The sequence below is a fragment of the Leptodactylus fuscus genome, chromosome 7, assembly GCF_031893055.1.
Source record: "Leptodactylus fuscus isolate aLepFus1 chromosome 7, aLepFus1.hap2, whole genome shotgun sequence".
In the NCBI taxonomy this organism is placed as follows: domain Eukaryota; kingdom Metazoa; phylum Chordata; class Amphibia; order Anura; family Leptodactylidae; genus Leptodactylus; species Leptodactylus fuscus.
In genome coordinates this window covers 52,324,159-52,468,337 of record NC_134271.1, presented here as the reverse complement: position 1 = coordinate 52,468,337, position 144,179 = coordinate 52,324,159, and the positions used below count along the sequence as shown (strand labels likewise).

At 40.0% G+C, this 144,179-nt stretch overlaps 1 protein-coding gene and 1 long non-coding RNA gene across 3 annotated transcripts; both read right to left on the bottom strand.

Annotated features, from left to right (window-relative positions):
* Positions 1 to 42,466: 42,466 nt before the first annotated feature.
* LOC142212620 (uncharacterized) lies at positions 42,467 to 55,114 on the bottom strand. Its single transcript, XR_012717204.1, has 3 exons — positions 54,848 to 55,114; positions 52,603 to 52,727; positions 42,467 to 43,293 (listed from the first exon to the last, which is right to left on the bottom strand). It is a non-coding gene; the product is annotated as an uncharacterized LOC142212620 (long non-coding RNA).
* Positions 55,115 to 74,883: 19,769 nt separating this feature from the next.
* Positions 74,884 to 130,448, bottom strand: MAF (MAF bZIP transcription factor). Of its 2 annotated transcripts, XM_075281910.1 has the most exons (3): positions 128,992 to 130,448; positions 112,701 to 112,761; positions 74,884 to 79,831 (listed from the first exon to the last, which is right to left on the bottom strand). In XM_075281910.1, the coding sequence occupies exons 1-2, from the start codon at positions 130,083 to 130,085 to the stop codon at positions 112,728 to 112,730; spliced, it is 1,128 nt and encodes a 375-aa protein (XP_075138011.1). In that variant the 5' UTR covers positions 130,086 to 130,448; the 3' UTR covers positions 74,884 to 79,831; positions 112,701 to 112,727. The 2 variants fall into 2 exon arrangements, with proteins under 2 accessions (XP_075138011.1, XP_075138012.1); XM_075281911.1 differs by lacking the exons at positions 74,884 to 79,831; positions 112,701 to 112,761 and adding an exon at positions 125,399 to 127,162.
* Between the last annotated feature and the right edge of the window lie 13,731 nt (positions 130,449 to 144,179).

The window sequence follows — 144,179 nt, the reverse complement described above, 5'->3', positions numbered from 1 at the left end:
GCCATTTTATACTCCCATCCCACCGACTATCAAGTGGTTATAGTTCACACTGCTTTAAAAATAACCTTTTTTACCAACTACCTTTCCTACAACTTCTTTCATCCATCAATAGATGCCGCTCTACTGATTCTGGCACAGTTGAAAATGTTTTCCTAGTTCCCAATATTTCGGAACAATCAGTGCTGTCAGGTTCAGCACACAATATGCTAATTAGGCTCTCCACTGTCAGGTGGGCGGTCATGTGCTGCAGCAGACAGAAGACAGATAGGGACTGCCTACCTGACAGTGGAGAGCCTAATTAGCATATTGGATCCTAAAACTGAGCACTGATTGTTCAGGAATGTTGGGAAATACAGAAAGAAATCCTACAGCACAAATTTTTATTAAAACTCTTCCATTGCCTATGAAGGCGCAATGTCGGGTATGTAAATAACCTTGCTAAAGTTGATGTTGGAGATTCTCTGTATTTGTCACATGGCTGTTACTTATAACCCTGTGTAAACAACATTGTGTCTTGGTCTCAGTATTTGTTTTCTTGGTTAACCCTTCTTACTGATTTGGCTTCATCTGTGATCTCTTTGACTTGACAATGGCCTGGACTTCTGGTATTCCCCAGCTTTTGTTTAGGCTATACTCAATTCTCCTGGAATTTGACCTTGTGTATTATTCTCGCTCTTCACCATGGGGTTTCTAGTATGGTCTTTAGCATGCATGTGCTCCTGTAGTTTGGCACCTTTTTCTGAAAGTCCAATCTGGGTCCCTTATTTGCAAAGTCCATCCTTCTTAGCGCCTGACTCTAGTGAATTCCTTGGGGTAGCTTTAGACTCAGACCAGAGTAGTGTTATATTATAGATAGCTTGTGTACTTTTTGTCTGTTGGTTACCTGCAGCTTATTAGAACATTGCTTATCTAACAAGTCCATAGCACACTTAATCTTATTAGCTACAGGCTTACCCCTCGTTCACACCTGCGTTGGTATACCGCCCAGGGGAGTCTGCATGGGGACCCCCCCGAATGGAATACCAAATGCAATTGCAAGCGCTGTGCAGTAAAAGCACATGGACCCCATAGGCTATAATAGGGTCCGTGTGCTTGCCGCATGCTGCCTGCTCGAATCATGTGGGCAGGAAAGTAGATTGTGAACTACTTTCCTGTCCACATGATCCCTGCGGAGCTCTCGTGGCAAGCACACAGACCCCATTATTGTCTATGGGATCCGTGTTCTTTCACTGGCACACCGCTTGCAGTTGCGTTCGGTATTCCATTCGAGGGGGGGTCCTCATGCGCATTCCCCTAGACGGAATACCAACACAGATGTGAACAAGGCCTTAGCTGAATTAGAACATGGTATACAGTACTTTCAAATCTCAGATCGTTTCCACAGTTTCTTCAACATATCAATCAAAATGCAAGTCCACACTGTGATACATCATCTGGTCAACCTGCAAAACAGGAACGCAAAAGCAACAGATATAAAGTTACATTTATACATGCAAATCTCTAAATATCTACCAGTAACCATGTGCCGACCTCTAGGTGTCTCTCTACACTCTATACCACTGTCCAATACTTGCTACTAATACATTATTAGCAGCTGATATGCCGAGACAAATTACCGGAAATATGGCTGTTCCCAGCCTGCACATTTATCAGGCATACCTTCTAGAAAGCCTTCTGTTTCTTTCTACCACTGGTGTTCCTGAGCACTCCAGCAGATATCTTGCACTAAATTAGTTTGTACTGTCCTCTTTCCATATTATGACTAGACATCAGTGTAAGCAGGCCACATTATATTGTTTTCTGCATCCTGGCTTTTCTGTTCTCCTCTCCAGTATCTTACATGTATAATATACTAGTATACTCAGGGGTGAACCTGCCTTTTTCACCGCCCGAGGCAGACGACAGAAAGCCCCTCCCCCCCCCCCCCGGGAGGAGGGGGCAGAGCAGAGGGGGCAAAGCGGAGCGAAGGGGGGTGGGGCGGAGTTAGCAGGCAGAGAGCATGCACGGAGAGGACCTGCTCTCTGCCTGAGCGTGAGGGGAGGCCGCTGGAGCAGCGCTGCGTCCACAGGGCCTCCCCAATCCACCGCTCGGTGACGGTGATGCTAAGCCAGTCCAGGACAGCTTGTCCTGGACTGGCTTAGGTAAGCAAAAGTGCCACCCTTACTGGGGTCCTGGCATAGCGCCGCCTGAAGCAGTCGCTTCAGGTCGCCTCATGGGAGGTGCGGCGCTGAGTATACTAGATAAAGCATTTGCTGAATGCAGAGTTGACCAGTGGCTCTCATTGATGCTTTGCATCTAGGATGGACACTGATTGCAGAAGGCTCTCTGTGTAAGAAATGTGTCTGGGCCCTTTTTTATAAGTTACCTATTAGTCCTGGTTCACAATTGCATTTGATATTACGTTTTGGGGGGCCCCAAGCAGTTAGCTAAGAAACCACACGGACCCCTATAATGCCAAACCAGACAGATGTTTTTTGTGTCTGTTTCGGTATTTCCATCATGCCCTGCTGTAGTCTTTTTGATATCTATTTTGTAATTTATGTCAATAAATTTATATTTATTTTACTTTTTTGGAGTCTTATATTTATTATAATAGTTTGGTTTTATTTTTTTGTTTTTTGTAAATAATATCCATTCTGTAATCACACAAACAGCCAGAAGACTTTACTTACATTGTAAACTGTGAGATTTGCAGAATATTCGGTCCCTTGCACAGAGCAGGCAGTTTGCAGAAGTGCTGTGAGGAAAAAAGCTCCTTTCACTCTGCATTCACTTTGTGAAGGGACTAGATTCTTTTCCTCCTCTCACTGTGAAGATGTCTAAGGGTTGGTTCACTCTAGCGCTTGTATTCCATCCGGAAGGAGTCTGCATGGACACCACCCAGGCGGAATACAATCACAATTGCAAGTGATGTGCTGGCAAAGCACATGGAATCCATAGACTATAATGGGCTCCGTGTGCTTGCCGTGCACAGCAGCACAAATGAATCGTGCGGGCAGTACGCAGCAAGCACACGGAGCCCATTATAGTCTATCGGATCCATGTGCTTTGCCAGCACATCACTTGCAATTGCGATTGTTTTCTGTCCAGGTGGTGTCCATGCAGACTCCTTCCGGACGGAATACAAGCGCTAGTGTGAACCAACCCTTACTGTTCAATGACATTTATGGCTTGACCCTCCATAGTTATAGGAGTGAATTGCAAATTAGCTAGAAGGGAGACACCTAGTGGCAGGAACTTTAGAGCAATTTTAGTCAGAAAGCAGACACATTTTTAAAGTGAATTACATTTTGATCTAGAATCACATGCTCTATCACATTTTCTTCATCTACACAAAGTCCTCATCCTGCTGCTACCCCCAATTATAAAATATGGAATAAAAATTACTAATAGATTAACACCTGTGTGCCTTTTTAAATGAATACCTCCTGTTCGCCCCTTAATTGAGCTTCGCAATTAATGCCCCTGTGTGCCCCTTATTAATAATGCCTAACTGCAACTTTAAATTAACACTTTTCAACTCCCCATAGGTTAATATGCCCTTGAAGCCGCTTTACATAAATACTTTCCCTAATGACCCCCCCTTTGTTTTACCATTGCCCCTATGCTTCCTTATATAAATGATACTTTTTTATATCATTATTGCCCCTAAAGCCCCTTATTTTAATTGCCCTCATATATAAGTAACGTTTCCCAAAATGTGCCAAATTCTATTCACTTGCCTCCATCTGTTGCATTGCATATACATGACACATGCTGTACACCATCCATACTGTACATGCTGTACAGCTGTCATAAATAAAATGCATGTTGCACACGTCACTCACATATTACATACATACTGTAGACTTCAGTATAACTAAGCGGATTAGTGTTACTCTGCTAACACTGGGTTTAATGGCCATAGCAATAGCATCTTCTATCATCACGCCTGCGTCGGGGCAGACTCTGCAGCCAGAAACAGCTTTCAGCTGTTTGTGCATTTGGACATACAGCAGAAAGAAGCGATCGCTCACTAATGGGGAATCCTGTACTGATTTCCCCGTTAGTGAACGTTCATGGCGATGGCGCATGTGCCAACTGAGAGAACTCTGTGCCCCCTCTTTGGGACGCATGCCATTGGTTCGCCACACGGTTCTAGAGAGGGCAACCTTGTAAAAGGTGACACTAGAGTAAGTTTTCCTTTTACCATGAAGGAGAACTTATTTGTATATTTATATTATGGGGAAAAACATTAACCTCTTCCGGACCGCCTATAGACTATTTACTTCCGGGCGGTTCTTCTCTTATTCTGCAAGGGTGTACTTATACATCCTTGCAGTTTTCAGCAGCTGAAGGAAATCATGCAGAAATGGGGAGCTGGCTGTAGCTATAGTCAGAGCTCCCCTAGAGAAGGCAGGGAAGGTTTATTACCGTCCCAGCCTTCCCCAATCATTGTGTATACCTGAAAATGTGTCTGGACCAGAAATTAGACCGTACAGAAGTGGTTAAAAATATTCAAAGACTACAGTCTTCACAGTATTTTGCATATTATGGGTACCTTTATCTCCTTCAAATTGCAATTCACACTCTGCACACATCATAGCCTCAGAATACATTCAGCTCACAAGCCACTTACACACAAATTCTGCATACAAACCACTGACACACTGGACACACACATGCACAAAGGCCACTGACACACTAGACACGTATGTGCACAAAGGCCACTGACACACTGGGCACATACATGCACACAGGCCACTGACACACTGGACACGTACATGCACACAGGCCACTGACACGATGGACACATACATGGACACAGGCCACTGACAAACTGGACACATACATGGACACAGGCCACTGACACACTGGACACATACATCCACACAGGCCACTGACACACTGGACATGTACATGCACACAGGCCACTGACACACTGGACACGTACATGCACACAGGCCACTGACACACTGGGCACATACATGCACACAGGCCACTGACACACTGGACACGTACATGCACACAGGCCACTGACACAATGGACACATACATGGACACAGGCCACTGACAAACTGAACACATACATGGACACAGGCCACTGACACACTGGACACATACATCCACACAGGCCACTGACACACTGGACATGTACATGCACACAGGCCACTGACACACTGGACACGTACATGCACACAGGCCACTGACACACTGGACACGTACATGCACACAGGCCATTGACACACTGGACACGTACATGCACACAGGTCACTGACACAATGGACATGTACATGCACACAGGCCACTGATACATTATATAAATATTGCAGAACACTCATACACTGGATACAGATTAAAAACACCACTCATACATTAGATGTATACGGCTGCCTCCACCTACTCATCAGGTCTATGCATATATACTCCCACCACCACTAACCATCACCACACAAATGCATAAGCAAATCACTGTATTTATATCCTTAAATGCCAATAAAGAAGTTTTACTTGAGGTACGAAAGAGTGCCGAATATTTTTGGACTAACACGTACCTACTGTAACTCACTGGATACAAGCCGCACTTACCACAAATGCATTGTACACACAATGGCACCTACACTACTAAGACAGTAAATACACGTGGTCACTAACAAAGTCAAACTTGTACCCTTTCCAATTCCTAAAGCTTCTGCTGTCTGTCTGGCCCGCTCCCCTCCTAAGCTTGGTGCAGGTGTAATAGCTGTATAGGCAGTATGTCTGCCACTGAAGCCACGTGCATCAGATAACCTTTAGCAGAAGGATTAGAAGAAACATAAAAACATTTTTTAGCATGTCTGGGCTTAGTAACATTCAAGAAAATAACAGCTTTTGCTCCACTTGATACACTTCTGTCAGTATTGGCACCAACCCTTTACAGTCCGCTATTAGAGTTCCATGTAGATTTTCTGATCTCTATGAAATATCTATACATATACAGTAACCACACCAGCACAGACATCAGGGGACACGGATATGTTTCTGAAGGACAGGTCATCCCCTGAGTTACTAAATCACACTTGGTGTGAATAACATTAAAACTCTCTTTCCTCTAGTGAGCTTTAAGCCATAAACCCATCTGCTGTATCTAACACCACACAAGTGAGAAATACAGATCCAAGGTCAAAAGATGATTTTTGATGAACTGTACAGAAGAGTGAGATCTCCCTGAAATCTTACCACTTTGCAATGGGATTTATGCCCTTATAGTCTAAATGTTTGTGAAAAGCATCTAATTGACATATTATGAAGTGGAACTTCCCCCCATTTTTAGTAAATGCTGACTTTTGCTGGATTATCACACCTAAAGGGATTCTCTTGGATTTTGACATTGATGACCTATCCTCAGTATCAACTGAAAGGGCTGCATCCAGTGATCCCCAGTGATCCTCATGCCCTCCTTAACTGGCACAGCACTGGCAATTATGTGGCAGGTCTGTTTGCTAATATAGTTCTCTCTGGTGCAGTCCCATTCAAGTGAAAGGGTCTGAGTTGCAATACCAGAGTTCTACCAAAGCGGTACAATGAAGGGAAAGTAAGGCTTGTAAGAGCCTCAGACCACTAACCAAAAAAAGGGTGTCAGTAGTCAGACCCCACTCACGAGATATATGATGTCTTAAAATTAGGCCATAAATATTATTGACTTCTGACTGCAGACATTTTCTGTTTTTGTGGTTTCCTTTTATAATGCACCACTTTCCAAAAGTCAGTTTTCTGTTCACAAATTGTATGGGGGCTTACTTTTTATGGACAATTTTTAATGGCACCATTTATTATTCCACACAATGACCACGGAAGCTGAAGAAAATTTAGAATGGGTAAAAAGAAAATACAATTATTTTGCTATTTTCTTTCTCTCTTTTTTTCTTTTTTTAATAACATTCACTGTGGTAAAAATGAAGTTGCCTACATGCTGTGGGTCAGTGTGATCATGGCAATCACATTTATATAGTTTTTTTATGTTCTCTTATCAATTTGTTTTGTAATTAAGAAACTGAACATGTACAGAGCTGTACAGTATAAGGCCTCTTTTGTAAGTGGCAAGTTCTAGTTTTTATTAATACCAATGAAGGGCATATATGTTGTTTTAACCACCTTATATTAAACTTTTGGGGGTCGGAAATCATTGAAAAAAAAGCCAATTGGTCCATTTTGATTTGTTTCCCACTATGAATTTACCTTCTGAGTTGTTTTTTTTTTTTTTTTTTTAAATTTATAATTTTGGAATTTTTGGATGCACAGATATCTAATGTGTTTATATGTTTTTGTTTACTTATATGTGCAGAAATGAATGTCTGCTGTATAATATAGCCAATATCTGCCATATATGGAGAAATTATTACATACTATGGTGTACTATTAAAAAAAGGTTTTTACAATTAAAAAAAAAGGGTTGTTCCCATCTCATGGATCCTATCTATACTGCTAGCTTATGTAAAATTTAAGAGTTTTCTTAAATACATTGTTTTAGCAATGCTGCTTTGTTTACCTGCTATGTGAAATTAATCCTCCCATTGTTTACACATCGTTTCCATGAAGCCGGACCTGTGAGATAAGACAGGACAGATGATGGCAGTCACTGCTCTCTTTTCACTCTATCAGCTATCAGTTATCTAGTGGATAGCTGATATATGTTTCTCAGGTCCTCTAACTCACTTGACCTCTTAAGATATTCCCCTTACAAACTGTCCTCCAGCATCAGCTACCATACTATTCCTGCAAGCCATCTCCACGCCATCTATCCCAGAAGTGTGGAAACAGGTACTTCCTGCCACAGGTAGCTTGGACAACATCTAGCCTCAGTGAGTCAGACCATAGGAGAGTAACAAACAACTTAATTGTACCTCTCGAGATGAGGTACAGTCCTCAAAATTCACTAAAATGACTGACTGCGTTATGAACTGCATCTCTGAATGTGACATCACAAATGCTAATTCTATGCATACCAAATGCAACAAAATTCACATTAATGTGGCAGATATGTAGTGCATAAAATAACAATGCAACATCTGACTACAATTTGGCAATCCACGGTGCTAAACTCCCTTGATCCTGTGCCTACACTACTATTATGCACCAGTCTACTCATGGCTCAACTCTTCCTGCTTCTGTTCCTAGAAAACCACAAACTCTGACAGGGAAAATAGTCATCTATTCACGGTCTGCACCTGCACCACCTTACACCTCAGTGGAATTAATGGATGACTTTGAACCCATTAGATTTGTGTTTCACCAGTGCTGGAGGGGTTCTATATTTCAGCAGACCACCCTCCATCAATACAGTATCTTTAATATGTAATATGAAGAAAGTTTGTGGACAGTGAAGAAAGCTGCTTATGGTACCTACTGTAGGAGTTGTAGACACAAGACACTAGTACATTGAGAATTAGGACTATTCACAATTTCAGTTTTAAAGATAAACTTTGCTCTTAAAGAATCCTCATGCAGTACTGGGAGCTTGCGCTGGCTGATGGGTCTGGTATATATACTATTGTACTAGCATCTACTTACTATTCACTATTCTAACATTAGTCTCAGCTAGTCTGTACTGAAAAACAATGTGGTATATGTGCAAAACATTATGTGTCATCCACTATACAGAAAAGGACAGGCAGACAGGATATTTGCGGAAGATGCATAGATGTGTAGGAAGATGCTTTCAACTGAATAGCAAAGAATGAAAAAAGTACCCAAAAAGCTTTTAACATTACACTGATATAGGTACTTATATAATTGTAATAAGCTTCCATGTACATTATAACTGCAGCATTAAAGACGACCATTTGCTCCCGCCATTTCATGAGTGGTCTGAGACTCAGCTCTGGGTCATTCACTTGGTTTGCTGCCTCATGAATGGGTAGAAAAGGTCTTTGTAGTGGTTGCCTTTTTAAAAGCATCTATCACCATTAGAATAGTGCACACAGAGGTTTTTGGTGCTGATTTTGACGCTGAATTGGCCTCAAAATCAGCCTCCAAAAAAAGGCCTCCCAATAGAGTTCTATTGAGAGGCTTTTTTGGAGGCTGATTTTGAGGCTGATTCAGCGTCAAAATCAGCACCAAAAAACTCTGTGTGCACTGACCCTAAGGCTGCATTCACACGGAGGAAAATGGCGCTGAACTTGGTGTGGAATACAGGTCAGATTTAGCACTGAAAAAAAGAAATCTTCAATTGACCTCAATCGGTTCCTTTTTTCCTACTAGCAGAAAAAGGAACCCATTGAAGTCAATGGGAGGCTTTTTTTCAGAGTCTGACTTGTATTCCACATCAAATTCAGCGCCATTTTCCTCCATGTAAACGCACCCTTAAGCTGATCACGTGGAATCTGAAGAGGAACAGAGAAGGGCTGTTTGATTCCCCTACACAGGACAAATGAAGAATTAGAAAACTTGCAATGTGATCAGTATTTCTTGCAAGACAAGCTGGGCCCTCTAGAGTGAGAGAAACCCTTTCCTCCAGTGAGGGGCACTTCCATCAGGTAGCTCAGAATTAATAAGATTAATAAGTTTAGGTTCACATCTGTGTCAGAGTATCTTTTTGAGACTCAACTGCAGAATCTGAGAAAATTGTTGGAGAGAAAAGTCCTGCATGGAGGACCGGTTTCAGTATAAAAAGAGCAAGAAACCCTATGGACCTAAGGCCCTTATTAAAGTCTATGGGGTTATGTAACCACTGTTGTAGCAGACGGGACTGTCCTTGTTTGAATTCCCCGGGCCTGAATGACGGAGAGCCCAGCGCAAGTGTGAACCTAGCCTAAAGGTGATATCAGAATAGCCATATTACTTCTACCAACACCAGTCAATATGCAAATAAATCAATCATTCAATCCAGGCAGTAGAAAGTTAGTTACTGTCCAGCTCCTTCATGTGGCACCTTTGGAGACTTTCCGGTTAGTTGTAATTCTGTCTGAGTCATTTTGCATTTATTTGTTTTCTGTAAACAAACAGAACAGTTTTCTTCCATATTGCTAAAGGTAAGATTGGTTAGAGGAACGTGCTTGGAGGGCACAAGTGTCTCAGGCCTGCAGGAAGTACAATAGAGCTCTGCCACTTGGATTACATTTGCTTAGATCGATTAAAAGATTAGTTGTGCAATTTTGCAGACAATATCTCACATAATTTACATAACAATGCAACAAAACAAAGCAGTAATAATAATGGCAATGCTATACAGAAAAAGGTGGCGTCTAAAGGGCTGGGGCCTCTTCTCACGGGCTGCTAATATCATACCATTTAATTGGCAGATGTTTCTTTTTTCGTTAAAAAAAAAAAAAAAAAAGTCTTAAAAGGGTTTTCTAGGGACTTGACATCTGGACCTTGCACCAATAAACTGATTCTGCTGCCTCTGTGGGTTGGAAAGAAGGTTAGAGTTGACTCTGCTTTTATACAAGCAAAAGGATCAGAGTTGCAGTACTCCATTGCCACCATTATAGAGTGGACAGAGTCTGTGTAATGGTAGTAGGCATGAACACTAACCCTCCCTTACCCCTTAAGCTAGCCTTTCCAAAGACAAAAACAGGCTAGCTGGTGCTAGAGAAGACAAAGTGCACCAACGCTTGCAGGTCAGAGTGTCAACCAGCACTTTATTTAAGGTATTTTTGCAGTAGGAATTCAAAAGCAGTTTCACAGCTTCTAGTCCAACACAAAGCTACAGCCGTAGGATTGGGTGGTTTTCACCCCCTTATGGACACCCCAGTTAACTGTCATTGTCCCAACAACCACTCCAAGTAACATGAGGTCAATATACTTTGGCTGCATCTTGGCCAACGATATGCAACACACTAGTTTAGCCATCCTTTAGAAACCTTTACTTCCCATGGAGCTAGCTAACTTGGTCACTCTGATCATACTTGCAATTGTCCTGCAGACTATGCTCGATTCTTGCGCCTGATGAAGAAAACCTGTAGAAGGCTAGAAGCTATTCATACATAGTACTAGCATTATTCTCAATCACCACTAACTACTTGACACTTCAGCATGGGTATCTGACTCTGTCTTGAGGACCACATGGCAGGCATTATGGAAACAAACAGCATATGGCTCTGGCCTCAGTCTCCTGCAGTTCAGCATCCAGGACCAGAGGACCACAGTGTCAGTGATCCTGTCATCAGCTATGCTGAAAAGAAGTTGTAACAGTAGCATGCTCCCCTATTACAACAGTCTGCCCAAAGAGTGAATCAGGGCGCTCGTGCTATTTCAGTGCTGAAGCATACTAACACTCGTAGGTCACAGTTTCACTGTGCAATTAACTTGAACTCAATTTCAGCAGGATTTCATAGCAGTTGCAAGGTGCCTTCACAGAAGGCAGATAATGGCCTTTTTTGACAGTGTTAGACCTGCAGAAACACAGCATTGTTCCTGCTTGCTCAGGTTATGTGTACGCCTTACATAAACCCTGTTACACCAGTTTAGCACTGTTGCCTACTCCGCTTGCTTTCAGGAAAAGCCCAAGTTATACTGCGATCACTGTGCGCAAACAAGTAACCGCACTGGTTGAACTAAAATCCCAGACTCTCGAAAAATCCTAACATTGTGATTTTTCTGACCCTGCTATGGCAGTCAACCCTCCAGATGCAGTGTTCATATGATGTACCTTGGGAAGCGCAAAAAGGCACCAAGTGCAGTACAGTAAATTGACATAAAAAAGTTCTATCTGTGGGGGAATCTTTGAACCACCTCTTGTTTAGAAAGTAACAGAAGAAGAAGAGTCAAGACAACTCAGCTATATCTGTTAAAGTGAGAGTAACATACTAATATACAGTGTGATCATGAATGATTAAAAGTTGCTTCATATAGCCATAAATGTACAATGTCTCTTTATTGTGACAATGCGATGAAACACACAGAGCATACAAGTATGAAAGAGGGTGTCTTCCACACCTTATAATGGTAGATCTGATCCTATTGCTTTCAAAAAAGCAGAGGCAACAGGATCAGCTGATCGATATGAAATCTGGTGCTGGAGTCCTATGAATAGGTCATCAGAATGAAAAACATTAGGTGTTGGAAAATCCCTTTAAGGCTGGAGACCCCATCCACTCCATCATACTTACCTCTCACCTTTCCAGGCTTCTTTCTGCGGGATGGCTCCTCCTTGTTTTCTGAATGCCGGTGCGTGCTATAGACCCAGCACTGCTTTGTGCAGCCAATAGTCCACCTCTACTGCACAGGAGTGGGAGCAGCATCAGAGACCTGTTAAGTAGAGGTCAATTATTGGCTACAGAGCAGCGCTGTGTTTAGAGCACATGCTGGCAGTCAGAAAAGAAGGTTGGTCCATTCCACAGGAGGAAGACTAGAAAGAAGATAAGGTAAGTATGATGTTGGGGGGAAGGGGGCTAAGTTAGTTGGGAAGAGTTAGTAGTGGGTGAGATAGCTAAAAAGACAGGGAGGGGGTGTATTGGAGGGAGGGAGACAGCAAGGGGGGGGGGGGAATGAGGTGAGAGAAGTTAGAGTGGAAGTTACATAGCAAGAAGCTGAACCCCATAAACCAATGCAGAAGATATCAGAAGCTCGCAGAGACACCCAGAAATCACTCAATACACTGCAAAAGGTATTTGGGTGCATGTATTAACTCATTAATAGCACTAACCTTTTTATAAAAATAAATAAATAACATTTGCCCAGAAAACCCCTTTAAAGTGGATAATCCTTTCATGTTATAAAGGTCCTGCAGGGATGTACTGATCACAACTGACTTTTGTAAGTTCCAACCAAACACCCCAACAGCTACTTTGGTCTCTGTCATGTGACAAATCCTGGTCCTGATCTCAATTGGGAAATAAAAACGAGTGCACACAGTGTTCCAAGCATGTCCCTTGGCTTATGGGGGCACCTGTAACAGACAAACACTAAAATTTCTGAGTTTTTTAGCTTCCAACCAGCTTTTCACTCACCAGATCATAGATCAGAAGCTACTTCGGCACAGACTATCCTCTGCCATTGAGAAGACCTGCCCCCCTTAAACTTGACCTGACAGCTACGGTGCCTGCCTCTGTTTGGCAAGTACTGTGCCGAAGTATAAAGAAGCTTCATAATCTGAGGACTCAGTAAATCTGTCACTTCTAGTGGTTCCCAGCCATGGTGTGTACCCCACCCCACCCCCGCCCCCCGGGGTACACATACCATAGGTTGAGTAACAATGCTTTAGAATGAAGGACACATTTTGTGTCTGCACTCCACTTGGACTCATACATTTCAGACCCTCATCCATGTACTAAGAATCATTGAAAATGGGTTTTCTATACCAGCCATCACTTTCAGCAACTCAATACATGGAACTGCTATTACATAAAGATCCTTCCTTTACTTAAACTAGTTTTGAGCTGTGGAAACAACCTAGATTTTTTTACAAGCAAAAACAAGAAAAATATTGGTGGTGTACACAGCTGCTGAGTGAACTCACAAGCCGACACAAACCACAGTGTGAAATTGTATTCTGCAGACATCCTGACCTTACAGTTTCACAGCACCATAAAGTCATGATGGTTAGGTATCTAATAGTGTCTTATCATAACTTCAAAATCAGACATGCCTTTTCGTCTTTAGATCGTAGGCTGGCACTTCCACCTTCTGTGAGGTAAAGTTACACGAGCCTAATCTGCCACTTGTATCTCATCTGAGGCCTATGTCTGCTTTTACTGTCTTTGTAGATATAGCAATACTTGATAAATTCCAAGTCTTTTTGTGTACATGAAATACTTAATAGAAGCCATGGCTATATAAACTGGTAGCTAGGCTGGGGTAAGCCTAGAATTTCAGTTATATAACCACAAACATTGGTGCATGACAGTAGTTACAAAGTGATTATTGCATGTTTTTTGACTCTTTCCTGCTTCTGTCAAATTCCCAAGGAGTGGAAAAAGTCACACAACAGTTACAACTGTCTTACGATGTGTTCACATTAGCATCCTAGTTTTTGTTTGCACCCTTATCCCAGTACCATTGCAAATCACAACCTAAATATCCAGTAATCCAATAAACATTGCTTTTAACTAATTATGAAAAGAGAGCCCATAATAACAAAGAAAAATTACATTTCAATATGAATAATCATAAAAGAATACACATAGAACTGTCTTACCAGTAACCCAATATATGGAGGAAATAGCGGGAAACACAAAAGGATTCCACACTAAGGTTAGTAGTGATTGGCAAATTCTAGCCCTAATGCTAGTCCTATGACCCCTTATGGCTCCCCCTTACAAGGGCAGTTACAAAGATTTTCCCTAGGACACCCTGATATCAACTAATCTGATGTATTTCAGCCCTTTATTTGGGTACTCCTCAGGAAGAATGAAGAATGGTTCCAGTGGCCAGCTCAACCCTGTGATGTAGGGGAGCCGTGTGTCCACATTGCCTCACAGGGTTGAGCTGGTCACAAGAACCATTCTTCATTCTTGCTGTGTCTGTACAGAATCCCCTGAGGAGTACCCAAATAAAGGAATGAAACATGTCAGGAGAAGGTTCATTGATATTAGGATGTCCTAGGGAAAGTGTGGGTCCCCTTTGTGTTTCCTGCTATTTCCCCTGTATATTGAGTTACTGGTAAGACAGTTTCATCTAATATCCTTTTATGAATATTCATATTGAAATAGCATTTTTCTTTGTTATTTTGGTCTCTCTTTTTATAGGTTCAGTAGGCCAGGAACAAGCTGGGGTCAGGCACAGTTAAACAGCAGAATCTATGAAAGGTAGTAGTGAATGAAGTCAAGTAACTATTTGGGGTAAAACACAGGTAATACAAAGACAGGCAGACCTTCACAGGAAACTGGCAAGCTAGGAATCTAAATTACCCAGGCACCTTCCATTGGAGGAAACTGCCTTTGATAACAGGGAGCCATGGAGGATTGGATAGGGACACAAAGTCTGGTATGCTAGCTAACCCATCAATGGGAAAAACACAAAACTTATGGCCATGCACAACAGAATTGGAGGAGGATGGAAGTAGCAGAATGTATCTTGTGAGTAACCGTGTGGTCATGATTGCCAGGAGAGTCAAAATATAGGTGGTCTAGGAGCACACGTGTTACATAATTTGCCATACACCTGTATGATCTGCCATAGCCATCTGCTATGACAAGGGATTTTGGAGGCTGGACAAATATTTTCCCTGCTGCGGCTGATGGGAGGGTCAGTGCATTACTACATGGCACCAATTTTAAGTTACAATATTTTTTATTACATTTTTAATTAATTAAGTAATAAGATTAACTCCCAACTTCTACAGTTTCAAACGCAAACTAAAGACGCATCTTTTCAGACAAGTCTATCACAATTCCTAATGCACAAAATTGTCTGAACACTGTATAAGCAATGCCGCCCCTGCTACCTCTTGTGTCACCCCCTCTACCTCATAGATTGTAAGCTCTTTTGAGCAGGGCCCTCAGTCCCATTGTGTGAAATGACGTTCTTTGTTATGTATGTCTGTATCTGAACCCTATAAATTGTACAGTGCTGCGGAATATGTTGGCGCTATATAAATAAAATGTATTATTATTATTATAATTAAGTGACATTACAAATGTGAAGAATATAAATCTGTTTACAATATGAAACCATTATTTTCACAGAGAACGGGCAGCCATGTAGCATTTGGCTTAGCAGAGTCCGCCCTAATAGGACATACAGTACAGACAGTGAAAGTGTTGCAGCGAAGTTCATCTGACATGACCTTATTATTTCATATAAAGCAGATAGCTGTTCTCTAGTATGGTTAAGGCTAATTCATTGCATAATTGAAAATCATTTTAAAACAATAAATGTATTTTTAGAGCAAAATCACTACCAGTTAAAAATATCTTCCATACTCTCATCTTTAACAATTTGTAGCCCCTTCCTATCCTTTGTAGGAGAAATCATTTCTTATTTGCATAGTACAGATACTATATTAGTTTCTTTGTGTAATTGAAGGTTAGAGAGTGCAAACGATTTACAGGCAGGAAATTCCTAGAATTCAGAGTCTTAAGAAAACATATGAACTTTTGGTTGTTTAAGAAAAACATTATCATTTTGTTTCTTTACAATCCTTGCATTTAACTTCACTGGCTAGTGTGGGATTTAATGGTTTGGATCCCCATGTGAGTCCATTTACTCCTACAGTTACTCCGCCTCTGAAAGTAGTAAGTTTAGAGTTCCTATAGTGTTTGTACATCCTCCTATTTTACTTATTAGATAGGCATTGTGCTCCTTGTATGTCCATCAAAGATGAGCTGATCATAAAATGCAGTGCTTATGGGACTGTAATCTATAGGAGAACTTCATAGCTAGTGTTCATTTGCTCTGCAGCACCACCACAGGGAACAATGAATCCAGTGGCGTAACTAGGAATGGCGGGGCCCCGTGGCGAACTTTTGACATGGGGCCCCCCCGACACCGAAGATCTCGACCGAGTCCCTCCTACGCATTCCTGCGCGCTCTATTATGTCCCATAGTGGCCCCTGCACACAGTATTATGTCCCTTAGTGGCCCCTGCACACAGTATTATACCCAATAGTGGCCCCTGCACACAGTATTATGTCCCTTAGTGGCCCCTGCACACAGTATTATACCCAATAGTGGCCCCTGCACACAGTATTATCCCCCATAGTGGCCCCTGCACACAGTATTATCCCCCATAGTGGCCCCTGCACACAGTATTATACCCAATAGTGGCCCCTGCACACAGTATTATGTCCCTTAGTGGCCCCTGCACACAGTATTATACCCAATAGTGGCCCCTGCACACAGTATTATCTCCCTTAGTGGCCCCTACAGGACTAAATACTGTCACCGCTGACCGCTATACCAGGACAAATTGTGGATAAAAAAAAATCTGGTCCTGTGCATTACAATTTAGTAACTCCATGTGCCTCATATTAATAACAGTTAACCCCATCATCTCCCTCACATTAACCCCTGTGTGCCTCACCATAAGAGTTACTGATATGTGAGAGACATGGAGGTAATAATAAAGTATCTTCATTACTATTACCCCCAAATGTCTCACATATCAGTAACTCTTATGGTGAGGCAAACAGGGGTTAATGTGAGGGAGATGATGGGGTTAACTGCTATTACTATGAGGCACATGGAGTTACTAAAACACAAGTAATCCCCCCAAATGCCTGATAGTAATAAGTATAGTAACCCCAGTACTTACCTGTGTATCTTCAGTTTCATTTTCCTGGAGCAGCTTCTTCCTCTTCTGCTCTTGCAGGACGGCAGGGATAAGCCCCGCCTCCTCCTCTCATTGGTGGGCAGAGGACAGCAGAGAAAGGGAGGGGGGAGAGAGGGGGAACATCTGAAGCGCTGACAGGAGCCAGACCTGCAGCTCCTGTGTCTCAGCCGTTGCTGCAGCTTTGGGGCCCCCTGTTGGTGGAAAGTATTCCACCAACAGGGGGCCCCGATCATTATACTCGGGGGTCCGAAAAGACCTCCGAGAATAATGATAGCAGCGGTAGCAGCTGTCACCGGGCCCCTAATGTCCCGGGCCCTGTGGCAGCTGCTACCGCTGCTATGGTGGTAGTTACGCCACTGAATGAATCATTACACAGTTCACATTGAAATGAATGCGCTATGTAATGCATGGGTGTGCCCAGTACTCCAGAGTGTTAGACATACTTTGTAGTCTCTCTGTGCCATTGCCATAGATAAAGGTCCTGAATAGGAGATGACCCCTTTTAAGGTTCAGTGGAATTAAGTAACTACATAACAATACGGTGTTATTATTTCTTGATATTGGGACATTGTACAAATACCATGTCAACATTTAAAGGAACTGTTCTCTTTTGAACCAACCATTTTATTAATGTACACATTCTCTTGATAGAAAACCACTTGCAGGCGATAATATATACCTGTCAGTGAACTATTGATGCGACTTTAAAGGCGATTTCCAGTCTCTCTGTTTCAGCAGCTTTGCCTGTTGTCTGTTCTTCTCACTTCTTGTATTCCTTATCAAACAGTCAAAGCCACCTCCCCCTAGCTTTCTGAAAAGGACACTATCAAGTATGTATAAGGGAATCGCTAGAAGATCAATTCTCCAGAAGCTGCTGGTGAACCCTGGGATGAGGGGCATGTTATGACAGAGATTCCTAAGCTGAACCCTCCCCTGTCCCTGCCTACTTGCCTCACTGCCCTAGGCGACAGTGGACAACTGCGCGACAGTCCCTACTTCGATATAAGTGATGACACAGAATGTAGACAAAACAAAAAACAACAATTAGTAGGTAAGCTAGCCAAGGAGTTGATACTGGTTGAGCAGTGCAATACAGAATCAAAATCTGAGAGAATAATCACAAATAAAGCCAGAGGTCAGAAATATAAATAGAGATACCGAACAGCAAGAGTAAATAGCCTGCATGCACAAGGCAATAGCAAGCGCCGAGGTGAATGTGAGCAAACAATAAATAGGAATGAAGAACCTACCCCAGATTTGATAGGAAGATAGGATGTCAATCACACAGGTAAAGCTAAGATTAACTATTAGAGGAGAAGAGGAAAATTAGATGGATGTTGTGGAAAATTAATTACAGAGGTGAAGGAATAGGACAGTGTTCAGACAATACAAGAAGAACCTAAAGCAAAGACTCATAGCCGTACGTGCCTCCTGCGCTGTAGCATGCAGCCGAAGCCCTAGAGGGGCAAGGATGTTACAGTATCGCAATACTTATTACGATTACTAGAACTCTAATATAAATATTGATCAAATAATATACACATGCTTCTAGAGAAGGACTCAGTGTTATCTGTGTGTTTACATAGAGATAACAGTCACAGCTTTATCAGCAAACTGCAATTAGCTGAACAGCAGAGCTGTAGATAAGAGTGAGAGGAGTAAGTGATAACATCTGTTCTGTCTTATCACACAAGTCCGGCTCTATGGAAACACTGTAAACAATGGAAGGAATAATTTCACATAGCAGGAAAACAAAGCAGCATTGCTGAAGCAATATATTTAGGAAAACTCTTCAATTTAAAAAAGCTAGCAGTATAGATAGGATCCTTGAGATCAGAATACCCCTTTAATCTAAGAGAGAATTGCCTACTTTCCCTCCTTGAAAGGGATAACAAAAATTTTAAAGAATGGTCAGCATATTGGTAACATTGTTGAAAGTTTCAGGACTTAATGTTGTAGTGGGACTCTCACTTAAAAAGGTATTGTTCTTTACTTTTATGGAAAAAAATATGCGGTATCTTCAATAGCTCTTGTTCATGTCATCATCATGGTGGCATATGATTGTTATACTCAGTCACAGTGCAGGAGAAAGTAATGTGGGCCACAAATACTGCGGTGAGTAAACCCTGTTATCAAGACCAGTTTAAAACAGTTTTAATAAGGGTTTATAAATGGTTGTACTTAACCAACCTTTTACCACTATAGGTTTCTATTATATTGTATGTTAATAAGCTATCTTTATTTAGAGGAATACATTTGGGAAGATGGTAGAGACCCCTGTTGTTGAAAGCCCCAGGGTAAGTACCCTATAATCTCTCTTTGGATAAACCAATAACTTTACAACATATGTATATATGGAAGATGCATCTTGGCAATGGCAATGGAAGTTTGAACTCTTTGACTAAGGAACCAAGGAGAACAAGAACCAAGCTCTTTGGACATGGAAAAGTGTCTTATTTGGGACACAATTTTTACTCCAGAACTGTCCATAATCATAATAGGTTATGTAAATCACACCTCCCTGGTTATTTTACTTGAATTTCAGACAAATATTTTGCCTTGAAGCCTTGTGGAACAGAACACAGAACACACAAATGTTACATGGTTGTAAAATAACATGGACGTAAACCACTGCTTTCCTAAGCCACCCAGAACCGGGCGGTTTATTGGTCTTCAAATATTTATGTAAGACAGTTTTGAAGACGAATAAGAAGCTTGACTTGAGCTGTGGATTAATGTTTCCCCCCAACTGGGGAAAGAACCATGTTCTAATGTCTTGCCAAACTCTAAAAATATCAACAATGAGTAAAACCACTATCATTTATAGGTCTTGGGTTTTGTAGGAAATTAAAAAGGAGACTTTTTTTCCAACACCCAAAGATTTAATGCAACATAACACTTAGCTGTGATGAGGGTGTCCATATAATTAAATGTGTAGATTCTAAAGAATGGAAGTGCGAATTTAGCTTTGGAAACATGGGCTTGTCTAGACATATGATATAGTTAACTGAAGAGAAGAGGATAGCACAGGTCAAGACAAGATTGGGGAAAACTTTCTCTGAGGAGCGCCCATCGTGATCTTGTGATACCAGCGGTGTATCATTGACAGCGAAAGAAGTCCATATTCCCCTCACAATGTATATTGCCCCAACCGTCAGTTAACTATCACATTATTCTATTTTTCTTAAACAAAATCACTTAAATGTCTGACCAGTACCAAATACACCAGTACCCATGAATTGTCTTTGCTTTCTCAACTTTTCCAGTCATTTATCTCATACACTACATTTAATTTCCCAATTGCCTACAAATTCCTGGTGAAAGCAACATTTCATGTAAGGCCAGAAGATTTAGCAGGCATTCTAGAAGGTGACCAAGAAACATGATGTTACACCTTTAGGAAGAGGCCCCACATTGTGAACAAGCCATAATTTGACTTTAGCAAAAATTCAGGAATTTTACAGTACCTGTAATGTGGATGGATCTCTGGCTAATCCCATCCACACATTGCATCAAAATATCCACAGTGGAAATGCTGCGATTTCACAAACCATTGTGTTTTTATAAATTGAAGCATGTCAATTATAAGCTAAGGAAATGCTGGTGCTTTCCGTATAGGGACAGAAAATTCACAGCGAAAAACTCTTGCGGACTTTATGTGAAAAGTGCTACGGAAAAAACTGTGATGCGTTTCCACCTCATTTTTTCTTCCACAGCACTTTATGGCTGCGGCTCACTACGTGGGGCCATAAAGAGGATCCTTCATGTCCTTGGGCACACTGGGGGAACAACCCGCCAGTCTATGGACAGTACTGTCAGGAACGCCCTTTTGATGGTAAAGAGATATTGGTAAGGGGGCATTCACACTACCGTCTGTGTCCGACAGGTAGTGTCCGCTCCTAGTGTCCGTTCAAAATCTGGCACGGACATTAGGAGTGGACACTAGCTGTGTCCGTGACACTTGTCATTTATTTAAATGGCGATCGGGTGCGTTCTTTTGCACTCCGTGCCCTTCCTTCATTGTCAGCATGTAAAGATGTCCGACTTTTCAAGTGGACAGAAAAACCATACATGTCGGGTTTTTCTGTCTGCTTGAAAAGTCGGACATCTTTACATGCGGACAGTGAAGGAAGGGCACGAAGTGCAAAAAAACGCACCCGCTCTCCATTTAAATAAATGACAAGTGTCACGGACACAGCTAGTGTCTGCTCCTAATGTCCGTGCCAGATTTTGAACGGACACTAGGAGCGGACACTACCTGTCGGACACAGATGGTAGTGTGAACGCCCCCTAAGAGCACCTATATCTCTTGGCCAGGGGCACATGACGGGAAAGCCTACAGTCCACTGAATTCAGCACACTGTCGTTTTCTAGCGGTATATAAAACCGCAGGTACCCAAGTACATGAAAGGCCCTCTTTAAGGAGAAAATAAAAAGTTAATGTAAAATGTTATAGACTCTACAAATGGATTCACTCAAATCCATGTTTACAAGTCAAATGAGGACAAGTAAAGTCAATACTGGGATAAGATAAAAAGGGTCAGAAGCCAAATGGATTGGAGGTTTTTGTCTGTTCAAGAAATTTAGTATGAAATTCATGTCATTTTTTTTATTGTGCGAAATACAAGTCTTTTTTGAGCAAACACATAATGTCAGGCATAGTTTTCCAAACATGGGTTCACTGACCTGATTGAGAATGTTCTCTGTTATAGTATGGAAGTAATGTACTTTTGACCTGACCGTTTTTATCAGACCTTCACTAATACTCAGATCATTCTTTTTGTTGCTTTGGATGAAGTTTTTTGCCCTTCTGCAAGCACTGTAATAAATACTAATAATAAGCTCCTTAGTTACAAAAGTAACCATCTTCCATCTGTTTGCATGTCAGAAACATGGCATGGACTACAGGCTAATAAATTAGTCCATAAATATGTCTATGGTACAAGCATCATTGTTGCAGAAGAAAAGTAGTAGTACAACTGTGGCCAAAAGTTTTGAGACTAAAAAAATGTTTTCATAGTTCAGTGATATTAGAGCTTTAGACGATATACTGAAGAACAATTAGAAGTATTTCATATGTTTGTAAATAGGGTTGAGCCGATCTTGAGATTTCAGGATCGTTTTTGAAATCTGATTTTTGATCATTTTCCAGCCGATCGCGATCGTGAAATTTGCTCGATCGCCAATCGGGATCCGATCTTTCCAGATCCTGATCGCTCAACTCTATTTGTAAACTTTTATGGACAAATACATGAAGTGTATGGAAAGATTGAATATTTACAGTGTTGACCCTTATTTTTCAAGACGTTTACCATTTACCATTCAATGTTGGATATCGGCTTCTTGGCCAAATCCTGAATGGACAAATCCATTCTTAAGCGACTTAAGTATCACTTTAGTCTTGTGATATAGAGCACGTCATGCTGGTAAATTTCTGCTGGACCGTTGAGAGAAGTTGCTCTTTGAGGATGTTTAGATGCCATTTTTTATTCATTGCAGTTTTCTGAGGCAAAATTGTGAGTAAGCCCATTCCCTTGGATGTAAAGTAACCCCACGCATGAATGGTCTTAGGATGCTTTACCGTTGGGATGAAACAAGACTCATGGCATTGCTCATCTTTTCTTCTCCAATTATTTTTCCCCCAAAAAGTCTGAAAGGGGCTTCGTTGAAGCAATTGACGGTATCCCAGTCCTCTACCACCCAGTTACTGTACTTCTTGCAGAATGTCAGTGTGTCCTTGGTGTTTTTCATGGATAAAAGTTGGTTGTCTGTTGCCCTTCTTAACACCAGGACAGCCTCCAATATCCCTTGTTTTACTGACACCAGCCTGCTGCCATTCATAAACAAGCTTTGCAGTGGTGTTGAACTGATCCTGCAGCTGAGTCCTCTTTAGGAGATGGTCCTAGTACTTGCTGGACTTTACAGCAATTGTTCTTGATGAGCTAATAAATAGTCGATATAGGGGCAATTTCACTAGTAGCAGCGTCCTTACCTGTAAAACCTTTTTGATGCAAGGCAACGATGACTGCACATGTTTCCTTAGAGGTAATCATGGTTAACAGAAGAAAACAGTGATTTCAAGTACCATTCCCCTTTTAAAGCAACCAGTCTGCTCTTATAATTCAGTCAGCATGACAGATTAATATCAGCTGCTTTGTCCTCATTAATACTTTCTCCTGGGCTAAAGAGAAGTTCACTGAAATTTTATTAGAAGGTAATTTTATGGCAGGACTGAAATTCAGTGGAAATGGGGTATTTTCATGACAAGGAATAACCTTACAATTCATCTGATTGCTCTTCATTACAATCTAGAGAAAATGCCACTAAAAAATTAACACAAGAAGCTATGCGAAAACCAAAATTTGTGTAATACTTTTGGTCATGACTGAACTTTGGGTTCATTCAAATAAATAAAAAAAAACCAAAAAAAAACAAAACCATGCAATTCATTGTCATGCTAAGTCTACCAGGACAGGAACGGGTCTTTGAAAAGGTTCTCCAATCTGGCTCAATAAGGCCAGGCGGGAGGAATTGAGCTACCATATGAAATATGGTGCAGGAACTCTCTAGTAGCTCATCAACATCACCAAGGAATTGTAATATAATTATCTCTTCTCCTTCCAGTGATGTCTGTTTGGGCTACAAGAGGAAACTCAGATTCAAGAAATGTTTAAAGTTGACATAATTGAGGATTTGGAATACAAAATAAATTTAAACCTTGGTCCTTTCCAGGGACCTTATTTGTTATTAAAGTCCCCATTATATTGGCATGTTCCCAGTTTTTAGATGAGTTTCCTGTTACTGATCTGGCACAGCTCTATGTTTTTTGAAGCCCGGAGGCAGCAAAGTCAGCTGACTGGTGTAGGATCTGGATTTCAGATCTTCACGTTCTCGTACTGACATACATGACGTGTGAATACCCTCTTTAAGTTTCTGATGCATTAGATGATATTACTAATCATTAAATCCAAAACGTCTGGGCTCACTTCTTATTCTGTGATGGGCGATTAATCCTCCAGACAAATCCTGAGATCACACAAGTATTCTCCTCCCTGCACTACATGTTTGTGGCTGTGCAACTTCACATTCCTCTCTCTTTTATTACTTTTTCAATCTAGTTATTAACAGGCCAAACAAGGCCACTTTGAAAATCAGCTTTGAACCATAGATTTTTAAGAGGATGGCTTGTCTTTCACCCTATTTTTGCTGGCTTTTATTTAAAAAAAAAATGAGAAAAAAAAAAATCATATTAATACTACTGATGCTTTCTCATCCAACCCGTAAAAATAGCTAAAACATCCAAGCATCTGCGGTCAGTAAATATGTGGATGAGACAGAATAAAAAGCATCTTCTAAGTAGGATCTGCTCACCAGATGAAGGAAAGTCTGCATAAACATGAATTATAGGTGAAGGGTTTGTTTTAACCAGAATAGGAGAAGATTTGGTTTCTGTAACTGGGAAGAAACTCATTAGTCTGTAGGCATCAAAATCTTTATTATATCTGCCAGATAAATCATTCTAGTAAGTATATCTAACCACAAACAGAACTGGGGTCAGGGCAAAGGCTAGGCAAAGTAGGCAGCTGCTTAGGTCACCATTATGGGGTAGATTTTAACCCCTTCCCGCCGATGGCATTTTTTGATTTTCGTTTTTCGTTTTTGACTCCCCTCCTTCTAAACCCCATAACTTTTTTATTTCTCCGCTCCCAGAGTCATATGAGGTCTTAATTTTTGCGGGACAATTTTTTCTTCATGATGCCACCATTAATTATTCTATATAATGTACTGGGAAGCAGGAAAAAAATTCAGAATGGGGTGGATTTGAAGAAAAAATGCATTTCTGCGACTTTCTTACGGGCTTTGGTTTTACGGTGTTCACTGTGCAGCCAAAATGACATGTCCCCTGTATTCTGTGTTTCGGTACGGTTCCAGGGATACCAAATTTATATGGTTTTATTTACATTTTGACCCCTAAAAAAATTCCAAAACGGTGTTAAAAATTTTTTTTTCTAAAAGTCGCCATATTCCGACGGCCATAACTTTTTTATACATAGGTGTACGGGGATGCATAGGGCCTCTTTTTTTGCGGGGCCGGGTGTACTTTTTAGTTCTACCATTTTCGGGAAATGTTATTGCTTTGATCACTTTTTATTCAAATTTTTAGCAGAATTAAAACAGTGAAAAAACGGCAGTTTGGCACTTTTGACTATTTTTCCTGCTACGGCGTTTACCGAACAGGAAAAATATTTGTATAGATTTGTAGAGCGGGCGATTTCGGACGCGGGGATACCTAACATGTATATGTTTCACAGTTTTTAACTACTTTTATATCTGTTCTAGGGAAAGGGGGGTGATTTGAACTTTTAATACTTTTTATATTTTTGTATATTTTTTTTGTATATACTTTTTTTTTTTTAATTTTTTTTTTGCATTTATTAGACCCCCTAGGGGTGTTGAACCCCAGGGGGTCTGATCACTAATGCAATGCATTACAATGCTAATGCATTGCAATGCATTGCAAAAAACCATCATCTCTTTTGCAGGCTGTATACACCAGCCTGCAAAAGAGAGAATTTGCAGACTGGCTGGGAGCCCTTAACAAGGCTCCCGGCTGTCATGGCAACGGGGGGTCGGCCCTGGAGCATGCTCCAGGAGCCGGCGATCCCTGCCAAAATGGCGGCGCCCATGCGCCGCCGGGAAGATGGCGCCTCCGGCGCCTTTGACAGCAGCGCCGGAGGGGTTAATGCCTCCGATCGGTCCGGGGACCGATCGGAGGCATTAGAGCCGGTTGTCTACTGCTTGAAGCAGTAGACACCCGGCGGCTATGACGGCCGCCCGGCTCCCGGGCGGTCGCCATAGTTACAGACCCGACACGCGCCGTACTATTATGGCGCATGTCGGGAAGGGGTTAAAGTAAGTAATTTTCTTCCATTAATTTTTTCTTTTACCAATCAGTGTTTTCCTATATAAGTAAGAAGTCTTGGCATTGAGGATAAGGGTCAAAAATGGGGCAGTAAAAAAAAAAATGCAGCATGTAACAGGTGCATGTCAATAATGGGAATGTCTATTTGTTTTTATAGGGATGCTTGGCATTGCTTATGGGTGAAATATACTGCACATATAAGAAGACAAGCACTTACTAGGCCAGCAATGGTTGGGGGTGTCAGAGCTCAGAGTCAGAGACGGGACAAAGACATAGTTTTACTATTGTGAGATTTCTTTATCTTGAGGTCTGTAGGAGGAAGTTAACCAGGCTGCTGATGATAAAACTGGAAATGTTGGAGAGAGGGGTCACCTTGACTCTGTAGTGGCCACGTCTAAACTAACCTTGAGAAGTCTCTTATTGATGCAAGCAGAGACATCAGGTCGACATATCAGGCAGATTACTCTGACACGGAGCAGCCAATTATTCCTTTCCCCATCCTTTATTTTTTAAATAAAATAGGAGACATTTTTATCCTTTACAGGTGGAAGATTAGAACCAACTCTAAGCAAGCAACTACTGTATATTACAGAGAAATAAGTGAACCTTCTCCTCAGGAGCCATTATACAGTATCAGAGTTAGACTTGTAATGGGAACCCACCCCACCAAGACCAACTCCAGCACTAAGTTCAGCAAAGCTTATCATTTCTTGTCACTGTACTTTGGATGATGTGCACAGTCTCAGTGCTTGGATACTATGCCATAGAACACAACCATGTGACTCCATAGCAGAATTTACGATTTCTCAATTACATTGTCACAGCGCCTTTCATTGTCATTACTTACAGCATCTTATACACACAGTCCAGTCATATTAATGTGATCACCACCTACTTTTGATGTCAACGTTAAATAACCAATCGCAGAAGGTACGTGTCATCAGCCATCTGGGTGCACTCATCATTGTGGAAGGCACGATGGAGCAACACAAGTATGCATCTATCCTTGCGGACCATGTTCATCCCTACATGTGAATTGTTTTTCCTCAGGATGATGGCATCTACCAGCAGGACAATGCAACGTGTCATAAAGCTCGCAGTGTACGTGCGTGGTTCGAGGAGCACCAGGATGAATTTACTGTACTCCCTTGGCCAGAAAATTCCCCAGACTTGAACTCAATGGAGAATCTGTGGGACCACCTCGATCGGGTTGTTCGTGCCATGGACGTAACCTAACGCAGCTGGCCACGGCACTGGAGTTGGCATGGCTCAACATCCCCGTGAACATCATCACAACATCCCGTCTCTTCCTACACGTCTCGCAGCGGTCTGCTCTGCGAAAGTTGTTATTCTGGATTTTGACAGGTGGTCACATTCCTGTGACTGGACTGTGTATGAGCCTCATCATATGTCGATGAACAGGGGATCCTCTGGAGGACCTAGGTTTAAAGCATAAGTAAACCTTTATTTATTTTTTCATAAATCAGTAGTGCAAGTGAAGGGAACAAACTTTGCTATATGTGTCACTAAAGAGAAGGGCCTGTGTCTTTAAGCATTGCTCCTAGGCATAGTCAGGCCTAGTCTCTGTCGAAAGCATAAGTTATATAGGATATATAAAGATATAAAAATATTGATGACAGATTGGTGGGGGTCTGACATCCAACACCCCCACCAATCAGTTTTTTGCAGCAGCTGCTACATTCAGATTGGAGCAGGAAACAGACAGAACAGACCAGAGCAAACCAAGTGTTGCAGATCAGCTTCCATTTGCTTGGAAGGTAAGCTACAGTGACTCAGTTCAGACACTACATACATAACAACATTTTCTGTGTACCAGCTGCTGAGAATAGCTGATTGTCGGGGTGCTGGGTGTCAGACCCCCTATTATTGGTGACCCTTCATTTGGAAAGGCCATCAATAGTTTCAGCCCAGAGAACCCATTTAAAGTGTCTGTTTTGCAGTCTAGGGAGTGGGCTAGGCTTCATATTGGAGCTCGTTTACAGTGTCCCATGGCAAGTCAAAGGAGACCCCCAAACCTTATTACCAAATTATACAGCTTTTCTCATCATTGACAAACTTCCATTCCCAAGTGCACACCGTTGCTGTACTCTGCTCTCAGGTTGGGCATACTCTATAGGCAAGAAGAGCTCAGTTTTTCACCAGCCTAGGGCACCCTTGTCCCTAATATATATATGCACTTAGAACGTATCACTGTTATATAGATCTTTTCTATACAATGCCTATTTGATAACTGCTGCAATATTTGTTCCCATAACACGTGAGAGAATCTGCAGTGTAGCTTCTGGACAGGATTCTTATGTATTTTAGGAAATGTTATGTTGAGCACACTTCTGGACAACACACTGTTAATAACATGTGGTGCACATTTCTATGTTACATAAGGAGGACATTGCCAGGGATGGAGTATGGAGATGACAAGAGTGTGGAATCTTACACTGACATCCAGAGCACATGACACCGCCGTACACACACAAGACAAATTACACACCCTCCAAATTGCTGCCTGAAGCTTATTTTTTAATTGGCTCAATGCAAGAAAATGTCGGTAGGTGGAAGAATGTAGAACGCAGGTGCATCAGGCATGGAGGAGATTGAAAAGCTGAAAATAACCATCTTTGTTTATTTAGAGCACTTTGGATTGCAATATGTAACTTACATGCGTTCATATGTAAACTTACAAATATTGGGATCTGACTGAGAAAGAAATCATACATATAATTGTAAAAACTTTGACACATCATACTTCTAGACATTAGGCAGGGACCCTAAACTTGCTATGGAGTAAGATAGAAATCTGTAGGCTTATGAGGTACAAGGAACCATTCATAGAGGGACAGTAGCCCTAAAGTTTATCTTCTTTATTATGGTAGCGTAGTTGGATGCTCCCTATTGTTCCCTGTTATCAGCCACTTCAGGCTGGTTGTGGACTGTCTGTAGTATTCTTCTATGGGAAGGCTAGACAAATAGACACCTTTCCCTTAATGACCACTGCTTAAAGGAGCAATCCAATAAACGTTTTTTCATCCTCTCCCCCAGTTTGAAAATGATTCTGTGTATAGTGTAATGTTATTGAGTAACATATTGACACCTGTATTGAGAAGTTATGTGCTCCCCTTTGGAGCAATGACTTTCTTACTATTCCTCTGTTAGTGTTTCTAGTATGAAGAGAAGATAAAACTAAAAATGCAAGTCTATGTGAGTCAGATCAAGGCTCTAATAGATTTGCATTGATAGTTTGACTGTCAGTTCATACAGGAAACATTGTGTGCATCAAAGGAGCAGAGAACAGGTCTATGCTCCACACAGAAGCACATAACTTCACAATAAAGCTGTCAGGAAGTTTTTCAGTAGTATAGTGGTGGGAGGGCATTTTTTTTATGTAACAATCAACCAAACAATAAAACCAGCTGTATACTACATGGGCTATCGAGCCATGTGTGCTTAGGCATCTTTCTATCATATCTATAATAAGGAATGTTTCAGTAATTTGATAATGTCAGTCTTCATAAATTTCCCCAGTGTATTTCAGGGAAGTGGAAGTCAGGACTCTCAATGCAGTCCACTCATCAGATTGAGACTGTCATGGGAATACATTCAGAGTCCTGACTTCAACCAAAATACACTCAGGGGAACTTATGACTTTTACACCAGTTTTTAGTATAAAATCTATTATAAAAATTATAAAATATCTGTGCCAAAAATTGTGAAACCACTTTTAAAAACCTGGCATGGCATGGGTTGGGAAAATGGTGTAGAGTTCAAATTCTGGAGCAAAAATAATTAATAAAGTTGGCAAATGTGATGGCAACAGTGGTTAAATTGGTGTTCCTGCAACAAGAAGTTACTAGCTATGACTAAGAAAGGACTTCCTTTCGAAACGCATCAGCTACCAGTTTGATTTACTACTATGGATTTACCATCTCTGTCTGTAACCATCCAAGCGATTGCATTTTAGTGTATCGACTCAATAAAAAGAAGGATTTTAACCAAGAGGATTCACCGGACTTCGCTTTTATTACAAGTTTTTGACTATGAGTCGTGACTGGTACAAAGTATTCTCACCTTTAAAGGGAGCCAATCAACTGAACAAGAAGACTGGATGGATGTGTTCAGTAATGGCTGTGCTTGGGAATTGAAGACAATGCACCCTGTGAACCATGAACTTCATGTAAATACTGGTTAAAATGGCTTTTTACATGCACCTCGGGGGGGGGGGGGGGGGGTCAGCAACATTTCACAGGTACAAATGGACTTGTATTTATAGCCTTTACAGTACTGTAGCAATGGTTTTCAGTGGCTAGGGAAGGTTATAGACTCTCTTTTAATACCCACATGTTATATTTTAGGAGAGAATGCATATAAAGGTATATCCACACAGGGCGCACACATTGATTTTCTATCCAGAGCATGTCAATTTTGTCACCAAGGCTTTATTCCTCAGGCTAAGGCCTCACAGGACGATCCACAGCACTAAAGCACTGTGGAAAAAAACGTGGCAAGAAACACATCGTGGTTCTTCCCACAGCACTTTGAACAGAAAGTTAATGGAGTTTTCCTCCGCGGATTTTCTGTTACCATTATATCTACAGGTAAGCTGCTGGCGTTTCCGTAGTTATAATTGACATTCTGCTATTTCCATGCTATTTCTGCGCCGGTTTTGGAATCGCAACGCGTCCGCACTATGGTTTTTACCGTAAAGTGGGCATGGTATTCTCAAATCGTGGCGTTTTTGGCCCATGGGCCCCGGCCTTAAATTGCTAGTGCTTATCCTATCACTGCAAAAACCACAACATTTCAGGTGTTTCAAATGTTGGAGAGGAATTTTGGAAAATCAGTTATTGATATTTTATGATTGAAAATCAGCAGCAGACCCCCTGGATGTATAACTACATGATATGTAAAAGATATTTTAGGGTCCTATATGAGGTGACAATTGAACAAACAAATGTTTGTAGAAATGCTTGTTCCTGCAAATGTTTTTGGCCAGCCATAAATTGGTAAGATGACTATTAGCGCATCATGAACACTACACCAAGATGAAATATTCACTTGCCCAGTGGCAGCTGTGATCTAATGGTAAGACAAGGGATCTAGACCAACATATTATGCCAGGAGCTTTAGTACAGGTTTGATACCTTTTTTAGAACCTGCACCATCTGGGTATAGTACTGTGTGGAGGACATAAGGAGATTATCATATATATTGGAGCATGAAGGGCCATTATGTGGTGTAATTGTACTGTATTGGGGCATAAGGGGCCATTATATGGGGCTTTGAACTGTATGGGCATAAAGTGCCATTATATGGGGGCATAAGGAAGCCACTGTACTGCATGGGGCATAAGGATGCCACTTTATGAGGGCATAAGGAGAACATTGTATGATGGGGTGTAGGTGGATACCATATGGGGGAATAAGGGGGCCATATCCATGTGGGGGCATGTCAAATATAGCTGCAGATGTCAACCACAGTTTTCAATCTTTACAATACAAAGGTCAAAAGTTCCAGAAAACCTACAGGTTTCCAGTAGATCACTGTGGTGGCAAAAAACACCCAATTTTAGTGCCTTTTAGTGGAAAACACTGCTGCCGCATGAGTTGTGTCACAAAGGGTCCCACTGAGGCTTTGTCGCCCAAGGGTCCACACAAACATGGAGTCAACCCTGACTACCATACAGGCTTAAGCATACATGTTATATGCATAAAACCTTACCCCCAGCCCTTTGGAGAGCTGATAACTGATAACACAACACAATACTACATGACAAACCAAAATCTGCTGCAGATGAATACAATTCATCTTTGTGAAAGTAATATGTACAGAGGAGTCATGAGGGTTAACCCATTATAGTTCACTTATTGGTCTATGTACAGTATCACAATCCCCCAGTGGCACTCGATTTTGTAAGCACACCTTCCACACTCATTAGCAGGTTGTGTAGGCAGTGCAGGTTTTCCCCTGCTAAACACGTTGAATCCCCCAATTCAATTAGAGAGAGGTCCTGATTATTAAAATTCACTATTAGAAAATTGGATGCTTCATTGAAAGTGAGCTGTGAAATGAGCGGCTCTTTGCTTCTCCCATGGCCGCTGCTGCTAGAACACCAATCAGTCCCTCATTTGGGCACAGCGATGTCCAGGGTTGTCCCATGGCCCTGATTACACATCTACATTTCTTATGTGCGTGTTTTAATCTCCAAATTGCAAAAACATTAACATTATTGATTGATAAAACATCAATCCGACAGAAATTTAATTAAATTAAAATGTGTCGGGGAGAGCTCAGCTCCGCTCAAGGTATAAATCTTTGGCATTAAGTTGACATAGACAGTAGCAAATGATGATGTTTATTTATCTCTTGCCATGTCTACCTGCATTACCAATAAATGAGCTCATTCTGAGATGGGCTGCCCTCTCCAATGCTCGGAGCACACGGGTGACAGTGTCACAGTCACAGCAGTGCATTAGAAATATTTGTGATTTTAATACAATTTCATCAGTTCCATTTATTGAATTTATTTCAACCTGTGCATTTACTTTGTAAGTGCTCAATGGGTAAAAAAAGAAAGGGAAATGTGTGTGTATGCGGTTAATAATACTGGCACAGAATAAGAACTGCATCTTGTACAGTATTGCTAGATTCCACAGTCCTCAGACAATAAGGTACCCTGAAGCTATTGCGACATACTATAAAATCTGTGACTACCATGTGTCATTTATAGTACTGGTTACATATGGTAGAAGGACCAGTACATAAGTAAACTGTACCCTTTGCTATCTCTCTTGTTACACCTCTGGAGCATGTCCTGTTGAAACCCTGGGCTTTAGAAACTTGGCATTTTATATTCAATGTATTTACACCACAAAAATGGCACAAATTGCCAGGACGCAGAGATCAGTGGATCTCACTAGTAGTTTCCCAGGCGATCAGGTTGCACCCAAAATACTGGTCATTCCTTCCTAAACCAACTGTGCCTCTTTGGGTTTGAGGACAGCTACCCACTATCAATACATGTTCTTCCTAGGTATTTCTCACAGGGTTGCTGCAGCCTCCCTCTTCCAATGACTCCAACCCTCCTCATGATTGCTTGGTGTATTATAAAGGATTACAGTTACTTTTTGATGATTCTTCCACTTCAGTTCTGGCACTCAGAATGTTATGATACTGCCTGATACAAAGGTGTAAGGTCAAATTCCAAACAAGTGGCCATCACACAAATGTGTATGCAGCACCTGGAAAGTTCTATATATGAAGATGGGTTCTGGTCAGAACACTATAAATGTTCAGAATGTGCTATGCCTGCTAATCCATTTGCACAGATGTCTGCTTGGATTCATATCGTCTTTGTTTTGCCTGTGTATCTTGGTGTCAAATGTAAAGTCTTGTTCCTTATTTATATCTATTACTTGCTTGAATGTACTCTTTTGCTTATTTTCTATTTTTTTATTAAAATCACCTAAATCACCTAACCTACATTTCCTCCCTCAGCTCTATCACTCAACCCGTTCTCTGCACTCATTCAATGACCTAACACTTACATCCTCTATTATCAGAACCTCTCACGCTCGTATACGACTTCTCCTGACTTGCACCACTTCTCTGGAATGCTCTATCCTGGACAATCAGATTAACTCCCAATTTCTACAGCTTCAAGCACAAACTAAAAACACATCTTTTCAGACAGGCCTATCACAATTTAGGATGTAAACCCTTCCGTACTGTAATTAGAATCCCTAAGAGGAACCCTCCTCTGTTCATGCTCCAAAATTACCCCACATGATATGATGCAATTTCATAACTTTATATGTCCAGGCACCATTTGCACGTTAAAGGACACGACTGGTGACGGCTCATATAGTTTTATGTTTGTATAATGACAGTAACCTCTATTACAAAATTGTCGGACTATTGTATAAGTAATGCCGCCCCTGCTACCTCTTGTGTCACCCCCTCTACCTCATAGATTGTAAGCTCTTGCGAGCAGGGCCCTCAGTCCCATTGTAAGAAGTGACTATTTCTTCATAATGTATCTTTTTGTCTGTACTTGAACCATAAAAATCGTACAGTGCTGTGGAATATGTTGGCAATATAAATAAAATATACTATTATTATTACATGGTCACTACCTTCCTCAAGAATTAATTCTCATAGTATGGGTATGTGCATCCATGTTGGGTGTGTGTCTTTGTAAGGCAGTGGCAAGCACAGACTGCACAGGGTAAGCCTATTGTTATTCTATATCTAATCAAACAGCATCAACCTTATGTCTCTGCAACAATACAACAATGTTTAGCCACAACATTCAATAGCTCTGGGATTTATATGCATATTACAACTGATTTAGGGTGATAGTGGGCCCCCTCACCTACTAGGCCGCTGTGCAGCTGTACAAGTTGCACCAATGGTATATCTGCCTCTGTTATAAGGGACATGATCTCTATAAAGGTACCACATCCATCAAACATTTCAAAACAGAAAGTCAGCCATGGTGAAGAAGTCTATTTTTCTTCAGGCTGCTGATCTGGAATTTGCCTGTCCATAGCTGTTCTAAGTTTCTCCACCACACTCTCCTAGTCCACCAGCTCCTTGTCGGCTAGCTCTGACATTGACCTATGCACCTTCACACATCAAGTCTTCCTACTTACCATATACTTCACTGCTCACACACGCCCTCACTTGGCAACAAACACATCTTTATGAGCATGTCTAGACTTGCCAAACTCTATGGCACAAAGCTCTCAGCACTGCAATGTTCACAATCACATCAGTACAGGGCACCAAGACAGCGATCCCAACTGCTAGTCACCTCCTCCTACAAGATAGCAGCAGCGAACCTTGTTCCTTACATCAATAAATGAAAACATCCTTGCCAATATTTGGCATAGAAAGGTGACTGTTCTGCAAAGTCTTTCCCTATTGTCAAGACTAGGGTTGAGCCGATCTTGACTTTTCAGGATCGATTTTAAAATCCGATTTCCGATCATTTTTCATTCGAACCCGATCTCGATCCCAATTCTGATCCCAATGCAAGTCAATGGGATTTTTTTAATAATCGGAGATCGGATTTTAAAAGCAATCCTACCCCCTGGTGTCCACTTACCTCCAGAGATGGCTGGTCCTGTGCCCCGTGCCTTCATTCTTTGCCTCCCTGCTGCTCCACGCTGCTTTTCTTCCTTCGCTGCCCCCTCCCTGCCAGGTTAGGAGAGTGTGGGCAGGTTAGGAGAGTGTGGGCGGGTACTGGGAGGGGAGACGTCACGTCTCCCCGCCCTGTACCCGCCCACACTCTAAGCCACAAGCCCCGCCTACCTAGCGCTTTAAACACTAACCTGGGAGGTGGGGCAGCGAGGCAAGAAGAAGGAGGGCACTGGAGCAGCCATCTCTAGAGGTAAGTAGCTGCTAGAGATTTAAAAGCAATCCTACCCCCTGGTGTCCACTTACCTCCAGAGATGGCTGGTCCTGTGCCCCGTGCCTTCATTCTTCGCCTCCCTGCTGCTCCACGCTGCTTTTCTTCCTTCGCTGCCCCCTCCCTGCCAGGTTAGGAGAGTGTGGGCAGGTTAGGAGAGTGTGGGCGGGTACTGGGAGGGGAGACGTCACATCTCCCCGCCCTGTACCCGCCCACACTCTAAGCCACAAGCCCCGCCTACCTAGCGCTTTAAACACTAACCTGGGAGGTGGGGCAGCGAGGCAAGAAGAAGGAGGGCACTGGAGCAGCCATCTCTAGAGGTAAGTAGCTGCTAGAGATTTAGTTTAGCCTTCTATTCGAATGAATGGAGGCAGCCGGCGCGCAGGGGGTTAAGGCTGTGTGTCGGCTGCTTCCATTCATTCCTATGGAACTGCAGCGGAGCCTTCACACTGAATATACAGTGTATACTCAGTGTGAAGGATAAGCAATGCATTGTGGGAAAAATCACTGATCTCGATCCCACATAAAAAGATCGTGTTCGGAATTCTGATGGCGATCGTGAAATTTTCTTGATCGCCGATCGGAACCCAATCTTTTCCAAACATGATCGCTCAACCCTAGTCAAGACCCCTTTTTGTGACATGGGCATGCAATGTGCTGGCCACGCTGCTTTTTGGAAGTTGACAGGCATGTAAAGTTGCCATGTCATATCAATTGAAAGAAAGCCTGCCGGATGTGTTAGCATTCTGCTGGAAACAGGTAATTTTCCCACATTTTCAGGGGGTCAGAAAGATCCCCCATTCTGCTGGGTACAGGAGATTTCCCATGTTTACCAGAGTCAAGAAGATCCCCATCATTTTGGGAACCTGATGGCTGATTGAGGAAAGTAGGCAAGTATGAAGGCTATTACACATGTACCTTTTGTATGTTAATCCACTCAGTAGTTTTTTATTCATATGCTAAATATCCTCCAGTGAGAACCCGGAAGTCGTAGCGAGCATTTTTTCTGCTGTGTGCTGTGTATAAGAGCAGGAAGATGTGTCATCATCATCATCATCATCAGCAGCAGCAGCAGCAGCCTGTGCTGTATACACAGCAGACAGTGCTCACTGAGACTTCCTGCGCTCACTGGAGGCTAATTAGCATATGAATAAAAATGGGCTAATTCAAAATCTACTGAGGGGATTAACATACAAAAGGTATGTGTTGAACAGCCTTTCTAAAGGCTATGCAAGTATATGTTTAGTTAAAAATGACTTTTCCCAATGATAGAGCCCCTTTAACTCCTCTTACAAATATGTTACACCTGAGTTCCTGCAGTTATGTCTGAGCCTGCCAGTCCCTATTATTTCTAATTAAGTACACATGAAAGAAAAAGCTAGCTACTTCCTTACATCAACAAAAAAAAAGTGAGAGAGTTTCATATCCAGGACATGGTCATTGAAGGGTGACTGGTAGTGTCTAAACCCCACCTATTAGTAGAAATATGCTCCCTTTGTGTCCACTGATATGTAGTCATGTAAGTAGGATCCAAGAGCTTGGATCAATGCTGGTTTGATGTAATGGAAGAATTGATGTATGAGCTGTCCAGATTTCATCCATAAACAAGAGTGTGGTCCCTACTTAATTTTATAAGCAATATGATAAATGGGATTAAAGAATGCAACCCAGCAATGACACTGGGATGCTACCTGTAATGGCTGGAGAAAGCTTCTTGTGGGTTTGGTGCACAGTTCCACCTACTCAAATGCATTAATATCACAGGGAACTTGGATGTTTCTTTTGATTGATTGCAAGGTTGTATCAGACATAAAATTAACAGGAAGCTTTATTAGTTTATGAGAGTTTTTATTGCATCTTTCAATTTAAAAGCACTTTCCTCATATTCTGTGGTCTGATTTCATCATGATGTTGTGATAAGCGCTGAGGTTCCCAAGGGCTGTAAACATCCCCGCAAAGTATCATGCAACCTTCTAGCTAACACTGGAGGTGTACTTGTAGCCTCCTGTTAGTTTTTGGCAAGGCAAGATTTGAATTTTAAATGTACAGTATGTTATAAGTATATTGGTGTTGAATTTGAGGGAACTGCAGGGATTATTCTCTACAATTAAAATGAGGGGTATGCAAATTTACAGATATCCATAGGTAATTCCAGAAGACAAATTCATAAGACATATCCACTGTAAATCACAAGATTTAACTGTGGATTTGCCTCTACAGACTGAACAACTGATCGGATAAAATAAAGGTATGGTGCTTAGTTTACCTATAGCCTTTCACTCCAATGCTACACTGGTGCTCCGCCAGTCTCTGCTCACCTAGTTATTTCATGTGACTGCTGTAGTAGTCATGTGCTGACATGTTATTGATGGAGGAGGTATGTTTTTCCAATGACGCTTCTGTTGTCATATACTATACATATATATATATATATATATATATATATATATATATATATATATACAGTAGTGTGTGTGTGTGTGTGTGTGTGTGTGTGTGTGTGTGTGTGTGTGTGTGTGTGTGATCCACAGCACTTGCTGAAATTGAAAAAAATAGACAATTTGTCTAGGTTTGCTCCAAAATAAATACGCCGAAAACTTCCTACAACTGCAATGTGTTAAAATCCCCAAATATTTATCAAAAAGTGTCTTTATACTTTACTGATTACTGATAGACGGACAGCCTTTTAAAGTGGGGCCACAGGGAGACATTGTTACTGTATGGGTTGTGCATCATGGGGCGTAATAGTGTGAAAGGGGACAGGAAGAAACATATTTTATGGAGGGTCTAAGGGACCTTTATAACATTTGTGGTTTTGGCACAAGGAGCCCAAAGATGCATCACAATGGACTGCTACTACTGTATGAGTACTCTATTCAGGTGGAATGTGCGTACCCTTGGGGGTAGGTTCAACTATCTACAGATGTAAATGCTGTGGTGAGAGTCTTCCCATTCCTACTGGTAATTCATGGGGTTCTCTTCAGACCCTCGGAATATGATTAACAGAGGCCCAGGAGAGATGAATAAATATAACAAACTTTGTTACTCACCTCCCCTGGACTCTGGCATGTCTTCCCATGATCTTGAGATCTCCAGAGATAGTGCCATGACTACTCAGCCTGTGATGTCATTTCTGGAGACCGGAAAAGCATGAGCAGCATTGGAGCCCAAGGAAGGTAAACCAATCAATAAATATATACAGAAAATGAATATAAATATATTAAATATAAATAAATATATGCAGAAACATATATACAAACACAAGCATACAAATGTTTACATGTCTAGCATGTCAAATATTTTTTAGTCCAAATTAGATATGCCAAGTCGTCTAAAGATGCACCACACAGTGCCAAAGATGTGCAAAATATATTTATGCTAGTGTCTAGTTGTAACCACAATAGTAAATCTGAACCACAGAGTAAAAAGTATGCAGATGACAGCATATGTCTTGTCTTTAGTGGGGACTTATGCCTCTGAACTACAGATCCTCCACTTGGGGCACAACTGTGGAAGGGGATGGATTCCTCTACCCTACACATATACAGGAAGTGTTAAGTCTATTTATGTGGAGAGTACATGCCCTTTGTAGGGGTGAACATGTGTACATGCATGTAGAGAGCAAGTATATGTGTACGTATGAAGTGCATGCTTTCTATGGAATTGGGCTGACAACAAAAATGTACGTTAGGTACAAAATATTCTCTAAAACATCAAATGCCAGAAGCTATAGTGGAGAAAAGAGGGCGACACAAACTCTCTGCTCATGATTCCAGCAGATTGGTATCTCATTAAAGGGACAATAGCTTAGAACAGTATATGGGATTTCCATTAAAAGTTTTATTCAAGCAGACATTTAAAGGAACCTAATGAATGTCACCTATGAGAGGACACTTAGTAAGTGGCATTGTGAAATTATTGATTCATCCCGTGCCTGCAGATAATAAGTGGCCAGACACAGACAATAAAAACAAGGTTGCAACTGGCTTCCTGCTAATAAAAAAAAGATTTCCCCACTTAAATCCTAAGAGCTGGCCCAGACTTTGTTTTGCGATATATATATATATATATATATATATATATATATATATATATATTAATAATGAAAATTTGTTTGAAGCTAGGGCTTGATGTGGTCCACTTCATACTGCTGATCTGGTGTAAGAAAGCTTTTCTGATATGGGAGGATGTCTGGACCTATTTAGTTAGTTTTTTCTTATTGTGGGGCATTTGACCCAGATGATATGTGTAAACTGGGCTCGATATGACAAGGGATTATGTGTTTAGTTGCCAGTTTGTAATGGATTATTGTATGATAGTCTTCCTTCAAGTCTGATTAAAAAGCTAAATTTCCACTGGTATAAGACTTGCATTAAATTTAAAAAAATAGGCAGCACCAATGTTGCCCATCTGCAGTGTATGGTATTGCAGATAAGTATCTTTCATGTGCGAGAGACTAAGCTGCAATAGTTTTCCAGTGTGAACTTTATGGCATGCTTCATGTAAATCCTGACCTGGACTCCAAGCATTATAGTCATCTAAGAGGTTAGGAGTCCCTGCCTCCCTGCAGCTCTACTGTTCCATATTGTAATCTTGTTTTCAGTACAGGACAGCAGAATCTCAGGGAAGCTGGGACTCTGAGCATCTCAGATGACTATGGGAGTCCAGGTCGCAGCTCAGGGTTTGGTCCAGGAAATACCGCTGACATTCTGTCCATATCTAATGGACCGAATCTGCCTGTGTGTGACAGACCTCTTGTATATCTAGTTAGTGATGTAAATAACCCCCATCAACCCACCCAATAAGCCCCATCTTTCATAAACCTCTTAGTTATCATACTACCCCCTCATCCCCCATTATTGATATTGAAGAAGTGGTCCAAATCTCAAAAGCCTGGAAACAAAAAAGAAAAAGGATACAACTTATTGGACATTAATGTTAGAGATGAATATTTACATGCTAAAAGTTTGTGTGAATTCTTATATTGTGATGACTACCATTAGTTAAATTTCTCTAGCAGACACTTGGGGGTCCCCTGCCATTCGAATACTGTCATATAGGGTAGGTACAACCCTCTCAATTTTAGTTAATGACAAAACATTAATGATCTATCTACTCCATCTTCCATTTCATATAAGCAGATGCAATTGTACAATGAACACATGAAGGTACCTGCTCAGATTTTCATCGTAAGGCTATATACAGGGAGATGGATCTGAGTACTGTACATATTCACGTGCACTCAGAATGTGTAGAATTACAGAGCTCACTGCCATTCAGAGCCTTAGGGTACGGCCTAAATGAGCTGTGTCGTACACATAACCTTTTCTTTTTGGTCAATTCATTTGTCAGGCTGCAAGTAAGCATGGCTGACTATGCAAAACAAGGACCCTCAGAAGGAAATCAAGGGGAGAAAGAAATCAAGGGACAAACAAATGAGACAAAGCTCATGATTATATTGCTAAGGGGCATGTCCGCAGCCTCAATCACTGGCAATCGAGTTAACCCTCACTGGAATTAGTATTGCCATTATACACAATGGTATTGGAGAGCTTTGAGAATGACAGCTATAGTAAGAGTGCAATTTGCAGAATCAGTGGTGTTTTAGGGGCACCAGCCTTTTACCCACATTGGCATGGGGTATCAGCACTCTTTCACTATGGATACACTAGATATTAATAAGGGAAATCCTAACCTTTGATAACCTTTCTTTATGCCCTATTAAAATAATAATATATATATATATATATATATATATATATATATATATAAATTTTTTTTATTTTTTTTTATTTTTTTTTACAGCAATATGACTGTCTGCTTAAAGGGTTTGTCCACTTTATAATTTTTTCATTTTTAATTTTGTTTATATTATAGGAAATCATGCAGTTTTCTAATATACATGTTTTTACAACCCTGCTCTCATACCAGTTGGTAACCTTTGTCTCTATAGTTGTGGGACCTGCTGCTTTTCCATTACAATGGGTCCCACTTGTATCTGCTACTACTGCAGCCACTAGGGTGTGTTCACACAAAGCAATTTGCTGCGGATTTAGGGGCGGATTCTGCTCCCAAATTCATGGCAGATTCCACGCTGAAAAAAATAAGTGTCCTGTTATATATTGCTGTGGATTACTCAAGATTCCCTGCTGATAAGGTCCATTCACCTGGGTCGAATCAATATAGAATTGTATTGTCCATGGTCCAGTCAGTCCTGTGTAATGTGTCCATGAATTAACAGAACATGGCTATACGTGACTTCTGCCCACATGTACACGCACCTATACACATATACCTCCAAACCATCCCGGATTAAGTAGGACAGTTCCAGATTCCAGGTGCTGTCCCACTGTTCAACTCATCTGTGTCGGGACTTGAACTCAAAGGTGAAGCCTCTGTTGGATATTGTGGGGATACCAAGAAAGGGACATAATACTGTGAGAGCAATGAAAGGGGGGCTTCATACTGTCAAACTGGAGAGGGATGTTATACTGCGGTCACACCAGGAGATGGACTTTCTCCTTTGGGGGCACCTTTATACTGTAGGAGTAAGCTGGAGGGGGACATTAGGAAGAAAACATTATAATGTGGGAGCATAACATGTCATGGTGACTGTTGGAGTGTTATACTGTTTCGGAGCACAAAGAGAAATGGATGGGAATGGGCAACATCAAAGTGGAACAACAGGTTAGGCCATTTATATGGATACACCTAAATAAAATGGGAATGGTTGGTGATATCAACTTCCTGTTTATGGCACATTAGCATATGGAAGGGGTGAAACTTTTCAAGATGGGTGGTGACCATGGTGGCCATTTTGAAGTTGGCCATTTTGGATCCAACTTTAGTTATTTCAATGGGAAGAGGGTCATGTGACACATCAAACTTGTTGAGAATTTCACAAAAAAAACTATGGTATACTTGCTTTTAACGTAACTTTATTCTTTCATGAGTTTTTTACAGTTTTCAGACCACTTATAAAATGTGTTCAAAGTGCTGCCCATTGTGTTTGATTGTCAATACAACCCTCTTCTCCCACTATTGACACACTGATAGCAACACCACAGAAGAAATGCTAGTACAGGCTTACAATATCCATTGTTTCTGGTGCTGCACATCTAGTATCTTCACAACATAGACAATTGCCTTCAGATAACCCCAAAGATAAAAGTCTAAGGGGATTAGCTCAGGAGACCTTGGTGGCTATTCAAGTGGCCCACGATGACCAATCCACTTTTGAGGAAACTGTTCATCTAACACCCATAATGTGGGAGTGCACCAACTTACTAGAAAACCTCAGTGAACGTGCCAGCTTCAGTGCATAAAGACAGAAACACATCATCATATAGCAATTTCAGATATCCAGTGGCACTGAGGGTTCCATTGATGAAGAATGGCCCCACTATCTTGGTACCCCATAGACCACACCGTACCATCAATTTTTGTGTTCCAACAGTCTTGGAGGGATGTTCAACTGATGCCACTCTCCAGTGACATGCGGCGAATGCTACGCTGTGGGCTCTTGCTGAATGTAGCTAGGACAGCTACTGATGTTTCTTCATTAGTGACAGTTTGCATGCATCCACATTTTAGCAAATCCAACACTGAGTCAGTTTCACGAAATTTGGCAGTTTGTTAACTGTTGCATGGGAGATGGATGGTCTCGTAGGGTGTCTTGCATTGAAATCTGCTGCAATGACCCGGGTACTGCATTCACCAGACATCAACACAATTTCTATCCACTCCTCATATGTTAACCTTTGCGAATGTCAATGGCTGTAAACAAAGAGAAAATTGTTACTAACTCATGAAAGAATAAAGTTACGTTAAAACCAAGCACACCTTGTGAAATTCTCAATAAGTTTGATGTGTCACATGATGCTCTTCCCATTGAAAAAACTAAAATTGGATCCAAAATGGTCAACTTCAAAATGGCCACCCATCTTGAAAAGTTTCCCCCCTCCCATATGCTAATGTGCCACAAACAGGAAGTTGATATCACCAACCATTCCCATTTTATTTAGGTGTATCCATATAAATGGCCCACCCCGTAAATAAGGCTAAATTCATGCTCTGTCCCTCTTTTAGTCCTTTGAAAAATAGGAGGGTATGTTCGTTTGGTGTGATTTGGCGCTGGATTTAAGGTGAATTCTCCCTCAAAATCAGCCCAATTTCCGCATTTAATGCTCCAAATTCTATTTACTGGGTGGCAGAGATCAAAGTAGGACACTAAAAAGTAAACATCCTGCTTGATCTTTTTGCAGATTCTATGGTTGATTCAGATCAGTGGCGTAACTACCAGGGTAGCAGCTGTCACAGGGCCCGGGACATTAGGGGCCCGGCGACAGCCGCTACCCCTGCATTTTTTTTCTTTTTTTAATAGGCCGTTACCAGCTGGAGTTATGCCAATCAGTAATGGGCCCTAGTTACTTATCGATCCTGGCCAGGGCTGGGATCAGAAAGTGACACAGCGGGCCCCACAAGCACTATTATACTCATATTATACTGTGTGTAGGGGCTACTATGGTACATACTACTGTGTACAGGGGCCACTATGGGGATAATACTGTGTGCAGGGGCCACTACGGGGCATAATACTAACTTTTGAGTAGCGATAAAGTTGTTGAGTTTAAAGTTCTGAAGTTGTTTATATTTTATGGTTACATATAAAGGCTGTGGCCAATTTATTTCCATCCACAAAGTTGTGATATGTTTTTTCTTTATATTATGTTAATGTAAATTTAAAGGGTATGACTTATAATCCCATAACCATTGGCTTATCGGAATAAGTGGAGCAGCGCCTATTGAAGGATGCAAAGAGTTGGAGTTGGAGTTGGTGGAGGTGGTGAAAAGTCCTCTTTAAGTGCACTTTTTGAATGAATCTGTGTGTAAGTAATGTAAGTAAGTAAGGCAGTAAATACAGTAAGTCATCCCTTCCACAGGGTTAGCCTTAGGTAGTCCCTACTCAAGATAGGTTTGGTGGGCTCCCTCTTCTGTACCATTGCGTACATGTGCACAGCAATACAACTGCAATGTTAGTTTTACCTGCAAGGTGAATGGTAGAAAAAAAAATACTGGAATTTTAAGTTTTTGTCTGCAAACAAAAAAACAAACAAACAAAACAATTATAAAACGTAATCAGAGGTTTTATGGTGGGCAGATGCCCATGCCTATCCTTTTTCATTCTCTTTCTCTCTTTTTGAGATGCTAACTGTAAAGTATTTTGCCTTCGTTCTGCTTATTTTTGTTAAATTTTGCTAGTTGGCTGTGTCAGAGTATTTACTTGTCCCCTCTCCCTCTTACCTTCTCTCAGCTTCCCTGTTTTTGTTCCTCCAGTATTCCTGTACATCCCTCCTATCCCTCCCTACCTCCCATTGTCAACTGTGCTTCATGTTGTTTCACTGTTATTGCTAAATGTAATTAAAAAAAAAATAATTAATGCACAAAAAAAAGTAATAAAGTGTTATGATACCCAAAATGTCATCAATAAAACCATCAGGTCTTACCACAAAAAAAGAAGTCCTCACGAATTCCATTGACAAAAAAATAGTTCTGGGTCTTGGAAAGTGGCAATGCAAAAAAAAAAAAAAAAAAACAACAACAAAAAGGTTTTTACTTTGTGAAAGGAGCAAAACTATAACATATCGACTCAGTAAATAAATTTATCAGGAATAAATTAATCAAAGTGAGTGCACAAAAATTATGGCATAAAAAGGTAATGGCGAGATTGCTGTTTTTTTCTACTCTTTCCCAGAAAGAGTTAATAAAAGTTAATCGATGAGATATATCTACCCCAAAATAGTACCAGTAACCTTCCTTTAGATTTACTCAGTAGCAGAGTGGGTGCCATAACCCCAGGATCTCCATTGTGTCACACAGTGGTAATGCTTGCTATCAACTTGATAGTTGCAGTCTACTGTATTGCAGTCTTCTTAATGGTGCTGTGTAACCATTTCTCCATGCACTTCTATGAGGCTACGGGGGTTACAGTCCCTGCAGCCCCATCACAGTGAATGGTCACACAAGCACACTACCGCTCCATTCACAAGGTAGTTTTAGGGTCCCCCGTCCTCTGGTTTGACATCAGCAATTGGACACTTATCCCCTCTCTTGTGGATATGGAGTAAGAGTCCGTAATGGCACAACCCCTTTAAATAATTTCAAAATGTTCTGTTTTTCACCTTCCAGTGAGAATTTCCTTCCAAGAAGGGAAGTGGAGACTGCATTTAAAACAAATTCTAGGTCATTTTAATCCTTGAAGGATGAGCGCAGGTCTGAAATAATTTGCATTGATACGAGAATGATGCTTCGTATTAGCTGTGATCAAACAAGCGCACTTCCCCCCGCAACCGAAATGAATTGTTTCAATCTCATCTTCATTCTACTGTTTTTGAACAAAATGCTGACTTTGATGAAATTCTCCTTTAATTCCTCACACGTCTGGAAGTTATTTTTCTGTGAAAATAGAGCTTTAATTGTAGATGATATCCTTTTATTCACCTTGATTTCAATGCCTTAATTGGATTGGAAAGATATAAAGTTTGTTTTTGTCAAGATACATTAAGGACAACACCAAAATGTGTTTCCTTTCATTTCCTCTACCCCAAATGACTCCGCACGGTAGGTTTAACCCTGTAGCTTCCTAGTGACAGGGCGCGTTTAGGGCAAGCAATTCGCACTTTCTCTGCTGTTCCAAAATCTATCTTACAAGGCTGATTTATGGAGTGCTTGAGGAAGATTCATTACACATTATTTTAATTTTAAGTGAGAGAACATTGGTTTTTATGCATCAATAAAACTGCCAGCTTTGAACAAGCACTTACTGGAGCGATCTAAGGAATTTGCGTCAAATGTATTAGAATTCAGAGCAGGGAGCGTGAAGCTATATAGCACGAGGATGACATAAAAGGTGACATTAATACCATCTGCTTTGTACATAGTCTTACAAATTGTGTGTCTTGAATATTTAACAATTTTAGTTATGAGATTCATATATTATAATAAAGGAGTAACTGCACTTTATGGTCTTTGCTTAAACTGCGTAGGGATACATAGAGCTGTCTCTAGTACTGTCTGTCTGCATGCTGAAATGTCTGTATACTCTATTAGGCACAGGCCCCTCACATATAAGAAGATACTAGTATGCTATATGGAATATGGTAGGTAGGGGGCTCTGTTAAATATTTTGCTTTGGGACTCAGGAACATCAAAGTTATTCCCCTGTTCACACTCACATTTGGTACACATCGTCTTCATTAGACGGCCCTAAACATTAGATAAAGAGGAAATCTGGGAACTGGACAGTGCTCTGAGGATAGTGCAGCATGACAAAAATAGCTGAATGAAGAAATACATTCTATTAATAGTAATGGCACAAAATACCTTCATGATGATGCCAATCTCCTCTTAAAGGGGCTCTATCATTGGGAAAAGTCATTTTTAGCTAAGCCCATACTTGCATAGCCTTTAGAAAGGCTATTCCACACATACCTTTTGTAGGAAAATGGACTCAGTAATTTTTGAATAAATCCGTTTTTATTCATATGCTAATTAGGCTTCTCCGTGCACTGGAAGTCTCACCATGCACCCTCTCTGCTATTCTCTATGTGTATGTACAGCAGAGGCTGCTGTGCTGATGATTCATCGCTCTGCTCTCATACACAGAGAATAGCAGACTGTGATCACAGACACTTCCGGTACACAGAGAAGGGACATATTCAAAAACCACTGAGGCAATTTACATACAAAAGGTAAATGTGGAATAGCCTTTCTAAAGGCTATGAAAGTATGTGCTTAGCTAAAAATGACTTTTCCCAATGATAGCGCCCCTTTAAATAGTTATGTTAAATAGTTTCATACCAGAAAAGGTGGTTCCTAAACTAGATAGAGGCTATCCCTCTACTCATTTCAGCCTATAGTCATGGCAATAACTTTTGGCCAAGCGCTAATCGGAAACTTGTCTACATTGATTACACACAAAAAGTTCTGGTTGTAAATGATCCAATGTTTGGAATGACACTGCTGCTCAAGGCCGCTGCCACATTGTGGTTTAACTGGATTGAGGTTGTAAAGATTTCAAGAGGATCCAATAATAGGCCAAGCCACCATGTAACCCATGCCCAAACTTAATTCGTGGCAGGTTTTCTGCAGAAATTTCTGCAACAGTTCTAATTATCTAAATATGGTTTGCAGAAATTGTTGTGTTTGCCACGGAAATAACCTTATTTAGGACAATCACACCGCTGAACGCCGGCCAAAAACTTGGTCCATGGAGCGTCTGGAATAACTGGCACGACTGCAGTTCAGCGAACTGATATATACAGTTCAGTTTAGCTGATTCGGTGGGCAAAAACTGCGTGACACTCTTTGAAACTGACCTTAGATGTGTGGTACCGATTCTAAGTCACTGAAATTTCTGCCACAAATGAAGACGGTATACTGTTTTATATCGGAATTGCAATATTGACAACTGTAAAATATCTTCCAATTTGGTGGCTATCTGGGCAAATTTACCGATAACCTAATTAGACATCATAGTGCTTCATAACACTATCTGACCACACATCCTACCAGCCTTGGCTTATAGACAGTGGCAAATTTGCTGTTTCTTATTATCTCTTCTGCTTGTGTTTGAGAATATCGAAAGCTTGTTATACCATATTATACAGTTCTAATGGCATGGATTGACAATATGAAGATATGCTAAGTATAGAGAATCAGTAGAACCTGATCACTATTGTTCTGATGTTTATCTTTTAATTATTTTATGTTGCTCAAAGGTCAAGATAAAGAAAAAAAACGTCATTTCAGACAACTCTGTAAAACTCACAATCAGGACCAGAATAGCAAATACTCCTCTTTAGAATCCTCTGTTGATAAAAGTTCTGTTGTTGCTAGTTATGTTCACAAAACACGGCCAATTAAGAGCTAATTCTGGCTCATACAAGGTCATGAGGAGCAGATAAGGCAGCTGGAAGACCAGACAGCTGACTCATACGGAATAAAATATTTGAAAAAAACAACTTTTTTTTTTTCCCTTGCCTCCCTAATGTGACTCGGCAAAAAGTTACAGCATAAAGTTCTACAACATTTTTTTTTAATTGTTCTGTTTTGCAAAATCACTTTGGGTCCTTCAGCTGCCAGGAAAAAGTTTTTTTTTTTTTGGCCATGTCTCAAGAAAGTTAAGTTATAGTGGCCGTGATTATTATAATGTTTTTGCTTTACAATATACTGGAGTTTAGTTAGCAAAAAAAGATAAGGGATAAAAATATATTGTAGGAAACCAATATTTTAGGCAGGCCTAATAAAGAGATGGGAAACACTATTCCTTTTGAGCAGGGCTGAATCCAGGTATAAGTGGATTCATAAGGGATATGAAATTTGGAATAATGTCGCTTCCCTAGAGTTGTGCAGAAAGTAGGGTGAGCTTAAAGAGGACCTTTCATCACTTGGGGCACATGCGGTTTTATATATCGCTAGAAAGCTGACAGTGCGCTGAATTCAGCCCACTGTCGGCTCTCACGATCTGTACCCCAGGTGAAAAGCTAGCGGTGCCGATACTGTAGCTCTTCACGGTCAGAAGGGCATTTCTGACAGTCAGTCAGGAACGCGCTTTCTCACAGCAGCGCCTATAGCGATGTACTGTGAGAGCGCGGCATAAACGAGTACTGGGGGGGGATGTTCCTCACCACTCAGCACAGAGCTATAGGCGCTGCTGTGAGGAAGGGCGTTCCTGACTGACTGTCAGAAACGCCCTTCTGACCGTGAAGAGCTGTGGTATCGGCACCAATAGCTCTTCACCTCGGGTACAGATCTTGAAAGTCGACAGTGTGCTGAATTCAGTGCACTATCGGCTTTCTAGTGGTGTATAAAATTGCATGTGCCCCAAGTGATGAAAGGTCCTCTTTAAGGAGTATAGAATAGAATAAAGAAATAAGTTGTACTTACCTTCCTAATCACCTACCACTTGCAAGCTGATGGTTCCTCGGGCCATGTTGCTGTGAGCCCCCTATGGCCAATGAGTCCCAAATTATTCCCAGTCTTGCTTTACGCTTATATAAATTTAGTTTTTCTTCTATGTCTATAAAGCAGTTCCCAATTTCTATAGGCAGAGACTTGCCATGAATATGTGATGGGTCGAAATGTCCATAAATATGTGAGGGATAGAAATGTTGTTACTTGCACTGAAAGGGGACAATTAAAAAACTCTAGTTGCCAAACATTACGACTGGCAGATATCTTGGTCTATGAAGGGAGTCTTGCCAAATGAAGGCTAAAATGTGCCACAAGACTAGACAAGAATGGATAGCTGTTCTGGCGTAGCCATCCATCCATGCATTACAGGGTTAGCCATTCATTTCATCACCACCATGTAATATTTCTCCAGCAATGGCCACTGAAGGGGAAATTAATTCACATTATCCAATCCTGATACTTTCCAAAAAATTTTAAACGACTTGCATGTAAACTGATAAGCTGCCAATAAAGTGAAGAACATTCTATCACACACACACACACAATACACATATGCAAAACATTTATATACTGTTTATTGTCAGTGCCGTTGTATGGAAATATTGTACTGATCATTCTCTTCCTGGCCATATACAGCAATATGTACACTTACGTGCCAGATTTGCTAAATTCTTCCCTGTAAAGAAAAGTAGTTGTTGTTTTCCTAATCTAAACACAGTTTGGAGGAGAATACATGATAAAAGATGTCAAGAGGTGGATAGTATGCTCCAGGAAACGGAAGGAGGTATTATCTTACTAAACCGGAGGTGTATTTGTGGAATGTCCTTCCAGTAGAGGTGAAACCAGCAGATTATTCAGTCATTCAGGGCTTCTATACATTCAGTTCCTGAGTGTGTGTGTGTGTATATATATATATATATATATATATATATATATATATATATTCTTTCTCTCGTTAATGTTTCCATCACCAAACTAAATACAAATCTAAGATCTTTCATAGCGTCATATGGAGTAGATTCTTTTACCAAGTCCTCCACAATAAAAAACATTTTTACAGAAAATTGGGCCCTTAGATCCCCAGCAAAGAAAATTTCCATGTAGTGCTATTTCCACATGCAGTCAATATAATACAAAATAATATACAGTCTCTAAATAATAATAATACTAATAACTTAGACAGCCAACTCAATACTACTACTTAATGGTCACATAATATCATCATGTACTACTAAATTATATTGGGTGTCATGACCTCAGAGGCTCATGGTACAAATTCCTGGTAGCATGCTCTGTCCTATCATAGCAGCTTCTGGAGGGAACCTTCACAATAACAAGTGAGTCTGCTGCCAATATAGTATCTGTCTTCTATTATTAATATTGAAACCTTATTATAAACACATAGACAATTTTTTAAAGCCTTCATTTGTATAGAGGTTAGAGATAGAGATATGTTTCTGTGGGGGCATTTCTGTTTACTGTAGGTACTTTGGTTAGTCTTCATTACAAGATAGACCAACAATGGTCAAAACATTTGCTCACCTTGGTTTAAGTCCTTGCTCACTCATGACCACTAAGGTTGTCGATCACCATTAGCTTATACATAACATGCTGTACAGCTGAATGATCATCAATGGCCAGTTTTAGTCCTGATTTTGTTTTGGTATGGCAATAGTTAACCACCTATTTGTTATACTAAAGGGGTATTATGGTAACACAAAAGATAGGGGTAACTTGCTGATCAGTGAGGGTCTGCTAAACCTGTCATTGAATGCCTACAGTACATTAAAGCCAACATTACTACACAGATGAACTACACCATGGATGCTTTTAAGGCAGTGGTTCTCAACCTTTTTAATGCCGTGACCCTGCAAGACAGTTCTTCATGTTGCGGTGACCCCAAACAAAAAAAATAATTTTTCACAGATAGTCTGCATACCTCCCAACTTTCGAACAACAGAAAGAGGGACAAAAAGTGCGGCGCAAATAGTGTGCTGCGGCAAATTTAGCTCTGCCCACTTTTATGTTGACTACGCTCATTCTCATTCATTTTCCACACAGTATAATCCTCCAATAGTGACCTGTAAATTATATGCCCCCCCATCTCTCCCCCAGTTTCATATACACACTTCATCTGCCCCCAGTTTCATGTCCCCCCCTCCATCTCTGTCCCCAGTTTCATGTCCCCCCATCTCTGCCAACAGTTTCATGTCCCCCCGTCTCTGCCCACAGTTTCATGCCGTTCTTCCTCCCCTTCATCTGCCCCAGTGTCATGCCATTCTCCGCCCCTTCATCTGCTCCCAGTTTCATGGGCCCCCTTCAATATATTCCACCTTAATATTTAACATAAAAAACACTTATACTCACCATTCCAACGCTCCCCCGCTGCTCCTCTCTCCACAGTCTCACTCACTCACATAGTTGTAGTCACGATGTGACATCACATCATGCCTACAAATGCAGGAGCCACAGCTGCAAACAGTAGCGCGGCTTCTCAGCAACTAATGCCATCAGAAATATATATTTTCCGATGGCTTTAAGCGACCCCTGTGTTTTAGCCGTTCGACCCCTGCCGGGGTCGCGACCCACAGGTTGAGAACTGCTGTTTTAAGGTCTTATGAATGCAGTCACATTACAATGCTGTACATTTTTTATACAGATCCATAATATAACAGACATAGAAGTCTATAGGACCCCACTGTGCCTTAATCACTACAATTGTTATATAGAGACACCTATAGTTTTACTATATTGTGACATATTGCATTGCAAGCCATGTTACGGAGTTAGCAAAATCTAATTATTAGTAAGAGAAGTCCTTGAGATGGAGAATTCACTTTCGCACGTCTTTACATATTGCTGTCACTTTAAACTCGCTGTCCTCTCTAGGCTGGCACAGTACTTGTTTTGGAAAGATAAGAAGAGATAAGCTTTGGGAATGTGCAAGGGGCTTCAAAGGGGGACTTATCTGTAGTGATGACTGCTTACTGCACAGGAGCTGAGTCCATTTGGCACCTGTCTAGAGCTCGTGTGATGGCAGACAAGACCTACTGACTTCATGTGTCAATCAGCTCAAAAGTATATACAGTATGTAGACCAAGGGAAGACAACCTGCAGCTCTCCAGCTGTTGTTTAAAGCCAAGTCCCAGCATGCTCTGCAGATGAGAACGCCTCTTTTCGGTCCTGATATTTTACAAATGACAGCAGCCTGGGATGATCGTTTTTGGTCATGTGCCCTGTGGATGGCATAGATAAGACAATTTAGAATGCAAATTGCTGATGTGATAAGAAAAAACTCAGAGTCCTAGCACAGAGTTCACTATTATCTTCAAGAACAACTAGCGCTGTACCTTCATGAAAAAGGGATGGTCTTCTGGAATAGTCTGAGAAGATAGTGACGTCTTCAAAGGGGAATCATAGCATGATAAGGGTGGTCTGCTCCTTGGCTGGAAGAGATGATCAGCAGCTCAGGTTCTCGCAGCTGTCTATCAGCACACATGGCTTGTAAGATCATCTCTGCTGAGAATTATCACCAGCCAACACTAGAGGCTGCATAGATGATAACTTTATTTTCTCTTGATAGCAGATGCCTGGCTAACTGAGCTGAAGGACATGTACCGAAGTGTGAACAGCTACATAGTGTATTAGTTTACTCTCGGTCCTATGTAAAAACCTATAGAATTTGTGTCAAATGGACAATCTGGCCCTGCTACGTATGACACAGTAAAGCTACTGTATAGTCACAAGTATTTGTCTTTATTTTTTTTAACATACGATTCGTTTCTATGGGATGTAGCTCCATGCATCAGCGGGATACAGTTTGTAGCAGTTTATGAGATGTTCTTTTGGTTTATACAGTCTAAACACTGCATAAAAGTATAAAAAATACAGCAATAATTGCTAGTGCAGACAAACCATTGGGAATTATTTTGCCTTTATGGCTCAGTCACTTTGTAAAGCTTTTTCTGTTCACTCCATTGGTCCACATCACTCCCAGGTACTGCCTTGGCCTCTCATGTTAGAAGATAGGAGAAGAACACGGTGACATATATGTCCATAGGGACTTTACTCTTATGTACCTGCAGAGAACACACCCTTACAGGACAATGTTACTTGGACTCTCTGCTGCAGCCCTGTACATTGGTCAGAAGAATGCTGGTTTACCATAATAATAATATTATTACATTAAACCATACCCTAATGATAATGCTATGCCTTGATATCATTCCATAATGGTAATGCCATACTATAATACTCTACCATTATGATAATATCTAACTTGACATTGTCCTATAATGATAGGGCTAAGTTCACACTACTGTTGTTAATGTCCGTTGTTGCCATGCATCATAGGATGACAGCAACCGACATTAACTATAACGAACACAGACAGAGCCCCTTCCATCTCTTACCATTCCCATTGACTCCAATGTAATCAACATAACGGACATTGCCTCCCATCATGTTCGTTTACTTTTGTAATGGAAGAAAAAGATCTGCATGCACTACTTTTTCTTCCATCAGAAAAGTAAAAAACATAACAGGAGAAAGCATTTGGCATGTTTTTTTTTTTAAATTGGGGTGAATGCAGACCTCCAATGGAGGGGGCCCCTCCTGCATCGGTCATTTAATGTCCATTGCTCTCATCCTGTGACTGATGAAAGAAATGGACATTAAAAAACAGTAGTGTGAATCCTAACCTAATTCCATACCATGATACCCTGCCATTAGGAAAATACATACCTTCAATACCTAGATACAGTCCCACATTAGTAACAAAATACTATGTGATAATGGTAAAAACATACCATGAAACAATATCATAATCATACCATACTTAATAGTACTCCATAATAGGAATACCATACCATAATGATAATATCATACCATAATACCGTAATGAAAATACAATACCATGGTAATACTATACCATGACACCTTGCCACAATTATAACACCATACTATGATATAATCATAAAATTATACTATGCTATACTATATTATGCTACATCCCATAATAATAATGTTATTCTTTGATATTATTTCCTAATGGTAACCACGAGGACAAGCCATAATTCTAATACAATAATATCATATCATTTTGATAATGCTATTTTTATTCCTTAATGATAAATCCATACTGTGATCCCATGCCATAATGATAACACCATACCATGATACCATAATAATATAATTACATGATAATATAAAGATAATACTATACCATGGTGCCATACTTTAATGATACAACGACATTGTATAGACCCAATATTATTAACGTGAAGTATATTGTATTTCATAAGTAGCTATGATAACCATTGTAAACTATTACACGCAGGTATATGCAGCTCCTCACCTGAAGTCTCCATTTGGCCGAGTTTTCCCTACATACATGAGCTGCTTAACTATTCCTGAATATTGTTTTCAGCGAGAGTCCAAAATATTCTATAAATATTATATCCCAGCAGTTAACACTTCTCCACAGCCTGAATTGAGTAGATCCTGGATTCCATTATTTCTCTCAGTCCTCTCCCTCTCCTAACTTCCTGTTGTCATGAATTTTTAATCAAGCATTTAAAATAAATAAGTATGCGGAGTCACTGTGCCTCTCTAGTGCACGCGATGGATGTTTTGGGTAAAGTGATAGTGGAGAGAACTTGAGAGCATTTAATCCCATTCTTACTTGGCAGAGCAACAGAAGAAGAAAATACTAGCGTTGCCCTGGTATAAACTCTGAAGACGCCCGAAGAGACAGCAAGGTTCCAGATAAACGGTGCAAGCCTGCAGTAGTATCACTGGAGTCCTGGGATAAAGAAGCAATGACTGTAAAAGTGACTATAGTCACAGAAGTATAACATAACTGAGCCTCAATGCAAAATCTGTACCACACCCACCATCTATAATGTATTGATTATAGTACTGGTCGCCTTATGGGCCATCTAAGACTCCTGGGCCTAGGACCCTAAACTTATTCCCCTGCATAGTCATAGGATAACTCTGGCTATATAGGCAATTGTCTGGTAATTCTAAACACATTGGGGTAGATTTATTATGACTTTTACACCAGTTCTCTAGTGTACAAGACAAAAAAATGGAACATAAAATTGAGACTTTTTAAATTCTCTGCTATCTTCAAGCACGCCTGTAGCACAGGCATGTAAGGCATCAGCCCTGCCAGATTTAACATCATTTACACCAGAAATCGGAGGTAAACGATGCCAGAAACCTATTCCATTTGTGAACTGGTATAGATTTCCCCTGCAGGCGCACAGCCCACTGGAGGGTGCGCATTCATTTATGCAAAAGTGTGCGTCTCGTCATAAATGACGCGCACCCTCCACTGGCTCAGATATTATGAAGACTGGTGTTAGCAATGCCAGTCATCATAAACCTGCCTATTTTCTCAACTAAAATGCATTGAGGATGGCAGAGAAGAAAAGTGGCGTAACTCAGGTGAAAATAAAAGAACTGGCAACAAAAGTCTGACTTGGGTTGTAATTCATCAATTATAGGCATTAGTCATTTATATGCCAAGTCTCAAAGACACTCTTACAAAAACATATACATTGTCAGTGTGCTAGCCATGCTTTTAACAGCTAGACCTGTTATCTTCTATGGCCCCATACACATACCCGTATATTACCAGTGGTCCATGTAGGCAGGGCCACAATTGTCATGAAGATAGATAAGGATCTTGCGATAGTTGGCAGATTGTAGAGTTGAGGGGTCAGAGTTGTTGGGACAGCACTGGGATCTCTACTTTCCTTGGCTATACTAGCAAGAACTCAGGAGTGACTGCCTTAGATCACCACCCATTCCCCTGTCAAAAAGTGATAACTTTATTGGTAGCGTGGGATCTGAAGCTGCCTTGAGTGCTGGGAAGTGGCTGCTTCTGCAGCCTTTCATATACTTATTCACTCACTCAAGAGCAGCAGCTTCAGATCCCACTGCCCCGCTATGTTAGAAAAGTTGTAGGTTACAGGCAGGAGAGCAGGTAACAGGGCTAACATTAGGGGGGGCAACCTGTTGACTCAGATTGGTGGCTGCACTTTATCAGCATACTATACATGCAGATACTGTTGAAACCTATGACAGATCAGTAAGCCGTAAAGTCCTTGCTCAGCCATAGTGAGTGTGATGCACAGGCATGTTGGCACAGGTGGCGTGATGACATCACTGCATCAAATGAACGTGCCCGTGAAGGGCACAGATGACACATAGATATCATCCATGCACCGTGCATGCTATTGTCCCAGAGAAAATGGTTTGTTTTTAGTTAGTACACATGTTAGTATGCATGTAGTAAGTATCAATTCTTCTTGGTTTGCAAGATCTCTGCTGTGGATACAACCTGGTCGGGTGCACGGTTAGTTACAGTATAGAAGTATATAGAAGAAAAATGGAATATTGGAAAAATTATTGTCTCTTCTTTATTCAAAGAATAACTTTTGTTTGCTGAAATTATTGCACATTGGTATACGAGGGGGGTTCAATAAGTAATCTACCTGATTATGAAAAGAAAATTCTCTGAGAAAATTGAACTTTCTACTTTTCAATGTATTTCTCCTTGACTTCAACACACGTATTCCTCTTTGCCTCTAGTGATTGGATACCCTCAGAATACAAGGAGATTTTTGCTGCTGCAGGAACAGTTACCGCCTCTTAGACTGCATTAGCATCAGGAAATCGTTCACCAAGGGTGGATGGTGAAACTCCATGAAGCCACATCCCCTGATAGCACCTTGCCATGTGCAAGACTTATCAGCTGGGGAATTGTCTACAATGCTCCAAATCTCTCAGCTGACATTGGTAAATAACTCCCATAGAGTTCATGGAAGAACATTGCTGGGATGTTAAATGCCCTAAGTGGATACGTTACACGAGATATTAGCATTTGCCGCTCTTATTTTAATGCACAATACTGTTTAGCTCATTCTGAAATAAAAGAAATCACCCTGAGTCATGTGGTGGTAACCCAACCTTCTTGTGCCCTGTGTTCAGCATGAATAGCATTTTCATTAAGCAGCCATTGTAGCTATCACTTGTGTATATAATAGTATATAGTTAATTAGGTTATTAAGTTGGCTAAATGGAGGTTCTTTATAGAGGGGTCCTGAACCGACATCACAATATTCAACATGCAATGTAATTTTCTCCTCTGACCCATGACTAAGGGCTGTATTGTTTATCTGCTAGTCGGTTTCTGGCTGGAATTCATTAACAGCTGCTTTAATTGGACACCTACAGATACTGCTTATGTGTTTTTTGTGGAGGGGCTAATAGGGATCACTTGCATGCCATTATCTGAAGTGGTCTTCTAACCTAAAGCAAAGGTGTCCAGCCTAGTGGCAGCATGCGGCATGAATCTCAAACCAAATATCTGGGAGGAAAAGTAAAGTAGTAAAGAAAATATGATTATGGCCAGTTGGGTTCCTGAGAAGGGTAAATGATTGAGTCTCTAGCTTAATGCCTTCTAATACTGTCATAATCATATAAAAGAAGGCACTGAGATCCTTATACATGCAGGCGTCGAGAGTATCGCAGTACTCATCACATCTGTATTATTCTAGTAATATAGCAAATAAGGGTGAGAAAGACCAAGATATGTTCTGAGTCATGGCCAAATTCTGCGCACCAAATTGCTGTGGGGCTAAAATGGTGCAAGCTGACAATAATGATCTCTTCTGCCAACCGTGCTGAGACCTTATAGGATTGCTGCTAGTAATTGCTGAATTTAGTGTATAAGTAGAGATGAGCGAACACTAAAATGTTCGAGGTTCGAAATTCGATTCGAACAGCCGCTCACTGTTCGAGTGTTCGAATGGGTTTCGAACCCCATTATAGTCTATGGGGAACATAAACTCGTTAAGGGGGAAACCCAAATTCGTGTCTGGAGGGTCACCAAGTCCACTATGACACCCCAGGAAATGATACCAACACCCTGGAATGACACTGGGACAGCAGGGGAAGCATGTCTGGGGGCATAAAAGTCACTTTATTTCATGGAAATCCCTGTCAGTTTGCGATTTTCGCAAGCTAACTTTTCCCCATAGAAATGCATTGGCCAGTGCTGATTGGCCAGAGTACGGAACTCGACCAATCAGCGCTGGCTCTGCTGGAGGAGGCGGAGTCTAAGATCGCTCCACACCAGTCTCCATTCAGGTCCGACCTTAGACTCCGCCTCCTCCGGCAGAGCCAGCGCTGATTGGCCGAAGGCTGGCCAATGCATTCCTATGCGAATGCAGAGACTTAGCAGTGCTGAGTCAGTTTTGCTCAACTACACATCTGATGCACACTCGGCACTGCTACATCAGATGTAGCAATCTGATGTAGCAGAGCCGAGGGTGCACTAGAACCCCTGTGCAAACTCAGTTCACGCTAATAGAATGCATTGGCCAGCGCTGATTGGCCAATGCATTCTATTAGCCCGATGAAGTAGAGCTGAATGTGTGTGCTAAGCACACACATTCAGCTCTACTTCATCGGGCTAATAGAATGCATTGGCCAGCGCTGATTGGCCAGAGTACGGAACTCGACCAATCAGCGCTGGCTCTGCTGGAGGAGGCGGAGTCTAAGATCGCTCCACACCAGTCTCCATTCAGGTCTGACCTTAGACTCCGCCTCCTCCAGCAGAGCCAGCGCTGATTGGCCGAATTCCGTACTCTGGCCAATCAGTGCTGGCCAATGCATTCTATTGGCGTGATGAAGCAGTGCTGAATGTGTATGTTTAGCTCAACTACACCGGTGGAGTAGTTGAGCTAAGCACACAGATTCAGCTCTGCTTCAATCAGCGCTGGCCAATGCATTCTATTAGCTTGATGAAGCAGAGTGTGCACAAGGGTTCAAGCGCACCCTCGGCTCTGATGTAGCAGAGCCGAGGGTGCACAAGGGTTCAAGCGCACCCTCGGCTCTGATGTAGCAGAGCCGAGGCTGCACAAGGGTTCAAGCGCACCCTTGGCTCTGATGTAGCAGAGCCGAGGGTGCACAAGGGTTCAAGCGCACCCTTGGCTCTGATGTAGCAGAGCCGAGGGTGCACAAGGGTTCAAGCGCACCCTCGGCTCTGATGTAGCAGAGCCGAGGGTGCACAAGGGTTCAAGTGCACCCTCGGCTCTGCTACATCAGAGCCGAGGGTGCGCTTGAACCCTTGTGCAGCCTCGGCTCTGCTACATCAGAGCCGAGGGTGCGCTTGAACCCTTGTGCACACTCTGCTTCATCAAGCTAATAGAATGCATTGGCCAGCGCTGATTGGCCAATGCATTCTATTAGCCCGATGAAGTAGAGCTGAATGTGTGTGCTAAGCACACACATTCAGCACTGCTTCATCACGCCAATACAATGCATTAGCCAGTGCTGATTGGCCAGAGTACGGAATTCGGCCAATCAGCGCTGGCTCTGCTGGAGGAGGCGGAGTCTAAGGTCGGACCTGAATGGAGACTGGTGTGGAGCGATCTTAGACTCCGCCTCCTCCAGCAGAGCCAGCGCTGATTGGCCGACTTCCGTACTCTGGCCAATCAGCACTGGCTAATGCATTTTATTAGCCCGATAAAGTAGAGCTGAATGTGTGTGCTTAGCACACACATTCAGCTCTACTTCATCGGGCTAATAGAATGCATTGGCCAATCAGCGCTGGCCAATGCATTCTATTAGCGTGAACTGAGTTTGTACAGGGGTTCTAGTGCACCCTCGGCTCTGCTACATCAGATTGCTACATCTGATGTAGCAGTGCCGAGTGTGCATCAGATGTGTAGTTGAGCAGAACTGGCTCAGCACTGCTAAGTCTCTGCATTCGCATAGGAATGCATTGGCCAGCTTTCGGCCAATCAGCGCTGGCTCTGCCGGAGGAGGCGGAGTCTAAGGTCGGACCTGAATGGAGACTGGTGTGGAGCGATCTTAGACTCCGCCTCCTCCAGCAGAGCCAGCGCTGATTGGCCGACTTCCGTACTCTGGCCAATCAGCACTGGCTAATGCATTGTATTGGCGTGATGAAGCAGTGCTGAATGTGTGTGCTTAGCACACACATTCAGCTCTACTTCATCGGGCTAATAGAATGCATTGGCCAATCAGCGCTGGCCAGTGCATTCTATTAGCTTGATGAAGCAGAGTGTGCAACAAGGGTTCAAGCGCACCCTCGGCTCTGATGTAGCAGAGCCGAGGGTGCACAAGGGTTCAAGTGCACCCTCGGCTCTGCTACATCAGAGCCGAGGGTGCGCTTGAACCCTTGTGCAGCCTCGGCTCTGCTACATCAGAGCCGAGGGTGCGCTTGAACCCTTGTGCACACTCTGCTTCATCAAGCTAATAGAATGCATTGGCCAGCGCTGATTGAAGCAGAGCTGAATCTGTGTGCTTAGCTCAACTACTCCACCGGTGTAGTTGAGCTAAACACACACATTCAGCACTGCTTCATCACGCCAATAGAATGCATTGGCCAGCACTGATTGGCCAGAGTACGGAATTCGGCCAATCAGCGCTGGCCAATGCATCCCTATGGGAAAAAGTTTATCTCACAAAAATCACAATTACACACCCGATAGAGCCCCAAAAAGTTATTTTTAATAACATTCCCCCCTAAATAAAGGTTATCCCTAGCTATCCCTGCCTGTACAGCTATCCCTGTCTCATAGTCACAAAGTTCACATTCTCATATGAGCCGGATTTGAAATCCACTATTCGTCTAAAATGGAGGTCACCTGATTTCGGCAGCCAATGACTTTTTCCAATTTTTTTCAATGCCCCCGGTGTCGTAGTTCCTGTCCCACCTCCCCTGCGCTGTTATTGGTGCAAAAAAGGCACCAGGGAAGGTGGGAGGGGAATCGAATTTTGGCGCACTTTACAACGCGGTGTTCGATTCGATTCGAACATGGCGAACACCCTGATATCCGATCGAACATGTGTTCGATAGAACACTGTTCGCTCATCTCTATGTATAAGGCCAAAGCTCCACGTAGCGTAAATGCTGTAGTGTTTTACAGTACCTGCAAGTGAATGGGATTTTGGCTGATCGCATCCACGCATTGCAGAAAAGTATCCGCAGCAGACATCCTGCGATACCAAAAACCATTGCATTTTTGTAAATCGCAGCATGTCAATTATACCTACAAAAACACTGAAGGTTTCCGTATAGCTGTAATTGAAGCAGAAAGTCCGTGGCGAGAAACTCTGCAGACTTTCTGTGAAAATCGCTGCTGGAAAAACTGCAATGCGTTTCCGCCACAGTTTTTCCTGCAGAACTTTTTAGCTGCAGCGCGCTACGCGGGGCCTTAGCCTAAAAGAGACTGTGTTCTGTTGTGGCAAGCTGTGAGCCAGGCTAGCTTCTAAACCAGCGCCCTCATCGAGAGACTATATTTACCACCACATCTTGCAAGACATCTTGCAATACTACCAAGCTGCCTCAAATCTGAGTAAACTGTTTAGATAACCTGAGTTTTCTGTGTCATCCTGAAGAGGGGCCCCAAGACTCATCATTCACAGGACCAATAATCCTGCACGTAACCTCTGTCTCTCTTCAATCAGAACTAGTAACCTTGTGATTTGGTGACATGAGCTTATTTGCCGTATTCTTGTTGTATAAACTTTTGAGCAACTTAATGTGGGCAGAACTGTTAGATCTTTGAGACTTTGAGAGTGAAAGGGCTGCAGTGATGGTTTACCCCTTCAGATGAATGGATCTATTCTGCGGCTGGCCTGAAGGGGACGCAAGTCTTAATCAGCCATTTTTTTCTCAGGGTTGGTGAGTACCATTGATTACAAAGTGATGGCAAATCCAAGCAATATGCCAACTTTTTCTAAGAATACCCTATTAAGCCTCTTTATCAATTTTAGGCATCAATACTCTTTAGCAATCCTCCCCTGGAGCTCCAGCTTCACTAGCACCTATGCATGTCCATACCCAGGTCAGACAAAGGAAGAAAGCTATTGATTTGGAACTACACTGGATTTCCCTGCGGGCCAGGATCAGTGCCAAAGACATTTTGCCAAATTTCGATTTTATTAGCAAATGAATTGCAGGTCGCAGATGCCAAAATGTGAAATTGATATTCATTAGCAAATTATCTCCAGGTTTCTAATCTCTCTATTCATTGCTACAATGGGCTGGGAATGTTCAATGCTTAATATGTGTTCATGTGGATGCAGCTGAGATATTTGAGCCTGGCTAAATGGGAATGCTTAGTTTACACAGTCAGATGCATATTCCTTCTAAGCACCACTGCGTTCTATCAGCAGAGAGCATTTGAAAAGACAGCAAGTCTGCCTATCGCTGGCAGGAGTACATTTCTTATGTGCGCAGAACTCATTTCTTATAAGGAGTTGCAGACAAGCTTTTAACTCCTCAGGTTTTAAATTAATATCACCCTGCAGCAATGGATTTTAGACAGTGAGTCTAAAATATATGTATGTATGTCTGGGGAGAGTAATGAGGAGAAATTACAGAGGATGATGGGAACGGCTGAGAGTACAGTACATACAGATCTTTCCGCCATTAGTGTAAACAAACAGCAAGATGGGTGACCCAAGGTATGGGAAGAGTAAATGAGAGCAAAGATTATTCATCTTTGTGTTCCTAAAATGTGTTAAACATGAATATGGTAAAAACACAGGAGAGGTTGGGGAGATAGAAGCCAGGTGATCTGTATACATTTACCATAATCGTGGTTTATATTTGCATAGTCTGTAACATCAGTCATGTTTTCCCTTACTGGATGAAAAAGGAAGAAAAATTTTTTTTCTTTGGTATATATTGAATGTAAAATGCTTTGTGTTCCAGATATTCACCATTTCTATTATTGCTGTCATATTATTTAAATCCAATGGCCGTAATCGTGTTCTGATCTGGTCAACTTCTCAGTAATTTTGCGCGCGTAGTTTTGCGGGCGCAAAATTCCGCGTGTTATACGCCCGTAACCCGACATTGAAATGAATGGAATCTGATTTCAGCGCGCAAACTCTCACACGTGTATATGTGTCAGATTGCGCGCCCGTATGCTCTGTGTGAAGGGCCCTTCCTCTGTTATTTCTCCTGGAAATGTTTACATAAATTGTTAACATAGTATATCCTTTCCCCTTGTCAGTATCGGGTTTTCCTACACAAACAGTGACAACACTGACTAAAAAGTGTCAGCAAAGTTGTAAGACAAGATACTTCTGAATTTATTATTGTATATGGAAAACAATTCTTTACTAACACAGACACGTCAGGAGAAGTGACAACTCCATAAATGTAACAAGGATTATCCTATTGGGACAATTTCTTCTTGATGAGAACCTACCTGCAATCACTGAGGGGCCCTGACAATCAGTGACCACTACAGGAGAAATGTGGTATTACATGGCGTCCAGGAAGATGCAATCTTTACATCCTCTCTTCTGTAACAGAGGGGTCTACCAAGCCCCCAATCCCTTAAGTGTCTGTAAATGCTTAAAACCTAATAAACATAGCAGCTAATTCAGAATGACGTCACGCTCCACTCCAATCTCATGACCTGAAGGTTACATGATATTATGAATGTTCAGTTGCAATAAGAAACTCCATGACTGTACTAGTAAAGATCTGATCACCTAACCCTTTCTGAAAACAAATCCCCTTCCTATTACATAGCATTTAGCATGACTATTTATCACATACGGAGCAGGCTGTGCGCTTTAAGTGATGGCAGTCTCATACTTTCCAGGTGAGGCCCAATCCTTTGTTTGCCTCCCACATTACATAAACCAATATGCCATTAAGTCAGCAGCGTGTAGGGTCGCCCCTCATTTGCATGTTTATGGGGTCTTGCGCCGAACACTGTAGCTTCCAGGCAGTTGAAGAAATGTAAACCTGTCAGGTAGATCTATTTTTGTCCCCGCTGCTTGTTTCTGTAGGGCAGCAAAACCACTGGTAATCTGCCAAGTCCATTCCAGCTTTTCTCTCACATTCCCCTCAACTCATATCTGGAGATTCTGTGAAATAACACAGATGTACTTCCCTTCAGTGTCCCAGGACCCGGGCACCATTAGCTGCTATTTACCATGGATGTGCTGTCAGGTGAAGTACTTTGTAGTAAATGTAATGCAATTTGCTCAGTTAATTGTTTTTGCTTTCCGATTGCCCATTACTGTATCTACTGAGAGAACGTAAGAACATTAGATGTTAGCCCATTGCATACGATGTACCCAGCCTACTGTTAACTGTTATACTGCTAAAGGCTGCTGTGCGGAGATCCAAGACTTCTATGGGGCCTCGGATATCAAGGCTTTGCATAAATGAACACTTAACTTATATTTCATTATAGGTATTTTTGCTTGTCATCAGGGGCGTAACTTGAGAGGTGCAGAAGGTGCAGTCGTGCCAGGGCTTAGGAGCCTTAGGCGGCCCATAAGCACTGGCATTAGGATTGAGATTTCAGCTTCCATCTAGCCCATAAGCCAAGGAGACCCACAGATTACCCTAACCACACTAATGTTCATTAAACTCCTTAGCACCCGTAACCATCACTATCAAGAATTCACTGTAGGGATGAGGTAGGGGACCCCGGACAAAAGATTGCACCGGGCCCACAAGACTTAAGTTACATCACTGCTTGCCATTGTTGATTTGCCCAGTTATATGTACCCTAAGAATAGTGAAATAGTAGGGTTTAATGGGGATATGAGTAGTTCTAGATAAACTTTCTTTGTGAGCAACAAAAACCAGGAGTGGGCCAGATTTAAATGTACTTTAGCTCCCAGGATGACAGGGCCACTATACACCCCACTTTTGGGGAGGAGGGTTTGACTCAATTTGCTTTAGACCACCAGGCCCAGTGAAACCTGACAACTGCCTACGTTTACATGTCGTTGAAGCAGATTCTGATCTTGACTCCTCCTTTTCCATTCCTATAATAATGGTCATTATACAACTGTAGCCACCTTGAGGATCATTGCCCTGGACTCAAAGCACACTTCTTTAACGGGGGATTAACAAGATACTAATCTTTCTATGGGCATGGTAGGCATGAATAGACCTTAGACCTTGGAGCATCCAGTGTGATACTGCTGATCTGCTCAGTTTTGGAGATGAATTGCAGTGTATTTCTTTTGCCACTGCAAGTCCTGTACCAGTGCACAACTATAGGGGGCGCAGTGGTAATGCTGCCACTTACTCACCACTCTGTTAATTCTCTGCTATTCTCTTTTTTTTTATTTTTTAAAATTAAATAGTACTTATTAAGGTTTTTCAGAATGTATAACATATAACATAAAGTAAAACAACCCAACATACCTTCCTTCCCACCTGTGTCCCACCCAGTAAGTCCACAAGAGGAGTTACGAAGATGTGTCCAGAGATTGCAAGTTGGAGGCAATCCTCAGAGGCCTGTGTTCATCCTAAGGCCATGGGTCCAGCTGCACACAAGGAGATATGCTCTGTTTATGACAGTCCTGCATTCATTTTCCATAAGCTTGCATTATATTGCTGTTTCTAATATCTAATAATATTTGTCATATGTACAAACATGGCAAAGCATGAGAAGAAGTCACTGTTCCAGAATAATAGCTATAGCTATAATTGCTATTATTCGGGTACTGTGACTTCTTCTAATGCTTTGCCATCTTTGTACATATGACAAACATTACCGTGTACCTTATCTTTGCTTTATTGTGTCCATTATCTCCATGAAACAACCATGTTCCTAGCTATTTGACTGTGACATCACTATGGCTATCTTGGCTGTTCTATTGCACAGGGTCACAATGTGACTATGTGCAAAAATCCTATTTTATGACATCACATTGTTTATTATCCTTGTATTGTAACATCATTGTGTCTGTTATTCGTCATGATTTCACTTTATGCATTAACGCTGTCTAGTTGTTACAGATTTTGGATCCGGGCCTAGGAACTTTGTGCAGCACTGTCATGTCTCTGCATGATGTGCTGCCGCACCATTGCCAATATAATAACAGTATGATGAACTATAGAAGACATCGCCTGTAAATGAATATATAATGAAATCTTCTATTTCTGTGCCTCAATTCTATTAATAAGGAACTTTTGCTGAGCTATAAAATCAGTATAAACAGTAGTAAGCCGAGACCACTGAGACCACTGCAGACTAATTCTGGACTTGATTTGAGAAGTAGAACTGAGCCTACAGCACAAACCTGGACAGGCTCCCATCTATACTACAGCAGGATCCACTAACCAGCTTATAGAGAAACATAATGTATTCAGCGTGAACTAGAAAACCCTCACGCTGCCTCCCTGCTTCCTAATTTGATTGTAATTGTGTGTTTTCTGATACTTTGTACATCTACCCACATTAATATCCAGACTCATGCATAATAAAATGCCCTATCCAGCCTGGAAAATGTTCTCCAACAGAGAGAGGAAAACAAAGAAGTCATCCGGATATTAGATAAAAATAATAATACTGATTTGATTCTGCGCTCCGTACGCTTCATTCCAGCATATGCACAGAATCTTTATGTAGTGAAGACATAGCATAGCAAGAAGGTGTTTGCTGCTCCCTGCCTCTTGTCTGAAAGAAACTGCAAGCTTAAAGGGAACTTGTCACTAAGACTCATTTTCTATAGATTATGGCAAGTACATGATACTCTGAACTAGCCAATGCAATTAATCTCCACTGTGTCGGAGGCAAAAGAAGTGAACCCAGATCCCAGGAGGAAGAAGAGGAACAATCTTTTTTTTTTTGAGACATAATAGACCTATTACCGTATGTTCCCATTGGGTATGGTGGACCCGCTAAGTCATTGCCTGATCACTTTGGCTAAGTTTGAAGGGACATGGACAGATGGCATGTTACAGCAGTGTAGGTAGCAGAGTACAATATAGTGGAGCTGACTTAGTTATGACGCAGCGATTGTCAGATTGGAAGACACAAGATAAAGGGGAACTGGATTCATTTTATGGCTGAGCATGAATTTAGTTGAGATAAGTCTATGAAGTTCAGCAGTACAGCAGAGTGGAACCAAGAGTATAGCAGTGCTGTGTATGTGACATAGTAGAACTGGAGTAGTGCTATAGCAGTTTTGAGTCCATGGTATAGAAATACTGGACTAGAGGTATATTAGAATGTAGCCTGAATCTGTGGTATAACAAGACTGATCAGCAGCAAAGTAAGGTGGTCCAAAAGGTGGTATAGCTGAACTTATAGAAGTAGACAAGTTGTGCTAGCCAAGTACAGTAGATAGGACGGCAGAGGACACCAGCACAATGCTGGTTAACAACATGTATAATCAGTCCTGCCGCATGAGCCATGACAGCCCAACACTCAGGAGGAAGATGAGGCTGTGCACATTGCTGGATATGGAGTAGACAACTGATAGGAAGAAGGGGCCAATGGAGTAGTAAAGTAAAGGATTTCCAACATTAGCCTGTCCTGGTGTCACCCAGGACTAAAAGTCTCTAGTGTTTGCTTTTACCTGAGGAGCCATTTTTACTGTTCTGTAAATATATACAGAGAGAGGGGAAGGGGGGATGGATACTGTACAAAAACTTTAGACAGGTGTGGAAACAATTTCACAATGTAAGAATGCTTTCAAAACTGAAGTGTTATGAGTTTATTTTTCTCAAATAACAAACTAAAGCAATTGTACAAAATAGAAATCTAAATTGTATCAATATTTGTTGCGACCGCCCTTTGCCTTCAAAACAGTATCTATTCTTCTAGGTACATATTGATATGATTTACATCATTATGTTCATTTCATTTCCTTTTGTTAATTCATAAAAAAAACTATTAATACCTCTATTTTTAAAAGCATTCTTAAATTGTCACATTTTTTTCTACACCTGCCCAAAACTTTTGCACAGTATTGTATATACATAACTATAGGTTACTGCCCAGAACTCAGGAAGTGTTAAGGAAATTCCTCAGGTCCACTCCCCTCTGCAGGCAAGCAGGGCTCTTGTTTTGGTAAGTTTTCTGGAGATTAAGGGAGTATAATTTAGACATGCACATATATTCCTCCTCCTTCAAAATTAAGAAACTGATCTATTGTTCCCGGGGTGTTGGATCTCCTGCCAGCCACAGACTGACAAGTTTAACTCAAGAAAAACAAAGCTTAGATTTTTTAATGGCATGTCAACTCTTATCTATTATCTCAGCATTTACTCAGAATTTCGGGGAGTATTTTGACCTTCATGCGACCCGACATGTGACTAATACAGTTGTAATGAGATGAAGCCTTAGGATGTTCATCTTAGAATAGCACTCCTACATAATGAAGTATTAACCCTTGCAGGAGTGAACCCTCCAACATCATCCATATAGTAAGGTAGAATTCCTTTAAACTTGGGACGAGCAGTGAAAACCTCCACAGCAAACAACACGGTTTTTTGGAAGAACTGAAACTGGTCTTCCGCGGCTTCCAACTTTTGTATTGTAACATAAATGACTTGTATTGTATAATAAATTACACGCTTCTGGTTTTAGGTCATAGCGTGTCAATTTTATCCACTATGCTCCTACAGTAGATCTGAGCGGGCTAGGAATTGGCAAGCGGCTAACCCTATGTAGCTTTAATCTGACATTATTCAATCCAAAAAATGTAATAATCCAGCACTTGTTTGTATCACAGACCTGTAGTACTGAGCTGTAACTTGAAGTTTCTGGTTCTAAATGTAAAAACAGTAATGGCTCCTACTTCCAATTTCCTATATATTTCATGGATGCCTTATTATGTTGTATACTGTAGAATGGCCATTGGGCCCCCTTAGCCTCCAGGGCCCAGTAGTGAATGCTAGCTCTGCACCCTCTATAACTGCAGTGTTATAGGAACATATTCATTTTAAAATTTCTACCTGTATTCTCTAACCAAGGTTGTTGCTTGCCACAGTTTGGCAGGAATTTTGCTTCTGCTTCTTTTTCGTATATGAAAATTAGGTGAAACGTGGCATGACACTGGTGGCAAAAAAAGCACGTAGGATGCGTTAGTTTTAGAATTGAATCTTTATATACATTTCAGTATCTGATAATACAGAACATTTGATAATCCAGACGGGACAAATCACATTTCATTGATGAACCAAAGGAATTTGTTCAACATCGCTCAAGCCTATGGACCAAGTGCCATTGTGGAGGCATGAATGAATGAATCAGCTCCTATTGGGGTAGGAGTCCTATGCTTTTATATGAAACCCCATTTTGTCCATTTATATCACTTTCATTGGCAATATTAATGCTCTTCTTTTTCTCCTGTAAAAAAACATTAATGAGAAGATATGCCAATCAGAAAGGGGTCTTATTGATTTCTTATGGAGGCCCCATTCTTCTCCATACACACTTCTTAGACCGTATACCACTTTGATGTTTTCTCTACCAGCTCTACACACTATTGGATATATTTGGGGTGAATAGTGGTGGAATGAAAGTACAGCCAAATTTAATAAAGCTGTATTTGTTGTACCCATTCCTAGACCACCTATTGCTATTCCATTCTCTCTTGCAAGAGTCACGAAATAGATGGAGAACCAGATCTACACCTTTTTGGATTCCTTTCAGAGATTGTGCTGTTAGTGCCTAACCCATACCTTTCATATACACCATGTTACCCCTCTGTGCTTTATTTATGATGCCCTCAGTACCTGGTAATTCTATCGGGGTGGCAGTGTGTGTAGTGGCATGCTGTGTTTCTACGCCAGGTCACCTACGCTGCATGACAATAACTTGATTAATAAAAGTATCTAATATGACACATAGCTGGTCTCCATTTTTTGAAGATTTGATTTGCTTGTCACTTTTATTTTCATGTTTGATTCATTGGCTCATTTCTATTCAAGGTATGATTTATAGATCAATTTGTTTGCAGATATGATTGAAACACAGCAAAAGCTATTTTTAAATACCGTGTTTTTGCTGTGAAGGTGTAAAACCGTTAACAAATGTGCAAAATCAATAATAACAGGAATCTTCGGAGGTGTGTGAGTCTAATTCAAAGGAAATATTCATTCCATTACAAAGACACATTGTAACAAGGTATCTGAAGTATACAGACATGTAGATAAACAGTGAGCATAAAATAATTTAAAAAAGAATGATAGAATGCTATGAGATTTGACGACAATTTTATTAATAAAATCTATACATCAGTACATCAGTTACTGGAAGAGAAATGTTTGCATGGTAAACAGTCTCCAAAGGCTGGTAAAAGCTTATGAACACACATGCGTTGCCTTTGATATGTTGCCCATTCACGTATGTTATGTTTCATTTGTAGCAGCAAATAAATCTGTAGGTGAAAGAACATAACAAAACCCAGACAAGATCATTGATCATTTCCCCAAAAGAACCCTAATCCATGTGCAATTTTGGACCTTGTTCTTTGGAACAATGGGAATTGGAGATAAATACTGGTATCTTCTCCTCTCTACAATGTAAGATATTGGACTATAGACATATGAGGTATGACCTAGCAACATCAAGTCACATCTCAGTGTTATGAAATTAATCCTATGCAGCACCCATAAAATGATCTACTTTAGTTTTTCAGGCATGTACAAGATCTCGTACAGGGCTCTATTTGACACCTATAAGAGGCTTTGGGACCTTACTGTACCTCCACAAGTCTCTGATTTTATGTGGGTGCATACAGGGGTGAACCATGGCTTTCTGCCGCCTGAAGTGGACGTCAGAAAGCCGCCCCCCCTCGAGCGGAAGAGGGCGGGGCCGAGAGGAGGGGTGGGGCCGAGCGGAGGAGGTGGGGCCGAGAGGAGCCATCATCTTTAGCAGGCACGGAGAGGACCTCCTCTCTGCCTCAGCGTGAGCGGCGGCCGCTGGAGCAGCGCTGTTCCAGCGACCTCCCCAATCCACCACTCAGTGACGGTGACCCTAAGCTAGTCCAGGACAGCTTGTCCTGGACTGGCTTAGGTCAGCAAAAATGCCGCCCTCCCTGTGGCCCTGGCATAGCGCCGCCTGAAGCGGTCGCTTCAGGTCGCCTCATGGGAGGTGCGGCACTGGATGCATACAGAGAGTTCCTGTGTCACATGATGTTGGAGATATGAAGCCATACAGCCTAAAACAGAGTCATAGTGATATGTTACCATACAGGCCCAAGCGCACCACCCCACAACATAGGCATGATCCCTAACTACAGGAATACGACTTTTTCTTTTTGATTCAGAATTATTCTTCTTGTATCTAGCTGGATGAAGGAATCATCTAAATCCTTTTTTTTTTCATTCATTTAAAATATAATCTGTTCCTGTGTACTTAAAACGTAACTAAACTTTTGGACAACTTTTGATTTTCTGTCAGTATTTATGTCATTAATAAATTTTGTTATATACTTTATTAACAAATGTTGTCTCCTTTCAGTGAAATCCTGAATCCATCTCTTTATTCTTCCCGTTGCTTCAGTATAAGATGTGTTTCTGCCTCTCACTGAATATTACTGTGTATGGAGTTTGGGCTCAGAGTACAGGCTGTGTAACATGTAAAATGAGAAAATGGGGGGGGGGGGGGGAGGGTCACTTCAAAACATTATAAAACATACGAACTTGCTTTTGGTGTTGTATGACATTGCTGTCTATGTTATTTCCAGAGATATCACTGGTTGAAAACACAGTTGGGATTGGGATATTTCTATCATATACATTATGCGGCTGCATATAAATATCCTACTGCTAACTGTGTGAGAATCTCTTCTCCTTTATGACACCAAAAGCAAGTTTTTAAGTTTTATAACTTCTGAGATGTAACTAATTGAAATGACACTACTGAATTCTTATTTTTTTTACGTCTTACACAGGCACGGACTCCAAATCTATACTCCGTACACTGGCTGAGAGGCAGGAACATCTCTCACTACAGAATCAAGGGAAAGAATAAAGGGATGCAGGATTTGACAGAACGGAGACAAAATGTGTTATTAAAGTATAATAAAAAATTTATTATTGACACATACTGCCAGAAAATTAAAAGTCGTCCGAAAGTTTTGTTACGCTTTGAAAATAGAAACAATAAAAATAGGACCAGAAAGGAGGCTAGTTGATTTCAATGGATTCTGTAGGGCAGATTTACTAATGCTGTCTATGTTTTAGACACTGCCGACTACACAGTTTTAAAATGTGTTAAATTTGTTTCTCACTGATGTCTGGTGCATTGTTAGACTTTCTTGTCTAGGTTTACGTCCCCTATACGTAGTGTGAGGGCAATGTAGATGAAGCACTCTCTGTAGGTATCAGTCTGAATTCATGAAAAACACAAAGAAAGCTTTGCTGATGCAAGAAAAAGTCCTGCATGCAGTACTTTTTCTTCCATTGCATAAGTGAACAAAGTTAACAGTACCATCGCTCTGGTACTGTTAATGTCCGTTGCTGTCATCCTATGATGGGTGACAGCAACAGACTGTAACAACAATAGTGTGAATATAGCTTTAGTTTCCAATCAAAAACTGTGCCAATATTTTACATTGTTGGTGATTGATATTACATCTTAATCCCAGCCCCTGGCCCAAGATGCCTCACCCCATTTATGTACAACTTGTAATTGTGTAGTACAAGGCAGAAACTGCCAGAAAATGTTTAGGACAGTACAGAAAAGTCTGGCATAATTTAAGGCGCATTTTCAATATGACATTTTTCCAGATGTATATACCTTAATTTCCTTATAACAACATTATTAGAAAGAAAATAATGTTTCCTTTTATAGTGAAGAATTTTTTAAATGTTTTTTCATTATTTTATTTTATGTTTTTTTTTTGAGTGAATCAGTTGTAATGAATTTTCAAAAATTCTGTGTTCAGGGGAACCTGACATTTTGGAGTTTACCACCCACTATATACAGACCGCAGAGTATAATATGCAAAGGCCCTGGGGAAGTATGTAAATATAACAAACAGTGATACTCATCTATGCTAGGCTTCATCATGGCGTTGATGCGGGGCCCCCTCCGGAGGCCTGTGTCAGGTGGGGTTTGTTGACATTATATCATTGGTGTACCTTATGTGGCTTCTGAGGTCCTTGAAAAACAGCAGTTCAGGTCAAAACACACTCTGGATGGCCACACATAAGACACATGTAGGACAGTTAGCATATTAGTTTGTGATAACTTATCATGAAATCATATTGTAGTTGAAAAGCTGCTTATCTTCTTATACACATAGCTGGACTTGTCCATTCTAGAAGACAGGTAATGATGGACGCATCTGTCTATTTTTAAGAAAACTGCAAATTTCAGATGTATTTTTACCCATCAAAGGTTATAGAACCCCATGATCCACAGAGACGGCAAAGGTCATGGATATCACACTTCTGCACTATACAAATAAACCCCTGCAAAATATATATATATATATATATATATATATATATATATATATATATACTATATATAGATATATATACTAATATATATACATATATATATATATATATATATATATATATATATATATACTATATATAGATATATAAATATAGGGTTACATATTATGTCATTGTGGCCTAGGCTGCTGATACAGGTAGACAATTTTAGCATAGGGACTGTTGGACTTCAAGAAGATTCAAGCTTCTTGTTTTATAAGACCATATAACATTGTTGAGGGGTTATCGTCACTCCATAGGGAGAAAACCACCATTTAGGTGTGTGGAGTCTTATTAAGCCATGAGCGCTCCACTGTGCAAAGGAACATGGGAAGAATATGCAAATCTGACTCCCATGATGTAATTAGGATGCCAGTGCCTCAAGTATGCACACCAATAGAGGGCGCTGACTGAGAATGTGCAAGTCTATCTTGCATGATGTAATTAGGAAGACAGAGTCTCAGTCAAGACATCCAATAAAGATCCATCCAATAGACAATATCCCCTCAACCCTGTCTAAGCCTCACACCTCTGCCAGATCAGTCCTCTCTGCGCCAAGCTGATGAGATGCAAATACATCGAAACAGCTGTCCTTGGCTGAGAGACTGGTAAAATCCCAACATCATTGCAAACAAAGGCCTGTGAGAAGGTCGGCATGATGTTAAAGGGAGCGCCCTCTATTGGATGTCTTGACTGAGACTCTGTCTTCCTAATTACATCATGGAAGATAGACTTGCACATTCTCAGTCAGCGCCCTCTATTGGTGTGCATACTTGAGGCACTGGCATCCTAATTACACCATATAACATGTAATTCTTGATAAAATGTACTAGATATCTGACATTGAAGGGGCACTTAATTATTAATCCTAATATCATGAACCACACATCCCTCAGATATTAACAACACATCAACAGAATTTTGAAAATGACACCTAGAATCTAAGTGGATCTTTGGACAAGGTCATCTTTATTGGTCAATTATTCTTCTGAATGTTCTTATTACCTAAGAAGAGTTTCAGTTTGAGGTATGGAAGAAAAGATGAATGGAGGTATAGAGGAATAATCATAAGATGAAAAAGAAGACCTGAGAAAAACAAAGACAAGACGAGTGATATTAATAAACGCATTTATGAAGCAAGTGGAACTTTGCTAGACAAATTTAATAAATAAATGATAAATTAATAATTATATTTAAATCATGGTAACATAAGTATAATCCATTTCCTTGTGCCAGACACAGAGATCATTGTATCCATTAATAAATAATATATTACACAAACATAGCCGGTCAGTGGTATCTTATAATAAGGAAGACGGGAGAGGTCGCTCAGGGCACAATGATGTTCCACTCTTGTCTTGTAAAACACTTAAATTGTTCCTGCAAGAGATATCTGTGAAAGAGAAGAACTTGGAACCACATAACTTCTGGACATTCACATACCAATCTAGTTTTATCCCACCAACCCAAAAATAATGCGGCCAAGTTGCAGAGATCTTGTTGGACATGAGTTGGACTGGAAGACCAGATTGTAACAGGAGATAGCTCATTGAGCCTTGACATGATGTTCCTTTTCCCAATAAGTTGGATAAAATATAACAATCTTTATATATTTATAGTCATTGATGGTGACTAGAGTTTGGTCAAAATTATTAATTCACCCAATTTATCATTTTTTTTACCAACCAAGTCTGCATGTAAGTGACGTGGAGCCATCTGGTGATTAAAGTGAATACATTTCTTTAATCATTTGTGTTATTTAGGTTGTGTTCACACAGACCATTCAGAGCCTCAATTGATGGTTCTGTTACTTTTTATAGCAAAAATCTCCCATTATATAATGTTCTTGACATCAAAACAACAGAAACCTCACCTGAACCCTGTAGCTTATTCTAACACAATGGGATTCTTCAACTGTTGTTTGTAGCTTTTGGTTTATTGTGACTGTACAGTCTGATTGTTAGGGATATATTGCCTAATAACCCCAATTTACCAAGGGGTGACAGGTAGTACATCCCTATCAACCAATCTGTCTAAGATATGTCACTTGTCAGGTCTAGACAGAAGTGCCACTGGACAGAGTAGGTCTACGAAGGCTTGTTCTAGACTTCAAATGTTAGTTCAATCTTGTAAAGTGATGGTATATCACTACAATATGTCATCACTTTATGATCATGAGGGTCCACTCTCTGGAAACCCTTGTGATCCTGAGAATGAAGACGACACAAAGCTTCAGCATCCACTTGTCTGTTTTCCCTGTGTAGGGAACTGCAGTACATGGGCCAGTTTGGTAGACTAGGAGCACCGCTATGCCCGTGAAACCTAGAAAACCCTTTATTCTCAGGATCAGTGGGGTCCCAGAGATCTCCACCAATCATAAAAACATTTCTCATCATCTTAAAATACAAGAATAAATGATATGTGACTCATCTATTATTATGATAATTATTAGGAATGACCAGTCATTCTAAATAAGTGGTCAATGTAAAGGTGCGATTAATCTAAAATCAAAGTGTATAGGGATTCAATCATCTGAAAATAGTAGCAAAGCTTGCTGTATGTGAATGCTGTAAACCAGTGGACAATGGACTGTGCTTGTAGGCCCGTGTATTCATTATTATTATTATTATTATTTTATTTTTTTAACCTTTATTATTTTGCATGTAAAATTCTATTTTGTTATCAGAAACAATTCTTGACATAAATCTTGCAACATTAGTTTGATTGGGATGAGGCTTTGCAGTCAATGCCCCATATTTTCCCCTACTTTCTTCTGTGTAATGCCTCAGCAGACAGTCAACAAATACTGCTAAGCATGTTCCATAAAGTGTGCCAGTCCAGGGGCATAACTATAGAGATAAAGCTGAATCCTGTTGCCCGCCACTCCACCAAGTAGATGGACACCAATACTGTAAATAGCACAATGTTGGTAGAAAGGCCCAAGTACAGGCTTTGCTTCGGGACCAGGAGCTTCAAGCTATACCTCTATACTAGTCTCAGCTTGAGCAAAACTAAAAAGGTAATAAGAAGGAAGCAATAATCGGAAGAGACAGAAGGAGCAATTAAGAGTTTCCTGGCAGATGTCTGATACACAGGAAAAGTTTAGTCAGCACTAAGTGTACATTTCATTTATGTATTCTCATTTTTGCCTGTAGTATTCCTTTAATTTTGGATCAAATCCAAAATTCTTACATTCCTTCCTTGTCACATTCCATTGAAGCATATATAGTGGTGACAGCAACTTTTTCCCCAAATTTAATTATTTACTTTCAAATTTTTAAAATATGCCACCTAGAGAATTTAGCCTTGCCAACTAATTTTATGGTGTTTGGTGCTCCACGCCACTCCACGTCCAGTTGTCATAAGGTTAATATGTGTTACTATTTAAATATTGCAAATTTCTATTCAACCTGGAGGTATGAATTGTTTATGCACCTCCTAATGCTTTTAGGATTCCTTCTATTCATTAGTATTAGAGGACCTAGTACCTATAGGAACATATAGTATAAATATAGCTTTCAGTTCTACATGTTATGCTCAGATAATCATTGGTTTGTATACACTGCATATATTTTAAAGCGACATGACATGCTGAGAATTTGTTAGATATAGCATTCCATTCTACTGGATCTTACAACGTTACTTCATGCCAGGGACATAGGAAAACACTGTGACATCAGTACACTCTGCGTCAGGCAATGTCCTTAGTATTCTCCCAGCATCCCATGATGTAAGACATAATGATCTAATTATAGATTCACATCACGTCTTTATGGGAGGTTATGTTGAGATTATCTATTGCCAATATCTTAAAGGAACAGTAAACCTCAGGTCTATCACTTCTATTTTCTCTATCGTTTCGTGTAATCTCTTCTTCTTAAATGAAAATAAGTGAATATTTCCACCTGATTCCAGTTTTGCCAATATGTACATCAGTCTGCATTTTTTTTCAGGCCACTAGGATGCATTGGGTTTGGGATTTTGGTGAATTTAGGAGATTAAAAGCTAAAACAATTCCATTCTATGGTTTGAGGGATAAGCAAATCAAGCCAAACAAATGATACCATAAATCTTTATGTCCTAAAAGCTTTACCTTTGTAGGTTTTGTACTTTTTTGCCCACTGTGGGTCCACAGAGCTAACACCATAGCTAATATAAAGTGAGAGCTGTAGTGTTAGCTCTACATGACAATCTTTGCGGGCCTAGTGGTCGGCCCACTACAGTCATTTCTGGACCATGCCAACATCTGGTAAATGCAAGTGGTTTGGCACATTCCTACCATTGCTGTCACTTTGTTCTTACTACTTGTCCCCAAACGTTTGGATATTAGTGACGCATCCTATGAGGCCGAGATGAATTCTTTCATACTCAGGGTTTTGTTTTTTTTTAAAGAAAGTCTCCTGAAAACTATATTTACTGTGCTATAGCTTATGTCCCATTCCTTCATAAGCCATTTACACCTATATATTTTCCTGTAATAGTCAATTCAATATCACATTAGTCTTTTTAAGTGTTTTTATTGATTGTTTCTTTCCAACTGGCGTCTAATGGAAATTAATAAGAAAGGTAAGACTAATAAAAAAAACAGACAAAATTCTTATTGATATAAGTCAGAGGAGAGGACAGATATGAAACCAGAGCTGTGGTCTAGGACCGTAACCAAAGGGACCTCTCCATATGTAGCTGAGTTTACTATCGGCTCATATACGTTACAGCTCCTTTTCCCAGCATACCAAATTTCATATGTGTCCCTTCTTTGCTATTGATTTCTCAATGGGAAATGGAACAGTGGTATTGACATGTTTTATCTGATGTAGTACTCTAATAATAGACTAAATATTTTGCCCCTACAGGGCTGAATCTATCATATAATCCTATGGAGGCACATGCCTGGGGCTGCACTGTTTTGGGGCAGCTGAACCTTTCCCCAACATTGTATTCATTTTTAGGTCTATCAGCCATATTTACCCAATCAAAGACATGGGGCAGGGTATTTGGCCCAAGTAGAATAAACATGCAGGGTACTAATCTGGGGCAATAGACTATGGCAGCACGAAGTGTATACATGTCCTTGTGCATCTAATGTACATGGTGAATAGGGTATTAGTTAAAGAAACTATACTAAATTATATCATTTTATACATTGTTAATGCTCAATGGAAGTCAATGAAATGCTGGTGAGAGCTGAGTTCTATACATTAAACTGTATAAGGATTTCCCCTATCATCACAGATGGATACATAAGGACCAGCACAGACATCTGTACCATGCGTAGCCCCCTCTTCCTTGCCCTGGGGGGCTTCATTACCCTTTCAATCTCCCCCAGCAGGGAAGCTGTTTACTTTTACATTTATATACAATGATAATTTATACAGAAGTATATACAAAGAATGCTTCATTGCTTGTCACTTTTGAGTGTAGTCACTGTAACAGTTCACTGTCATTCATCAACCATCGTCTTTTTATCCATTGGAAAAGTATAAAAGATGTATATTAGGAGTTTGTTGGAAAGATGATTTTCTGCGTCTTGGGTGGAAATCCTGGGAGAGATTGTGAACGGTAGACTGAAGGAAATACCAGCAATGTAAAGAAAAGATCCTGAGGGTTAGTTGTATATATGGAAATATCCTACAGTCTGAAGCTTGAGTTTACATCATGTTAAGCTTACGCCACATGGTCACCTGAGGACATTTGGAACAACGTAGTGCAGTTCTATCCATTCTCAAGACAGAATCCACTGGAATAGTCATTGGCCCGAAATTTGAAGGATAGGTGGCTCCTTCACTGAACCTGTTGCATATCGAGAGTAATGATTGACCAGAAGCACTTCATACATAGGGTGGTCGTCATTAGAAAGCATTAGAAAGATCCTAAGAAAAGCATGCAACCAAAAGTCCCACCAGTGTCAATGGTATTTACAATGATGAGGTTCATGATTCTGCATGTCCATTGGAAAGTAGATTAACAGCAGTCCTCTGTGGAAAAGTCTAAAATGAGGAGGGTCTGAAGTCACTGGAGGAGCAGAGTGGGCGAGCTCACTGAAGCTCACCGACTTTACTTCACCTGCAAACAGGAAAAAAAGAACTTCAGTTTCTGGAGACAAAGATGATAAGATTGTAAATGTCATATGCTATATTAGTGAAAACGAAGGTGATTTTGTAAGATGAGCTATTATCCAGTGGAAACATTAACTTTACTGTTTACTATTCTTAGTCTACAAATTAGTACCCACTACTTTATAATGAGGGTATGTGCACTTTAACCTTTAAGTACTATCATGGTGTCTATCATAATGATATGTGTATCATAGTGGTGTATGATAGACACCATGATAGTACTTAAGGGTTAACCAAGATGCTCAGTGTCATGTATCCTGCTTAAGATTAACATATGTTGGAAAAATCCTGTAGGTTGAGAATGTTTTCAAAACTAGAAATGTTAATAGTTAATTGTCAATTAGAGAAATTAAACCAATGATCAAAATAGAAATCTAAATCACATAAATATTTGTGTGACCACCTTTTAACTTAAAAAACAGCTTCAATTCTTCTAGGTACACGTGTACACAGTTTTAGGGGGAGTTCACACGGAGTAACGTGTCACGTGACCTGGCATGTATACGCCGTGTAAGATTTTGCGGGCCGTATATGCTCCCATTGATTTCAATGGGAGCTGGGATCGTATACGCTGCGTTATTTTGCAGCCGTGATTTTGCGGGTGCAAAATAACGCGGCCAGGTCACGCGGCACGTTACTCCGTGTGAACTCCCCCTTAGAAGGAACTTGGCAGAGAGATTGTCCCAGGCATCTTGGAAAACTAAGCACAGATCTTCTTTGGATGTAGGCTTGCTGAAATCCTTCTGTCTCTTAATGTAATCCCAAACAGACTTGATGACGTTAAGATCAGTGCTCTGTGGGGGTCATATCACCACTTTCGGGTCTTTGGACTCCCCCTTAAATATTGATTTGATTTAAATTTCTCCATCGTACATTGACTTCATCTTGCTAATAAAAAAAGTAACTATTAACACCGCTATTTTTGAACGTATTCTTACTGATTTTTTTCACACCTGCCTAAAACATGTGCACAGTAATTATGATGTTCATCATTATTAAATTCATAGGAAAATCTTTGAAACAACAAAGCAAGAACCATTACTGTTAATTGCCCATTACAATTGACCAACTACGTTTTCTTATTTCACACGTACAGTCTTAGGAGCCTTTCTAAAGAATTATTGGAACTTATGCTGAGTCACATGACAGTGGAACATGCCTGAAAAGTATGAACAATATTACTAAATGAAGGGCATTAAATCAAGAGTTCTCGATAACTTGCGATAATAGCACAAAGATTACATATAATTCAATAGTTGTCCAGTCTTGTACACTTCTGGTGTTACTAGGAATAAGAGGCTTGTCCATTAGGTCACACACAGTGTGTACTAATGTGTATTCCTACTGTATCACCATATGTAGGATTGTTACCTGCAGAAATACCAACAAAAGGATCCTTAACCATATGGCACTTTAATACTGTCATCAAGGACTGCACTTTATACCACTGGATGCCCGTGGGTGAATCCTACTAGTTTTATCACATAAGGGTGAATGCCAAATTAATGGATCTATTCCCTTTATATCCTAAAGAACAATGATATGAATCTGGATCCTTTCCCATATGAAACCTTTGAGCAGATACTTGGTGTTGGGAATATATGCTTCTTCATGAAAGATCAGAGTCTTCATTCTAACCCACCAAAAAGAATATAACATCAGATCAATAGGAATTCAGTACAAACCATGGAGATCCAAATTCTATTAGAAAACCAAATTAACTTGTCCTACTTTTGACCTTAACCAATATCAATTGCCTCTGTAACCTCTAAACAGTACTGATTCACCTATTCCCCAGAAATATTCCCCAGAGGAAACCCAAATATATATCTTGCCTAAGTATTGTCCTATCACTTCCTTGTGTAATATTATAGCTGTGACAGCTACCTGTTATATGGCCAATAATAATAGGCCATAAATAACCTCTCTCCCCATGGGTCTTTTATCAGTTGCACTGCGTGTCTGTGTGACAGCAAACTGGAGTCAAAATTACATGTCTCGATTTAGAAAATATAAAATATAAAAACATTTTACCATTTTTTTTTTATCAGTAACAACAAATTTGTTCTTCAAAATAAATAAATAAATAAGACACAAATAAGGAATTGTTGGAATCAAATAAAAGTTTGTGTGTGTAACTGTAATGATGATATATGTAAGTGATTACAATATTACAGAGAAAGGATACATTTTTTGGGGAAAACTGTACAATTGATAGAAAGCTCTAGTACCTTGATGGTCCATCTGTAGCCTGGATACAAGATGAGATACACATTAGCATGGAGGGATATAGGTTCAATATGATATCCAGTGGCACATTTGCCCACAGATGTTGCAGATGGGCCCATAGATCCTTCACACTTTTAACGTGTTATAGTTTACCTCCTAGCTAGTTCCATAAATGCTTGATTGGCGAATAATCTAGTGACCAGGCACGCCAAGGAAGTGTTGTAATATAATGTAGATATTCCTAGGATACCTTTGCTGTGTGTGGTCAAGCATTATCCTACTGAAAAATGCCAATTGGAAGCTCTGTCAGCAGAAGCAACACATATGGCTGCAGGATGTATTGCTAAGCTGCTAGTGTCCAATGTATATCTATTAAGAGTGACCAACTGTTAATGGCTCCCAAGATCTTCATATCAGCAATTGGATCCCTCCTAAGCAAAGACAAGATTGAAGCACTCACCACGAGGCCTTCATACTCAAACCTAACCATTGTCGGATCACAAACAGAACCTGGATTTTTCGCTAAAGACAATGCAGTTCCAGTCCATAGCAAACCTGGTTTCTTAATTCACCACTGTAAATGAAGGCAATAATGGGACATGTAATAGATGCCATAACACCATATTTCTTACTGCTAACCACCTGGAAATGGTCTGATCGTTAATGAAGGTCTGGATGATGGACAAGGAAACTGTGGGAGCTGCTTATGCTTGTCATTGGATCAAATGTTCACTGACTGTGTGCCATCACATTAAAAAAATATTCTGCTTTTCTCAGTCCAATGATCTGTTCTCCAGTCACTCAGTCAACAAAATGCATTCAAGTGCATCAAGAAACTTGTCTAGAAGCCAACAATCTTTCACCAAAAAGTACACTACCCAAAAGTAGCCTGAAAGCCTTTTTATGAGACAGCAGAGAAGAACATTATACGCCCTCTTGTGGCAAGACACAGTGTCTAGTTAGCCCACACCTGTAATCAATTACATTTCTGCCGGAGACATGACTACATGCCGAGTTTTGCAGCAATCCGATCTTTCTGTCTGTGTGCATTATTTTTTTGTTGTCAATGATTGTATTTATACAAGACCCTCCATATGTATTATTTTCCAACCATGTTTCAATGTCTAGTTTAGGTGTATATAGAATCCTCAAGATGGCCGGATGTATTGTAGTTATTAGAAGAAAGCTTGAGTGCCGTTGGACAATGCTTGTACGGTTTGATATTCAGACATGGCATGATATTGGCATGTCTGAAAGAAATCACCTTGAATGTAATTTTGGAACTTGACTTTTGAGAAGGCTTAATGAAATTGGAAAGAGTTCAGCGGTAGGTGACAATGTTAATCAATGGGATTGGATTATGAAGAGTCAGTAGTCACTTTGTATGTGTTTACCCTAGAAAAAAGATGTCACTGAGGTGATCTGACTCTCTTCTATAAAAATGTATTCAAGGACAGTACAAATATGTTATATTCTTCTTATTTCCTCCACAAAATGCCAATGAAAAATAAAATGGAAAAGAACACCAGCTTTCTTGCCCCAGGCAAAAAGTATCTTGGCTATATCTCCTACCCCATCTCATTGACTACACCACCACTGATAGTGACAAGAATATGCCCAGATAGGTCAGCTATAAGCACTGTGACTTCTATGGCTAAGACACTACCAGTAGTAGTACTATGGTGGAGAGAGCCTGCAGCAATATAGTTATAAGGATACTATCCATGGTGAGCTCCATGCTGGAGAACAACTCCCATCCCATGTATGAGACTGACACAGCACTGGGAAGTACTGTCAGTGACCGACTTGTTCACCCCAAGTGTGAGAAGTAGTGCTATCGGAGATCCTTCCTCCCAACCATGGTCAGGCTGTATAATCCACACAGCGGTAAGCAAAGATCACTCCCCACAGAGAGCTAAATGATCCTGAAGTCTTTTTTTTTTTTTAGTTGCTATGACTCCTAGTATCTTTTCTATCTGTTATGAGCTTGTATGTGATCTTTCTTGTAATATATTATTGTATTATCCATGCTGCTGTAACACACTGAATTTCCCCATGTTGGAACTATTATAGGATTATCTTATCTTATCTTAAAGGGGTTGTCCCATCACAAGGATCCCATCTATACTGCTTGTTAATGTGAATGTAAGACTTTTCCTAAATACATTGCTTCAGCAAAACTGCTTTGTTTGTCCACTATCTTACTTTATTCATTTTTTTTTTCTTCACATCCCTTGACTTATCTGGTCATGAGTCAAGTGATGTATCTGCTGCTCTGAGGGGGGAGGGAGGTGGGGCTAAGTGAATGGGAGCGAGCCTGGAGGGGGGTAGTTTATACTTGGGGGGGGGAGGGGCCACCAATACAGACCTGGCATCCGCTGTAATAGAGAGGCGGATGCCGGGGAGTGTAGATGCCGGCACAGGTGAAGCCAGCAGCAGCAGGAGTGATGCTGATATTCCGGAGGGGAGGGAGGGGCGGAGGAGCGGAATAGAAGCGACGACTTCTCGCCGCTGGCTTTGCTTATGTAACCCCGCCCACCAATGACACAACAAAGCCGGAAGACAGAAGAATTTACTGCAGCGAAGAGTGGTGAGTATGCGACGTGGGACAACCCCTTTAAAGCACTTCTTCATGTTTTGATGCAGAATCTACACCAAAAAAGGAGATGCAAATGTTCCTCAAATAATTGTATTAAAGGCTTAGAAAATCATGACAGCTTTCTTCCAAAGCAGTACCACACCTAGTAACTAACACAATGAGGCTAAAGTACAAAAACACACGCAATGTGTCATGTGGCACTATTTCTGGAAGAAAGTAGCCATGATTTTATAAACATTGACAACCCCTTTAACCATAGTCCAGTTTATGATGGCTATAGTGGTTGCTAATGCCTAAGGGCTCAGGTCTCTCTTAGTCCACATAATAAAATGGTCATTCTATTAAATAATATCTTATTGCATTAATATAAAGAGGTGGAATATCCTGCTTCAGTCCACGTTACCCTGAGTCACTACAATAATATGAAGAGTTAACTTGAGCAAGTGTTTTAGTTTTTTCAAGCTATAAACAAGTAGGTAGCATAAACCTAACCTCATGGTTTCTGCAAGTCTGAAGAGATTAATTCTGTTTCTGGTGTCACATGTAAGATCACAGCAGATGGGATAGATGGTTCTGAAGTTAGAGAGGCTCAACCATCCTCACCCCTGGGGAAGGTGATACACTGGGTCAGCTGGGAACACAGCTTGTAAACGCAGTATGTGGCTATATTTTTCTGTGCCGCTTCCTTAACCCACAATCCGTTATTCTATCCTATCCCAACTCGGCTGCCTTTCCTGACGTACTTAGCACTGTAACTCACTCTGAAAATGACCTCTCCAAAATAGTATCTCAGTGCTAGATTCAAGAGCATTACGTAAAGGCTTCACCTGCCAGCAACATGAGCAGCAGGACTGCACGGAACTGAAGATGTTCCTACTGACAAGTTAACTCTGCCATTATCATTGGCACGGCTTAAGGAACATTTCCACCTAAAATCCAAAATCAACAGCGAACATGAGTTGTTGGTCTGTTCTCTGTCAAGTAGTCAGACTTCTACTTAGCCCCCCCTTAGATATATTTGTTTGTTCTGTTCAGAGACGGAATGCAACACTCCTGGGTCCCAATACAAAATCTGTAAGAGGGCCTTCATCTATCATGTGCCATATAATACTGGTGTTTATCTACATGGCAGTAGGGGTGTAACTTTAGAGGGTCCAGAGGGTACGGTTGCACCTGAACCCTGAAGCTTTGGGAGGCCTGCAAGGTGACCAGTACTATAAATGATACATTAAAGTTGGGGGCCTGGTACAGGTTTGGCATTGGGTCCAAAAGCTTCATGTTATACCCCTGCATAGCAGAGAGAGGGATCCCGACTCATGAGCCCCTTTTATGAGTGTAAGGGGGCGTTCACACTACTGTCATTGTCCGTCAGCTAGTGTCCGTTCCTAGTGTCCGCTCAAAATCTTGCACGGACAATAGCAGCGGACACTAGCTGTGTCCGTGACACTTGTCATTCACTTAAATGGCGATCGGGTGCGTTCTATTGCACTCCGTGCCTGTCCTTAACTGTCCGTTTGTAAAGATGTCCGAATTTTCAAGCGGACAGAAAAAACCTACATGTCGGGTTTTTCTACAACTCATATCTAGTGTAAAAAAGTTGCAAAACTTGCAACTGGCTATTCACACCACTTTCACAAAAAAATGCTAAATTAAAGGGGCATTCCCACCTCACATACTCAGCAGTCTTCACTCTTGTAAAATCTTCTTTCTTCCTGGTTTCTTGCATCATTTGGTGGGCGGGGTTTCACAGGCATCCTGTTGTTTAGCCCCGCCCCCAAATTCGCATGTAGCTCCGCCCACCCACATTGGACTATGAAGTACAGGCAGCAGCAACTCCATTCTGTGTTACATACAGAGACTGCCTGTCTCTGCCATAATGAACACAACTGAATTAGCTAGCCTGATAACTGGGAGAACAGAAGAAATGAAAGCAGCTCCTCTCCCCTATCTGCTAACAGGAAGCTAGGTCACGTGGTGTATACACAGGAATAGCTAGATACACAGGCTCGCTCCCTGCACTTAGCCCCTCCTCCCTCCCCCCTGAGAGCAGGCAGATACATCACTGGACTCATGAGCAGCTAAGTCAGGGCTGTGGCCACAAAGAATTGAATAAAGTAAGATAGTGGACAAACAAAGCAGTTTTGCTGAAGCAATGTATTTAGGAAAAGTCTTACATCCACATTAACAAGCAGTATAGATAGGATCCTTGTGATGGGACAACCCCTTTAAATATAATTTATGCCAGTTTACTGGGCCAAATGATCACTGAAATGTACGTCAGCTATACACTGATACAAGTGTGTGGCCCGTTGGAGGAGACAAGTGCCCCTCATCATAAATGAATGTAAAGACTAGCGTTAATATGCCAGTCTTCATAATTATGCTCCACTGAGAGAGAAGTAGTAATTTTCACAAATTACCCCGTTATTTTTTTTTTTCTTTGGGGGAGGGGGTTAGTAATTTTCTGCTATAGAAATTTTCTCCTCTGTAGTAGGATTCAGAACTGTATACACAAAAATACGCTTCATCAAAATAAAGTATTACCCGCTTTAGAAAATAAATGTTCTCTGCATAAATATTCTCTGCATGTCAGACAAGCCGTCACATACAGCAGCCACAGAATATGTCAGAGAGTAAACCTCGACACTATGAACTCACTCATTGCTGGGGAAAATGAAAGATATATGAAGGGTTACACTTCAACAGATAATTTGACAAGAGGCGCATGGTGATAAAGTAGCTATTGGAATAATTTATATATTTAAGGCTCATGGACACAGCCGAGCCCTGTGCACGGTCCCCGTCTGGCAGTACAGAGAGCTGGTATGGCAGTAAGTATGAGGCTGTATAGCCTGCATGCACTACCGCTCAGGCTCAATATGACTCCTATATAGAGAAATAGGAGCTGAATAACATCTCTGTATTCCTTTATATGAAATCAGCAGCTTACAGAGGTAGATTAGAGGGCTGATACACCTCTATAGTATAAAACACAGCTGTAAAAAAGCCATGTATATCCCTAAGGCTACCTCAAGATGGAGAGAAAAAAATCTGAAGTTGAAAATCTACAACATACTCATTTTTCTGTGAGGATGTTTTTCACCCCATCCACAGACACTGTAATGCAATTTGCTGGAGAAAATCCATATCAAAACCACAATTTAAAGCCTTATACTAGTATGAACATAGCCTGACTCACATACAACACACACAAACATATATATACCATATATATATATATATATATATATATATATATATATATATATATATATGTGTGTGTGTGTGTGTATATATATATATATATATATATATATATATATATAGTCACAATCCTCTGACAACCTCTGATGAGGAGGACTACACTGTCACCTCAAATGCAGAACATGGAAACATTGGAATGTGGCAGGACATAGCGTCCCCCTGTCATTCCTACCACAGCACAGAGACATTAGGGCCTTCACAGAAACCTTCCTGAATCTAAGTGTCAGTTTCAGGGTCAACTGGTTCAGATGTTTGGATGCCTTGGGAGGACATTCACTATCATGATACAGATGACACAAAGCTAATGAAAGAAATCAGGATTATATCTATTTGAAATTAAATTGATTTAATCATGAGGATACATAATGGCTTCTGAGGGGTAAGGACACTTAGGAAATACATAGGTCAATAAATTATATGTCATGGATAGAATTATTATTTAGTACGATTTGCATCGCTATTATTATTACTATTATTATTATTAGAAGTATCAGTAATAGTATTATTACTCTGTATCCCTGTCTTGACAGGTATAAATGGACTTGTACGTTGTTACTAATGTTATTCTCATTCTTTTAAAATTTTCAATACGATGGAATATTTAACTATGTATATCTTAGTCAGAAAACTACATAACTTCAGATATAAAATTGCATGATTATGTTTCATCTAATTTTTATAGATTTTTTACTAAAACTTTTGTAGAAAATATATGAATTAGGGGGTGCCAAGAATGTTCTCTACAGTACGGTACAATGGCCAGAGTATTTACAACAGTGAGAAGAATCTTTGTCTCGGGTGAATGAAAGCCTATGTACTACTCTGTAAAATTGTCTTATTATTATTATTATTATTATTATTCATAATAAATTATAATATTATATTTTTATCATAATCTAAAAAAATGCTATTTATTTTAATTTAAATAATATATAATTAATAGTTAATATATAGTATTTCGAATATACATATATGCTGGGAGCAAAGATAATAAACCACTTTATATATATACAGTCCTATGAAAAAGTTTGGGCACCCCTACTAATCTTAATCATTTTTAGTTCTAAATATTTTGGTGTTTGCAGCAGCCATTTCAGTTTGATACATCTAATAACTGATGGACACAGTAATATTTCAGGATTGAAATGAGGTTTATTGTACTAACAGAAAATGTGCAATATGCATTAAACCAAAATGTGACTGGTGCAAAAGTATGGGCACCTCAACAGAAAAGTGACATTAATATTTAGTAGATTCTCCTTTTGTAAAGATAACAGCCTCTAGTCGCTTCCTGTAGCTTTTAATCAGTTCCTGGATCCTGGATGAAGGGATTTTGGACCATTCCTCTTTACAAAACAATTCAAGTTCAGTTAAGTTTGATGGTCGCCGAGCATGGACAGCTTCAAATCATCCCACAGATGTTCAATGATATTCAGGTCTGGGGACTGGGATGGCCATTCCAGAACATTGTAATTGTTCCTCTGCATGAATGCCTGAGTCGATTTGGAGCGGTGTTTTGGATCATTGTCTTGCTGAAATATCCATCCCCGGCGTAACTTCAACTTCGTCACTGATTCTTGAACATTATTCTCAAGAATCTGCTGATACTGAGTGGAATCCATGCGACCCTCAACTTTAACAAGATTCCCAGTGTCGGCATTGGCCACACAGCCCCAGAGCATGATGGAACCTCCACCAAATTTTACAGTGGGTAGCAAGTGTTTTTCTTGGAATGCTGTTTTTTTTGGACTCCATGCATAACGCCTTTTTGTATGACCAAACAACTCAATCTTTGTTTCATCAGTCCACAGGACCTTCTTCAAAAATGAAGCTGGCATGTTCAAATGTGCTTTTGCATACCTCAGGTGACTCTGTTTGTGGCGTGCTTGCAGAAACGGCTTCTTTCTCATCACTCTCCCATACAGCTTCTCCTTGTGCAAAGTGCGCTGTATTGTTGACCGATGCACAGTGACACCATCTGCAGCAAGATGATGCTGCAGCTCTTTGGAGGTGGTCTGTGGATTGTCCTTGACTCTTCTCACCATTCTTCTTCTCTGCCTTTCTGATATTTTTCTTGGCCTGCCACTTCTGGGCTTAACAAGAACTGTCCCTGTGGTCTTCCATTTCCTACTATGTTCCTCACAGTGGAAACTGACAGGTTAAATCTCTGAGACAACTTTTTGTATCCTTCCCCTGAACAACTATGTTGAACAATCTTTGTTTTCAGATCATTTGAGAGCGGGCTGTCCATGCTCGGCGACCATCAAACTTAACTGCACTTGAATTATTTTGTAAAGAGGAATTGTCCAAAATACGTTCATCCAGGATCCAGGAACTGATTAAAAGCTACAGGAAGCGACTAGAGGCTGTTATCTTTGCAAAAGAAGGAGCTACTAAATATTAATGTCACTTTTCTGTTGAGGTGCCCATACTTTTGCACCGGTCAAATTTTGGTTTAATGCAAATTGCTCTTTTTCTGTTAGTACAATAAACCTAATTTCAAACCTGAAATATTACTGTGTCCATCAGTTATTAGATATATCAAACTGAAATGGCTGTTGCAAACACCAAAATATTTAGAACTAAAAATGATTAAGATTAATAGGGGTGCCCAAACTTTTTCATAGGACTGTATATATATATATATATATATATATATATATATATATATATATATATATATATCATGGCATCAACTTTTTTATATTAACATGTTACATAGAAGTATGATGGTAAGTTCATACTACCTTTACTACAGTCTTTCACTGTCATCCATAATAGGATGAGAGCAATGGACATTCATGGAAGTAGACACGAAGCCCCCTCCATCTGCATCCAGTCCCATTGACTACATTGTAAAAATCTTGATGGATACTTTCTACCATCATGTGAATTTATTTTAGTAGTCTTACATGCAGAACTTTTTCTTCTGTCAGGAAAGTAGAAAACCTAATCTTGTGTTCTGTTTTTACATGGATGTGAATACAGACAGACAGACACCAGACAGAGGGGTCTCCACCTACATCGGTCATTTAACATCCATTGCTCTCCACTTGTGATAAATGAGAGCAACGGACATAAAACCTAGCCTTATTTTCATATGCTTACATATAGAGAATAGGCAGTAAATATTCACTAACGTAATACGTAGAAAGTAATATAATGTTTTCTGTTATCAGTCATTTTAGAATTGGGAAAGTTTAACTACAATGTTCTGCAACAGGATGACTGTCAGTCTACAGAAAATTCAACTTTCTAATGTGTTTCATTTATTGTTTCATTTCCTCATGTTTCCTAAAGCTCTGCTTGTTGTCAGTGAATCCAAACATTGTTGACATCTAGGGAGTAATAACTCAGACAGACCGAAACCTTCAGCTGCAGGGTTGGTACAATGTATGCAATCTGGGCTATCTTTAGTGAGCTAAACATAGCAGTTAAATACAGCAGCAGCACAAAATATCTTCTGTCCCAATGGTCTGCTGCGATGTGTCAGCGCAGGTATGAGCAACTAGAGAAATTTCTATAAATGAGGACATCTATTATGGCATAATAGCGAGAGAAACACATAAGAAGTATAACAAGACCATTGATCAGTGCTGTGATGGTAAGAACAGTCACAGAGATAATGTATGAATCCACAGAGGAAAAGCACCTTCACATACAGCGGACTAAATACGATATAGCCAAACCTGCATTATATGGGGCTACAAATTGTGCACAAAATCTCAAGAAAAACAGTGTGGGAGAGAGAAAATGTAACAGAGAATAGATGAATGAATAAGAATAAATGAAAAAAAAAAAATAACAATAGTTATAATAAAAATAATAATAGTGATAATAACAATATGAATATATAATAATAAAATAATAATAATATAGAAATTTAATTTTGAATGTAGTACTGATTTCAATAAATGGTAAATACATTTGATATTTGGGTCATGTAAAAATCCCTTCTTAGGCTAGTTTTGCATCTGTGCTTGTATTTCCGCTACATCTTTTTACAAGTGTGACATTTTTTTTTTTTTTTTTTGCTTTTTTTTTTAATCGAATCTGCCATAAAAGACTCCTAATGGAGACTATGATGCAAACGTCATCCTAGCCTTAAAGGGGTTTACCCATTAACATAACAATATTTAAATTAAAAATTAAATGTTTTATTAAAACATAAGTGATTACAAATTTTGTAGATTATTAAAGATTTTCTTTAACATCTAAGTGATGAGAGTCTTGTTTTGATCCGTTGCTATGCAGGAACTTTCTATTGTCTAGCATCCAGCTATGACTTCCTTATGGACAGGTTATCAGGCAGGGTCACTACATGTATGAGAAGATAACCCGGCCACAATAACTACCAGGCATTCATGGCATTCATTGTCACATCCATTGGCATCACATTAGTACAAGAGAAAGTTGAAAGATCTAAAAAAATTTTTACTATTTATATTTCCAAAAAATGGTTTAACTTTTAATTGCCTACAAATTAAATATGTTTAAGAGAAAACTAATTTAACTGTCATTTTAGTGAACTTCTGCATTTCTTAGTGATACATCAGAATCAATCAGGATCTGGGTGCTGAAGTCACCACCAATTGATAAAATGGAGGTGCAGAGGAGCCAAGTAAATTGGATGGCATTTCAGAAGTTTGCTAAAAAAAAGGGTTGGTCCAAGTTTAATTTTATACACTTTCCACAGAATAGGGAATAATATACTGATCAGTGGGGGTCTGCACCCCGGTCTGAACGTGGCGGCAGGCCAAGTGTGCACACTGCCACTCACTGTCTCCCATTTACTGTCTATGGGACTGCTGGAGAAAGCTGAACACAGTGCTCATCTATAGTCCTATGAATGTCCAGTGAATGTAATGACAGTGCGAATGGTTGTTCAGCCACTCCATTCAGAGGTGGGAATAGGACCCCCATTTCTGTGATCAGTAAGAGTTCCAGCTGCCAGTCCCCCATGATTAGCATGTTATTCCCTATTCTGTGGAGCCTGTGGATAAAATCGTGGCCAACCCCTTTAAGGCTATGTTCATAACTACATTATAGGCTCTATTAGGATCCTCTATCACAGATTCTGTTAAATATATTAAGGCTAACAAGGCAAAAATTGTATTACATTTATAAACCACCTGGCCAGCATTATTACATGCTTTCCTAATAGTTAATAGTTTAAGTGCAGGACTATTTTATTGCAAAATTCACATCTGTGCATAAACACATGTATATCAGACATAGCAGAGCTACAATAAGTGCTCACAATACCCCATACCACATTACTATCAGGGGTGAACATATACTGTATGTGGTGCATCCTGGGCAGTTGCACAGAGGCCCCACAGGTCGGGGGGGGGGGGGGGGCTATCACATTAACAGCAGCTTTCTATTGTCTATTAGAATGTGTCTGAATCCATAAAATAATGAACTTTATAGCTAACTATTACTATAGTTTGGTAAACATACAGAGGGCCCTCAGCTTGATGATTTACATTTCTCCATCTTTTCAAAGTACAGTTTCTATTATGAACTTCTTTTTTTCTCCATATTTGCTCCATTAATAACCCTATTATAAAATGTAAAAAACAGAATAAATCATATACACACATACATATTAACTATATGGGATTCTAGTAAGGGTTGTAGGATAAAATGTGGGGCCTGCAGAGTGGATCTGCTTTTGTCTCCATCCACTGCATAGTTCTGGCAGCTGCTAAGAACAGTTGATTGCGGTGGGGATGCTGAGTGATGGACACCCACCAATATATTGATGACCTATTGATCACCTAACCTAATAGATCATCAGTATCAAAAACTTTTAATTTTCTGCATAGATTTTCTCCCATGATAAAAATGCTTTGTTCTTAACCTAGCCTAGACTCACTTTGAACAAGAGAAGTGTTGTATGGAGTTGTCACGTTCTACAAAAGAAGCTATTTAGATACAAATTCACCTTGCTACATCTGTATATACAATTTATAGAATAATGTATCCAGTGGCATAACTGGGAATGGCTGAGCCCCAAGGTGAACATTTGACATAGAGCCCCTCCCCTTAACCCCGACCCATCCCCCTTCCTGCACAAACCGCATTCCTGCACACACTATTATGCCCCATAGTGGCCCCTACATACATTATCATGCCGCATAGTGGCCGCTGCATACACTATTATGCTCCATAGTGGCCCCTGCACACAGTATTATGCCCCACAGTGGCCCCTGCACACAGTATTATGCCCCAAAGTGGCCCCTGCACACACTATTATGCCCTATAGTGGCTCCTGCACACACCATTATTCCCCATAGTGGCCCCTTCACGCATTATTATGCCCCAGAGTAGAATGATAGCAGTGTTTGTCGGGTTCGCGGGCCTGCGGCCATACATATCGATACCCGCTTCTGCACACAGCCGCATCAGCAGAAGAGGAAGCATAGGGCAGCCGTGAGCAGGAGCGGGGATTGGTAAGTAAATAAGGCCCGTTACCTGCAGGAGTTACTCCCCGAAGACCCAAAGATAGCTCTGGAAGACAGACAAAGTGAGTATTATTTCTTTCTTTTATTTTGTACTTTACTGTGGTGGTAACAAGGGGATATGACACTATGTGAGGGCCCCATGGGGGCAGTAGACTGTGTAGAAGTCACAAGGAAACATTATACAGTGGGGGCCACAAGGGAGAATTATACTGTGTGGGGTCCACTTTAGGAAATGATATTCAGGATTTTATACTGAGTGTTTCCTACAAGGTGGAATTATACTGTACAGGGGCCAATGTGAGGACATTATACTATACATGGGCCAAAAGGGGGCATTGTATTGTGTGGGGCACTAAGGGGGCATTACACTGTATGGCAGCAGTGAAGGGATATTGTTCTATGTGGGAACTCTAAGTGTGCATTATACTGTGTGGGTGTCTCAGACTCCAAACATATACCTACCACATATACACTTATCTACATACTTAGCCCTCATGTGCTTTATTCTGGCACATAAGGATTATGAAATCCACTGAATGCAGAGACTGATATGAGTGATTAGACTCTTTGTACAGGGCTACATAATACATTGGTGCTATATAATATTTTATTCCACTTACATTTTATTCAGCTGCCTAGCAGTAATTTATAGGAAACTTCCCTCTCCATTTCATGCATAAGCTGTGCAGCACCTGACCTGGGTATTATAATGTTCTTCAGCAGCTGGAACACAAAACTGGGATATTCACTGCAGCTGCAAAAGGACATCTTTTTTTAGGCTGGAATCACACATGCAGTTTTTTTCCATTTTGGTTTATCTAAATACAGGAGTGGAGAAAAATACCTATTTTTTTAATACTAATTCCTTGTTTTTCAATCCACACCTGAAAAAAACAGCATCAAAAACTCCATTAAAAAAAGTGTTCTACTACGGCCGTGCCTCTTTGGCTGCAGTCGCAGGCCTCATAGAAAGTACAGCACCTACCGATTTAGAGTTTTGACATGCCATGGTGGAATATTATCGAGTGGGGAAGATTCCTGACTAATATTTAGACAGTGCAATCTTAAGTTGGCCATACACTTAAGTTAGCTGTCATTCGATAGCTGTCTTTCAGCCAACAGCTATCTTGTCTGATTTTCCCACACAGATGCAGAGAAGCGCATGTGCACTGAACAGGAAAAGGGGAGAAAATCACTGCCATAGTCCTCCGACAGAGGCTTATACCACCGAGAACAAAAGATCAGGCAGACCAAATCCTGCCTGAACCTTACCTCCCTCTAAGTCTGCCATCTGGAGGGTGCGCATGCACACAAGATGGTTGGTCAAATCTGTGAAAATTGGTACGTTCGGCCTATACACCAGTTTTCTGGCAAGACTTCCCCAATGACCGCTACAGATCAGTCAAGAAGTATTCAGCATAGGAGAAGGAATCTTTTCGCAGAAATCTATTGTAATCAAATATGGAAAATGACAGCAATTTACCCAAATTTATTGATGCTCATAAAGGACACTGGATTTGCAAAAAATATTGTCAAAGCAGTTTGGTCTACACATGTCAGTAAAAAATGTCCTTTATATAATATAGCCTAGAAATAATAATATGTAATAATAACACAATTCCAATAATAATAAAATAATAATAAGGATTTAATAGTTTGAGATACCAATGCCTGAGAGGTGCAGAGTACGTATACTTATAGGGTTAAGGCTTTATGTCCCTTGTCAGGATAAGACACTGGCAGAAAGCTGTGATATCTAAAGTAATAAAAATATTGCTAATGGAAAATACAATATTATATAATAATACAAAAATAATGATATAAATAAATATATAAATAATAACGTATAATAGGAGAAATGTGTCCCATAAGGTTACAAAGAGTTAACACGTCTTTCTTACTATCGATTGTTTATGAAAGGATACACATAACGAAATGTAGACCGAAAAAAAAAAAATCTAGCGGCCGTGAAAGCTGTGAATACTCATATACCCTGGTGCATCTACCTTTAGAAGCGGCAATAAAACACAACAAGCTGAAAATTATCTTAGGAATAAAAATGTACATGATAAAACTCTTCATTCAAAACTAATTGTGAAGCATTTGCTGTCTTTTATTAAATTAGAGAGAGAAGATGAAATAAATATTTTATACCGTCGGCTGCAAAGTGGGAAAATACCGCGTGTTTGGGATTTTAGTGCCCTCAGAGTGAGGAAATTTATTTGCAGCGAGTGGAAAATAGACAGCGTGCATAAAATCCAGCAGATTCCCTCTAGTCAAATTATTTATCAAGTTAACAAGGGAGGGACCCTGCTAGTGACAACAGGCCAGAAAGGAGACGACAAGCCTTTATATTTTACCTCTGGGTTAGGCAGCCTGTAAAACCGCCACCTGACAAGCACAATGCATAAACATCTCTGTGCAAACAAGCTGTATTGTTATAGAAGGGACACAAAGCCCACATGTATCTTCCCTGTCCACAACCGGAAAGCAGCCAGACAGTAACTGAAGTGCCACAATCGGCGCCAAACTCAATGAGACGTAATTTGCGGCTTCATAAGCGTGGTTACAACGTATCCACAGTCTCCATCTTATTTTTAGCTGCCTCGCAACCACTGGAAACCATAATGCATTATACCGAGATGCTAAGAAGACAAGGCTGACAATTAAAAGGCCTCATCATTCTTGTGATAATCAACTGAGCTGGATGCCACCGAATCGCTTCATTCAGACCTCAAATGAAGTAGAAAAAAAACAAATCGAAAAATAAAAAAATTCTATTGTCTATCTCGTATCTATCTAGAAACGAAAAAGCAGAGCACTGTGTGAATCTATCTATCTATCTATCTATCTATCTATCTATCTATCTATCTATCTATCTCCCTATCAATCTAGAAAAATAGATTATCTACTATTGAGGGATCCTTGGATCTGCACCCATTAACCCTGAGAAGGTTGTATATATATATATATATATATATATATATATATATATATATATGTATATTTATATATTATCTACCTCCTATCTATCTATCTATCTATCCATCCATCTATCTCCTATCTATCTATCTATCTATCTATCTATCTATCTATCTATCCATCCATCTATCTCCTATCTATCTATCTATCTATCTATCTATCTATCTATCTGTCTGTCTGTCCGTCCGTCCGTCCGTCCGTCCGTCCGTCCGTCCGTCTATCTATCTATCTATCTATCTATCTATCTATCTATCATCTATCTCCTATCTATCTATCTATCTATCTATCTATCTATCTATCTATCATCTATCTATCTATCTATCTATCTATCTATCTATCTCATATCTATCTATCTATCTATCTATCTATCTATCATCTATCTCCTATCTATCAATCTATCTATCTATCTATCTATCTATCTATCTATCTATCTATCTATCTCCTATCTATCTATCTATCTATCTATCTATCTATCTATCTATCTATCTCCTATCTATCTATCTATCTATCTATCTATCTATCTATCTATCTATCTATCTCCTATCTATCTATATCTATCTATCTATCTATCTATCTATCTATCTATCTATCTATCTATCTATCTATCTATCTATCTATCTATCTATCTATCTCTTGTATCTATCTATCTATCTATCTATCTATCTATCTATCTATCTATCTATCTATCTATCATCTATATCATATCAGATCCTTTGGGGTTTCAGCTGAAAGACCCTCACTTAGAGAAGATGTGACAAACCCTATTTTGGTGATGAGTGGGTTAAAAAACCCCAGAAATCTCATGACTGATAAGTATAAGAAAGAACGGTACATTGCTGATAGATAATACCTCACAATTATAAATGGACGATATAAATGTAAGTAGTCTAGTTATGATTTATCACATTTCCAACAAAATCTCTGATTTTTAGACACAACCCTTAATGCTAGGCCACACTGTTCTCTATTTTAGGCACATCCTCTTGCTATGCTGCTCACAAAAATGGCCTAACACTGGATGTGCCAATTTACACTAAAAATGTGCCAGATTTAGACCCTTTTTATACCACCCTGTATATTAGTAAGTCAATTGTTGGTCATTTTCATTGATTACAGCTTCAATAGATTTCTTCATAGCGATCTGTAATGGTTCAGATGATAACAGTATATGTGCTTTTTAAGGAATCTCCTCATATATTGCGAAAACTATGTCCAAAAGTAGGACCTAAAGATAACATTTCCTACATAACCTTCATTTAGTACAATATACAATGTACTATATAAATATGAATTCACATATAATAATAATAATTGTGAACCCTACTTGGGAGAATGAGTAATGACAATATCTGTAAAGTGCTGTATATACAGTATATGTTTGCTTCATATAAAAATAAATAATGCTGTATGTAATACAGTAGATATGGCCGTTATCTAGATATGGCAACACACTTAATAGAATCTGTCAGTCCATCCCCTGGACCAATTCTCAGACTATTAGATTAATATTATAATAATCTATAATGGATTATTGAGATTTCTGTGTATGTCTTACACATAGGTATCCTGTCCCTCTCCCTACAGAACTACAGACACCAGCATGCTGAGGCTATACACCGCGCTACGTTCCTATTCTCCATTTGTCCATACAGCCAGCAGTAAATATGTGGCTGAAGATGATTTTGATGTGCAGCCAGTAAAACTTCCATTAATTCTTTGATTATTTTCTCTATTCCATCCTTACTTGTCTATATGTCAGACATTGATTTATTGGGAGGATTTCAGCATTTCAATGTGTATATTTTGCTGTCTCAGAGGATTGGTTTCCAATAGCAGCCAAAAAAACAATGGAGCGTCACTTGCCAAAGAATAATAAAATGTATATTACCAGTTTACTATAATTAAGACTTGTAGTTCTTGTACCAGGCCGGGAATCCTGCCAAGGTTCAATGTTGTTACTCTTGTGTCATTATTTCAGGGACATTGCCATGGGGCCAGTGTTATAATTGTATGTGTAACCTTAGCTATCAACGTATTATTATTATTCTAAGGAAGCAGGTATATAAATTATTATACAAGTATATGCCAAATAAAGTCATCAAGGCAACCCCCTTCTCTAACAACAGCTGATCGGTACAGGTCTGGCTCCTGGGACCTCTGGCGATTAGCCTTTATTATTGGGATGGGATTGTTTCAAGCAGGCACAAATTTCCCCTAAGACCATGTATACAGGTGAAACCAATCTATCAGACATGTCATGTCTAGTACTGTTCCTTACTTATGTGGCAGAAAGGCCTCAGCACCCCATAAAACTATATCTTACGTCACGTTATTATTACCCTATAGAGAGTTAAGAGCATGCCGCATATGACACAGAGTAGCGTCCACCTTATCAGTTCATATCATTGCTATTATTGAAATTTATTATTGAGAAACACTCTCTCTCTCTCTCTCTCTCTCTCTATATATATATATGATATCTTGTGAAGATAGTTGTTCATCTACATGGCACTATGCAGAGATGTAAGGGATTTTCCAGGGATTTGATATTGAAGACGTATATTTAGCATCTGGCACCCACACTGATCAGCTGTATTCAGCAGCCATCGGCTCCAGAGACAGCTGAGAACAGTTGATTGGTGGGGGTGCTGGGTGTCAGACCCTACAATGTAATATATAGAGACAGATAAATAATATCACAAGCCCAGAAAACCCTTTAGGCTAAGGCCCCACATAGCAAGCTGCAGCTAAAAAGAACTGCGGAAAAGACCACTGCAGAAATGCATGGGATTAGCCAAAATCTCATCAACTTTGCAGGTACTGTTACAAAGGGAGTATTAACACCATGGGGCCTTGGACTTATTAAATTTTATTCTAATGTTGAAAAAAAAATCACACAGTACAAATTAAGGCTGGTTCACATCTGCGTTCGGGCCATTCTGTTCCCCTGTCCTGCAAGCAGCACTTTTCTCTCCACATTTTTCGTGCAGAAACCGAGTGAAAGCTACATGGATCTCATAGTCTATGGGGTCTTCAGGTTTCCTAAAGTAACCACTTTTTTATGTGGATTAGGTTTCCCCAAGCAGACCACCAAACGAAACCCATGTGTAGATATCAACTGTACCTATCCTGACATGTTAATTTATGCTTCAGGTTTCCACCATTGCCTTCAACCTTTGTATCACATAGCGGGATACCCACAGTAATTACAGAAGGGATGCCGCTGCATAACCTAGCCCATTTCAGGTGTTTTTTACGGTTGCAAATTTCACAGTAACCTACTACTGATTTTTTTCAGATTCAAAATTAGTAGCAGTGCTGTTCCAATCTGACAATCTGGCCTCTGGCCTTATGCACATTCTGTTCCACTCCATTTCTGATGGCCACGTGCCATCCGTTTTGCATCCGTTTGTAACTGTCAGTGAAAAAAACAGATGAATTTTATTGGTCTTCTTTTTTACCCAACCCACTGATCCATTTTAATAGACATCAATTCATTTTGCATCAGCTGAAAATGGATCCATTACTACCGTGAAAATGGACAATGATAGAGCATGTCAGTCATTAAAAACAGTTACACTTGGTTCACATCTGCGTCGGTAATCCATTCAGGGGCGTCTGAACACATTTGCAAGCGGTGTGCAGTGAGAGCACATGGACCCCATAGACTATAATGGGGTCTGTGTGCATGCCGCAAGATCTCTGTGCGGAACATGCAGACATGAAAGTAGATTATGAAATACTTTCCTGTTCGCATGTTCCTTGCGGAGATCTCGTGGCAAGCACACGGACTCCATTATAGTCTATGGGGTCCATGTGCTTTCACTGCACACCGCTTGCAAATGCGTTTGGTATTCCATTTAGGGAGCCCCATGCAGACTCCCCCGAACGCATTACCGACGCAGATGTGAACGAGGCCTTAGTCAAAATAACAGACATGTGAATAGAGGCATTGGATTCAATGTGTTCTCAAAATGACCAAGTAATGAATGTTGCAAAAATGACCATCAGACATGTGAATAAGGCCTTAGCAGCATTGGCGATGGTGGATGCGTCAAGGACACAGTTACACCATTGATAGTGACTATGCTAGGTCCTGCCCATAACTCCATTAAACCAGGGGCTTGTCTAAAGGTCCTATTAGATAGGGCAATTTAGCAGGGGATGAACGCTCATACAAGCACTTGTTCCCAATATTCAGCCTGCTTAATAGTGCCCACAATCACCCGATGACCAAGTATTTGTGTGTTCACCGGGTGATCTGCTGATGTCAGCAGGACAAAAAAAATCATTGTTCATTGGCAGCACATCACCCTGCGTAATAAGGACAGCGCTGCTGGCAAACAATGTAAGCACATGCCAAGGGAATGATCGCTCTAGCTCTACATCGGCCTGTGTAATGAGGCCAGGGCTGATCGGTGCTCATTAAAAAAAAAAAAAGTGTAATAAGTGTAATACCACCTTTAGGAAGAGCTTACAGAGACAATACTTTGCTGCAGTAAAGTACTGTGCCAATGGACTAGACCTGCAGTGCTACAATCCACCCTATGTATGTGCAGTGCTGAATGCTTGGAATTAGATAAAGTACTTGTATTTTGTCAATTTGTGTATATGTAAATTGTCTATGCCTATAGCATTTCTCTAAAAAATTCAACTTCCATTATATGCTGAAAGGCATATTCTTCCTGCAGGCCATGATCACATTACAGATCCATATTTTACGTAACAATAATGGCCTCACACAAGTCTCTGTGACATGTTCCATCACATATGTAATCATATGGCAGCACAAGGAACGCCTATGGCTCAGTAATTTGCACCCATTGCCATTCCGTGAAGGATTTAATCTCACAAAAGTTACAGTGTCTTGGGTATTTTATTAACAAAACAAAAAATATGGGTGAACAATAGGCCTCTCCCAGATGGGGGGTGAATGGAGTTATGGAAAGACACACAAAAAAAAAATCAAATAATATTCTAAAAAATGAAATATATCCTTAATAAGAGCTGTGACATCTATGACTACAATGTATGGGGCCTCCAGAAATAGATCTTTAAATCTTAATTGCAATGAAAGTCATCTCACCTATTAGCATGACATGGAAATTACATTATGATCAGGGCTTCTAACTCAACTTGTGCAGCTCCACTAACACCCCGCTGCAGGTTGTCACCGAGACAGATCATTTTAACTCTTCTGTCTCAGTCCACCATATATCTAAACTATGAGTTTGCATAAATGTTCTGATGAAAGTGTTCATTTGATCAACAGTATGAATAAATCTGATTTATCCTCTTGGTAAGTGTTTCATCTCAATTTGTGCTTTTAATAAATGTGTAGTCAAGGACCGGAACAGCCGGTCTAAATCACTTTCAGGCAGTTACTCTGGCAGGGAGAACACAGTAGAGAGTACATCTTTCTAAGGAATAAATGCAAAAAAAGGAAAAAAAATCAAACAAATACGTATAGAAAATTATTAACATGGCATTACTTTGGTCCTGGGGCCTCATGTCATTTTTTATCTACAGAGATTCTGTAAAAAAGGAAGTATAGATCAAGGGTACGGGAGCCCATTGGGTAAGGAGAGTCAGTAATAGTGTCGTATATGGTTAAGGCTGGACATGTACATTATACTGTTAGCAGATCTTACAGGTATCTACAATATCTAATGACCTGTATTTGGGCGGTCCAATTGTAAGAGATGTCTTCTGGAAACAAGGATGGGGCATGTTGTATTTTGGCATGTTCCACCATACAGTGTAGACAAATGGAGCCTTGTTGTTTCATACTGACACTATGCAGTGCTGACCCCTAAACTGTCTATACACATTAGATTAATTCTCCTACTTCACCCCCAATGTCAGGGGAGATAAGGATACAGAAGCTAGATTTCAGCTACCTCTTCCTTTTGTGCTTTGGGAGATAAGTCTCAGTCAGAGATATCTGGCAGTAAGTTTCTCACCTCTCTGTTTAGAACATACACATGTTCGGCCGACAGCTATTTGTTGCATATGGCCAGATTTAGTATCATATAGTAGTGAACCATTTTTGTATAGTGAAAGTTAGACTTTGCAATGTTTTAAAATACCTAAGCCTTAAAGATGGAAGTGTTTAGGATGAAATGGAGGCAACTGGGAGGTAAATAGCTCTAGGGTAGTAGAGGCCATGGGGCACTTTATGATCTGCCCGTGCACCTCAAAACGTTGCAATCACAACCAACTTATGTTCAGTTAGGGTCAATAATCTGTCCTATAATATCCATGGTGCCATGATTAGCCTTTTTTTTTTTTGCAATTTAAAGGGACCACTCAACCAGACAACCACTTCCACCATATTCATCTTTCACCACCGTGTTACAGAGCACATTATAGTGATAAACAACTCGAAGTCTTATGGAAATGAGGCAGTTGGTGAACCGGGGGCAGGCACTGGACTCCAGGAACATTGCTTTTGACACTCAGACATCTCCTGACTGTACCAAACCAGGCAGTGAGAGATGATCTCAGTGCCATGACATCACCCATCTCACTTGAGCAATAAGAGTAATGTTCCTAGAGCTGTTATTATGGAGAAACATAGTTGCCATAGAAGTTGGTTGCAAAAGTGTCCAATATCCATTCCAAACAACATTGTCAACCATAGCCCACTATGTATTCAACTGTGGCCTTAATTTCCTTGAATATCATGTCTCAAAATGCCATATGGATTGCCCTACTTTGGCCACTGATATTGTCTATCATAATCCATATGTAGTTTTAACAGCTGTAGATGTAGCACTCAAACCTAGGCCCTGGTGTCTATTAGAGATGAGCGAACACTAAAATGTTCGAGGTTCGAAATTCGATTCGAACAGCCGCTCACTGTTCGAGTGTTCGAATGGGTTTCGAACCCCATTATAGTCTATGGGGAACATAAACTCGTTAAGGGGGAAACCCAAATTCGTGTCTGGAGGGTCACCAAGTCCACTATGACACCCCAGGAAATGATACCAACACCCTGGAATGACACTGGGACAGCAGGGGAAGCATGTCTGGGGGCATAAAAGTCACTTTATTTCATGGAAATCCCTGTCAGTTTGCGATTTTCGCAAGCTAACTTTTCCCCATAGAAATGCATTGGCCAGTGCTGATTGGCCAGAGTACGGAACTCGACCAATCAGCGCTGGCTCTGCTGGAGGAGGCGGAGTCTAAGATCGCTCCACACCAGTCTCCATTCAGGTCCGACCTTAGACTCCGCCTCCTCCGGCAGAGCCAGCGCTGATTGGCCGAAGGCTGGCCAATGCATTCCTATGCGAATGCAGAGACTTAGCAGTGCTGAGTCAGTTTTGCTCAACTACACATCTGATGCACACTCGGCACTGCTACATCAGATGTAGCAATCTGATGTAGCAGAGCCGAGGGTGCACTAGAACCCCTGTGCAAACTCAGTTCACGCTAATAGAATGCATTGGCCAGCGCTGATTGGCCAATGCATTCTATTAGCCCGATGAAGTAGAGCTGAATGTGTGTGCTAAGCACACACATTCAGCACTGCTTCATCACGCCAATACAATGCATTAGCCAGTGCTGATTGGCCAGAGTACGGAATTCGGCCAATCAGCGCTGGCTCTGCTGGAGGAGGCGGAGTCTAAGGTCGGACCTGAATGGAGACTGGTGTGGAGCGATCTTAGACTCCGCCTCCTCCAGCAGAGCCAGCGCTGATTGGCCGAATTCCGTACTCTGGCCAATCAGCGCTGGCCAATGCATTCTATTAGCCCGATGAAGTAGAGCTGAATGTGTGTGCTAAGCACACACATTCAGCTCTACTTCATCGGGCTAATAGAATGCATTGGCGAATCAGTGCTGGCCAATGCATTCTATTAGCTTGATGAAGCAGAGTGTGCACAAGGGTTCAAGCGCACCCTCGGCTCTGATGTCATTTGTGTCTGACGTCTCTGACGTCACATGACCCAGGCCAGCTTCCCGGGTCATGTGACGTCTGACGTCATTAAAGCTGGACAAGAGCGGACAGGACAGCCGACAGGAACAGGTAAGCAACTGTCTCTGTTCTTTTAATGGTTTTAATCCCCCGGGTCTCCGATTATTATACTCTGGGGTCTTTTCAGACCCTAGAGTATAATAAATGTTTATAGGTGTCCACAGTGGGACATATGGGGACACTATGGGGGATAATACTGTGTGTGCAGGGGCACTATAGGGGTTAATACTGTGTGTAGGGGACAATATGGGGGATAATACTGTGTGCAGGGGCACTATAGGGGTTAATACTGTGTGTACATTGGACACTATAGGGGTTAATAATACTGTGTGCATTGGACACTATAGGGGTTAATACTGTGTGTGCATTGGACACTATAGGGGTTAATAATACTGTGTGTGCAGGGGACACTATAGGGGTAAATACTGTGTGTGCAGGGGACACTATGGGGGATAATACTGTGTGCATTGGACACTATAGGGGTTAATACTGTGTGTGCATTGGACACTATAGGGGTTAATACTGTGTGTACATTGGACACTATAGGGGTTAATACTGTGTGTGCATTGGACACTATAGGGGTTAATACTGTGTGTGCAGGGGACACTATAGGGGTTAATACTGTGTGTGCAGGGGACACTATAGGGGTTAATACTGTGTGTAGGGGACAATATGGGGGATAATACTGTGTGCAGGGGCACGGGCACTATAGGGGTTAATAATATAGGGGTTAATAATACTGTGTGCATTGGACACTATAGGGGTTAATAATACTGTGTGCATTGGACACTATAGGGGTTAATACTGTGTGTGCATTGGACACTATAGGGGTTAATAATACTGTGTGTGCAGGGGACACTATAGGGGTAAATACTGTGTGTGCAGGGGACACTATGGGGGATAATACTGTGTGCATTGGACACTATAGGGGTTAATACTGTGTGTGCATTGGACACTATAGGGGTTAATACTGTGTGTGCATTGGACACTATAGGGGTTAATACTGTGTGTGCAGGGGACACTATAGGGGTTAATACTGTGTGTGCAGGGGACACTATAGGGGTTAATACTGTGTGTGCAGGGGACACTATAGGGGTTAATACTGTGTGCATTGGACACTATAGGGGTTAATACTGTGTGTGCAGGGGACACTATTGGGGATAATACTGTGTGCAGGGCTTACTAAGGGACATAATAGAGTGCGGAGGAGGGGGTCAGTCGAGGTCTTCGGCATCGGTTTGGGGAGGGGGGGCCCCATGTCAAAAGTTCGCCACGGGGCCCCGCCATTCCTAGTTACGCCACTGGCTCACTACATCACTTGATAAGTTCTTTGAGGGGTGCGGTTTTCAAAACGGGGTCACTTTCTAGAGGTTTCCACCTCAAGGGCTTTGTAAATGCGACATGGTTTCTGAAACTGGTCACAGCCAGATCTGCCCTCTAAAAGCTCCTTGGCGCGCCTTCCCTTCTGCGTCTCGCTGTGCGTCCATATATTAGTTTACACCCACAAGTGGGGTACTATGGTAGTCCAGAGAACTTGTATAACAAATTGTGGGATGCGTTTTCTCCTTTAACCCCTTGTGAATGTGCAAATTCTAGGGCTAAACAAAAATATTAGTAAAATAAAAATAAATTTGTAAATTTCACCTCCATTTTGTCTTAATTCCTGTTAAGCACTTATAGGGGTGAAATACTAGGTATATGTTGTTTTGGCTTATTTAAGGGGTGCAGTTTTGAAAATGGGGTGAATTATGGGGGGTTTTAATACAAGGGTCTTTCAAAACCCCTTCATAACTGGATTAGTCCCTTAAAAAATGGGGTTTAGAAATTTCTTGAAAATTTTGAATATAGTTGTTTCACTTGCAAATCTTATAACGTCTGTAAAAAATAGAAGGGTGACTAAAGTTTGATGCCGACATAAAGCAGAAATCTGGGACATGAGATATAATTTTGGCGGTCTGACTATCTGTATGCAATGCACATCCTATCAAACTTTATAAAATGCATATTTTTCAAAATTTCCACCAAATTTCCTATGTTTTCATAATTAAACACAAAACATATCAACCAAAATTTACCACTAACATGAAGTATAATGTGTTACAAAAAAACAATCTCAAAATCACTTTGGTAAGTTAAAGCGTTCCAAAGTTATTGCCACATAAAGTGACACATGTCAGTTTTGAAAAATCGAGCTTGGTCAGGAAGTCAAAAAGTGCCATTGGCGGGAAGGGGTTAAAAAATAAAAAAGCAAAACTGTGAAAACTTAGGAAAAACATGAAAAACATGAAAAAATAAAACCAACATATAAATAAGGCCCTTTTATCAGCAAAAATATGCAAAGACTATTTGAACAACACAAATTAAAAAAACAAACAAACAAAACATGTTACAGCCCTCAAAACCACACGCATAAAAAAAACAGAAAATGTATCTGGACCTAATCCAGGAAAACTGCCTGGTCCTGAAGTGGTTAAATACATTATCTACTTTCTGTAATTCCACTGTTACCAATATAGAATATATTAAACAATTAAACGTTGTGTATTTGGCACTTGGGCCCCTGGACAATGCTATTAGGGGCTATGCAGCCATTTTACTGTAGATGTAATTATTCCTTGTCCCATTGTAAAGCCTGCGACAAGACCCCCACCTACTATGTATCCTATGTAATACAGGTGTAATCTCATGTGGCAGGGGGGCTTTGGGTGCCACTGTTACCGCTGTCCCTTTGTAGCTACCCTGTACTTCAGATGGCAACCTTGAGCGCTTTGGGACCTTCATTGTCAGATAGTAATAAAGAGTTGGGTAAGGGGGTGCAAGAGATGGAAATTCGCCCTATATGGGATATTGTATGTTCTGAGATCCGTAATTCACACTGGCAATCTCACAAGCCCAATTATACTAAGTAAGATGTCATACTGTTTAATTACATGTTGTGCCTTTACATGCCCCCGCATTTATTATTTGCGCCGATATACATGCACATATGGATGATGGTCATTAATAATTCCACAGTACAGTAAGTCTCAGCGCCTTCCAGTATAAACACATCAGATGACTTAAGGAAACAAACCCCTCATTTCTGGACCTTCCATTTCCCTCTTGAATTTCATCCTCTGACCAGAAGTTCATTGCCAGCTTTCCCTTCCCTGTCAGTCATCCACTGATGAAATTTGATTTTTCTTCCAATAGAAATACTACACAGAAGGCTGTGACTGGAAAATAATCCTTACTAGAAGTGTCCCTTAACTCTTTGTGGCCAGGCTTACTTACTAGTCATGTCCCTTAACCAGTGGAGTCCTGACTTAATTACTTAAGACCCTCTTAGTCCTCAGAAGCTATGTCTATTTGCTAGAAGGGTCTCTTAACCATTTGTGGCCTGGATTGTATGCAAGAATCGTCTTGGGCCTTCACAGTACACAGTTTACTGGACAGACAAATCCCTTACTCTTTCATGGACTTGCATTACTACATTGAATGTTCATGGCTCACTTACTAGAATTGTTCTCTACTTTTGTGGGCAGACACGATGTTGGTCAAGCTGGGCTGATTGCCCAGTGTATATTGGGGTGTCCTGATGGATTTTTCTTTTTGGATTTCAACATGGTAATCCTTTGTTATCGTGGGAAGGTGTTTGGCAGCTGCTTATTCCCCTCTACGATGAAGGTACATGCACTTGTCCAAGCATGCACGTGTATAAGAGAGTCAGGAATAACCAGTGTCATAAATATCGACAATTAAAGATATGGAAGGTTTACGGCACCTACACTCACCAGGAGAGCCCTTTAACATTTTATAGGTTACCTTTGATACTAGAAATGTCCCTGTACGAATAACATACTGAAATGTCCAGCAGCCCTTCATTTACTTTAACCCTTAATAGCCTTGCTCAGTCACTAGGTACACCTCTAAACCATCCAGGGCCTCCTTGCTTGATTTCTAGGTATATTCATTAACACATCAGGGCCTAAAGTTCATATTATAACTATCTCTTAACCTCTTGTGGCCAGGTACAAATTAGAATTGTCTCTGACTTCTTCATCATATAGCTTAGCACCTACCCCTTAACTCTATGAATTAGCTTATGCCTCGTTCACATCTGCGTTTGGTAATCCATTCGGAGAGTCTGCATGGGGACCCCCTGAATGGACTACCGAACGCACTGGCAAGCGGCGTGCAGTGAAAGCACACAGATCCCCATAGACTATAATGGGGTTCGTGTGCTTGTCGCGTGCTGTCCATATGAATCATGAGGACATGAAAGTAGATCATGAAGTACTATCCTGTCCGCATGTTCCGTGCGGGCAGCACGCAGAGAGCACACTGACCCCATTATAGTCTATGGGGTCTGTGTGCTTTCACTTTACACTGCTTGCAAGTGCGTTTCATATTCCATTGGGGGGGGGGGGGGCATACAGACTCCCCGAACGGATTACCAAACGCAGATGTGAACGAGGCATTAGATACTAGAAATCTCCTTCACCCCTTCATTCTACAGTTTACTTAATGGAAATGTTATTTAACCCTTCATGGTCTTGCTTAGTTTTTGCAATTGTCCCTTAATTAATAAAGCCCATAGTAATTTTGGCTGGCAGCATTACAGTCCTTTACATCCACAGTCATAAAACCCAACCCTATACTATTACCCTATAGGCCAATCATACAATAATCTTCAGGACAGTCTAAATATTTATAAAATAGATCAACAAATTTTGACAGACTGTATGTGGGTTATTGGTCATTTCCATGACAAAACATGACTAAAGCCTCATTCACATGTCTGTGGACAAGTGTGGTCCATTTCACGAACAGGACCTGTCTCAGCTCAATTGCAGGTGGTATTCTATCTATGGTTGATGCGATTTTCACGTCTGTGAAAAGCAGATCAACTTTTTATCTTCATTTTTCTATATTTTATATGTCTCTGGGTCCATGAAAAACTGATGACACGTGGATATTATCCTTTTTTCACAGATCCATTGACATCCTTGGTGTGATGCATCCGCAATGCATCAGCATCAGTAAAAAAGATATGCTTCCATTGCTTTTTCCATTGGTTGACCTACATTCAGTAAAAAAACACGGACATCTGATTAAACATGTTGAAATTAATGGGTACATATGGGGTCTGCAAAAAATGCAGACGTCACCCATACGTGATATACAGACATGTGAATGAGACCTAACGGCTGCAGCCCAATGATTATGTCCATGACCAATTTAATCCTACACGATCTGACTTTTATCAAACCCAGCGTACAAAGTGGTTAAATGGGACACAGTTTTTACCTACCTGTTTCTACTAATTCTGTAGCATTTGTCTGGAGATCTGTCTATCTATCTATCTATCTATCTATCTATCTATCTATCTATCTATCTATCTATCTATCTACCTATCTCTTGTATCTATCTATCTATCTATCTATCTATCTATCTATCTATCTATCTATCTATCTATCTATCTATCTATCTATCCATCCATCCATCCATCCATCCATCTATCTATCCATCCATCCATCCATCCATCCATTCATCCATCTATCTATCTGTCTATCTAAACAAACACACGCACATATTTATTCAATCACATAAAAATTAATATGGAACTTGATACAAAATGACATTGTCTAACTACTGTCTTCTATTTACTTGACAAATGTATCTGTGATGTAGGCTACTATCGGAGTAACCAACATCACCAGGCATGTTCACAGATATTAGCATTATCTACATTTTTTTTACCGTGATTTAAATATATGTAAGTTATTTATTTATTAACCTCATGAGCTTCAAGAAGGCCCTGAAGAATCACCTATCAGGAAGGCCTACAACCTCCAATAACACTACTGTCACCACACTGCCATCTGTACAGTCTCTCCCCTCACCTTCTGTCTCTATCCCCCTTCCCTCATAGACTGTAAGCCCTTGCGGGCAGGACCCTCTACCCCACTGTGCCAGTAGGTCATTGTTAGTATTGTATTTGTTTTGTATACTTTGTATACTGTATATAAACCCTCAATGTACAAACCATGTAATTCTATAATAATGTACAGCACCATGGAATTATATAATAATGTACAAACCATGTAATTCTATAATAATGTACAGCACCATGGAATTAATGGTGCTATATAAATAATAAGAATAAGAACAAGAATAATCTAGAATATAATATCTCCTCCGGTAAAAAAAAATGTAATGATGCCATAGTAAGTCCCTTGTATTAGCCATCATGGGGCTTTCTCTTGGATTTGTGAGTTATGCTATACATTTTAAGACTCAACAGGTTAATGACAACATTTTTATGTGGGTCAGTTTAGGATATGATCAAATAAATTCAATTATTATCAACCTATTCACACAATACTTAGCATTACAAGTCAATAGACAGATTTCTATCTATCTATCTATCTATCTATCTATCTATCTATCTATCTATCTATCTCCTATCTATCTATCTATCTATCATCTATCTATCTATCTATCTATCTATCTATCTATCTCTTCAATCATCTTTCTTAAAGACTACTAATATATCTTAACCACAGAAAATGATCAGCAGAGCATCACCCCAGTCTTAGGTAATGTATTGTAATGTCCTATATTACATGCTGTGCTGTTCTTTTTTTATACAATTTTACAGATGTAGCAATGTTGACTTTGTATAGTGTGCCAAGGATACGACAATGTGCTTTACTTGTTTCCCTAAGGACTGCAGCTAAATCTAAACTCTTTCTTTCTTTCTTTCTTTCTTTCTTTCTTTCTTTCTTTCTTTCTTTCTTTCTTTCTTTCTTTCTTTTCTTTCTTTCCCATATGTATACTGAAATATATATATATATATATATATATATATATATATATAATCAAATACGACTTATTCTACCCTATGGCCTTGTGTAGACGCTTTTACACATCCTACTTTTTATGGATCTCAATAAGAGCCACATAAACCAACACCCATGTGTGGATTCCTAAAGAAACATACAGGATTTGCAAATAGATCTGTTAATATTACTTTATGTCATAAAATTCACCCCCAAAATTTAAGAGACTAAACCCCCCACAGAAACACAGTGTACAGCGGAGACACAGAATACATGTTCTGCTTCATTGAACTTCCCTTGATATGTGTTAGTTATATTTCCCCACCTCTTGTGCTTTCCTGTTTGTGAACCTTTCTACTCTGCTCTTGTTATAGCACTTTAGTGCATTCAATAGCTATTTGTTGAGAGACCTGTGCCGGGTGCCCTTCTTATTTCTTTTTCCAGGCTCAGAATGTAAAGTGAACACGTACCTTTTGAACTTCAGGCATCAACGATTTTCACATCACCGATGTGGAGGATTCCCGAGTGTACCTGGGCGAGCGGATATATCAAAAGAAACAAGAGTTCATGAATATTCACGACTTAATACAGAGAGATCCCACACTTAAAGCAACTAAATACACTGATTGTATCTTGTCTTGTATTATAAAACATTTATACGACGCACAACGCATGGAATAAATCTACGTTAACTGCTTCACTGCCTTTCCTGAGTGGTGTTATATAAGGGACAGTTTTCATACGCAGCACTGCAATATTTCTCATTTGTTGTGTATTATGTAAGTTTTGCATGAACTAATAAGAAGCAAATCATAATGTACCATGTTACTACAAATGTGTGACTGGTGGACAGCTAGAGAACAACCCATATACCACATACCAATAGAAGACAGACTGATAATTAGACATGGGCTGAATGTGTAACTTTACATAACTTATTGTGATTAGATACATTAGATTAGATACATTAGAGTTTGTCGTAGCTTTGTCACTCATATATAGATAAAATCATACAAATTATCTTTTTACACTAAAATGAATAGAGAATACATATTATACATAAATAGATAGATTGAAAGGTAGATAGATAGAGATTTACATAGGTAATCAGATAGATAAATAGATAATCAGATAGATAGATAACGACATAGATAATTATATAGCTAATTAGATAGATAGATACATAATTACATAGTTAATTAAATAGATCTATAGATGATAGATAGATAGATAGATAGATAGATAGATAGATAGATAGATAGATAGATACTGTGATCCCGAGGTTGTGACTATGCACAACTCAAAGCAACTAATCAAGTACTATCTTACATGTAATGACCGAGGCTTATAAGAACATACACCTGGTGGAGCTATGATACAGTATGGACCTTCATAATGAATATTCGACAGGTCATACTTCATCAGATGGATGCTGTGGACACTTCATCTTTCATGGTCAGGTTTTACATCACTCTCACAATTAGTGTGGAGCGAGACTTGCACGTAGGGAACACGCCTTCCTATGTGCGCCTTCCTATGTTGCATTTTGATGAAGACCACAACACCTTCGCTTGATTAAACTAAAGCCATATGAATATGTTTATGGAGAAACGATAGGCTGAAAATGATATCTAGCTCTACGTTAAGGTGTCACTTCAAGATTTCCTCTCTCCAGATCCTAGTGCATGTTATTTTTGGAGCATACGTTCAGGGCTGCCTTAAATGCTACTCTTGGCCCAGTGCCCAGGATCTCTTAAAGTAGATGACATTTTTAGACATTCGGTGTCATTTTCCTCAATATGACCTCTACTTTCATGCCAGGGATGAATCCATCCTGTTATTAATGCATTCAGTTTCATGAGGGAGGAAAAAAAGAGACGCTATTCAATTTTCACACCTGAACAGAGTCCAAAAAAATCCTAGTTTGCTCCTGTTATCGTTAGGTTGATGAGGAGTTTGTGTCTCACTTTACAAGACTGCAAGTCATCAAAGACCCCCGAGAAATCTATTCATGTATAACCAATAATCACAGGACTATTGGGGAGACTTCAAAATCTTCGACTAGACATCAATGTGTCCAATGACTTCACATCCTCAGGTTTAGTCACCAAAATACATAGTGACATCAAAGTATTGTAATGTTTCTCAACCAAGACCCAAGGACCAAGCCTGACACCATAGAAAACAAATCATAGAAGCTACATACCATAAAAGAAGCCTCTGTAATTTCATAGGGCCCATCGCTCTGGTTGGCCCCATCCCATTTTCTCATGGGCATAATTGCATAACCTAATCTCTCCAAAATCATTGCAATTCTATCAAACATTGAACCTTCCATCAGCCTTGACACGCCTCCTACAACACATGGGATAAAACTAAGCAAGGGCTTTCTGTTTTTGGAGTCATGTGTATTAAGTTTTTGCTATGCACATGCAAAAGCTAGATCTCTCAATGTATGAGCTGTACATAAAGCCCTGAGATATGAGATTTTATGCCACTGGAAATAAATATTTTATTTAATATTTTTATTTCTATTTTTCTGTGGTGGGTGTTTGGTGGGTAGGTTTGAGGAGGCAAGAATACACAAAGAGAGCGATGTGAACACAGCCTAACCCACACCATTGTAATACTAATACTAAAAATTCCAGCACATAGACTGTAATGAGTAAGCTGCCATAAATAAGTGTAGTCATATAACTAATGGTGAGCTAAATGGAAATAATGAAATATATAAAGGAGAGAATGGGAGAGAGAAGGATTGCGATAAAGAGAGAGATGGGAGATGGAAAGTAAGAGAGACAGAGGGAAAGGAGAAAGTTGGAGGGATGGAGAATAAGAGAGCCAAGGGATTTTTATGTCCGCACACTGTGCTTGTATGAAGAGTTGTTTCAGCAATCATCACCCCATGCAAACCGCCTCTAAGAGATAGAAACAAATCTATAAAAAAGAAGTAACAAGTTGGACCAATATTAATAAAAAATCATGACATACTATTAATAATCTCCACCATTGCACTGCAATCTTAAGAATGCTATATAATAACAGTGTAAGAAATAACAATACGATAAGTATACATTACATTTACACTTCACTACACTACAGTCTTTATAGCACCGTGGGTTCTCATTTATTATAATTACATATAACAGGTGCCATGACTGGACATTTTAATATTTGTTTTCTTAAAAATTCATCAAGAGCCGTCACATGTGACTTTATTATATTTTATCTCAATGACCGGTCGTTTCAGTTGATTGTCAACCAAAGAATGAGCGAGCATGTCCATAGCGGAGAATCACAAATCATCCACGTAACGCACTCCCAAGAAATGACTGAAAATACGCTACATCACGTTGTATGCAGTGTGTGCTATGCCAGGGGCCTGTAAGTGATTGTTATTGGGAACAAATGTAATTTATATCACTTGATCTTTTATATTATACATTTAGATGGATCAGTCTCTGCTAATACAAAATGGCATTAAAGAACCACCATTTTGCAGATTTAGCAGTGCTGAATTTTTTATTTTACTGTGTTACAGTCAAAAGAAGCTACTGATGTACACAATGAGTTCACACAAATGACAAACTCAGTTCTGCTGTATCTGGCAAGATCTGCTACATTGGTACATTGAAACGTCTTGACTCCATAACCCTGTTAACCTTAAGGAAGAGCTTTCATTTATCTAGGTGGTAAATATGTTGTAGTCAACAGATGTTTGCAAAGCTGATAGGCCAGCTGTCCTGACTGCCCCCATACATCTGGATAGACATCTGTTCATCACATCAGACCCCTGTGGTCTCTCCACTGGAGACTGTAAAATTATTAATAAAGTGAAGATTTTCCCCAATTTTCCTGGAGGCTCCTTAAATTTTTTATTGTCACAAAATAATTCAATATACTCTCGGGGTTACCCATAAAAATTTGGTTGTAGTCAATAAGACAGTTATAAAGATGGTCCACAGACAGCCTTTCCTTTCTATACTGGATAGTATGGTCATGGATGATATTTCAATGACCACCCTGCTTTCTAGAAGTCCCAAGCACTGGATAGTTCTGCTCATCCATATAGTTGGAATCAGGGCTGTGGAGTCAATAGACCAACCACCAACACCAACGCCTCCATTTTGGCTCAATTGTGACTTCTGATCCAACAATGGCTCCTTCATAAATGGTTGACAACCATGGTCAGACAGAAACAGCAAAGTTCCTCAAAAAAGCTAGTGATTAGATTAATATGAATTATTGTATAAGTAAAAATAATTATTAATTTTATTGTGATGCCGGAGTCAGTAACTTTTTTTTCCCTACTCCACCTAAAACTGGCCCCAACTCCACGACTCCAAGGTCTAATTTCCATGGACAAGCCTCTATAATGATGTCATTATACTACTCTCAATTCTCATTATTAATTCTAAACTTAATATATAGGCTAAGTTTAAGGAGGAGCAAATATTTTATTTTATACTTGGATGTGAATAGGAAAGATTTTTTTTATTCTCACTTGGAGATGTAACTCAACGACATTCACAAAATATCCAACGCCTCTGCAAGCATGAGTGAGATCTGTTCCAATGATCATGTTTCATAGTTTCTATAGAGTAGTGGTGGCCAAACTCAGTCCCTGAGATCCCTGAACAATGCACATGAACTGAAAAACACATCCTTCTGGTGCATCTTTAGGATCAGATTTGACCAGTAGCGTAGTAGAGAAGACGGGTGACATTAATATATATCAGGAACGTTATAAAAACATCCTGAGACAATAAAGATAATATACTAGGGGCTGTCTGATAACTACTCACCAACCAGTCAAGATCTTCTCTGCTACCTATACAATGTAACCTGAGAAAAATACTCCTGAAGAAGGCCAAATACACTTACAAGGATTTTCCCACAAACATAACCAGATTTACATATGAAAACAATTAAAACGTAAACATTTTTAAAATTACTAGTAATTAAAAGTTCCCGCATTCATTGTAATATGCATTGGCAACGGATGAGAACAAAAGATTGTCACTTCTAAGAGGATTTGAGAAAATCTTTAAAATTCTACAAAATTACGTATAATTACTTATACTTCAAAAATGTCTAACAATTTAAATGCAGCTATGTTAATGGGAAAACCCCTTTAAGGTGAGGTTAGGAGCACATAGGCAAATGACTCTTTGTTGTCATAGAACAATTTTTTCTATGTCTTTTGTAAAAACCTTAAACCTATTTTGATACTGCAATAGATGGGAGTCCTGTCCCCGGGACCCACATCAATAAGCCCACAAAGAACACTATCGTTCTGATGGATCTAACATACGCACGCACAATAAGAGCAGTCTACTGATACCAATGGGAACGGAATGGTATCAGTAGGTGGTGTAAAGCTTAAATTCTTGTGCTGTGGTACTGCAGGGAATATGAGTTTCATTGAGCGTCCATCAAGTTGGACATCAATTTATTCTTACCGGGAATTTACATGAATTACTGGATTCTTACATCAATTTTATATATTTGAAAAAGGGCACTGTTTTGCCCAAAACGCGTAGCGTGTTATGCTTCAATAAAGACTTTTTAACTGGACCAGCGCTGGTTCCTCCATTTTTGTGGGATTCAGCCAATCACTGGATCAATTTATTCTTAGGAGGTCTATACAACAAAATGGATAGTGTAAAGTGGACACCCCCTTTAAGTTCTGGATGTTGTGATTGCAGAATGTTCCAACAGAGATATTTTCACTCATCCGACTAAACATTCTGATCTGAGATACACTGACTTAGCTAAATGCTGCAGTGCTGTACAATAGAGCAACTTCATTATATACTGAATCAGATTACAGGCCTTTAGGGGGGAAAAAGCAAATAGGTGGTGTGAAAGACTGAATAGAGACGATTACCTTACCATCCTATCCAAACATGCTTACACTCTCTGGAAGATGTTATTTCCTTGCAATGTTCCTCATGAGATTCACTATTCCCCAACCGAGGCTAGTCAGCATCAGGCATTTAATTAACAAGTCATCATATACCTCTCTCCTCATTTCATGGTGCGCGTTTACTGCCAGTCAGGCCTTCAAGGCAACACGCACTCTGGGGTTAAATCCGAAAACATCCAGGTCTACGCCTCAGCTGATTGACACGGCTGATCCACGACTAGGTATAGCAAGCAAATGTGAAAACTGCAGCTAAGGTTGTGATACTCAGGGGCAGATCTGGAAATCTCCTAGGAAACCTATAGAAATAGTAGACGTAGTATGGAGTCAATTACAACAATTTGCAATTTGAAGAAAAAATCAGGAGTTTACTTAAAGATTCGCTCATCTCAACTATAAGGGCTTGATCAAGTTATAACAATAGTAGGGGTCAATGTTTATTCAGTTCCGCCCACCACCCCTCCAAATTACATGAGCACACTACTAGTCTACCATTTATAGCATTGCCTTACAATTCTAGTACTTAGTAAGATGTAGATTAAATATGGAGTCATTATCGGAACAAGACAACCAGAAGTCCAATAATCTAGATAAACAGTATTTCCAGATTACCGGATGTCGCCAATGTCTGATGGGTATACAGGGAACTCACAGCAACACATCCAGCAGTGTGAAGCCATTCTAGTTGCCCGTCTGACACTGGCTGGCAAAATAAAGGATTTTACATGATGGGTTTATGTTTTTTATTATTATTTGTCACTTTTTTTTTTTTATAACTCAAGTTATGGTAAGATAAATACTGAATAATATTGCCAGCTATCTTAGCATACAGTTTCAGGCACAGTTGCAATGAAGAAATTCTTTAAAAAAAAAAAGAAAAAAAATTGGGAATAATGATAAAAAAACAGCAGATAAAAACAATGAGGCATACTGTTTCTTTTTATTGCCTACAAGAATGACTTAATGTCTATTCACACACAGCAGATTTGTTACAAACATTTCAAGGACTGTATCGTTCATCTGAATTGGGCAGAAATCCATGTGTTTGCCAAAAGAACCCTATTCATATGAATGAAACTGTGTTTCTGTCACAGAAATCTGCCACGTGAATTTATCCTTCCTTCTAATTCCACTCGCTCCACTTTTATTATATATCCATACTATACACATGAACCCCAGGAACTGTCACCTAATCCTAGGAAGGAGGCATTCGCGTACGGGAAATAGCGTATATTAAAGGTTACGAAATAGGAGACAAATTTGTTACGGAAACTTGTCTCGCTTTGGAAGACAAATGCCGAAAGGTAGTTTTCGGAATATTGTACATAAAATATGTATAAAGAATATAAATGACTATTTTATATACAGAGAAGAATATACAGGTCATGAAATAAATAAGATTTTATCAAAAATGTTAAACCTGAAGATTTTTTGTTTCTTTCACCTCCATAATAAACCTGTCTCAGCTCCTAAAATATTTCACTGTAAGAATCATATCGTGTTCATTTCAGTGTATGCCTATACAATGGTACAATGGCATATGACATAAAGTAGATATCATGCATGCTTTATACTATACCCATAACTTTATTTCTAGCTCATTTACACGAGACTCGAGTATTTTTCAAATTACCAAAATATCCCTCCTTATTGTTAAAAAAATATATTATGAAATAAATAGAAACATATTAAAAAAAAACATATTAAAATTTAAAATAATTAATTATAAATAAGAATATTTGTATCATTTTACCTCTACTAGGGACAGTTTATGAAAAAAATCAAATGTATGTTAATATTATTTATTTTGCCTACTCCATACCATATAAACTTTGTAATATTATAATAGAATTTAAGAGGGAAAAAATATTCCGCCTCTTTGATTTTTTTTTGTCATAAGTAAATAATTTAAAAAAATTCTAAATATTAAATAGAAGAAAGTTCTATCTGTAAATGGGAGATCAGGGGTGAAACGTTGCCTCTCTTATTCGCATTATAAAAGAAAGTTGTCTGCAGATGAATAATTATCAAGAAACATATGTGCTCCTTAGTGTGTGACAGTGTGACCTTGCCAAGCCTACTAAAGCTGCCAGTGTGACAGTGAGGATATAATCCACAGAAAGTGTATTGAATCTTTAAATAGGGGAACACCTTGTAGACCTGCCTGCTGAAAATCTCATTATGTGTTAAATTCTGCTTACCTCCAGTTTGCTGTAAATTAGCCTTATACATATAGCCATGACCCCTTCCCCTTTTCCCATGTTGCTCACTCAAGATGTTCACATGGATTTTCTGTTGACTCATCCAACAGAGGAAAAAGAGTGTGTATATATATATATATATATATATATATATATATATATATATATATCATAACTATGCATGTATATATATATATGTATGTGTGCATGCACCAACATATACATATGCCATCGTCTGAAAGGAAATGTGATTCACAGATTAAGCTACCGCTATGTGGTCCCTCTTAAAGATGTATTTCAGGCCTAATGGCAGGGTGCAGTGTTAACCCAATTTCCTTTTAAGATTAAAATCGCACTGATGGGGTGACTGCTTACTTCAAGTAGCTTGAAGAGAACGCCTAGTTAAAAACAAACAAAAAAAATACAAAACTAAAATGAAAAATAAAAAACTATAGTTAGACAGAGAGCGAGAAAGTGGGAGACTCATAGACTAGTAGATTTCTCTATCCCCTTTGTAAACATATACTAATATCATATTGTGTACAATGATCAGTATACAAGGAGCATACTGAGCTCTCCCTCATTGGTACACACTGGTCCTTCTCTTTCCTTACCTTTACTTTGGGCTTGAGATATACCGAGAGAAAACTTTCGTGCCATTCTGTAAGTGTAATGTAAGTAAAGCAAAGGTTTTTTGAAACCAAGAAAAGTAAGGAAGGTCATATCTGCATTATCATCAATGGAACCATAAGCAATGGCAAATGGCATGACCATTTTACCACAAAACCCATATTTTGAAGTTTTACATTAACAATTTTTTTCCAGAAAAATTTCTTTCCAGAATCCACTATACAATGTTACAAATCCAGTATAAAAATGGCAGCCCTCTTCCTTCTCTCCTGTAGAAATCAATATGTAATCCATTAAAATGCTTGTGCTGAGGACACTTGATACACACAGCCAGAAGCGAAGGGATATTGTCAACTCATAGTCCCTAATTCTTCCCTAGCCTTTTCAATGGTCCAATGCATACTTTGGACTTCTGATATCGGAAGTGTATGTATACTAATGTAGGCCAGCACAATGACATACCCCAATCTCCTAATCCTATGGGTCAAATGGGATGGGATATACTGAAAATACAAAAAGTTACAGAAATATAGGTAATAGTAGAAGACATTTTTACATTGACTCTGAATCTGTATGAATTCCCAAGGTATGGGCCTTATAGCCACTGACCAGTCTTTTTCTATATGTAATATAGCTTTGCTATACGTAAAATAAATAAGACATAAAAATAATCAATAATAATAATTTGGGTTCCTTTAAAATACTTCAATTTGCTATTTTTGTGACCAATATGGCCACCCCGATTAAAACTATATCTGGATTTTTCCCCATAATGTCGGTTTCGCACTATAGGTGATGTGGTACATAAGGATTCACCGGAGTATATATATTCCTAGTGTCTTCTACTATGATCTACCATCATCTATTATTCACATACGATAAGAAGAACACTTGTTGTAAATCACGCTTTCTAGGCTTTATAGGGTGTTAGCTATGTAGATGAAGCTCCTTATCGGAGGCCAGGGCTAGGCTGCTGTATACATTTGCTTATCAATTATTCTAATGGATATATAGAGTAATTATACACAAAAAGAGAAAATGCAATATCTATATGTGGCCCAGACAAAGGGACGAGAGGGTGCGGTGAATTGAATAAAGCATTAAACAACCTGGCTGTCTGATTCGGCAGCTACATATCTCTCTGTACGTTCCATGTCATCTGGCTAATATTAATCTCTGGCTTGTCGAGAGCTTGCCAGATACTTCCCCGTATAAAATAAATATTGGATTCATTTATGGCTACTTTTAACAGGCTTATATTGGAAAATATTGAAGTAGCAACATCATTAAAAACCTATTTATTAAAATAATTTAAATTATTTCTAGGTAAGGAAGAAGAAAATAATTTAAAATGAGAAACCCTAACTTTTTTTGTGTTAAGAAAATGAAATATTTTTGCACAAAGTAAAAAAAAATTCACAAAGACATAAAAATGAATATAGTATTGAGAAATATTAAGGCGACTCAAATTATGATAAAAAATAAATTTAGTTTTGTTTGCTTTAAAATTTGCAGGAATTTTTTTCTTAATATTTATTTATTTTTTTCCACTTTAATGTGCAAAACTGTTCCCCAACAGCTGCATAGGGCTCAGAAATATGTCTGTTTGCACAAAATAAATAAGAAATGTTATTTCTGTGGCATTAACTTGGACGCTTTCCAGGCCTTCTATGCAGGTGTCGCTTAACAGGAGTTAAAATTAACAACTTTAGAGTTATGTTATATAAAAAAATTAAAAAAAAATGTAAAAAAATATTAGAAAAAAAAAATCTAAAAGGATTTCCTTTCAAATCACACTTTACTTAGAGGATAGCAATCTGTGGCATTTGAAGAGATATTTCTAATGTACCCTATACATAATTTACTAAGTCGGTACAGGAAGCGGGGAGTATCTGATACTGCATTTGCGTTCAAGGATATATTTCTCAAATATTATGAATGATTTGACATCAAAGGCTAAAATGCTACATACAAAATACTGTGGTAAGTAACAGATGTCTTGCGGGATATTTTTGAAAGGCGTGCTTGTGTTTATGTTAAACCAATACGTATATCTATATGTGTGTGCATGTGAATGTAACTTGTTGTTACACCTGCTTGATCAGGATACCATACCGATGGAGCAATGTAGATGCTGTCTAGTAAATAGAAACCTATGTTAATAGTTTGAAGTCACATGCAGCAGATGTAAAAAAGTAAAAAAAAAAATTCTGTTCCGTGTATCTAAATAGTCCTTGTATAAAACGTATGTGCTTGTGGCTAAAACAACCGACAAATCTGCGGCATGTGAATATACATGAACAGAAGGCCCTATGGAGAGGCTATAGCCGCCCCATTGTTAGCGCACAGCAGGAAACAGTTAAATGATTTCCTACCTTTTGGAAGGGTCACGTATTAATTGCTTTCTATGAAAACTGAGAAATATAATTAGTGGCTATCACAGATAGGTTGTATCATGGGTGACAATACAATGGAACAATGTTCTTCTACGCCCCTTAGTTTAGGACTCCTGCAATGGCAAGGTGACAATTCAGAAGGTTATGATATTTACAATATAATGTGAAATAACATATATCGATCCCATATCTGCCTGCCGTATGGTTATTAAGTATGGTGTGTCATTACATATGTACATGACACTAAGCATCTCCCTGTTGTCATTGAAGACATGTCCTCTGCTGGGACATCACTAAGTAGAACTGTGTGATTGAGAACTGTAGAAAAATCTATAAAGATTTCATAACATATGCAGATGTAGCAGAGCTGAACTTGTTGGCAGTTAACTCTATAGATATGCATGGTATGGGTTGTAGCAACTCTCTGCAGTCCTATGCAAAACTACACAATACGCATCATGATATGAAACTCAGCAATGCTCCATCTACATAAGTAACCATATAAATGTAGCCCTTATACCACAACTGGGGTTGCACGGTTTAAGAACAAAGAGTAGGTTCATTTTAGGTAAGGTGCACAGTATGCTTTGCAGATGTTGCATATGACTTCCCTATAGACCTATATATACTACCCAAAGCTGATGCCAATCACTACAGAGTGCAAAATCCTAAATAATGATAAAATATCACAATGTCTTGATCCTGAACACTGCTATACGCTAGGTGTATACTATACTGGCAATCATCCCTATAGCTTGTACACATCTACAATTATATATACATCCATGCACAAGACTTAACCACCTGCCTGATATAATAGACCTACAGTATAAATAGCCATGTATTTTGCTTGTTTTAAAGAACTATTGAAGGGTTAAAAAGTAAAGTCATCTAAAGGAAGGAAAATATTTTACAATTGTATGTACTTAAGATAAGAGATAGCAATAGAGGAAACTCAGTCATAGCTTGTGAGATGAGGGGGGAAGATGTCTGGAGAAATGATCATACTCTGTTCTCGATATTAAGAACCAACATATACAGTAAGACATATTGCAAAGACCATTGTGTGAATGGATCTCATCTGGGGTTTTGCTGTGGTAACTCAGGGGTTAACACCGTCATTGTTTTATTGCAGCACTAAAGACATTACCCTTCTATGTGCTCCAAAATGTGGACATCACAAATGTTATAATCTGGGATCAGATAAAGCTACACTATAACATTTAACCCCTGCTAACCCATACATGTGGGTTCAATGAACTGGCATATTTCTAAAAATAAAAGCGGAAAAAAAACTCTGAACCATCACCAATAAGAGGTCACCAGATCTCTATTTATCCTTCGCCTAAAGATTTACTAGAATATGAACCTATATTAACTAGAATATGGATCTCTAATCATTATCCAAACAAACGCTTTACTACAAAGGGTCAGGTGTCAAAGGGCATTGGCTCTGGGATCAATCCGGGACCAATGGCCACTCTAGTATACAAATACACTGGGTGTTCATAGAAAATGATCTAATACGTTGGACATAATACATTTTTCTTACGCCTGTATGTTTATGTATACTCTGATATAGGCTCATATCTTCCCATACAGTAAGATCTGCTACATCAGTAGATTGATAGGTGATCATGACACTAATTACTATCACGGCTTTGTCACTGAATATTCTATCACTAACAAAATTGTGCGTTACACGAGAGACACAATGTGCTTGGCCGCAAATAGGATTTTTATTAAAAATAAATTAATTTAATTTAAAAAAATGGATAGGTTGTTTTGTACAGGGAGCGCCACGGTATTCTGACCCAATCAGAATAGTGACCAGAAAATAGACAAAAAAAAATATAAAAAAAAAATATATAAATTTTTGTATATATAATAAAACTTCCAATCCCAAAATATAACACTTGCTACTTAGTCAACCGCATAAATTGAAGTATTTTTCACACCAGCCTCCATTGTTAATACAAATTCACCTCCTATAGAAAATATACATCCAAGCCCAGTACAGAATCAAAAACTGCAGTTTATTATTGTAGATTATTTTTTTCTTTTGATATGACCATAGAAGTGAAATGACAGAGCACAAAATACAACACATGTCGTTAGTAACTCAAAATATAAAACAATTTTGCACAGCAAAATATAGATAGGAAAAAAAATAACATAATAGCTGACACGTATTTAAAATCTATTATGGTAACTATTTGTAAAAGACGTGTTATCAGTCCCTGATAAGAAGATTTTTTTCCTGGTTATTGCCTTTAAGACTTGTGGAATTTGTGAAGCTACAGAAAATCCAGTTCTGCACCCCAATATTATACTGTAAATAAAGAAAAACTGCATTGTTTTAAAACCGTGCAGTAATGCCGTTTTCTTCTTGTTTATAACTGCATACATTTTGTATTAGCGTTCTAAACAGTTTTGCATTTTTATTATATGCTTGCAGGTTATATCTTAGTGCAATTCAGTCCCAAATACTTCAATTCTCAGAAAATAAAAAAAAAATTAAAACTTTTTTTTAGTTTTAATGGAAAATACCCCTTACATACATAAGGGTACTTACCCCTTTAATACTTTGGTTTTCTAATACAGTCAGTGGTAAAGCATGGGTTTAACATATACCCAACTTATATGTAAGTTGCAAGCACATGCGTTGAAAACTATCTTAAAAAAATAAAAATAAAAAAAATCCCATGGCGATTTCTAACCCTTCAACATCACAAGAACAGACAACTTAGTGCATCAATCATTGAAAAATGTTCTATAGCTAAAACAGATCTAACTCGTTCCAATGAATCTAGGACATTCCTTAATCTGTAGGATACACTGTAACTGGGCAATACAAATAAAAAGGAACAATATGTACTACAAACCCATAGCATTCCACATTTGATAGAAACCAAATGCAAAAAGGGCGATTTTTTTTTCTTTTTTTTTCAGAAAATAAATTTGCATTAGACTGTCATTAGCTCACAGCATTTAGTCCCAAGACAAGTTACTTTCATAAGACATCTCTCTTTGTCATCATTCTTAATTTTGCCAGATTTAAATAGGAAATTCCATTCTGTCACCGTGGAAGGACAGCAATCAGTGCATTCACATAATAATAATAACAATAATAATAATAAAATAATAAAATGGATGTTTTTGCATATTTCTGAAAAGCAGTTTGTTTGTCTTTTTTTAATAGCAGATGCAAACTTTATTGGAAGGGGAACTAGGTTGCACTTTTTTGTTTGCAACTCAAAAAAGTGATGAAAAACATAAAAAAAATGAATGTCATGCCATATTTTCCAGAAGTCAATTTTTCCAAGCAAAAAAAAAAAAAAATAAAAAAAAAAATAAAACAAACAAAAAACAAAAATAATAATTATACCGTACATGTCCAGCATGCAGGGCCTTCTTATTAATATAATGTCTCTTTTCCATAAAGTCTTATAACAATTACAGTTCTTTGTTGCCAAGACACAACAGCAAGCGTAATGCATGAGATGAGTATGGGAGTTTAATGGCGGGCCAGTCTCATTCATTTTGGGCCATAAAGTCATATGAAGTTTGATGCAGGCTTCATTTTGGCAGGTTGCTTTATATCATCATCTCCTCTTATATATTTTTGTTTTAGTTCAGCAACTCTCAAATGGATGAATTCAGCGAGATAGTCTAAAAATTCACATTTTTTTATTGCAAGCTCATATGAAGAACTCGGGATGGCAACAATTCTCTGTTTTCTCTCTGGCTTTGACACAGCAAGCTCATAAACTCATGACCTTAAAAACAAAACAAATAGGAAGCGTAAAGTGGATGATAAATTTCAAAGTGCAGTCTTCATATGAGTGCAGAGGGTTTACATGGGTGCAAGGCAAGCATGGGGAACAAAGTGATCACAGAGAAGTTCATGCAATCTTCATATCTCCCATATTATAGCAGATTACTCCAAACATTCCCCTAACCTTTTATAGCAACTCATTAAACTATATAACTTTAAAGCAGCAATATGATATTTGCAATGCCATGTATACATACACACACACACTGTATATGTATATATATATACACACACACACACACACTTCAATGGTGTGGGCCACCAAGGTAACCATACTGAGTAAACCAAGGTATAGCCCCTTCTGCATAGTAATTAAACATGGGAGTATGAATTATAACTTCCCTATATCACTTTGTGCACCAAGGAGCAAAACAATATAAGATGTAATAGTATAGTTGTATAATCCAATGCATGGGTAAACTTTTCTGCATGCTAAGTGACATAAGAGGGGCAGATCTATGACAGGCCACTGGCACAGGACATATAGGAGTGATACACTGAGGACAATGAAAAATGAATAAAATGCATAAAAGGTATAAAAAAAAATCCAAAAACTTTCCTAAATTACATAAAAAGGAAGGAATATGGGCTGAAGGAACCTACAGAGCAGCTTCAGAAGAGGGTGTGTGTTTAGGACAAGATGGTAGATAAAGTTGGCCATACGCAGGATGACTGTCATAGTGACCAAAAAATATTACTCAGCTCCAATGGTGTGAAGGACTGTGTAAGATCCTAGATGTCAGTGAAGATATCTTTCTAACATTATGCACAGTCTTGTCAGTCTTATGAGATACATTCTATAAAATATATAGGTGTAAGATTTGTAGGTGGGAAGCATATCCATTTTAGATTGCTTTTGGTTGCATGAACTAGTTATTAAGCCCCATGTATGGCCATGACTTTTAAAGAAGATCCCTCAGCCAGTCCCCTGAAGTCATAGGACATTCGAGGGGGTGATTTCTAACAAATATGAATAAAATACATTACTACATGAAAATAAGGAGGAAGTTGGCAAAACTTCTTAAAGAGACCTCACCTCTGGCATGGTAGGGATGAAGGCACAAAAGATGGAAAAAGCAACTACAGAAAAGTGAGAACCTCAGACAAGCTAGTGATGTGCATGGTGTGGCATGTCCCATACAGAACTCTTATATAGGATGGTTGAGGTGGCATGTGAATTGGCTGATATGTTCTTTTACTTTAGTCCTCAGTTTAGCATGAACTTTGAATACCATATGAGGACCCCTAAGGGATGTGACCTGTCCTGAAAGCCACCCCTGTTTAAGTATGTCCTCCAAAGACTTAGGGCAAGCTGGGTAGTATGTTTTCTCTTAAGATGGTTTCAGGTCTATAACTGAGTTGAGTGGTATAGTCTACTACCAAAGACCCAAAGTCCAATGAGATAATGGTAGCATGTCCCAACTAGGGAGTATGAAATGTCAGACATGCCCTACCAAGTTTACCTTGTGTGCCAACTCCTGACTACTGGGACAGCAGGATAAGATTTTTCGGTCTAATGTGAATGGGGCAACAAGACTTCAAGCCCAGTTTTCCTTAATGACAAGTCCTCCTAGAATCCCCTAGGAATGACATGAGTGGAGTGGCATGGCTCTCCCTAGCAGATTCCAGATGTGATGTGCAGTTAGGTGAAGGTGTAAAGTTGGATGGGCACATGTGCTATGTAGGTGGGATGGCATGTCCTCCCTGCCAACAGCCCATACCCACAAGTTTGTAGCAGGAAGAAAAGTGACTGTCAGAGCTGACACTTACATGAAATACTCCGGAGAGGAAGGGTTGTCACTGTTGGTGGATCCGTTTTCTCTGAAGCCGCTTCCCAGAAGCTTCTCATACTTCTCCTTGTAGGCGTCCCTCTCCCGGAGAAGCCTGGAGATCTCCTGCTTGAGGTGCTCCACCTGCTGTAGCAGCTGGTTCTTCTCGGACTCCAGGACGTGCCTCTGCTGCACCCTCTTGAACCTGCAGGACTGTGCATAACCCCTATTCTTCAGGGTCCTCCTCTTCTGCTTCAGCCGGATCACCTCCTCCTTGCTCACCCCCCTGAGCTGTCGGTTCAGCTCCCGCACCGACATGGTGACCAGCTGCTCGTCCGAGAAGCGATCGTCAAAGTGCAGGTGGTGGTGGTGGTGGTGATGGTGGTGGGGCTGCTGGTGCAGACCCCCGACCACTGACGATGAAGAAGAAGCTGGGGAGCTGCTGCTTCCTCCACCGCCTCCTCCACCACCACCTCCTCCTCCTGCAGGCTGCACCCCGGCCGATCCTCCAGGATGGTGGTGGTGGTGATGGTGGTGGTGGGCACCCCCTGCTGCAGCAGCTGCTATGACTGCAGACACCACGGCAGCTGCAGAGCCCATGTCTTCCCCGGGCATCCCAGCCGAGGATGCATACTGCTGCCCCCTGGCAAAGCCATCGTAGCCCTGGAGCTGCTGCTGCTGCTGGTGTTGCTGCTGGTGCTGCTGCTGGTGCTGGTTGGTGCTGGCGCCTCCTGTGCTGCTGATCAGCGCTTCTACAGCGTCCTCCGGGCTGAACCCCAAAGCCTCCGGGTTGATCTGCTGGGGATAGCCGGTCATCCAGTAATAGTCTTCCAGGTGGCTCTTCTGATCACTCCCAGAGCTGGGACTGGGGGCTGAGAAACTCGGGGAAGGGGGCACCGAGCTGCAAGGCGTGCTCATCGGGGTGGAAGACAGCGATCCCCCGGCGATCAGGCGTCCGCACTGGCTGATGATGCGATCGGTCTCCACCGGCTCCTTTTTCACTTCAAACTTCATCAGATCGAAGTCATTAACATATTCCATGGCCAGGGGACTGGTGGGCAGGTCGGACGAGCTCATTGCCAGTTCTGATGCCATCCTCCTGCTGCTGCTGCTGGGCACAGTCCTCCACAAGGGCTGCAGAGGGGACACCAGGCTGCTCTGGCTGGGCACTGGCACCGCTGGGTGAGCCAGCTTGCTTGCTTTGCCCCCAAATTGCGCTTAGAGAAGGTTGCGCCGATTTTGCGCCGATCACTGCACCCTGGCGCTAATCCTGGCGCACACGGGCATCCCCCCAGCGCTGCAGCCTCTTCTTACAGGCAGGCTACAAGTTTGGCCTCTCTTTAACACTTCATCTTCAAAGTTTTGCACAGAAGTCCCAGGGCTAGCACGGAGTGAGAGGGGCTGGAGGACTGAGGGGCTGGAGGACTGGAGGGGAGCTCCGCTGTCAGGCACGGCCGGGGATTTTCAAGGATCATTCACTTTAAAAGCATTGCTGAGTTTTATAGCTGCTCTGACGTCACCGGCCCAATGGCGAATGGAAGGGGGACGGCAGGCCAATGGGAGCGCGGATCCCCGGGTCTCATTAGCATAATAGTATATAAACTTTACAAGAAGGGGCAGGAGGGGGGGCTGTCAATCAGCGGCGATCAGCTGACTGTCAGCTGGGGCTAACCTGCCTTAACTCTTTGTGCTCCCCTCTGCCGCTACTGTACAGAACAGCACAGGCTATGGCCGCACGCGCTCACACTTAACCAGCTGACTGCCGGCATCATACAATGCAGCAGCGAAAGGGTTACTGTGCGGGACAGATGTGGTAACTCTTCCCTGCCCGGCTCCAGCTGTAAAGTGCTGAACAGCTAAAGGAGACTGAGCGCGGAGGGTCTCCTGGGGTAGGGGGGGAGTGCTGCTGCAGGCTGAGACCCCAACATCTGGGACATGGTAGAAAGTCCTGCTCTGTACCCAAAGGTGTGCATGTCTACTAAGGACAAAGTCAGCTCTGCTACATCTGTATAGACATCAGTGATACAGGAGTCGTTCTACTGCATCTTTGTGCGTGTTGTATGCATGTATATATATATATATGTATGTGCACTGTATATACCTTATGTGTCCAATTGTATGTATATATGTGTACTGTATATGTATGTATATATATATATATATATATATATATAACTTATGTGCCCACTTATGTGTGTCTACTTTATGCATATGCATGTGTGTGCGTACTGTGTACTTATATGTGCATGTATATATGTGTCCGAATGTATATAGATGTATGCATGTTTATATATATGTGTGTCATATATATATATATATATATATATATATATATATATATATATATATCTGCATGTGTTGTATGTATATATGTATGTGCTGAATATGAATGAATATGCCTGTTATAAGATGATATGTATAGACAGATATACGGTATACAGATATAATATAGATGTTCTGCTGCGCACAGCTTCTGATGTTTACATGTACAGGGTGAGTAATGCTGTGTAATACAGTGACTGGTATATGTCTGTATAGAGCTATAGGGGCAATGCTCAGTACCAGAGGGGCCGGCCTGTCCCTCTCTGCTCTCCACACTGTAACTTGATCAATCTTTCTGGAGTTCTCTGCCCTTTGCACTTTCACATTTAAGTTAACTATTTTGTACTTAATCGTGACAAGAAACAGTAACTGAAGCCTCCACTACACAACCAGTCCCTCCTGAAGTCACAGAATAACCTCAGAACTGTAATACAATATATCCAGGTAGAATATAGAAAGATGGAGCAGTGCTGCTATCTATCTATCTATCTATCTATCTATCTATCTATCTATCTATCTATCTATCTATCTATCTATCTATCTATCTATCTATCATCATCTATCATCTATTTATCTAACTATCTCTATCTATCTATTTATCTATTCTATTTCTCTCTCTCTCTCTCTCTCTCTCTCTCTCTCTCTCTCTCTCTCTCTCTCTCTCTCTCTCTCTCTCTCATCTATCTATCCACTATAAAACTGCAGAGCTTTAGTTATTGGTTAAAGGTAAAACTTTGAACTTTTTCTTTTACCCATGGTTAAGTGACTTTTCAGGTTTCATATTTTATCTATCTATCTATCTATCTATCTATCTATCTATCTATCTATCTATCTATCTATCTATCTATCTATCCATCCATCCATCCATCCATCCATCCATCCATCCATCCATCCATCCATCCATCCATCCATCCATCCATCTCTTTCCCTTCTTAGCTGTTTTGAGTACATTCTATGGTTAACCCTTGATTTGCTGACTTGGCACTGTCATATACAGGTGTATATACTAATAACTTTGTATTACTGTCAGTATTACTTGTATACTATTACCACTATACATAACTCCCATGCCTCTGATAAATGATGGTGCCATTAACCCTATATACTATAATTAGCAGTATATACACGTAAGCAAACCCAGCCCTCACTAATACTATATGGGGCTCTGGATTGACCTTCCTTATGTCACTAAATGTTTTCTTTATTGAAAATTGCAATATATTGCTTTCTGTTGGTAACGATCAATAATGTTGTCAATAGGCAGTTGTCAAAGGTTAACGTGGAATTTCCAGTCATGACATTAATGAAGCACGTGAATATCATTCATAAACAAATGTAACTATATTAGCATTGCAATGACATATTATGAATGGGGGATCCTTGGGATATGAGGGGTTAGATGTGACATTTCTTACACATGTGCTGACCGCCCCTACAGCTTCTGCCCTTTTATTCATCCCTTCACTTGCTCATATTGTCTGTGTTTTGTTTGCTGCTGATATTCGGATTTACAAAGCGAATGTGTAGAGTAAAAAGAAGAAAAAAAGCCTTTTTTGAAACTCCACAGTGCCACCTATTGGCCGATAGTGGGATAATTTGACCTTTTTCCAGACTTCACTGTAAAGCAGTTGATCTCAGTAGAGTCCATGAGACAAGCAGGTATTACTGTGAGAGTTGGGGGCTATTGCTTGTATAGTGGAGGCTGCTATGTATTAAACATCTAGCTCGGGATGTGTACAGCACCTAAGCTTATGAAAGGGGTTTAGTTGAATCAAATTGTCTGAATCAAATACTGGGAACACAGCTATTAATAAGAAGGGGAGGATTGTTATTCCTGCTAATAAATTGTCATTTGTACCTTTATTTTTAGGATTCCAGCCATAGGACCCCTACCATTCAGATATTTAACCTATCCTATATTATGATCACTATTACATTGCTCACTGGTGTTCTTACTCAGCTTTCTTAAACCCCTGAATTGGTAGATATGTGTCGAAATCTCACGCTCCTGCAGATGTAGCACCACAAAGCAGTTGTGTCTTGGAAAGTTGGCTAAAAATCCTGTGGGGGCAGTAGTGGCAGCGATTATGGTCACTACCCAGCTTTCCTAGAAACAAATATATTTAGGATACTAGCAGAAAATATAACAGGCAGACACTTCAAAGAGTGGCAGTATCTGATAATCCAGTATTTATCAGGCCCATTGAGGCTGGATTAAAGGAATCTGACTGTATTAAGATCCTTGTTTATATAGCAATTGTCCATTATATTACTAGAGCTGAAGATCAGCTACAGGGACAAGACACAGGAGAAAAAGACAAATGTGCATCCAGTTTCAGTCGTAATACACACACAGTACACAACCAATATATACAATCTCATAGGGTAAGATATAATAAATGCCAGTATTACAATCAAACACTGTGCTTGTTTATTATGACCCATTCCTGGCCTGGATATATTACATGTAGCATATTAGATTATTTTTCTATGTTTGTGTTATACATTGCTACAATATTTTCATCCATATGATAAATAAATAATATATTACATTGCTCTTGAGTCCCTGGTGGTTTGTGCCTGGTTACTCAAGGACAGCTTGTCTGCAGTTTGGCAGTCCTGCCCTTATTGAGTGGGTTATATGATTTCTATTAGGTTTGCATTATCTGTCATGTTTGACATCACTCACATGGCTTACAGTGGTCACATAGTGGCTAGTAATTTAGAGATTCTCACAACTTCTGCACTTTGTCTACAAGGTGATGGCTGGGACACCCTAATACCAGGCAGCTGCCATACTGCTCACTATAACCATATGCAGCATTGTGTCATTACCATGGGCTTTTCTCTAAAATTTCACCCCTCAAATTTGGAAAATCCCATAGTATTGCCATGTAAAAATCATTCATGTGTAGCATGCTGCAGCCTTGTAACTGCTGAAGAGAAACTAAGTACAATGCTTGTCTATCACTGGCAGTTCTCTAGCACAGGATCCCCATTCTCATCATCCGTAGGACCCTGTCTACCCTATGTATGGGGTTAGGATGAAATAAATTTAACAATGTATGGATCTACAAAACAACAGTATGGACCAACCCCTGCCCTGCATATGATCAGTTGCAATATACTTCAGTCCAATAATAGAAGTATATTATGGAGTTGTTATACATGTAATATCCCAATTCCCTAGACACATCTAGACCCCAGTGCAAATCTATCACAGGGCCTGCCTGTTGTGTACCATTATAATACTGGTATGGTGATGATGTGACAGCTGCCTCTGCACCCCCAATAGCTATACCCCTACTCCTCCTGGCTCCGTATACATTGTCTTATGAAAATAATAGGCTCCATGGCTCTGGAGCTGCCACCGATGATTTGGAGGTGAATTAATGGTAATATCAATTGCATTAAAGTTACTTGTAATTCTGTAATAAATGAGATGTCTCTGGTAAGTAAGATTAAGTGCCCTGCAATAAAGTTGTTTATCTGAGAAGTAATTCTGAGAAACCTAACTTCTGTCACTTAGTCATATATTAAACTTACTTCTTGCACATTGCTCTCTCTCTCACTGTGCGTTTTACTATTTATATCCAGTCTGCCCATCCCCCTGCTAGTATAGTGAGCGCTGCTCTTACTGCTCTAGGTCTAGGCTGTAAATTATGGCTCCCATTTGAATAAGATCCCTGGAGAATACTTTAAGACGGCCATACACATTAGAGATTAGTCAGTTGCCTTATGGACACTTGGTCATTGACTAGACTATTGTACTCCAACTTGTAGATCTCCAGCTGCTGCAAAACTCTACAACTTGCTCATGGCATGTCAGGGCATTCTGGGAGTTGTAGTGTGGAAACTGCTGGAGAATTAGGTTTGGCTATAGGGGGTGCAGAGGTACCTGTCAGACCCAAGTGACTGCCAAGATGACATTAGTATTATACATGACACATTGGAGATAGGGGTCCCTTTTGTAGATTTTGCAGTAGGGCCCAGTAGCTACATGCCATTCTTCCAAAGCAATAGTTTGAAGACCATTGAATTCTAATTGTCTGTGAAGGTTTATGTATAGCACAATGTGTACTGCCAAGCACAACCAATATCAGGTGTTCACATGATACAATGAATACAGAAAATGGCCAGGTGTAGATGCAGCAGAGCTGAGATTGTTAATATCACATTGTTATCCAAGGTTTTCCATACAAATCACAAGATAAGCAGCTAGATAACACATTGAGCACTGCTACATCTGGTGCTAATATTATTATTCTGTATAAGATTTATATAGACACCACAAAAAATATAATTAGGTAATCACAAGCTGTTAATTCTTAAAGGGGTTGTCCAGTTTATTTATTAATGTTAGTGTTATTCTTTGTATAATGAAAAGACAATTTTCTACATCTCTGCTTGCTGTCGTTCTTTGTTTACTTCCATTGGATACAAATCAGATCAGTCCATGATCATGTGATATACAGTCCATGATCATGTGATATACATTCCATGGTCATATGATGGACACACATTGTCGATCACATGACCATGGACTGATTTCCATCCACTGGAAGTAATAAAAGAATGACAGCAAGCAGAGAGCTAGAAAAACATCAGGAAATTATACAGAACGTACGATTTACAATTGTACAAACGATAACACAGGGCTGCACCTCTAATGAGGCGAGGGGAGGCGGCCGCCTCAGGCGACACTTTCGGAGGGGTCAGCAGAGATGGAACTTTTATTTTTTTCAACCTAAAGTAGTCCAGGACAGGGCCGCTCTGAAAACAAACCGAGCTGCCCTATCCTGCTCTAGTTTGGACCTTTGCGTCTGAGCACAGGCGGCGTCATCACACTGCCTGCGCTCAGATGCAGACATCTTTTGCTGGGTTAAGAGGACACAGTGGCAGCAGGAGCAGCAGCATGGGATCGCAAGGGAGGTAAGTAAATACTTTTGTTTTCTTATTTAATAGGCTGCTACCTGCTGAAGTATCCCCAGCAGGGCCCTGGGCCTATTTACCTACCTCCCCGGGCCTGCTCATGGCCGCCTCCCGCTTCCTTTTCTTCTATAGTTCGCGGGGGGTGGCCATGAACAGGCCCAAATCCAGGCTGTGATCTCCAACTACCGCTATTATTATACTTGGGGCTCTTTTCAGACCCCCGAGTATAATAATCGGAGCCCCAGGGGAGGTGACGGAACCTATTAAATAGTTTTACTCATCTCTCCGGGATCCGGTGTTAATCCTAGCAGGCTTCGGTCCTGTATGGTAGTGTCCCAGACCATGTCATGTCTGGGACATTACAATAAAGGCCCGAAGCCTGCTAGTAGTAACATCGGATCCCGGAGAGGTAAGTAACACTGTTTATTATGTTACTTTACCTCCCTGGGGCTCTAATTATTATACTCCGGGGTCTGAAAAGCTCAGGGATGAGCTCAGGATAGTGCTGAGGAAAGTGTTAATGAAATACAGCATAGACAATGGGACACTCATATTTTTAGGGGCTTTACAAACCGACCTTTGAAAGATATGAAAGATAACCAGGGGCCTACTCATAGGAGATGCAGAGCTAACAGTCACGTCTGGGCCCTGGAGGGTCCCTAGACCACTCTGCATCCTAATACAACACCAGTATTATAATACCTCTAATAATAATATGATTTATGGAACGCATCAGTTGGAACATCCTATGATTTGCAGACATATGGCCGTACAGCATTGTCCTAAAGACGGTGTGTAACAAGCTATAATGATACTTCTTAATAGACAGATGCCACCATAAGAAGGTCAGCCATCACTGACTGAGGATCACGTCATTCTCCCTGCCTTTCACATGATGACCACTGCAAGGCATTCGTTCACATGAGATTGTCTTTCCTTCCTCAGTAGAAATTTCAGCTCTTTCCTCCAGAGTACTACAAGCCACAACAACCCTGACTGCCCTTCCATCAAGATCCAATTTAAAGTTTCTTTAAAAACATAGCTATGACATATAGCAATCTGTAGGCATATTTAACCCCGTGTGCACAGCCACCCTGTGATCAAGCTGTGCAGAATAAACCATCTTCGGCTCTTTGGATTTGGAAAACCGTTACATATTTAAAAACCACATTTAACCTTCAATTTGTGTGCAGTGAAGAGAGAAATATCCAGCGATGATTGCATGAAAATCCTCCCCGAGTACAACATACATTTAAATTACCCATTTCATGTAGAACATTCTAAATTGCACTTGAGCCTGAAGATGTATTTACTGAAGTAAAAACACTAATCCTAATTGTATCCTAACAAAAACCAGATGCAGCTAAAAGCACCTTAAAAGCACCCTCAGAAATGCACTTGTGACTTCTTCAATATATCAATTTGCATTTTTTTTATGACTAAGGCTCAATTCATCCTCCCTCCTAATCTTGAGGTTTCCGTCGTCACACTCTCTGCCTTAACAAGATCTGTCAGTTCTACCTGCAAGGTTTCTGATGTCAAATTTCCTAGAATAATTTAGACAGGGTTAGGAAAATGACTAGTGCTTTAATGGCGACCTCGGCTTAAATGGATTGCTGTCCCGCAGGATGGACTCGGAACAAATAGGGACCCTGATAGTGAGGCCTGTAATGGGGGATGTTAATAGGTAGGACAGTGTCTTTAAGCTGTGAATATTTATTCCTCCTGGGGAATGAGGAAGGAACTGGAGTGGGTAGAGAACGTATTGATGTTTTGGGTTATCCTAACCAGTAAATGAATTATTGAATACCCACTCAAATGGAGACGTTCTACTCTTACTTCTGTGCTGAGATATCCCACACACATTATATTAACAGGATTCTATTATCTTTATGTACAGTACAGAATTTTTTTATTTTTTTAATCATATAAATTGGGGAAAAATTTTAAAGATATTTATTGTTTTATGTAGGTAATTTATTTAAATAAAATATATATTTTACTTGATTTCTGCAATTATTTTGTTCACTCATTTATTTGATATGCTTTTGATTCACTTGTTTCATTATATTTTATTTAGGGAAATACTATAAGAAAAAAAGAAAATACTGAATAATAATAAGAAAACATGAAGGCAAAAAAAATAAAATAGATCAGAAGAAATATAATTATAATGTACAAAACTACTATATTCTGCATTATTTTATCATAATATAATAAACCACATTTCAATAGCATTGCAATCTGTGTATTTCTTGCAATAATGTTTATACATGATAATTTGTTACAAACAAGGATTTATTAACAATGAACATTCAAAACTATCATAATATGTTTTAGTTATTGGTGATATTTCACATTTCTCCATCATTTCGATAATCTCATAATGGAAGTCGCATGGACAGGACAAATGGATCTGACCAATAATGAGATTAAATATTGCAGTCCTGAAAAAACTGATGCCACATATAGCAAACATGCTGCAAAATCTCTGTATGGAAATTGTGCAGGATTTTCCTCTGCAAATCCAACTAAATTCTCTCCCATAGGAAATGAGTGCTAGGGCACATGCTTGGCCTGCTGTTCCATGGGGACAGGATGGGGCCCCCTTCTTGATATTAGTGGTCCGACCTTCACTGATATTGAAGTTATCCTATATCCTATTGATAGGGTAAACTATAAACTTGGTGCGACCCTGTTATGAAGCCCGTGGCACAGATTACTTTGCTCTGCGGGTTTAGTTGTAGTGCATAGATGACATTTATTTAATCTCATCCACAACTCTGGTATTTTCAATGGAGTTTGATGGTGGCTAATCCGCTGCACTGCCTGCCTATGTGGCCTCTGCCTTTTTCTGGAAATCTAAGATTTTCATGCAGTTTTTTGAAAGCCAGGAGTGGATTCAAAGGAAAGGGAAATATAAATAGAGGACTTTGCTTCTTCCTATTGGCTCTACCTCTACCTATGGATCACCAAATTGGAACAAAAAAGGCATTTTTCCACAAAAACCTCTCAAACTATGCATGGTTTACCGATGGTTAGCTCATTGTGTATACACACCACAATTTTGATAAATCCTGGATTGGCAAAATTACAACTCTGCCATTTGCCAGAAGGGCTGCTTTACTTAGGAGTCACCAAACTTGTTTTAAATCCTATGTAGGTAAATTGGAAATCAACCTAAGATAATTTGTATTTAATAATGGTGATCCATGAGCAGAATATTCTATAATATTAGTGGAGATTAGTCAATAGATACTGGGACATAATACTGTAGAGGCTGGGAAACTGCATTAGGGAGCCTTCACACGGTGTTACGGTGAGCTCATTCTGATCGTAAAAACACGTTCAGAATGAGCGTGTAAAAAGCAGCTCCCATTGACTTGAATGGGAGTCGGCATATGTGCGCTCCCCATTGATTCAACGGGAGGCTTTTTTTCCCTATTGCTTTCAATGTATTACACGCGTAATAGCACAAACAAATATAATACTAACAATGACTGACTGGTACAGAGGGATAGAGGGTCCTGCCCGCGAGGGCTTACAATCTATGAGGGAAGAGCGATAGAGACAGTAGGTGAGAGGAGAGACCGTTCAGGTGGTGGTGCGGAGACAGTAGTGTTATTGGGGGTTGGCATCATAACGCGAGCCAGTTTTGATCTTTGCCGATGTGGCTTTTCTCTGCTATGTATACCACAAAGTAGGAGATAACATTGATGGGAGGTTTTTTAAGGGTTAAATCATTGATACTCAATCTTACGTTAAAGGAAGTGGAAACCTTTAAAAAAGTTCCAAGTCAATTGTTTCTGAGATTTGTTGCCTGCTTTGCCTGCTTAAAATATAAAGCATGTAGATCACAGATTTCATCCAAAGACAACTACCATTCCATCTTAGTCACCACTGGAGAAATTCTCTGTAATGGTATAAGTAATTTTAATATTTTAATAATTTACAGTAAAATAATATTTTCATCTGTTTGAAACGTAACCTGTGGCTTCCATCCTGGACAAATCTGCATTCATTGATAACAAGCTTCGGATACACTTTAATTGCCATCTCACTTGTGATAGTCTTTGTAACCTTCCTCCCTGGTGTAAGGAGCGAGACCAGAGAGACCTGATCTCGAGACGTCTTATTTAACTAACTGGGAAGAGAGACAAATGTCATTAATTACAATGTATACAGCCATTTACAGAATAACCATTTCTGGCACACAACACTCGTGATTGAGAAATCTTCAAGTCATTGCACTAAAAGGCAAGCAGCCTCCCACGAGGCCAGGCACAGATGCTCAGACTGCAATACTGGATGGATCTATCTCACATCTCCAATCATTCTTTTAGCTACAGTTGAATATAGCAAAGCATTACTGTCTAGAAACGGTATTATATTTTCTATTATATATTGGTAGAGGTTTTTTTGATTATTTTTCCAGTTTTACATTTTTATTTTTTTTTAAATATATTAATAGTTATATAGCAATTTTTATAATTTTGTTCTGTTTATTATTTGCTGATATTTTCTATTTTTTTTAATTTATTTTTTACTATACATCAGGATCACAGGTTAGATTGCCATCTCTTGAATACTATTTAACTTATTTACTATTTAACTTATCTAAATTTCAAGTTATGGATGTGTATCTTGAGGTTCTATGCCATGGTGGCATGGTGCCAAATTTGTTCTGTTTTTTTTTTTATCCAGTGCAAATATTTAGTTAGTTAGTTGCTCTAGCCCTGTATCTACTATAAATGCCCTACTGTGGCTAGAGAGGCTTGTTGGCCTGTCCCTGGTACATTCCATAACCCCCCACCCCCGGGCCCATCTCATGTAACTGTATAATCTATTGTATATGAATGCACCATAGGATCTATATTCCATGTAACATTCAATATTCATTTGTTTGGCAGCACTGCAGGTCTCTTCACCAGAGGGCACTAGGACCCCTATCACTGCATCACCTACAGCTCTTTACTTAGCAGGACAACAAACAGGAGGACTAGCAATGAGCAATCTCATACCACATGAGGGGCAGAGAGGTGAAATACATGTTATTTTTTCCTTTTTTTTTTTTTTTGTTTAAATTGCAGGATCCAAAATTGAACTCAATGAGATCATTGGCCCACAGTACGCAAGAAGAATCCAAGGCATTCCACATGTATTCTTAATGGGAGTTCAGTTATATGCTCTTATACTCTACAATACAGCATTGAAAAATATATTTAAAGAAATCTTGGGCTATTCTTACATATTAGACTTCCATGGTGGATTAACATCTCCAAATTAGCACATCCCAATCTTACCAGATCCACATAATACCTGTTTGGATATATCACTGCTCCACGGTGCATATAATTGGTGTAGGTTACATGTAAGTCCAGTGATATTCTGGAACTGGAGAGTTGTGCTAAAAATCTTAGTCACTCAAGTACAATGTAAAATGTTACAGCTGTGACTTTATAGTCATAAAATATATAGACTGCATACTAGGAACTCACATGATCCCTTACTTTACACAAAACTTGTATGACGTACCATAGGTCCAATGTATGCATGAAGTATTGAATTACAGAGCTATTTCTTCTAGGAGGATTAGTGGGGCATCCAATAGAGCATAGTATAGATGGAGGCAAGCTGAGTATTTCATTTAATCTTGCATGGTCATGTCGAGGGGTGAAGACGAACCTCTCTGGCTAGCAACCTTATATGGGTTAACACATAACTGGCCATACACAGTGCCCCTACCCAAGATATGTCAGTGACCCCAGTTTATCATTGTATATTCAGTATTATACTTGTTACTGACCAATATGAGAGTGTTGGACTGATAGGCTGTACTGCTGTGTCATTATGTTGCATTGTATTGGGATCATTGCTGTTTTCCCTTTGGTTACACCTAAGGGAAGAGACGTTTTGGCATGTTCCATGGCTATGACATGATGTTTATGTTATGCCGTAGCGAGGGTGCGATATCTAGAGGGGACATTTTTGCGCCTTTTCGAGAGTGGAGATGAGACGAGTTGAGCCAATTGGAACCTGCCTGTTTGATGGTCCAGTCCATGTCTTCCAGGAAAGCAGCTACTACATCATGAAGAACCTGAAGCCCAGGCCATGATAGAGCATCACTTGATGCCTGTCACCTCATTAAAGATCTGGATGGCTGAAGTCCTTGTGAAGTGTGCCGTAATATGTAATATGCTTGTCTTAATCCAGTATTCCCCAAATCAGGATCAGTGGTATATGATCATCTGGACGTACTTTGTGAAATGATTACACTACACCGCCAGATCTGTGCAGGGTACGTTTAGCCAATGTACGGTTGTGGTACATAAATATTACAGTCACATCCCTGTTATTGTCGAGCAATAGGACTACAGATGATATATCAGTACATAACCAGAAGTCGCACCGATTGACAAACTCAGTGTTGCTGCTCTGAGAGATGAAACCAAATCTGTGAAGAGGACAGCTTTTCCAAGAACATTGTACAGTATGGAAACGCGATGCTCTGGCAACATGACCCCGTCGTGAATGACACATACTATCGTGTCAGGTTGAGCTCACCGACTGCTGTCTCTGTTTCAAGTTTACTGTACAGATGTATTGAGCTGAATTTTATATTTAACCCTGTGTAACTTCTATGTAAGAGCTACAGATCATATCACCATGCACAGATAACAAAGCCAGCTCTGCTACATCAGCTGTGAAGAGGACAGCTAGAATGGGAATATATATGGGCGATCATCGCTGTTCTACTGAACCCACATTTGCAATGTTCCCATTTGATCATACTGCTGAATTATGACGCCAGATAAATAGACCGCAAAGGACTCTGGGTAACCGGCCTGAAGAAAAGACGGATTATTAGGCGTCACTAAATTATAAGCCAAATAACCTGTATGATAATTGGACTGCAATTAATTGATTGCCCGTATTAAATGTCTTGACGAATAAAGTTAAAGCCTTGGTGCCTTTGAAGATCCGCGCTCCGTATTATTAGGAATAATTTATGGATTTCATTACCTGTATTTACCTCATAAATGAGCATTTTGTATTCATATTTATGTAATGTATTATGCCGGAGAATATATATCGACCCCATTTGCATAAATACTCACTTACCTCATGAATTACTTAAATGTAGTTGGCTTTTTTAAAGCTTAGCATAAACATAGGCACAATGCGTTTCTAAGCAGAAATCCCTCTCGGAATATGCCAAAGAAAAATGGAGGGGAGCATTGAGAAGAAGAAACTGTAAATCAGGAAATCCTGACTGTTGCAATTCACTAATCCCACAGAACGGAGCACATCCCAGATCTCTGCCTCGGCATGAGCCGCTGCGGTTTTATTGTATGGAAAATGAGCTGGCCCTTGTGTTTTAATAGTAAATAAGCCTGGGTGTCACCCGACGAGAGGCCTTGCACGTCATACCCATAGAACCTAAGCAAAAACATAATATACCGTATTAATTCTGTTACCTCTGCTGTTTGTTAATGCAGGTTTCCACTGTGCACTGATGCAAGGGAAAGCCTCTTGAATATTACGCTGTGGCAGCACTGGGCACAAGTGGAGTACGTGACTGATGCCAAGACAAAGATGCAGAATAGTCAGATCGGAGCGTATAAAATACTATGTACTGTAGCAAATGCTGGCAGGCTGCATTAATCCCATATGACTCGTTAATTATTTACCCTGCCAGATTTGACCACCTTTGGCAAAGGAAACTCGATTTGTTTGCAGGTTTAAGACATGCGGGGTGTTATTAGTAACCCATCCTATGCCAGTGCCTCTTGCAATCGATAGTGTTTTATTACTAGGTGCATTTTTACCAGGGTTAGGACAAAGTAGGCAGCTGGCTATGAAGTTATCAGGTGTACGGTGAAGCCTATAAATAATATATATATATAATGGAAGTTCAGTTCTCCCTTGTTCTTG

Excerpts from the sequence above, each read along its gene's own strand:
- MAF (XM_075281910.1), bottom strand. The coding sequence starts at position 130,085 with ATGGCATCAGAACTGGCAATGAGCTCGTCCGACCTGCCCACCAGTCCC. Across the intron at positions 112,762-128,991 it reads TCCTCTCCGGAGTATTTCAT|GTACACTCGGGAATCCTCCA; the intron begins GTAAGTGTCAGC and ends CCGCTCGCCCAG.